The 144,179-nt window shown below is 38.3% G+C and overlaps 1 long non-coding RNA gene across 1 annotated transcript; it reads left to right on the top strand.

The window, feature by feature from the left end:
* Positions 1-65,647: 65,647 nt before the first annotated feature.
* On the top strand, positions 65,648-132,934 carry LOC309858934. Its single transcript, XR_014308448.1, has 3 exons — positions 65,648-65,810; positions 68,357-68,399; positions 132,242-132,934. It is a non-coding gene; the product is annotated as an uncharacterized lncRNA (long non-coding RNA).
* The last annotated feature ends 11,245 nt before the right edge of the window (positions 132,935-144,179 follow it).

The raw sequence follows: 144,179 nt of genomic DNA, 5'->3' as shown, positions 1-144,179 counted from the left end.
TTATAATTACTGATTCAGAACTTCCTTTTCTACTGAGCAGTAATAATTTGTGCTTCTGGAGGGTTTCTTTTTCTTGACAACAGAAGTGAGATGTAAAAGGGTAACCATGGAGTATTATGCCTCCATCAGAAAGGATGAATACCCAACTTTTGTAGCAACATGGATGGGACTAGAAGAGATTATGCTGAATGAAATAAGTCAAGCGGAGAGAGTCAATTATCATATGATTTCACTTATTTGTGGAGCATAACAAACAGCATGGAGGACATGGGAAGTTAGAGAGGAGAAGGGAGTTGGGGGAAATTGAGGGGGGAGGTGAGAGACTATGGACTCTGAAAAACAATCTGAGGGTTTTGAAGGGGCGGGGGGTGGGAGGTTGGGGTACCAGGTGGTGGGTATTAGAGAGGGCACGGATTGCATGGAGCACTGGGTGTGCAAAAATAATGTATACTGTTATGCGGATAATAAATAAAAAATAAATTTAAAAAAAAGGGTAACCATTCTAACATAAATGCTTTCCAGATTAAAATGCCATTTGTTGCTAAGCAAAACAAGATATCCTTACAGACCCACATTTTGTTAAGCAATGAGAGTGTTTGGACTTTTATCACCTTGTTAATTAGGAAGAGGAAATTCGGGGTAATTTAGTAAAATAGTGGCTTCTCTTTGAGACTAGGTATGAAATGATGAGGAAAATAAGATAATTTCCCGCTAGGGCTAGAGGGAGACCGTATGGAACGGCCCACGTGAAGACTAGAAGCATAAATGAGTGAAGAGCAAACAGGCTGTGACAAATGGTGGAGGCCACATTCCTGTCCTGGGACAGCTGAGGTTCACCTCTTGGTCAAACTAACTCTTATTTCTCTAGCTCCTAGCAGGGTGCCTGGTTCAGATTCAGCACCCAATGAATATTTGTAGGTTAAATGCATAAGGGTTAACTTGGCACCAAAAATTCTGGATGGAACAAAAGCTGCCTTGGGTCTAGGATGAAAACGTGTCTTCTGTGATTTTGACTTTGACTGTGCTCTGGGACAGGAGTCGAGGTGGATGTTAGGAGTAGAAAATGAGGCTTGAGGGATCTCTCACAGATCCAGTCCAAGTCCCAAGAAAGCCATATCAAATCGTATATTTTTAGGGTAATGTCACAGCAGAGTAGTGATATGAGCTATTTATCGGCCATTCAGTTTTCTTAGACACAGATTAGCCCCTATTGGGTATACACAGACTGATATTTTCCCGTATTTTCCAGCTCATAGACATATACTTTTGGTCAAAAGGTGGCCCAGGAAAAGATCTTTGGGTGAGTCACTGGGAACTCATGCTTACTACTAAAGAAAATATCAAACCCATCATCCTGCATAATAAAATAAATGAAAAGTGACACCTTGTTGTTGAACTATGTGCAAAAACGTTGTTGAACCACTCTTCCTAAGCTGAATATGCTTATCTCCTCCCATTTAGTTGTAGAGATGGACCATCCAGAGCCTTCCCTAGTTTGGTCTCATTACTTAGTCCCACCAGACTTGAACCTCTTTTCACCTCCTCTTAGGTAGCTCAATAATTCCCTAAACAAACACTGCTCTAGGATTGGGAAATATTTTGTTAAGGCAAAATACCTATAATTTGCATTTTTCTCTTCTATCCTTATAGTATTGGTTGAGGAAGAACAGTGAGGATCTCATAATCAGCCCTAAATCTCTATTTGATTTTAAATTTACTGCCAAGACTTGAATACTTTTTAAGAATTCCAAAACTGACAGAAAAAGATACAGGGCATATACCACTCCTATTCAACATTTTACTAAAGGTACAATAACAATAATAATATGAACTGTCTAAGAAAGGAAGGGATAAATACATACATATTTATACTAAAGAAATGGAGAGATAAACTAAAAGTTTAGGAAAATTTTTGACCAATAGTGAAAAGCAAGGGCCTGGATAGAAACTAGACTTCTTTGAAGTAGTTTATTTGTAGATTTTAGAGATGTTTTATTTAATTATAAAACAAAGTTTTATCTTTAAAAACGATTCCTAAAAATCAAAAGTAAAACCAACAACTAACATGATTGTGTTTAAAACTTTTGGAGGGGAGGGAGGGTGGGGGGTAGAGTGAGCCTAGTGGTGGGTATTAAGGAGGGCACCTATAGCATGGAGCACTGGGTGTGGTGCATAAACAATGAATCTTGGAACACTGAAAAAAAAAAAGTAAAATTACAATAAAAAAAAAAACCCTGGGGGCACCTGCGTGGCTCAGTGGGTTAAGCCGCTGCCTTCGGCTCAGGTCATGATCTCAGGGTCCTGGGATCAAGTCCTGCATCGGGCACTCTGCTCAGCAGAGAGCTTGCTTCCTCCTCTCTCTCTCTCTCTGCCTGCCTCTATGCCTACTTGTGATCTCTCTCTGTCAAATAAATAAATAAAATCTTTAAAAAAAAAAAAAACCCTGGTAGAATAATCACCCAGAAAGTTCAAAGTCATTTGAAAACATGGTTAATTGACTGTGTGAGGGATAGAGGAATGCTCCAACCCCCCCCAAATCTTTACTCTCATATCAATATTGTTGATATTATTCCAAGGTAGGTTTCATGTGTGTTAAAGAATAAACCCAAAGAATGTTTATGTTGATATGTTTGAGAATTGAGACTTTAGTGATTTTGATATTAAGTAAAAACATCAGGTTAAATACAGTCCTGTAGTTCTAAATTTAGATTGGAAGAATTAGTACAATCTCATTAAATGGCATAACTTAAAAATCATGCTTTCTTTTTTTTTTTTTTTTTTTTTTTTTACTTCTGGCAAATAAAACTACTAGAAATCATGACCAGCTCAGTAGATTTAAGTACCACAAGTGCCCAGATTGCGATTTCTAAGTATCATTTCCATTAAAAGAACCAAGAATCCTTGGAAGAAGTGACCGTTTCTAGGTTCACAGAAGAAAGTGTTCAAGATGATCCTGGGATATTTTATCATATAGAAAGTGAGGGGAATATCAAAATCAATTAGAGTCATGGTAAAAGAACTTAGGATCCATTGTAATTAAGTTCCTATGACCAAAGGAACAATGTGTCCCTTGGTAAGAATAAGAACTGCAGTACACTAAAGGACATTAAATATGTTGGCATCCATGAGTTCCTACTGAAAGTATTAATGAGGATGACAGTGATAAAATCAATAAAATTGTTGTTGATCTTTTAAAAATGGTAAAGAACTCTCCATTATTTTGAAAGCTGGTAATTAAAGAAAGAATCAAGATTTATCTTGTCTTTATTCAAAATATATACCTCAGGATGACAAAGTAGTTAATGAGAAAATTTTTGTTTTTGACATTTTCAGCTAACCATGAAGAGGGAATAAGAGAATTATAAATTGCCAATTTGTTACATCTCTTGAATTAATGGTTCCAGACATGGATTATCAATGGCCGCTAACATCACAAGAAAAGGTAAGTAGACATTTTTGTACTTCCTGGTGGAAGTTGACTTGTAAAACAGAACTGCAACCACAAAAATGACAAAATCAAACCTGAATCTGATTAATCCTCTAAGTATAACTATCAGTTAACAGGAAGTTAGCACTGTAGCAGAGTGATTGTTTCACTAAGTTTAGTGATTAGTTTAATTCAACTTCTAGTCTGAATGTGTCATTACCAGGTAATTGGAGGATAAATACAGAAACCATAGAACTTCTTGTCTTCAAGATCTCCAAAACATGGGCGTGTATGTGCATGTGTGTGTGCGTGTACATGTGTGTGTGTCAGAGAGAGAGAGAGAGAGACAGAGAAAAGGGAGAGAGAGAAGGAGACAGAGACATGGAGACAGAGGGAGAGAGAAAGACCATCATTGAATGAGTATTTGAAATTTCCCAGGAACCCTAATAAATACTTCATGTATGTTCTATCATTTAATCCTTACAACAACTCTGTGAATTACCTTACTTGACAGACAGGGCTCTGCAAAGTTAATTGACTTATTTGAGGTTATAGCTGCCTGATTCCCAAGCCTATTTCACATCCAATACAATGTAATTACTTCCTTCTCTAAATGGCTGCAGAAAGAGTTTGAAAACTGGTGGCCTGTGGACTCAATGTGGCTGGCACCCAGACATGTTTCATTCGACTTGAAGACTCACATAGGATTATCTATTTATTTATTTTAGATATTTAAGATTTTAGATATTTTTATATATTTAGATTTTTAATATAGATATTTTTATAATCCAGATCACTGGATTCTTCTGGAAAGTAAAGAGATTGGCAGAAGATGTCCCATATTCTTGCCTAATAATATACAACTCAAATGAGTAGAAGCTGCTCTTATTAGTTATTAGAAGTGCTCTGGAGTTGCCACACCCCCCACTAATCCCTATTGCTTGTTTCACAGACCAGTTTTACCTATCCTTCATTTCCTGCTGGATCCACTAGTCTCATGTGTTTGTAAATCCTGATCCATGTCACAACATTTAACTAACTAATCATTCATACAGCCTTATCATATTCTGGCTTATGTCATAGTTATTAGTCTATGCATCTCATCTCTATAATCAGACTGAAGCTACTAGAAATTTCACATTATTATTTTATATATTCATAGCATAATATGTCTAGATATCCAATGAATAAATAAATTTAATTAGTTGACTAATGAAAAGTAAAATGGGTGGTTGTTAAAATGTAGCTGGTGGTTCTAGTCTTAGTTGATATCAGAAGACTTCTAAATGCTCATTCTAATGAACTATTATGTCTTCCAAAAGGAGAAGTAAGTCACTAAAAACAGGACTCAGATAGTGGGGTTCTTTGTTGCATAGTAGAAAAAGTTGGACTGAAAATATAGACTTTTTATTTTTGAAAATCCCATCTTATTCTCAAAATCATCATTCTTCATGGAACTTTTATTTTACAGCTGAAATAATCAGTTTCTGTGGGGTGTTATTACTTACACTATCTTTTCTGTTGAGAGAAAACGTGTTTTCAAAGCACAAGTTCCCAATCTTTCAAAATAAGTCATCTCTAGAAAATGAAAATGTAACTTTAGTATGTCCAAATGTCAGCATATAAAAGGAATACTTTTCCAACTTTTGTAGCTACCTATTGGGAGCTATTGTGGGCATTTCCACAGACCAGCTGCCCACAGGGATGTATAGAACAGACAAAAGCTTTGAATGGCCCAGACCTAAGGAATGATATAGCCAAAACACAAGATAAACACAAGGAATCTCCTCACTTGTCTGCATTTTTTTTTCTTTTCTCTTCCATATGACATACTAGAAACATTTTTTTCTATTTAAAAAAATTTTAAACATTCACTTCTTACTGTGGCTAGAAAATGACTGGAATTAAAAGCCCAGACTGTCTTTTGGGTGGTATAATTTAAGTCCTCTCCTCACAGAGAATTTTCCAGGTCCAGCTCTGCAGTTGAATTCTGAGATCTAGGTAGGGTAGAGGGCAAGGAATATCTCCTTAATCATCCTCAGTGTGCAGAGTCAGAGGTAGGAGGGGACAGACCTGATGTACCACCCCAGACCAGGATGGGAGTGAGGTCGTAATGAAACGCAGGACCAGGAGCAAAGATCTGGCTTAAAGTGGCTAAAGTTTTGGTATAAGCAAGGAGGGTCTAATGATTACAGCCCTGGATATTGTAGCCACCTTTGGAACACAGGACCATGGTGATGGGTACCAGAATGAAAGAAAGCAAGGAGGCATTTCCTGGGACCCTTGGGATCGTCAGGACACTTTCATAACTTTCATATCAAAAGATGGTATGAGGACTTGGCCAATTTGAGCAGACCTCTTGACCTTGTATTCTCTTCCAGATATTAGATCAAATTTTCCATGACATTTTGGCCCTTACTTATCTGATTCTAAGCTACTTTTACTGTCTTATTATTGATTTCTTCATGCTCACCATTTACGTACATGGCAGTCAAACCAAACGCACAAGCCCCATACATTCCCCCATATTTTGTTTATGTTTTCTCTTTGGGATGGTTCTTTTCCCCATGGAGTATTCCTGAAATTCACCTTTTCCCTCTGGATTCTCATGCTTATCCCTCTTCTTACACATTGCCTGGCTCCTAAAGGCCAAGCTGAATCTGCCTGATTTCTTGTGCCCTGCAAGGCCAGGCACATGTCTTGACTAGAACAGACACACCAGAAAAGAAAGAAGTTCAGTCAGAATGAAGCTAATCCATGGGGCACCTTGCTTAATCACAATAGCCTGAAATCAAGTGAATTTGGATAATTCTTCCCTTTCTTTTATTACAGTTCCTAGTTTTCTTATCTTTTTTTTTTTTAAGATTTAATTTATTTATTTTAGAGAGAGAGAGAGAGAGAGAGAGCACATGAGCAGGGGTATGGACAGAGAGAAAGAGAGAGAGAGAGAATCCTAAGCAGACTCCCTGCTGAATGTGGAGCCAGTAGTGGGGCTTGATCTCAAGACCCTGAGATCATGACCTGAGCTGAACTCATGAGCCAGACACCCAGCTGACCCAACACCCAACTGACTGAGCCACCCAGGCACCCCCCAGTTTTCTTATCTATTAAAGACATTCAGTCCTTCACCTTTTTTCAGGTCTCAGGTTTTCATGCTGTAGACACAGAGCTCTAAACAGTCCAAGGAGGTCTCTAGAAGCCAGCAAAGAAAATGAGTTTTTTTTTTCCTAAGGTGCATTTCAAGGTTTTTTTATTTTTTTAATTTAAATTAAATTAGCCCATATATAGTACATCATTAGTTTCAGATGTAGTGTTCAGTGATTTTATCAGTTGCGTATTATACCCAGTGCTCATCACATTATGTGCCCTCCTTAACACCCATCACCCTGTTACCCCATCCCTCACCCACCTCCCCTTCTTCAACACTCGGTTTATTTCCCAGACTCAAGAGTCTCTCCTGGTTCCTCTCCTTCTCTGATTTCTTCCCATTCAGTTTTCCCTCCCTTTCCCTGTGGTCTTCTGTGCTATTTCTTATATTCCCCATATGAATGAAACCATATGATAATTGTCTTTCTCTGATTGATTTTTTCACTTAGCATAATATCTTCCAGTTCCATCCCCATCGATGTAAATGGCAGCTATTCATCCTTTCTGAATGCTGAATAATATTCCATTTTATATATATGAGCCACATCTTTATCCATTCATCTGTTGAAGGACATCTCGGCTCCTTTCACAGTTACTGTTGTGGACGTTACTGCTATGAACATAGGGATGCAGGTGCCCCCTTCTTTTCACTACATCTGTATCTTTGGGGTAAATACCCAGTAGTGCAATTACTGGATTGTAGGACAGCTCTATTTTATTTTTTGTTATTATGTTATGTTAGTCACCATATAGTACATCATTAGTTTTTGATGTAGTGTTCCATGATTCACAGTTTGCATATAACACCCAGTGCTCCAGGCAATCCTGCCCTCCTTAATACCCATCACTGGGCTCACCCATCCCCCCACCACTTCCCCTCTGAAGAGAGGGTGAGCTTCAGTAACACTTTCATCTTGCTATCTGGGTATTGACTGTACTTCTCCCATACCCAATCCCAAGAAATTAGGCAGATGCAAAAAGTACATAAATTCTCCATATGAATTCAGAAAATGGTTTGAAGCCTCTTTTTTAAAAATTATGGATTAATTGAAATAATCATCACCTTAATAATATCATATGTGAAATCTCACTGTAAGGAAAAGTCAAATGCAAACTTTCATATAAGATTTGCTGATGTCGTTCTGCAGAAGGAGAAAGAGAGAGAGAACTTGGACCTCTATTACTAATGAATTGCAAGCTGTTTGCCACTGGACATGACTTAGTAAGGGGATGGATCAAAGAAACTGCAGGAAGGGAGAATACTCTCTCTAACCTTCAGGGTCTTCCAGTTGCACTAGGAATTCAGTTTACATGAGACAGATTAACAGGAGGAAAAATTCCAAAGTCTTATTATGTGTACACAGAGCCCAGTACTGAAATTGAGACCCAAGAAATGACTGGGGCAGGTAGTTTTTATATATTTTAGACAAAGAGACAATAACTGTGAAGAATTTAGACAATAAGGAAAATAGGTACTTGAGAGCTTTCAGAAGTAAGGAATTCTAAGTGGAATTTGGGCTGAAGCAGTATATTACTAAAAAAAGGAACAAGGTTCATTTCTGCAGTTCTCTCAACTTTAAAGTTCCTATCCCTGGCGATAAAAATGTCTTTTTACTTCTTTAGTACAGGGAGGGTGTTCGTCATATGGGAGATTTGGTTCCTGCTTTCAGGGGGACTGGAGAGGATTTCATGGTCCTCCCATCAGTTGTTTGCCAAGTAACTTCAATTCAAAAAAATCAATATGCTATTGAGGTACATTTTGGGGGCAGCCTGTCCTACAAAGCCAACCCGAGAAAAAAATCATCAAACAAGGAGTAGAAAACAAATCTTTTTAAAAGTACACATCATTCGGTTGGACATTAGACTTCTAAAATCTCTTTTTGTTTGATATAAATACTCAATTTCAACCTGATAGATTGTCATTTTGCTTAACGGTGTCCTTGTTTTAAGATGTCTTGTGTTCTGGGATGCATCTTAAAGATAGTCAGCATAACCAAAAGCCTTGTCTGTGCAGGCAGTGTTGCTTTGCTCCATTTGGAAATAAGAAACAATATACAGGTTTGAGTAAAGGAGGAAGTAATGAAAAGAGCATAGACCTCAAAATTCTCAGGTCTGGGTATTGCCTACCCAGTTCTACCACTTGAGATGTGTGGCCTTAGGCAATTTTCTTAATTTTACTGAGCCTTGATTTCAATAAAATATGTATGCTAGTAACTGCCTTGAAAGATTATTATTATACATGTACACTGTATGTGATGCTTTCTTTTAATTTAATTTTATTTTTTCAGTGTTCCAAGATTCATTGTTTATGCACCACATCCAGTGCTCCATGCAATACGTGCCCTCCACAATACCTACCACCTGGTTCCCCTAACCTCCCACCCCCCACCCCTTCAAAACCCTCAGATTGTTTTTCAGAGTCCATAGTCTCTCATGGTTCACCTCCCCTTCCAATTTCCCTCAACTCCCTTCTCCTCTCCATCTCCCTTTGTCCTCCATGCTATTTGTTATGCTCCACAAATAAGTGAAACCACATGATAATTGACTCTCTCTGCTTGACTTATTTCACTCAGCATAACTCTTCCAGGCCTGTCCATGTTGCTACAAAAGTTGGGTATTCATCCTTTCTGATGGAGGCATATACGTCATAGTGTATATGGACCACATCTTCCTTATCCATTTGACCATTGAAAAGCATCTTGGTTCTTTCCACAGTTTGTTGACCATGGCCATTGCTGCTACAAACATTGGGGTACAGATGGCCCTTCTTTTCACTACATCTGTATTGTGGGGGTAAATACCCCGTAGTGCAATGGAAAGGTCATATGGAAGCTCTATTTTTAATTTCTTTTTTTTTTTAATTTTATTTATTTATTTGTCAGAGAGAGAGGGGGAGAGAGTGAGCACAGGCAGACAGAATGGCAGGCAGAGGCAGAGGGAGAAGCAGGCTACCTGCCAAGCAAGGAGCCTGATGTGGGACTCGATCCCAGGATACCGGGATCATGACCTGAGCCGAAGGCAGCTGCTTAACCAACTGAGCCACCCAGGCATCCCTATTTTTAATTTCTTGAGGAATCTCCACACTGTTCTCCAAAGAGGATGCACCAACTTGCATTCCCACCAACAGTGTAAGAGAATTCCCCTTTCTCCACATCCTCTCCAACACATGTTGTTTCCTGTCTTGGTAATTTTGGCCATTCTAACTGGTGTAAGGTGGTATCTCAACGTGGTTTTAATTTGAATCTCTCTGATGGCTAGTGATGATGAACATTTTTTCATTAGTCTGATAGCCATTTGTATGTCTTGATTGGAGAAGTGTCTGTTCATATCTTCTGCCCATTTTTTGATATGATTGTCTGTTTTGTGTGTGTTGAGTTTCAGGAGTTCTTTATAGATCCTGGATATCAACCTTTTGTCTGTACTGTCATTTGCAAATATCTTCTCCCATTCCGTGGGTTGCCTCTTTGTTTTTTTGACTGTTTCCTTTGCTGTGTAGAAGCTTTTGATCTTGATGAAGTGCCAAAAGTTCATCTTCGCTTTTGTTTCCTTTGCCTTTGGAGACATATCTTGAAAGAAGTTGCTGTGGCTGATGTCGAAGAGGTTACTGCCTATGTTCTCCTCTAGGATTCTGATGGATTCCTGTCTCACATTGAGATCTTTTATCCATTTTGAGTTTATCTTTGTGTACGGTGTAAGAAAATATACAGTGGAAAAAAGACAGTCTCTTCAATAAATGGTTCTGGGAAAATTGGACAGCTATATGCAGAAGAATGAAACTCCATGTTATTCTTTATGCTCCACAAGTAAGTGATGCTTCTAAAGGAGCTGATTTTCAGTGAATAATTTTCCTACCCCTCCTCCACACTTCCAAAGGGGAATATGAGATAACAAGAGTTACTAAATCAAAAACAACATCAAGTAAGAACTTCCCATTTTTGTCTATAGATTTTGATTAAAGAATATCAAGAAACCATCTTCATTTCATCTCATGCATTAATTCATTATTGTGAAAAGGGGGGGGGGGAAAGTGCATCTAACTTCTCCCCATTCCTATCTCTGATCTATGAGCTTCCCCGGATCCAGGCTGCTGTGAAGTTCTGGGCTCTGGGTTCTGGCCTTAGCAAGGTGAATTTAGGAGAGAGTCTACAGCAACTTCAGAGATCCCTAGAGAACTGGAATGTTGTGCATTCTGGGAAAACTTTGGCCCAAGAAAATATGAACCAGAGGTTAGTACATAAGTATTTCTGGCATCCTTTTAGTCAAGAAGCTAAAAGCACATTGAGCAACTGGATAAGCCTTCTCTGTTTTTGAGGCTGTACTTGCTTAAAGACATGGAGAGCATGGAAGCCCACAGGGCATAAACTAGTTCACTACCCATTCCTTTCAAGATTGATGTCACAATGTGAGACCTGGTAAGCTAACAAAACAACTCCTCTACGGGGACACAAGAGCCAGGGAGAGAAAGGTCAAACGGAATCGGTATATAGCAATATGGAGCTATGGGACAACAAGGTGAGCAAAACTGAAATTATTTAAGGAGCTTCAGATACAGCACAGAAAAACATGATGAATTCATAAGTTTTAAACTAAAAATTTCAAAATATGAGCTGAATTATCAACAATGACCAAATAACTCAAAAACTTGTATAGACCCATGGCCGCAGAGATTGGTGAAGCATGCCAAGATCTACTGTTGAAAAGGTACCCAGAACAGATGGGCTCAAGAGTGAGTGATCTTTAACTTAAAAAAAGAAATAATTCTAAAGTTATTTAGGCTTTTCTTTTATAAAAATGGAAACGTTCCCACCTCATTTTATAAAACCAACATTATATCCAACATTCATACCCAGCCCCCAACATTCATACCCAGCCTGATAGATACAGAACAAAAGAGAACTCTGCAGGCTAATCTCAATCAAAATTTAAAATCTAGTAACTCTAAATAAGCTATTAGCAAAGAGAATCTGAGAGTGTAGCAAAAAAACACTACAATATGACTAAAAGATTTATTTTGGGAAATGTGTGGAAAGTTCAAGCAGAAAAGTCTCAATATGTTTACCATATCAACTAATAAAGGACAAGATACTTATAAAACTGCCAGTGTCAGATACAGGCATTTGGTAAAATATAAAGTCCTTTCTAAAACTTACTGAGTGTAATAGAAACTAGTTAATGAATCAACTTAAATAAAATACTTCCCCAAACCTAATAACATATAATAATCTAAAGAAGAAAACAACAGACCATTTATAATAATAACAGGAGATAATACAGTGCCTATTCTCAAGATTATTGATCAACATTGTCTTGACAATTTAAAAAAATACCATAAGATAAGAAAATAAGATAATGGATATAAACATTGGAAGAGATATAGCTACCTATTTTTTGCTGATAATGTGATTGTGATAATGTGACCCAGAAAATCCTAGAGACTGTAGGAAAAATTCTAAAAGTAATGTGAGCATTTGGTAGGCACCTAGATATAAGATAATTACATTCATATAACTAACGCATACACACACAAACTGACACACCTACATATACATATGTGTGTGTATCTCCCATAAGCTGAACTTAATGTCCCCTTCATGAATAGATGAGAGTGGAAGGAACATCATTCCAGAGAGTCATTCAAGGAACTCAGGCTGATAGAGTTCCTGCCAACTTTATTTCAAGGCTCTGAGGGTTGCTTGAGGTATTAAAATCTAAATGATGGCTAGAGAAAGAGAGAAAGCCTGGGATATTTTTGAGCCAGGCCTGAAGCTAGTGAACAACACTTCTAACATATTCTGTCTGCCTAAAATCAGTCATTTGGAACCATGCAGATAGCAAGGAATCTTGGAATTATAGTCCTTGTCCAGCTGGACACCTGTTCCCCAGGGATAACTTTTCACTCTGGAGAGAGAACAGATATCTTCAGGGGATGACTTACCTCTATGTTTTAGGTAGGCACTATTATTTCCATTTTACAGGTGAGAAAACAGAGGCACAGGAAGTTCAAATAGCAAGTCCAAAGCCATCTAGTCAGTAGTAATAGATACAGGACTTGAACCCCAGCAGTCTCGTTCCAGAATCCATGGTCTTAACTACTATGTTACATTAGACTATATCATAGGGCTTTTGTCTATTTTAGAAAAAGGCACCAAGAAGTAGAGGTAGGAAAAAAATCATCTGCACTAGTGGAAGAAACTACAAAGTTATGAGGCATGTGTTTAATAAAAAAGACAAAGGTCCTGTGTCAAGAAAACTATAAGATGTCATTGAAGGACATAAAAAAATGAACAGATAAAAAAGCACTGCATATTCTGGGGTAAAACTTAATAGCATGAAAGTGTTGATTCTCCTAGAATTAATAACCCCAAAAATTGCATTTAAAAAATTAGATAGACATTTATATGAAATAACAAATTTCTCAATATTAGTCTGCAAAAACACAATACTGGGGGGGGGGGAATTGCCCTGCCATCAAATTAAAATGGAAATATCAGAGAAATGGGTAAAGTAAAATAGAGAATCCTGGGAAAAAAACTCACTATATATTAAAACTTGATAGATGTTAAAGATAATAGTTTGATTCAGTGGGAAAGGATGAATTATTAAACAATGGTGATAATATCACTGTTGTTCCATGATAAAGAAAATAACATTGGACCTTTATATTTCATCCTCCCTGAAAATAAATTCCAGATGAATGAAAGTCTTAAATGTAAGTAACAGAAAGGTTAAAAAAAAAAAAAACCAAGTTAGTAAAAATCAAAGAGATTATATGTCCCATCTAAAACCAAGAGAAACTTTGTTAACCAAGGCAAGAGATCACAACTGTTAAAAAAAAAAAAAACACATACTTGCTTATATAAAAATAATGTGCAAAATGCTTCCTGCATAGCAAAATATAGATCAATAAACAAACTGTGTGTGGGAAGGAGCAGCAGGGCAGCCAACCAAAAATTGACAACCTTAAATATATGTAAATAGGTCTTACAAATTGACAAGAAAAACAATTTGCTTGAAAAATCAGGTAAAAAAAAAATATGAATAAACAGTTCAAAGAAAGAGAAATCCAAATGGCTGGCACACACATTTCAGACTTTTCCCACTTGCTAGTGGTCAGAGAAATACAAATTAAAGTAACATTGAAATGTCATATACCTATCAAACTGACAAAAGTTGTAAAAGCCTCTATTTCTTATTCCTGTTGGAGAATTTAAGTATACATTCATCCATTGCTGATAGAAATCTGAATTGCTCAGTCCTTTGGGGAAAGCAATCTGAAAATATTTATTTAAAAATACACCCTCTGACCAGGCAATCCCATAGAAATAAGCAAATCACGTCTCAAGATATAAGTGGTTCAATCCATCATAAAAATAAAGTGAACTTGTGAGCGATAATATTTTTGAAAAATGAAAATGATACATTTATTTAAGTGATTGCTCTCCTTTTATCAGTGAAGAAGATCTGACAGTCATCAGTGCCATCCTTGTTCTAAGTTTGAAGTGTCAAAACTAGTGTACCTCTGTGGTTCAGTGGTCAGTGCTCCGTTAAGGCAAATTTAGGATAGGTCTTCCATGTTTGGCTTAATCTCAAGGCATCTAGACCTCTAGGTCCAAGCTGAAATGATGAGAAAAATTTTTTCCCTGTTAGGTTTGGGACAGCATGGAAGGATGTGTGCAAGGACTACTCTGAACTGTCTCCATGGAAAGTGCCGGAAAGAGGTACATCAGGAGGCGAGAACAATGTAGGAATATTACGATAATAATTTACCTTGCTGTTTGTGGTCCATTGTGGCAGTATTGGGCCCCACTTTGTTCAGACTGCCCTTTAGGTAGTCTCCCCCCACACCGACTTTAAGCTTGGTCATGGGCCTTGCTTTGGTCAAGCAAGGAGAGAATTGAAAAGTGCTTGCACATTTGGGCTTGCTTTCTCTTGTGTCCCTTGGGAGCCCTAAGACCAACACAGTGTGAATGTGATTGATCCAGTCCACTGAATGATGAGTGACATTTGGCCTAGTTACCCTAACAGCCAGCCAACCACCAACCAACTGCCAAACATATGAATGAGGCCATCAACCACTAGCTGATGAAAGATGCCTGAGTGAGCCCAGATCAGATCATCACAACTGCCCAGGGGGGCACAGCTCAAAATGTCAACCCACTAAATCTAGAGCTAATGAAATGGATATTATTTTAAGGCACTAACTTGGGGAATGGTTTGTTACACCGCTAAAGCTGCCATACTACCAATGGGCCAGGAAACAAAAATGTCATACAACTTGAGAGTCTCTCAAACATCCATGTTTTCAAGTGAGAAGCTTATGTGAATATAAGCAAGTGTAAGTCTGTAGAGATGTATGTGAGTAGAGAGATGGTAAAACAGAAGGGAGTTAGGAAAGAAAGGCAAAGCTGACATGAAAATAAGGATATCTAATGTCATAACACAACAACAAAAAAAGAATATCTAATCAAGTTGATTCAACCTGTGAAAGAAAACAAACTGACATATAAAAGCATTGAAAAAGTGTGAATGCTTAGATTGTATGAATAATGGAGTTTGATTATAAGCATATCTAATTCTCTAATATTAAATTAAAGTAGTTCTAAAGACATATGGTACACTAGATGTAAAAACAGGAGAACTGAATTATTTTTTTTAATTGAATCGTTTTTGTAAAAATCCAAGCAATACCTAATTAGTCTGAATGAGTGCTTATGAAGTACAGCTCGGAAAGAATTGTTTCAAATATGAGGCATATAGCAAGGAGCTGGGGAATGCTGGTCAGTGGAGATCAACCCAAATGAAATCCACTGCCCGCTGAAACAGGGATTATCATCATGATTTCTCCTGAGCTTTGATTTTCGTTGCTGTCATCAACGAGAAATAATTTACTTCTCTACCCAACTCCTTGTCTTATTCTCCAAGGATCACTTTCAAAAGCCTTTAGTAAGTACTTCGGGTAGACTCAGAAAGATAAGACCTGTAGTTGAAGGAATGGTGTCCAACCTGTGGTGGATATGGAATCACACCCTGTCCACAAAAGATTTCTCAGGAAAAACACCACTCTCCAGGGACATGTAGGTCAGGCATTTGAAAGCACCGACAGTATGTTATCTGTGGAAACTTCCTTGATGTCCTGGGAAGGTAGGCATTCTGCCTTTGTTTGGATGAAAAACTTCCGACCCTGCAAACTGGACAGCACCCTGACTCTTGCCCCCTAGGTGTTAGTGGTTCCAGATATCAGGGAGCTGCTCCAATTGCTAAGAGGCTGGAAAACTTGCTCTTAATTCTTGATTCTCCACTAAGACATTAGTTTGAAAAGCTTGGTGAGAAATTCTATTGCTAAGAGAGGTTCCTCATCCCAGATATCACCTTTAGAGCCCCCCAGCAGATCCTAGGCTTTCCCTGTGCCTTGAATGTCATTGCAGAGATGTCCCTGCCTGCCCTCACTACTAACTAACACTCTCTTCCATTTTTATCAGTCCACTTGCCCTTGCTGTCCTGGGCTCCCAATAGCTCTATGACAACAAAGTCAAACGTGCACTTTTATAAATCTGGGACAGTTGTTTTGCTAAATTAATTTGTTCTGCAACTGCAGACCTAAAAGCTCCTTTGAAGGAACACAAAAGAGCACAGAGAGCTGGATTTTAATTTTCAGACACACAGACCATGTTCTCCAGAAATTTAATTTTCTAGATTAATGAATCATATCGGATATTGTAAATTAGAAATTCCTTTTACAGCATGGAAAACAATGCAAATAAATTGAATCTACTTACTGATGAAGACATTGCAGTAGCCACGTGTCACACACACTTAAACATGGCTTTGTATATTTTAGGCTGCGTTGAATTGGTTCTTTGCAATTAGAAATCCCCTTTTGAGCTTCTCATCAGATTAGTCTCTAAAAGGACTAGGGTTTCCTCACTTCCGCCCCGCCCCCACCCTTTTTTAGAACCTAGGAAGGATCTCAACTATCTGGAAATGCTGAAATATCCAAAAATCCAGTCCAACTTTACCTAGGCTCTTTATGCAATAACAATAATATTTTACATCTATTATCGTGTCATTTCCAAAGCATGGCTACGCATGTGATTTTATTTGGTCTGCATAAATTCCTAAAGCGTGTTCAGAGAAGCAGTGATTAGGAAAACTAGCATTTTATCTCCATTTCAAGAACAGGAGCCTTTAGGAACAAAGTTTACGGGATTAGCTGGCCGCCACCGGTGGAGAAATTGCAGAGGCAGCCTTGTTCCCTCCAAGCCAGTTTACTCTCTCCTACAGCCTGCAAATTAGGCTTATCAGAGTTAATAACTCATTGCAGGGAAAAGAGCTTCCTACCACCTTTCACAAGCACTTCTGCTCCCTATTGGAGAGATAGTGGGAAGTGCCAAGGGCAGGATCTCAGAAGACCTGGCCCCACCCTCAGCCTGTCCTGAACCACCTGTATTTATTTTTAGACCCAATGTCTTAATAAGGAATAAGGTTACCTCCTGTATTCATTAGCTTGTTTTGATGAAAAAAATAAATAATGGATAATAAAGCCATCTGTGAACCATAGATTACTACATATATGTCAAAGGCAGGACAGAAAATCTGGAAGGAGGGAAGGCTTCCTTCTCTGAGGTCCTGGTCTAGGCACTGGAGCCAGACAGTACACGGATGTTTTAGATGTAGTATCTCATTTAACCCTTACATCAGCCCAGGGAGCTGAGTAGTATGAGTATTAAGGCCCCTAATTTCCTTCCTAATTATTTTAAATTATGAAATAATTTAAACATTTTATAATAAAAAATATACTAGTTCAAAGAATATCATACAGTCATCTTCCCCACCCAGATCTGCAGATGTTAACATTTCACAAATAGTCTTGAGGTGTCTCTTTTTCTCTCCAAGAAATAAAATGTCTCTTTTTCTCTCCAAGAAATAGACTGTCTCACTGAGAAGCCTGCTTCTCCTTCTCCCACTCCCCCTGCTTGTGTTCCCTCTCTTGCTGTGTCTCTCTCTGTCAAATAAATAAATAAAAATCTTTTAAAAATTAAATAATTTTTAAAAAAGAACTGGGACCACCAGTTTATAGAACGTGAACATCTCCACCTTTAAAAGGTGTTGCCAATTTCTGTCCCAAATGTAATAATCACTCAGTCACTTTTCTGTCACCAGGGTTTGAGTTCCCACACACCACATCTGTGCCCACACTTGGGGTTATCAGAGTTTTAAATATACATCCGTCTGACAGACATGAAATGGCACTTCATTGCTATTTTAATTCCTCCTCTTTTTCTGTCCACAAAAATTCAAAATTAACTTCTCCAAAGTCTATCTATGGAGGTTCCAGACGATGAAAGCATTGAGAAGTTCAGTTCTGGTCTGATCTAAGTCTTCTGCAGATCCAGGAAAGTCTGGCAAAATGGAACCTGGGAAAGCCCTCACTCACATCTGTCTGAAGGTTCAGTGTTACTTTCTCTTCTCAAAGCCTTGAGCCTGATCACCTACTGCCTGAAGCACCATAGAAGCCTCTAGACTGGTTCCTTGCTTCTAGTCTGTATCACTTGGTTTGGACACAGGACATTCAATGAGTGTTTAATGTAGGCTGAATTGTGTTTCCTCACAAGTTCATATGTGGAATCCTTGATGTGAGGATTATTTGGAGATGGGGCATCTGGGAAACAATTAGGTCTTAGATGAGGTCATGATAATGGGATCCCTACAACGGCATCAGTGCCCTTGTCAGAAGAGAGCTTGATCTCTCTTTCTCTCTCTGTCTGAGGACACAGTGAAAGGACCCAGTTACAAGATAGGAAAAGAGTTCTCACTGATGGACAAATCAACCACAATCTGGGTCTTGGACTTTCTAGCCTCCAGAAATGTGAGAAAATCAGTGTCTGCTGTAGTATTTCTGTAGTACTTTTTGTAGTATTTTGTTATGGCCCCCCAAGTGTGCTAAGATAGGGGTTAAGAACTCAGACCCTGGAGCCCGATTAGTTGACTTAAATTGCAGTTCCCCAATTTACCAAACCTGTGTCCATAGGCAAGTGTCTCAAGTCTCCTGGCCTCAGTTTCCTTATCCATAAAGTAGAGATCTTAATAGTTTTTATCTCACAGGATTGTCAAGGTGTTAAAATGAGTACCAAATGTGAAGTACTTAAACCAGTGCCTGGCAGTTTAAAGACTAAATAAATCATACCTAAGGTCATTATTTACATTTTTAGACAGGAGCTTTTGTTATGTGGTTCCCATGCTTAATTACTTCATGTTTCCCCATTAATACACTATCAACCATAAAATCAAGGCTTCCTAGCATCTGGACACACCTTCCTGTCTAGATTTATGTGTCATAATGACCTCCATGAGCCATGTGCCAATCACACCTGTTTGTACACTGTCCTCCACAGTCTGTGGGCTTCTCTGCATTTGTCTTTGAACTTGCCAACTCTGCTGCCTAGAATCCCTTGTTCTTCATGCTTTTCTCTACTCACCTAAGTCCTATGCAGCCTTTGAGAGTCTGGTCCAAATCTCCTGTGTCAGGTAGAATAAGGCCCCCTTTACTTGTCCACGTCTTCATTCCTGAAACCTATGACTAGGTGGCTTTATCCTGCAAAATGTGATTAAGATGAAGGATCTTACAATGGAAATATTTTCCTGGGTTATCTGGGCGGCCCCAATGTAATTAAGTCAGTTCTTATAGGGTGGGAGGGTCAGATCAGGAGATGTGATGACAGAAGCAGAGGTCAAAGTGTCACAAGACCACAAACCAGCAATGTCCGTAGCTTCTACAAGCTGGAAAAGACAAGGAAACAGATTCTCCCCTTAGAGTTTCTGGCAAAAAGGCAGCCATGCTGATCCATTTTAGGCTTCTGATCTCCAAAACTGTGAGTTAAGACTTCTGTGTTGTTTTAAGCCACTAAGTTTACAGCAATGACAGGAAACTAGTATTATCTCTCCTTGACCATGGAGCCTACCCTAATTGTTTCTCTTAGTTCCCTTGGCAAATGTTGTCTTTATGGCTTGATTTGAACCCATGCCAGTCATTTATTTTCAGCCTTCCTTCCCACCCTCAATGCTGACTTCTATGACCAGTAAACAACGTACCTTCGACTCCCTTGGGACTGGGTTACATTCTGCCTATGGGGGTGCAAGGGGCGGGGCACAGGTGGGAAGATGGAAAGTGGCTCTTGGCCATGTCTTGCAGCAGCATCGGGAACCACACTGGTTGCTGGAGCTGTGTTGGCAGTGACAGTGGCAGCTATAGCAGCTGCAGTCCTGGGAGTTATGCTCAGGCAGCTGAGCTCTAGCAGCAAGAGCTTCAGCAGCACCGCACACTGGCCTCCAGGCTGAGTTTTTGCTCTGAAGATCTGGAAACATCCTTCTTTCCTCCAAATACTATGAGTAACTTAATGTTCTCCTCTTCTAATAACTCCAGCCCTTGAGATACCCTTGAAATCAAATCCATTCTTAAAGATCTTCTGTGGGTCGCGTGGGTGACTCAGTCGGTTAGGTGTCTGCCTTCAGCTCAGGTTGTGATCTCTGGGTCCTGGGATTGAGTCAGTGGGGAGTCTTCTTCTCCCACTCCCTCTGCCCCTGCCCAAGCTCATGCTCTGTCTCTCTCTCAAATAAATAAATAAATAAATAAATAAATAAATAAATCTTTAAAAAACTATCTTCTCTTTAACCTACCCAGAGTTATTTCTGTTTTCCTGATTGGTTCATGATGTATAGTTCTTCACATATTCTTTGATATTTAAGATGTATTTTTGTGTGTGCATGTTTTATATCCTAACACTAGTTGATAAATTCTTTAACAACAGGGACAGTATCTTTAACAACAGGGACATAACAATGAAATGGGAGAGGTAGGATATATTGCGTTAATGACTGTTAGAAGCCCCATCATACCCCAAAATCATAGTGGCTTAATGCTGTAATAAAGGGTACTGTGCCACTTAACGACTAAGGGATTCAGTCTCCCTTAGTCTGTGACACACCATATCAGCATATGCTTTCCATGACAGTGCAGAGAGGCATGAAGAAGACTCACCAAAGCATAAGCATTCTGGTTCAGAAATGACTCATCATTTCCTGTTCATTTGCCCCAATGCAATGGCAAAGGACTTTAGGAAATTTAAGGAACACATTTTTTTTTTTAAACTTAATGTCTCGGCCATTTTCAAGCCAGACATATTTGGGTTTAAATCTGCATTTTGTCTCTTACAAGCTATGTGATCTGCTTCGGTTTACTTAAACCCTCTAAACATTGATTTTCCATCTATAATAATTCCCAGCCTACAGAGTGGTTTTAAGTTTTCATTGAGGGGATGGCCCGGGTGATAGAAATGATGATGAGGAGGAGAAGAATTGAGAATGCTTACAATATGCAGGCACATGTGCCAATAACTTTATATATATAACCTCATTTCATTCAGTTGTCATAATATTCCCACAAGGTACTAAAATATCCCCAGTTTACAGAAGAAACTGGAGCACAATTGTGAACTTGCTTAAGAGCACACAGCTAGAAAATGACAGCTGCTATTTGAATCATAACTATCTGACTTGAAACTCCTTGTTCTTTCCATGATGCTTAAAATATGAGTCATAAACTCTTAAACTTTTAATCCATGTCATCTGGATTCTGCAACAACAATCAAAACAACCACAATAATCAATAGTCAATAATCAATTATCACTTGCATAGTATTTACTATGGGCCAGGCATTATTCTAAGTTTTACATATATATATATATACACATTATATATATGTATATACACATATATATATACATATATACACATATATATACATATACATATTTTATGTATATATACATAAAACTAAGAATAATGTATATAATATATATAACTAAGAATATAACAAAGTTATATATATATAGTTATATATATATATGCATTTAATCATCTTAATTTAATTATCTTAATTTCCCCATTTGAAAAATAAAAGACATAGTTGAGTAACTTGCCCAAGGTCACACAGCTCGTAAATGACTCTTACAGAAGACTTAGCAAGACAATTCTACAGTTAATTATATTGGAGAACCACCATTTGCTGGATGCATAATTTTGGAGATTCAAAATTTACAGTAATGTATTTTCAGCTCTCAGAAAACCTGTGCTCATGAAACCCAATTATGTCCTAAACATATCTGTCATGGAATACTTTATCTTTTCTTCTAGCATGTAAGGGACTCATTCCTTGGACCTCCACCTGGGACAGTCTGGACTAGATTGTCCAAGCCAACCTGTTCTTCTAGTGCTTTGAGGAAAGAACCTGGTGTTTGCTCTTCCAAAATGCCTTAAACAGAATGAGACCAGGGATGACAGCCTGGGTGACTAGTCACCGTCTGGCTGCCCTTTCTTCTATACAAGCCCAAAACATTACCTTCTCTCTTTTTCCCAATGACCATTTTGTGAAATCTCAATCCATCCTCCTGACAGGTCAATTCCATGAGACACAGGCCTGCTGTAACATGCTGTTAGCAGGAGTATTCTTGGGTAAGAGGTGATTTGGGGCAGCTCCCGACAGGGTACCCTCATGCTTCTGTGGGGCCTGTAGGGCACACATGACTCTCAGTTTGCTTCAGATAAGCCTGGCCCTGAACTACTGATCATTTCTAACGGCATGTGCCCCTCAGCCAAGAATGAGCATGAGGAGGAGAAAGTTTGCTCAGGACCTTCATCAAGTGGAAGGGCGGGGACTGTGGACATAATAAATGCCCATGCATTATTTATCACTATTATTGCTTATTGCAAACAGCTTCATTCCATTGACTTCTCACTTTTAAATGAGCTGGGAAGAGGGCCAACGTTGTTTTCCAGATTCCCCTGAGAGAATGTGAGTGAGTCCGTGGCACTTGTATTTTATTAACTCAGAGTTTTTCTTTTGTTTCTTCCAAATAATACTGGGAGAAATTAGACTCTTATTTTAAGTTGAATTCAGGGAAGCCAGCAGACCCTTAATCATACACTAATTATTTCTTTCACTATAGAAGCAAAAGGAGCCTCTGAAACCAAAAAATCTCAGCAAGGAGAAAGCAGAAGATAAAATGTCATCCTCCCAATGCCCCCTGGAAACCAGAATATATAAAAGCAGTGTCATTAAACATTATAAAGGGGGAATTTGTCTTCAAAGTGGGCACGATTCCTTTGTTTCTAGGTACATTTTGAGAAGAGGGATATCAAAAAAGCTCTTTATTGAGACAACTGCAAGATGGTTCTGTGACCATGTTCTGAACCTACAGAATATAGATTTTGAATATACACTAGAAATTTTTAGGATATTCATAATGTATTGTGATAGCCAGGCAAAGATACAGAAAGTAGATCAGCCAAATGCTAATTCTCCACACATTCAAAGGGATTGGACTTAATCCGCTGAGAAATAAGATATGCATGGATTTTGCAAGTTTAACTATTTGCAAATCAGGGGAAGGAGAAGCCATGTGGCTTGTGGCATGCTGGTCTCTGGCTTTCTAATGACTCCGTGTCATCCAAGAGAGCACCCTGGGTACAAAACCCTGATCTAATTAATGGGGGTGGGATTAATGGGGTGGGTGTATCATAACATGCATGGTAGAAGATCCCTAATACATGCAAGAAAAAAGAAAAGAGAGTGAGAATTGGAGGCAAGGTGCCTGCAAAGAGAGTAATAATAGATCAAGGTGGCTGATTCTTTCTGCAAAAAATTTTATGGAGTTTTTGATTTCCCAGCAGTCTCAGGGTATTCCCTCATCTCAGCAGACTCAAAGAGCTTCTGTGTTTCCCCTTTGGCTTTACCCGCCCACAGTACCTGCTTTTGGCTACCAGAACTGAAAGGATGCTGACGAGAATATACAAATTTTTCCAGCACCAAGTAGAGAACCATCTAGGGAACCTAAAGTGAAGACCAGGGGCCTCCCAGAGGCTCCTAGGCTGGCATCTCAGAGAGGGTACGCTCTGAGACTCTTCCTCTTGACTCTGTTCTGAGTGGCTGAGAGTGTTGGGGAGGCTGGAGAAGAGGCAAAGGGTAGAAGAAGAGGGGTGTGATGGAAAGAGCAGAAGTCCTGTTGCCTGCCAGACTCTAGCCAAACCCCAGTTTCATCACTGACTAGCAGTGGACTGTTTTCTCCTCTGCGAAAATTAGGGCAACACCAGATACCTCATAGAGTCACTCTAAGTTTCTCATTGAAGTGTTTTGTCTTGTTTTACTTCCAGAGGTAGAGTTTAGTGGTTCATCAGTTGCATATAACACCCAGTGCTCATCACATCATGTGCCCTCCTTAATGCCCATCACCCAGTTACCCCTTCACTCTCTACCCACCTCCCCTCCAGAAACCCTCAGTTTGTTCCCTAGAGTTGAATCTCTTATAGTTTGTCTTGTTCTCTGATTTCATCTTATTTTATTTTTCCTTCCCTTTCCCTATGATCTTGTTTTGTTTCTTAAATTCCACATATGAATGAGATCATATAATTGTCTGTCTCTGATTGACTTATTTTGCTTAGCATAATACTCTATTTCCAACCAAGTCATTGCAAATGGTAAGATTTTGATTTTTTTGATGGCTGAGTAATATTCCATTGTATGTATGTATATATATATATACACTTTAAATCACTATGTTTGTATCCTTTGGATAAATACCCAGTAGTGCAATTGCTGAGTCACAGAGCAGTTCTATTTTTAACTGTTTGAGGAACCTCCATACTGTTTTCTAGAGTGGCTGTACCAGCTTGCATTCCTACAAGGAATGTGAGAGGGCTCCCCTTTCTCTACATCCTCGCCAACATCTGTTATTTCCTGACTTCTTAATTTTAGCCATTCTGACTGGTTGAGGTGGTATTTAAGTTTTAAATGAGAACACGTGTAAGTGTCTAGCACAGTATTTCGCAGTGTTAGCCCTGCATTCCTCTCTACCAGCCCACAGCCTGAGTCAGGGCATGGGGGGGTCCTACACATTACAATTATGTTATGTAACAACATAGCACACAGCAACATAACAACTCCCTGCCCAACACTGAGCTTGTAGACTGAGCAAAACATGCAGTCTCCATTCTTACAAAGCATAGTCTGATAAGGAGATAACCAGGCACCACAATCATGAAAATACAAGAGCATAAATCAGGAGAAATGCAATAAGAAGGATCAAGATGCTGTCCTGGCCCAGGGCAGAGCACAAAAGGGCTTCTGCTGGCCAAGGGATAGGTTGGAAGGAGCAGGGAAGGGTCTCACGTCCCCAACAATTTTGACCAACTCCTACTATCTAGATTCTCCTTCCCAGGGCTCAAAGACTCTTCTTCCTTAGTCAGCTTTGAAATGCAGCTTGTCCAGGGAGAGGTGAAGCACTGATTTATAATTCCAGTTGAAATAATTTCCTTCCTGGAATCAGTGATAAAGGGACCACATAGGTTTGGGGGTTAGAAGGAAAAAAAGGCAAAAACCAACCAACCAACAGCAACAACAAAACAATTCCAAAGAAACACTGTGACAATTTCAAAGTGCTGAACCAGTCCTTAACAGTCCTCCATTTAAGGCATTTATAGGCTAACATGTGTGGTTCAATCAATATGCCAAGCAATGGTCAACCTATACCAGCTCCAGAGGCCAGTCCTGACCTTACAAAGCATAGAGAAAGATGTACAAAGTGTAAACTGTTATTCAACACAGTAAGATTTAAAACAGAGGCATAGGGACTGTGTTATAGAAGATTGGAGAACTACTCTAAGAGGGATACCTGAGCAGAGAAAATTCTGGCCACATCTTCTTTTAACCAAAAATAATAATTTAAAAAAAATCAGTGAGATATAGGGATAAGGTTTGAGTACACTCAACCATGCAGCAGTTACAAATAAACCCAGGTCTCTGTGACTTAGCCACAGATGTTCAGAAAGTTAGGTTCCTTTAATTTTGTAGTGCCTCCATATTCAAAATGTGCCTTCCAAAGTCACCATGGAAGGAAATAGGAGCATTGAGCATGGGAGGTTTTTATGGGCCAAGAGTGGCTCCCACTGCTTCTGACCTCATTCTATTTTATCTAGACTCAGTCATGTGGCCCCATCATATCTCAAGGAGTCTGGAAGTAAAGTTTAGCTGTGGAACTAGAAGGAAAATGAAATGAGTTTTGCAAACACATAGCAGTGTCTCTCACACAAGGGACAAACCCCACACTGGGGAGGCAATGAGGTGTTCTACATTTGAGAATCTACTTGGGTGATTCAGATAAGGCTGATTTGAGTTTGAATCAAGAGTTCCACCCCTTCCTATCTTTATAAATCCAGGCAGTTTCCTTGCCCATAATGATGAGGTTAATAACAATGCCTAATCCACAAGGTTGTCACAAAGATTTGACTGATATTGTTCCTGCCATGCTCAATCAATTATAGTCATCATTTCACAGTGCAAATTCCTTGCCATGACCTACCTGCATTTACATCAAATGGTTTCTCAGTGTAAATGTACTTGTGATTTTTACATAATATTCTGGCTTCAGGGTGAATGTCAATTGCTTTTCTCATAAGGTAAACCTCTACTCCTCCCAGCTACAGCTAAGACTGTTGAAGTGAGCTTTCTCCCTCCTTCCTGCAGAATCTCTGAAGTTTGTGAAATACTGAATAAAGAACTTCATACGTTGGAAATGTAAGCATCTGAATCTCCATGAACCTTAAGCTTTCATGTTTTCATTTAATAGTATGGAGATATAGATGCTAGATTTTCCAATATAGTAGACTTATCGTGATGAGCACTGAGTAATGTATAGAATTATTGAATCACTATATTACACACCTGAAATGAATATAACACTGTATGTTAACTATACTGGAATTAGAATAAAAATAATAAAATTTTAAAAACATTTTAAAGAAATAGAGCATCAAATTTTCTGCTAGCAAAAATCCTGTGGTTCTCAGGAGAACTTACCATCATAGAAGACAAGAAGTAGTTGTACCTGTCTCTTTCTTCCTCGGAGAAAAAAGAAGCATCAATGAGAACAATGTATAAGTACAATTTTGTTCCATGCCTAATTCTGTGTTCAAGCAGATGTGAACATGACCCAGTGGTATACTAGAGTATCATATAAATGCTCACAAAAGTCTATCATGAGTATATTGTCCTAAAATCTTGTTCCATGACTTAATGTAGGGTCTTTTGCTGGAATTGCCTTTGCTGTTCTATGTATTAAATAACTGTATTTGTAAGGTTTCTTTATTTATTAACTTGGGGATTATGAATTTTGTATTTTTTAATATGTGAGGTACTATGGTTAGTGACATTTTGTTAATAGCTTGAAATTGCCACAGAGGAAGTATTTATACCATAGAAACTGACAAACACTGAAAACTCAGGCTTTTTTTTTTTCTTTTCGGACAGGAAAACAGATCTGCTTGTTAAATAATTGTTAAATACTTATTAGTCCATCACTGGTACAGCCCTCCAAAAACCACACCCCCCCACTATACAAAGGGGATGTAGCCAGCTAGTCAAAGGGATTTCAAATATTTTGGTGACAAGGTTGATATATCTATGGGTAATTGCATTTATTCGTTATTATGCTCTTTCTAAAAAAAAAAAAAAAAAGGATTTATTTATTTATTTGAGAAAGAGAGAGAGAATGAACAGGAGGGACAGAGGAAGAGGGAGAAAGAATCCCAAGCCCGGAACCCTGCTTGAGGCTCAATCTCAGGACCCTGAAATCATGACCTGCGCTGAAAGCAAGAGTCAGACATTGAACAGACTATGCCACCCAGGCACCCCTTGTTATTATGCTTTAAATATAACTTCTGTTATTTATATCTTTTCACAAAAATGACATGTTTATTGTGTAAAAAGAAGAAAGTACAAATTGCCCACAAGTCTTCCATCCCGAGATAAGCTGTGTTAATATTTTGGTTTCCTTTCATTTATGAATAATAACATCAAAAATGGTGTTATATCATACATATGGCTTTCCCACTTTATAAAATATTTTGGTCACCTTTCCAGGCAATCATGCATTCTTCTGCAATACTACTTCTTGTGGTCGTTTGGCATCAATGGGGTGTGTATTAATTACAAGCATTATACATAGTGTCAACCTTTTTATTGGAAAAAGACGTGTCTCTGTTAACTACTGAGGGATGGAAAATTTCCCATGACCTTCTGCCACATTCCTATGGACAGGTCATAATAACAAGCCGAGTGGCACTCTTTTGGCCACCTGGCTGAGTTCCCTCACTTCTCCAGTCTACATCTGATGATTTTTGAGATTTCTCACAGCTGCTTCCCACCCACTCGGCTCAGCCAGAGAGGATAAATGAGAGGATGTTTCTAGGTAAAGAAAACTGCTCATGATCACCCGGAAGGGTTACTTTGGCATCCAGAAGAGAGACATGAAGGGAAAATCCACTTCAATAAATGAAGTCAAACATCCTTGAACACAAACACACTTTCTCATCCCATCAGTCAGTTCACCATCTCTCTGATTCTCAAACACCAATTAAAATAATTATTCTTAAATTATCATTTCAATCCACTTTTCACACAAAGCAGCATTAAACATCTGCAGATTCAGCCCAGAGCTATTATCTCTGAGGTGATATTAATTATGATGCTGGTTGGTGAGACTGTCTGAAAGCCAGTTTAAAAGCTGTCACACTCTAGGGGCACCTGGGTGGCTTAGTGGGTTAAGCCTCTGCCTTGGGCTCAGGTCATGATCTCAGGGTCCTGGGATTGAGACCTGCATTGGGCTCTCTGCTTAGCAGGGAGCCTGCTCCCCACCCCTGCCTGCCTCTCTGCCTGCTTGTGATCTTTCTCTCTCTGTCAAATGAATAAAATCTTTAAAAAAAAATAAATAAATAAAAGCTGTCACACTCTACCCCTTCCCCCAGGCTCCCAATCCCTTACCCCGATCTCTTTTCATCTTTATTCCATTGCACTTTGATCATTTTCTCACATGCTATGTAATTTACTTATTTATCCTTTTTTTTTTTTTTTTTTTTTTTATCTTTCCCTCTGCTGGATAGTAAGCACCACAAATGTAGGGAAGTTTGTCCTTCTTGTTTACTGATGTGACCTCACGCTTAGAAGAGTGGCTGGCATACAGTTGGTGCTCCCTCAATATCCCTTTTAAGAATCTTATGGACCTGATAGAAATTTGGAGGTCTTGTATCATGGCATTTTTTTCCTCTATACCTGTGAGAAAACCTGTGAGTTGGATGTCAACATCAGTCATTAAACAGGAAGGCAGGAGAACTGGGTTCCAGGGTGTCTCTCCTTTTGTCAGGAACAAATATAGTATATTTGCTTTGAGAGAATTAAAAGAAGAGGAGCAAGAGATGATTTCAGAGCCTTCGAAAAAGTCTATCTAGGCCAATATTCTTTTTTCGAAACTGTCTAGATTCATTTATTTCCAATACACCCTTATAATTTGACCCTTCTTTTTATTTTTGATCTTTTTTTAATTTAATTTATTTATTTTCAGAAAAACAGTATTCATTATTTTTTCACCACACCCAGTGCTCCATGCAATCAGTGCCCTCTCTAATACCCACCACCTGGTACCCCAACCTCCCACCCACCCGCCAATTCAAACCCCTCAGATTGTTTTTCAGAGTCCATAGTCTCTCATGATTCACCTCCCCTTCCAATTTACCCCAACTCCCTTCTCCTCTCTAACACCCCTTGTCCTCCATGCTATTTGTTATGCTCCACAAATAAGTGAAACCATATGATAATTGACTCTGTTTGACTGATTTCACTCAGCATAATCTCTTCCAGTCCCATCCATGTTGCTACAAAAGTTGTGTATTCATCCTTTCTGATGGAGGCATAATACTCCATAGTGTATATGGACCACATCTTCTTTATCTATTCGTACATTGAAGGACATCTTGGTTCTTTCCATAGTTTGGCGACTGTGGCCATTGCTGCTATAAACATTGGGGTACAGATGGCCCTTCTTTTCACTACATCTGTATCTTTGGGGTAAATACCGAGTAGTGCAATTGCAGGGTCATAGGGAAGTTCTATTTTTAATTTCTTGAGGAATCTCCACACTGTTCTCCAAAGAGGCTGCACCAACTTGCATTCCCACCAACAGTGTAAGAGGGTTCCCCTTTCTCCACATCTCTCCAACACATGTTGTTTCCTGTTTGACCCTTCTTGACATCAGATTATAGTCCATGTTCTTATAAGTACCTTTTAATGTACATCAACTAAAGGTCAGGAACTGACCTGGACACTAGACATACAGTAATTATTTTCTTTTAATACTGACAAGCCCAAAGGTATGAATTATTATCTCCATTTTACAGATGAATGCATTGAGATTGATAGGTGCTGAGTAGCCTGTTCAAGATGACACAAGGCAGGAGGACCATGTTTGAGCTGAGCTGATCTAAGTCCAGGACTGTGATCTTACTACTGAATGGCTCTGCTTTGCTACAAGACTCTGGGCACCAGGTTCTTTCCTCCTCAGCTTTCTGATCCATAAAATGAACATAAAACTGGGTTCTCTGAGGGTTTGGATTAAAGATTAAATGAGATATGCATAGAATTTGATTATTATAGTGCCCGATACTCAGTAAGTACAAGTTTCTTTCCATATTTCCCTTTTGATAAACAGAAAAACCAAGACAGAACTATAAAACAACTTAGTACTGCTTACAGTTGTCAGCTGTGTGAGATATGAATCCAGGCTCCTACACAGGTCCATCTGTGCTGCTTCCTGACCCATCCAAATCCAAATCCTGACAAATCACAACTTTACAGATTCAACCAGGGTAGCAGGTACATCTTCACTGTGACCATCCTTTCAGATTCATAACAAAGCAGGAAAAACACAAAAATAAATAAATAATGCACAGAAAATAATGCCCACAAAAATAAATTTGCACAATAGCAAAAATAAATTTTAAAACACTTGGCTCATTTTCCTAGTGCTGATTAAAGTCAGAAAAAGGAATAGCTATTATTTATTATGTCCCTACTACTGGACCACCCTGCTAAAGTATCACACACAGTATGTATTACTTACCCTGTTTTGCAGAATTAGAAACTGAGGCAAAGGAAGTTAAGCAAATTACTCAAGGCCACAAAGCCAGGGAGTGACGGAGGTGGAAAATGAACCTAGCTCTGTCTGGGCTGAACACCCCATGTATAATCTGTATTTTGAGTTGCTGATGGAATGATTTCTGGTTTCGTGACATTGACTCCCCAGTGGTACGCTGCTTCCTTGGGAGTTTAGCCGTCTCAGCCATGAAGGTAATTGTGAGTATAAGCCTTTTAATGATGAGAACTGAGCCATATTATTACACATATCACGGGTTACACGTACAATGCTTTATTCCTTATGATATGAATAAATATTTTTGGTTAAATAATTCATCCAGAAAAGACCTCAATTTGAATCCTTTGGGGGAAACACTGATCACTCAGGGCTAACTCTATAGTAAATAAGACCCCCTACTGTGAGAAGACTAGAAATGAAAAGTTTTGGGATCACATTTCACAAATGTTGCATTTTGTAGTTGATTCTTAATGACAACAGCTTCCTATTTTGCACAAGTTTATTCTAACACTTCCCCTACTTGCTTAATTCCTCCCAGGCTGCAATAGCTCTAGTGTCTATGTAAGGACCCACATGGTACTTCAAGCTCTTTGGCCACCCCAGGAATGTGCTGTGGTGTCATTTGTAGCCACAACCTGGGTGCATCTACTGAGGCGATGACTTTCAGTTTCTGCTGGAGATGCATTTGTCTTTGTTCTGCACCTTTATCTAATAACAGATCCCTCTTAATCATGTTACAAAGACAGACAAAGTTTAATCATGCCATTCATCATGATTGGGACGCAATGTGCTAAGAAGGGTACTTTATTGCATTGTCTAAACTGAGTTTTAATACAACCAATTTTGACAACTAGGAGATGCTATTATTTATCCAATCAGGACATTACTACAAGTACAAATCTGTTGTCAATTCTGAATTGAGAGTAACAAAATGAGTTCTATTTAGTCTCAAGATGGCTTTCTTGAGCCTTTGAAAAGGTTCCTAGTTTTGACAGCCAGGACTGTAGATGAATTCCTCCCTTGGATCTTGAGCTCACCCCCAGATGGAGACGTGAGTCCACAGCTGTATCTTTACCGCTCACACAGGGTCTGCTGTTGGCAGGCAGCGTTTTTGTTATATCATGACTCATCTTTTTGTCACCTTTGTCATTGCAAAAGAGATAGAGAGATAGTAGGGAAATTCTTCTCCTACCCTCATTTCCAAAGCCAGGGGGCTGTGAACCCCAGTAATTCCATTTAGGAATACCAGCTACTTGCTCTGCTCTCTTCATTCTCTCCAAATCAGGAGGCATAAAGAAATAAAGAACCTTCCATGTGGGCCCCAGTAACTGACTGTGAGAGAGGTGTGAGGTCATATTGAACTCAGAAATCACTTCCTGATTATGCAGATTTCAAGGAAAGGGAGGATCATGAACAGAACAATTCTGGAATAACCAAACACAGTCCGGCAGGAAGCCTACCCATTTCTTGGTTTTTATGTGATTCTAATATATGCCCTTTGACCATGGTAGTGATGAAAATGATGATGAGTGTAATACCACCACATATGATGGTGATATGTACCAAAGAAGTGGAGTTGCAGAGACCGCGTATTACACATAGGAGATTATACACATTAGGAGATTATACTTAATCCTTACTCTTCATGTTTCCTAGAGGGGAAAAATTTTTCTCCTTGATTCTTCTCAACCTCTATCTCACTCACTCTTTTCCAAAGTATTGGAAGGCATGTATCCAGCTAGCAAAATTGGGAAGCAGAGATTGAATAGACTGTCAGAAACTGTCTCTTCTTTCAGAGCACTCCATTGGTGGACTTGTGTATCTGTCTTTGCTCCTAACTTCTCTACATACCAAGGCCAAATCAGGTCCAAGCCTGGCCTTTGAGAGAGAGAGAGAGAGAGAGAGAGCTTGTGGGTTTTTTCTGTCCTTCTCTCCTATGGAAAGAAATGAAGACCAGCCAAATGAGAATAAGCAAAGGCTATTTATTTTAGAACTTGCTACAGCAAGAAAGTCAGTCCCCTTTACATGGTATTTTGGCAGATATTTCAAGACAGGGGAGTGGGAAAGCTTTATACTGAAAAAAAGAGAGTCTCTAGGTGTATTCTGATTGGAGCCTGTTATTGTGGGGAGGCTGTAAGGGCACTAATGATCTAAAAGTAGAGCATCCTGTGTGTTCAATTAGGGAGGCATATTTGGCTTTCTCTGGTCCTAAATTGGAAGTGGAGACAAAAATGGGGAAGCTGTCAATTATTAATCACATTATGACCACTTTAGGCCAATTGCTACAATTGTTTGGTTTCCTGGTCTGGTTGCTAAAGATAGTGGACTGACTTCCTACAAGTCTTGTAGATAGCAGTCTGGTTTCCTGGGCTAGTTACTGTGGATAATGGGTTGGTTTCTGTTCTTGTTGCTACACATTATAGATAAGAATTCTATTATATATATTGTCTGGCCAGTATCCACTTTTATATTCAGTCTCATTCTCTACTACAGAAGTGAGGAGTAGCAATATGGAATGTGTCTTCTTCTATTTCACACTCTCGGGTAAGATCTTTCCGAGATAATTTCTTGGTTTGAGAGACAAATATTAGGACACCATATGGTGTTCATATATCCAAGCCACATCTTGTAATCAACTTTACTGCTAATATGGCTGATATATTGACTTCCATCTGTCTGACCTCTGGGTTTTTCAAATTAGTACTAAACTCAGGAGTGAAGACATGGATGAGGTCAACAAATAAGCCTCTAGCCCTATGGAGGACTAATATTCAAACAGAATTGAGGAAATATCTTAATGGGCAGAAAATTCTTAAATCCATTCCCTCTCCTTTTGTTAATACCTGAACTATGTATCTAACACACTTTATTTCAAACTTTAATCCCTTTACGTTTTATTTTCATTTTCTTTCCTTTGTGTTTCCAAATTATTCCTTAAGGTGCCTTAGGTTACAATTTTTCCCTTTTTTATGACCCTATTGATGGAGATGTGGTTCTTTTTGTTCCTGTATATAAATTACATGTTACTTAGACTTGGGTTACAGGATGCAGACATTAAGAAGACACATAAGGCTATAAAATATTATGGGCATCAAGGTGCCTGGGCAGGGTGATGAGCCTGAGCTCTCTTTTCTTTCAGCTTTATTGAGATATAACTGATATTACATAGGTCATAGGTAAATTTAAAGCATATAATACAGTGAATTGATTTGTTACATGTATATATTGGAAAATGATTATAATAAGATGAGGTAATACCTCTACCTCTTTATATAATGATCATTTTTTTGTGGCAGTAACAGGGCTTTTTTTTTTCTTTTTTTCTTTTTAAGAAAGGGAGGAGGGGGAAGAACAGAAAGAGAGGGAGAGATGGAAACTTAGGTAGACTCCATGATGCAGGACTTGATCCCACAACCCTGAGATCATGACCTGAGCTAAAATCAAGTCAGATGCTTAAGTGACAGAACCATCTTGATGCCCCTGGAGTGGCATTAACATTAAAGATCTACTCTTCTGTTACCTTTCAAGTATACAGTACTATACCATTAATTATCATCACCAGGCTCTGTATTAGATCCCCAGAACTTATTCCTCTTATAGTTAGACGTTTGTATACTTCAATCAACATCTCCTATTTCCCCCATCCCCAGTCTCTGGAAAGCATCATTCTACTTTCTAGTTTTATGATTGTGTCTTTTTAAGATTACACATTTAAATGAGAACATGTAGTATTTGTCTTCTTTTGACTTACTTCACTAGTACAATACCCTCAAGTTCTCTCCATGTTGTCACAAAAGGCAGGATTTCCTTTTCTATGCCTAATATTTATTATATATATAATATAAAATATGTTATTATATGTGTATATTACATTTTATTTTTATTATATATTATATTATTTTTAATATATTACATTATATGTATATATAAATATTACATTTCTTTAATCCGTTTATCCATTGATGAACACCATTTGTTTCCATTCCTTGGTTATTATGAATAATATTGCAACAGACATGAAAAAATATAGATATCTCTTCAAGATAGTGATTTTATTTTTTTCTATGTACAACCAGAAGTAGAATTGCTAGATCTTATGGTAATTCTATGTTCAATTTTTTGAGGAACCTCAAAAATAGCCTTTACCATAGTGGCTGTATCAATTTACATTCCCACCATGCACGAGGTTTCTCTTTCTCCATAGCCCTGCCAAAACATTTAATGTCTTTTGTCTTTTTGGCAATAGCCATTGTAACAGGTGTAAGTGATATCTCATTGTAGATTTGATTGTATTTCCCTGATGATTAGTGATCTAGAACCTCTGTTTATTTACTAGGCATTTATATGTCTTCTTTGGAAAAATATCTATTCAGATCTTCCACTCATTTTTTAACCGGGTTGTTTTATTTTTCTGTTTGTTTTTGCCATTGAGGTGTATGAGTACTCTATATCTTTTGGATATTAATATCTTATGATATTTTGGATACCTTATCAGATAGATGGTTTGAAAATAATTTCTCTAATTCAATACTTTGTCTTTCATTTTGCTGATTGCTTCTTTAACTCTACAGAAGCTTCTCAGTTTAATGTAATCCTATTTATTTATTTTAAAAATTATTATTGCCTTTGATTTTGTCATCATATCTGAGTCTAATCTCTTATATATTGTTTTGGGATGGGTGCATTGAAGAGATAAATCTGAACAAGTAAAACACCAAAAACCTTAATTCCTACCCTTTCCTGTCAGGCATATTGGTTATGGCTTATTATGCTGATGGAAGAAAGAGCAGGGCTAGATTGGAAGCCAACACAGAAAGATTCTGAAATGAATTGGGAATCCCATTGAACTTCTTTGTGATGTGAGGCAGACTATGGAGTCATCTACCCTGAGAATTTGTGATTCAAATGCCTCTTTTCTCACTTACACTAACCTTGAACTCCAAAGATCTATGATAATGAAGGGGAGGGAGCCAGAGAGGACTACATATTCCTTGATATAGTTACTGAAATAATGCCACATACTGATTAGCTGACTAGTAAATCCTTATCATAATAAGGGTTATCATAATCCTTATCATAATCCTGTGAGGTAAAAATTATATCCATGTTTTCCAAACCAGGGAGCTGAGGAACAAATAAGAAAACTACCTTGCCCAAGTCCCCATGACTTTCACAAAGGAAAGAAAAAATGAGAGAAAAGACAGAAAATATGTAGAATTACTGAGGTGTGGAAATAAAAAGAGTCTAGAAATCAAATTATTTCCACTGTATCCATGTGAAAGGGGGAAACTGTGAATGAGTTAAAGCGGGCATGTGAGAGAATCCAAGCCCCCCCCCACCCCTCGATTCAACACTTGACTCCTCTCCAACTCCTACTGCTTCCTCCCCAAATCTTGACCAACAGCAAAGCACTTCCGAAATGAATTCTCAAGCAAACTGTTCTGAGAGCTGCCAGGATGGAATTGTTCCAACAATCCAGACAAGATTTACAAAACCTAGCATGATCTCCGACCAGATCACAAATTTTGTAGGAGTTACAGATGAAGAAAACTGCCACCTAAGCTAGACTGTGAGGACACTATTCCTTTCTCCCCTCGCTCTATGAAACTCCAGTCTTGCTTTGATTCAAAGTTACCTGGTCTTAAGCTGCTCCCGGATTCACATCAGCTGAACAAAGCCTTGAATTTCTATCTGAGTCACTAAAACTGTTCGTATTCTTTGATGAAAACATAAATTATTTTTGAATAGGTGACACCAGACTGAGAAGCTTATTTGATTGGGGGAGTTAAGGCTCAAAGGACATAAGGAGACAGCAAAACAGAGATACACAAAAATTGTTCTTTAAGAAACTAAGAGCGTTTTGGAAAACTGCAGATAAATCAACTCAAGCGCTCATGTATAACAATGTCAGAATTAACTTGTACCTCCCCTGAGTGGAAAAAAAATCACCAATTAGATTAAAGTGTTCATGTCTTTTTTTTTTTTTTTTTTTTGGCCCAGACTCTCTGCATTTCCAAAGTTACTTAAGTCAGTGTACCTTTTCCTCCCAAGATTGTTTCATTCATTTCATTCTGCATTCCATTCCATCCCAGGATCCACTGACTTCCTAAGTGATATTTAAATTTTGCATATAGTAAAGTCTGCTCTTTCTGCTGTCAGGTTCAATGGGTTTTGATGACCGTATTGTAATGCATATCTGCAAGAGTAGTCTCATCTCCCTAAATTATCTCTTGGATTTCACTGCCCTCTTCCCTCAAATCCATTAACTACTGATCATTCTACCATTGCTGTAGTTTTTCTGTCTCTGGAATGTCCTATAATTGGAATCATATAATATGTCCTTCTAGTCTGTCTTCTTTCATGGTATTTATTTAAGGCTCATCCACGTCATTTCATTGTTTGATAGCTCATTTCTCTTTATCATTGAATGGATGTACCACAGTTGGTTTATCTAATCATTTTTAAATTTGTAGTTTCCTCTAGTTTGGGGTGATTTAAATACAGCTGCTATAAACATTTGAGTTCAGGCTCTTGTGTAGACACAGGTCTTCAAATGAATTAGGTAAATGGATAGGGACGTGATTGCCAAATCATATGGTAAGGTTGTGTTTAGCACTGTAAAAAAAACTGCTAAACCATATCCCAGAGTGGTTTTTCGGTTTTGTGCTCCTAGTTTCAATGAATGAGAGTTCCTGTTGCTTCCTGTAGTGTCAGGTGTTTTTGACTTTGGCAATTCTAATCGCTGTGTCTCATTCTGGTTTTGATTTGAAGTTTTCTACTGACAAGTGATGCTGATCATCCTTTCATATGTTTACTTGCCAATTGGTACGTCATCTTTGTTGAGCTGTCTCTTTAGGTCTTCTGCCTATTTTTTTTTTTTTTTTTTTTTTTTTTTACTGAGCTGTTTTCTTATTGTCGAGTTTTAAGGTATTCTTTGTATATTTTGAATACAAATCCTTTATCAGTTGTGTGTTTTGCAAGTATTTCTCCCAATCTGGGTCTTGTGTTTTCATTATTTTAACTGTGTCTTGCAGAGTAGACATTTTATATTTATTAAATAGTCTAATTTTTCTATCATGGATTATGCTTTTTGTATTATACCTAAAAATGTGTTGCTAGGCCAAAGATCAAGTATATGCTACCCTCTCTTCTAGAAATTTTGAGATTTTGCATTTTACAGCTAGATCTGTGGTCCATTTTGAGTTAATTTTTATGAAAGTCATAAGGGCTATGTCTAGGTTCATTTTTTTTTGCATATGGACATCCAATATTCCAGCAGGGGTTGATGAAAAGAATATCTTGTTTATGTGGAATTGCTTTTGATTCTTTGTCAAAGATTAGTTGACTATATCTGAATGGGTCAATTTCCTGGACTCTCTGTTTCATTAATCTATGTGTTTATTTTTTTTTCCAGTTACATGTTGTCTCAATTATTGTAGTTCTATATTAAGTATTAAGTTGAGTGGGATGTATCCTACAACTTTGTTCTTCAGTATTGTTTTGGCTATTTAGGGTCTTTTGCCTTCTATATAAACTTACAAATCAGTTGGTATCTATGAAATAGTTTGCTGAGATTTTGATTGGGATTTGTTGAATCTATAAATCAAGTTGAGAATGATTAACATCTTAACAATATTGTCTTCTAATCCACAAACTTGGAATATGTCTCTATCTTTTTTTAAATTCTTCTTTGATTTCTTGCATCATAGTTTTATAGTTTTTTTTTTTAAGATTTTACTTATTTGAGAGAAAGAAAGAAAAAAATACATGCAGGAGGGAGAGGTTGAGGGAGAGGGAGAAGGAGGCTCCCTGCTGAGCAGGGATTTTTTTTTTTAGCCCATGCAAGACTCGATCCCTGGACCCTAGAATCATGACCTAGCTGAAGGCAGATGCTTAACCAACTGAGCCACCCATGTGCCCTGTAATTTTATAGTTTTTGTATACAGATGAGCATATATATTTTTTATATTTATAATTAAGATTATTACCTTGGGGATTTTATTGTAATGATAACTTTTAAATTTTAAATTCAAATTGTTTATTACTGGTAGATATGAAACCAATTGACTTTTGTATATTAACCTTTATTCTGTTACCTTGCTATACTTGGCTGTTAGTTCCAGAATTTTTTTTTTTTTAAATCAAATCTTTGGGTTTGTATACAGATAATCAAATTATCTGCACGGGCAATCTTATTACTTCCTTCTCGATCTGTATGCCTTTTATTTTTATTTATTTTTAAATAATTTAAATTATTTTTATTTCACTAATTAGCACTTGCAGTAGGAGTGGTCAGATGATAAATTCTTACCTATTCCCAGTCTAAGGAAGAAAGCATCCATTTTCTCACCATCAGGTATGAAGTTATTTGTAGGGTTTTTGTACATATTTTTCCTCAAATAGAGGAATTTCCCTCTGTTCCTACTTGCTGAACAGTTTTATTATGAATTGGTTTTGGATTTTGTTAAATGTTTTTTTCTACATCAATTGACATGGTCATAGGATTTTTCTTCCTGAACCTATTAATGTGGTAGATTAATTTGGTTAATTTTTGAATATCAGGTCAGCATACCTGAAATAAATCTTGCTTTGTAATGGTGTATGCCATTTTATCCATTGTTGGGTTTGATTTGCTCATATTTTATTGAGGATTTTTGCATTCATGTTCATCAGAAGTACTGATCTACATTTTTCCTTTCCTGTAATGTCTTAATCTTGTTTTTATTTCCACTTGTATTTTCTGGAAGAGATTGTGGAGAACTGGTTTAATGTCTTCCTTAAATATTTGATTGAATTCCCCAAGAAAACCATCTTGGCCTGGTGCCTTCTTTTAGGGAGGTTATTAATTGCTCATTCAATTTCATGAATGGATATAGACCAATCGGGATTAGCTATATCTCCTTCTGTAATTTTGATAGTTTATGTCTTTCAAGGAATTGGTCCATTTCATCTAAGTTATAGAGTTTTGGGGCAGAGAGTTGTTCATACAACTGTTCTGTTATTATCCTTTTAATATCTATGGGATGAGTGTGATGAAGCTTTTTCATTTCTGCTATTGGTAGTCTGTATTTTCTCTCTTATTTTCTTGTTTAACCTGGATAAAGGTTTATAATTTTCACTAATATTTTCACAAGGTAAGAATGTAGCCATAGCCCTAGACTATCTTCTCCTAGGCTTCTTATTAGATAAGAAAAATTCCAAAGCTTTACTTTGTTTGAGCCATAACTTTTTTTTTTTTTAACAAGCAGATGAACTTAATCCTTAACACTACCCCCTGCACCTCACCTCTCATTCTTTGTCAATCTACTGTCTGTTCTAAAGTTTAAGAGTTGCACTCCCTCTTTTCTCTTTCTTCCCTCCTCCCTCTTGTATTTGTCCTATCCATTATTTCTATCAATTGGCACCTAACAGGGTAGATCCTAAATAAACACTGGTTGAATTAATGAATAAGTTACCTTGATTATAACAATTTCTAAGCATGTAAGAGGGGTAAGAGCCCACTCACAAGTCCATCTCCAGTATCTGTACCATGAAACAACTCCTAAGAGAAACAGACATGTATGTCTTTACCTTACCTCAAGATTAGAAAATTTCCAAAGCAAAACTAAGGCTTGAATGATTACCAGGATCATTTGTCAAAACAAGTACTTTAGCCAAATACTCAGTCCCCAGCAGGACATATTTCTGCCCAAATTATCTGGATAATTAGTTTAGTCTTCCAGTTGGCTTTTCTGTAGCCTCCTATGGTCCTTGTAAACTCCCAAAGCTACGGTTATGCCAGTGCTTGGCTCAGGGGTAGAATGCAGGTAAGTGAGGGTAGAAAGCACTGAAAATCCAACAGCAAGGTCCAAAGGCACTTTTTCTGGGTAGTCCTATGTTTTGTTTCTTGTGGGTTTTTTTTGTTGTTGTTTTGTTTTGTTTTTTATTTTTCCCCTGGAAAGGCAGGGGGAAAATGTGAAATGAAAAGAGAACTACTTAATTGCATTTCTCTTCTTGGCACTTTTAATTATCTGAAGTTATATTTTGTTTTTCTTTAAGTTTGATTTCTTTCCCCTCCCTTTGGTTGTGAGCTCCATGAGGGCAAGGGCCATCTCTGTCTTGTTCTCTTAACATGAAAACTTGGCACATAAGGGATGACCAATAAATATGCCTCAAATGAATGGATGCATCAGTGAATGGTTCAAAAATAAACCAAAAGCCTCTGAGGCAAGCACAGCTCTCTTCTATGGAGGTTCCCCCCCACCACCCAAGAAATTGGTAACTTTCTTTTTTAGTTTAATTTATTTTATTTTCAGTGTTCCAAAATTCATTGTTTATGCACCACACCCAGTGCTCCATGTAATAAATGCCCTCCACAATACCCACCACCAGACTCATCCCACCTACTACCTCCTCCCCTCCAAAACCCTCAGATTGTTTCTCAGAGTCCATCGTCTCTCGTGGTTTGTCTCCCGCTCCAATTTCCCCCAACTCACTTCTCCTCTCCTTCACCCAATGTCCTCGTGTTATTCTTTATGCTCCACAAGTAAGCAAAAACCGTATGATAATTGACTCTCTCTGCTTGACTTACTTCACTCAGTATAATCTCCTCTAGTCCCGTCCATGTTGATACAAAAGTTGGGTATTCATCCTTTCTGATGGAGGCATAATACTCCATAGTGTATATGGACCACATCTTTATCCATTCGTCTGTTGAAGGGCATCTTCTATGGGGTTTTGTGTTAAGATCTCTGTTTGGAATCAGACTGCCCAGGTTTGTATTCTTGTACTGTCTATTACCAGCTTGCAACTGGTCTTATTTTCTTCATAAAGAAAATATCCTTATCATAAAATGGAAGCAATAATTATGCTCTCCAATATGCTCAATATACTACCAATTACCAAGTCCAAATTTATTTTTGCTCCAAAAATTGTGTTGAAAAGATTCTGAAAAGGAAGTACCCAGGATCAATTTGCAGTGTATAAGACTAGAGATTCATACCTTTGTGCTAAGCATCATGACTTCTAATTAGTCTAATTTCCTAATCCATCATGTCTAAATTATCTCTTAGGTTTCCTCTTGCTTCAGCATCCCATAACTAGGTGACCAGGTGTGCAGTTCTGAGGGCCTTCCCTATGCTACTCCCTTCTCCTCTCCCCAGTGAAGAGTTCCTTGACACGTCTTGCTCTCTTAGAACCCCATCATCTTTCCTCATAGTAATAGGCCCAAGTACAGAGCACATGGTTTCTCTTAACTTTGCAGCATCTTGCAGAGCGTAGAATGTGTTTGGCATACCCAAACACATTTTGTTGGGAAAGGCCAACAAAACAAAGTCTAATTTACCTCTTCCAAGTCAGTATCAATGGGGCTTGGAGGAGAGTGAGACATTATTGTTTTATGTTCATCAGAAAATACTGAGGCCTGGCAAGGATTATCTTAGTGGCTAATGTAACACAGAAAAACACTGTAACAGTCACTGAGTTATTCAGAACATATTCATGTTTCTCTCTGTCTGGGCATAGGACTCACAGGTTCCCCATAAATAAAAGGCAAACATAAGTTTCTCAGAACTTGCTCATTTTTATGCAGAGGTATTCCTAATAGCAGCCAATGTGCTGCTAAAACCAGAGGCTTTATAAATCCATTCTTCCCTACTTGCCTGTGCTCTGATAATCAGCAAAACAAGAGTTTTATTCCAAAGTGCCTAATAGTGTTCATTGAAATACCATCTGCACATAGTGAAGTAGTTAGTTGGTGGGTTTTATATTTCCATCCTTCTGGAAAGGACTCCAGGATTTTAGTTGTCTCTATCACTAGCTGTATGATTGCAGTATTTTGTTCAAGAATGACAACTCCACCCCCACTGACAATGAATCACAACTTTCTGTATCTATGTTCTTGTATATCTCTCCCTTCTGTGTTGGATTTTGCTTTGGCCAATGGATCATCAGCAAATAGGACTCCAGCAGAGACTCAATAAGCACTCATACATCCTCATGTAATGGAGTCCAGAGCTGTGTCCTTCAGATTCAAAAGCCATAGGGACAGAGAAGGACAACTATCTGGTATATCCTAATTTAGCCCTGCAGCACTTCTCTAGCTGCATTCAATCATATGAACAAATTCAGGGAAACCAATGGAAAATCCACCCAGCTAACCCACAGAAATGTGAGAAATGGCAAATTATTTTAAGTCCTTGTTTTTTTTCCCCCAATGCCAGTACGATTAATGTAAAATGTTACATTAGTTTCAGGTGTACAACATAGTAATCCAGCAATTCTATGCATTACTCTGTGCTTATCACTCTGTACGCTTAATCCCTCCCCTTCACCTATTTTACCCAGCCCACCCACCCACCTCCCCTCTGGTTACTACTAGTTTGTTCTCTATATTGTATTTTGTTTGTTTTCCTCTTTTCTTCTTTGTTTATCTTTTTGTTTCTTAAGTTCCACATATGAGTGGAATCGTATGGTATTTGTCTTTCTCTGGCTTATTTCACTTAACATTATATCTGTAGATTCATCAATGTTGTTACAAATGACAAGACTTTCTTTTTTTATGGCTGAATAGTATCCCATCATATGTGTGTGTACATATATATAATGTATATATTATACATATTTATTATATATATATAAATACAATTTAAGTAGTTTCATTTTAATTTTTAAATATAATTAAAATTATATAAATATAATTTAAATGGTATAAAAATATAAATATAATAAATATAAGTTATATACCTATATACATATCTTCCTTATGTATTCTATATATGGATACTTAGATTTCTTCCATAATTTGACTATTGTAAATAATGCTGCAATAACTTTTTCAGTTACATATATTTTTTTCAAATAAGTGTTTTTATATTTTTTGAGTAAATATTCAGTAGCAGAACTATTGGATCATATGGTAATTCTATTTTTAATTTTTTGAGGAAACTCCATACTGTTTTCCACAGTGGCTGTACCAGTTTGCATTCTGAACAATACATGAACTTCCCTTTTTCTCCACATCCTACACTTGTTTCTTATGTCTCTTATTTTATCCATTCTGACAGGTATAAGGTAATATCTCATTGTGATTTTGATTTGCATTTCCCTGAGGATGAGTGATGTTGAGCATCTTTTTATATATTTGTTGTTCATCTGTATGTCTTCTTTTTTTTCTTAAGATTTTATTTATTTATTTGACAGATCACAACCAGGCAGAGAGGCAGGCAGAGAGAGAGAAGAAGGGAAGCAGGCTCCCTGCTGAGCAGAGAACCTGATGTAGGGCTTGATCTCAGAACCCTGAGATCATGACTGGAGCCTAAGGCAGAGACTTTAACCCACTGAGCCACCCAGGCACCCTGGTATGTCTTCTTTGGGGAAATGTCTGCTCATGTCTTCTGCCCATTTTTTAAATTGGATTATTTGGGTTTGGGGGGGGTTTGTTTTGTTTATTTTTATGTTATTGTTGTTGATGTTGAATAGTATAAGTTCTTTATATATTCTGGATACTAACCCCTTATCAGATATATTATTTGCAAATATCTCCTCCCATTCACTAAGGTTGTCTTTTGTTGATTGTTTCCTTTGCTATGCAGAAGCTTTTTATTTTGATGAAGCCACTGGGTTTTGAGAATTTTGGTTATGTATTGACAAGTAGCTGGTACTGTGACTTTGGGCTGGTTTCATAAGCCTTGGAAACCTGAGTTTCCTCTTCTATAAAATGGGAATAATGGCATTCACCCTACAAGGATATTGTGAAGATTAAATATAATGATAAATTTGATTGTCCCTAACACTGAGCCTGGCCCATAGTAGACCATAGGTTTTAATACATTACATATTTTTATTACTACTTTTGCTGCTTCTATATGTGTAGCAGAAAAAATGAATTGCTTTTTATCATAAAAATTTAGTGTATTTTCCAGAAAAATTATTTTATAGGTACATCAGGGTGACTAATCAAGATGAGAAGTTTCCTTATAAATAAAGGAATTATTTTATTTGAACTTAAAAAAGGGGGGGTACTTTTAGAAGTTGTTTCACTTAAGGAAAAATGACTTTTTGTCAGAGCAGCAACATTCACCTAGCTAATGTTGATTTTTTTTTTTGCAAATATTTCAGTGGACTATAAACTTTGACTAGACAGTAACCACAAGGAGAGACTGTGTGGTGATACGAGTTTAAAAAGACATATAACAAACTCAGAACATAATTGGGGGAAAGAGTTTATTCATCTCTGAGACAAAAAACACCAACCATCACATACCTCGATGCTTACTGAAACCAAAATATGGCACAAATGATTTGTTATGAATATAAATTTGTAGAAAAATAAATCTAATGGTATAATTATAGATAAAATCACAGCCCTGTTTATCAGGCATTTTAAACAAAAATTTTCTAAAAAAGTGCAATGGTAGATCAGTATATTTGAAAAGATGATGTACTTTGAAATAGCTGAAGGATTCAGAGTGGTTCAGTCCATTGAAAATAGATTTACAGCCGTAGAAAACATCATTAGGCCCAATGGACATTCATGATGAGATAAACAAAACAGGAAGAATATATGATGATGAAATTACTTTGGCCCTTTCAATATATTGTGTAATGGGATTCTCGGGCTATTATTGACTGGAGTTGGTGAAAGCTAGAAAATACATACAACATTACCAGAGAAATTATCAGTATAAAAACACAAAACAATCCAGAAGCTAATTTGGGTCAGACTTCCAGGGAGGTTAGAAATGACTTAAACTATTTTTTGATTTGAGATTTTTTTTAGGGGGTGGAGCTTTATTTTGGAAAATTTTTGTAACTTCCCTGTGTTCCAATAATAAATATTTATGATAACTTGGATTATGGATTACACTTTAAAATGCAACAGAAATGTGGCAGAGCAGCAAGGGTACATTTCTTGGACTCAGAGGCCTTATTTCAACTTAATGATTATGTGATTTGAATAAGCCACCTTATTGGATCTAAGTCTCTACGTCTTCAAAATGAGGGTACTGGAAGTTAGTTATTAGATATTTTTAAGATCTAAAAAATACCTGATTTTCCCTAATTTTGTGTTTTAAAGTTAGGCATTTGTGTTATGCTAATCAACTGTCCCCAAAGATATCCAGATCCTAATCCTTGGGACTTATACATATAACTTCTTATGACCAAGGGGACTTTCCAAATGTGACCAATTTAAGGGTCTTAAGAAGGAACAATTATCCTGGATTATTTGGTTGGGTTCTAAATATAATCACAATCATCCTTATAAGAAAGAATCAGGGAGATATTTGACTACAAATGAAGTAGGAATCATGACAAAAGATGCAAGGGGTTACAGGGGTCATAAGTCAAGGAATGCAAGCATCTTCCAGAAAGCAGAAAAAGCAAGGAAACAGATTCTCCCCTAGAGCCTCCAGAGGAATCAGTTTTGCTGACACCTTAACTTTAGCCTAGTGAAACTGATTTCAGACTTCTGGCTTCCAGAACTATGAGAAAATAAAAGTGTGTTGCTATAAGCCACTGAGTGTGTTATAATCTGTGATGGGGATATCAGGAAACTAATACAGTAGTTGAAAACCCTAACACCGCTTTAAGATATAAATGACTTAAATCATGAAATAGTAACTACAGATTTGGTCGTTTATTAAGGGACTTATTTGGTGCCAAGTATGGAACAGATATGAAACCTGATCCTGGGGTTGAGACATAAGTCAGAGTTGTATTAGTTAGGATGTTTTGGCCTTGAGTAACAGAAAACTCAACCCAGGCATGTTTAAACGTTAAAACAGATTTATGAACATGACTTCATGAACTGAAAAAATGCAGAGGCAGGACAGAGTTTGGGAATTGGTACTTTTCAAAAATGGGAAATGGATTCTAGGAAAACAGCTTCTGCAATAGTATTCACAAACATCATGAACATTTGAAGTGGCAGAGACAAAGTGTAATCAAAGAAGTGTAAGATACTGTGATAAACTCTATCCTAAGGATATCTTTTAAAATGCTGTGGATACAATAGCCAAACTGTAGAAAGAGCCCAGATGTCCATCAACAGTTGAATGGATAAAGAAGATATGGTGTGTGTGCGTGCGTGTGTGTGTGTGTATGTGTATACACATATATACAATGGAATATTACTAAGCCATCAAAAATGAAATCTTGCCATTTGCAATGATGTGGATGGAAATAGAGGGTATTATGCTAAGTGAAATAAGTCAATCAGAGAAAGACAATTCTGTGATTTCACTCATATGTGGAATTTGAGAAAAAAAAAAAACAGAGGATCATAGGAGAATGGAGGGAAAATAAAATAAGATGAAATCAGAGAGGGAGACAAACCATAACAGACTCTTAACTCTAGGAAACAAACTGTGGGTTGCTGGAGGGGAGGTGGGTAGAGGGATGGGGTACCTGGGTGATGGGCAGTAAGGAGGGCGCTTGATGTAATAAGCACTGGATGTTATATGCTACTGATGAATCACTGAACTCTACCTCTGACACTAATAATACAATATATGTTAATTAATTGTATTTAAATAAAGTTAAAAATTTTTTAAGTGTGGACAAATATAGAAACAATGTAGAAGAATGAAGAAATTTGACTGGGATGCTTTAGGGTAAGTTTCTTGGGGGAGTAACATATAAACTGAATCTTGAAAGATGAGTGAGTTAGTCAGATGGAGAAGGGGGGTGGTATTCCAAGAAAAGAATACAGATCGTTCAAGACTAAGGAAGGATGAAAACATGAGCTCAGTGAGAAGTGCAGTGTGGTTGAGGAGTCCATAGTGGGACTGAAGGGGTTGAAAGGTTAAGAGTGCCATGGGACGGGAAGCAGGAAAACAGGACTGGGGCCCCAACTTACAAATTTTAGTTTCTGTAGATCTCACGGGTCATTGTGAGGAGTTTGGTCTTCATCCTGATAACAAGGGAATCAGGGGCCTTGTTACTGATCTACAGAATAAGGAACTATAGAATAGATAGAACTTTGCAATTCCCGGACTTAGAAGCTAAGGAAGAAAGAGCTGTGTGCGGGATTACTGTGAAGGATCTGGCATAAGTGAGAGATGTTTAGGTAGCCAGGAATGAGTCTGCAGTGCCCCAGACCCTGAGACAGGCATATGCAGTGCACCGACAGAGCTGTGGGAAGTGTCTGTCTCTCCCTACATGCACGAGGATAGGGAGGTGTGGAGATGTAAAAGAACTTGTCCAAAGTCACAGGACAGAAAGTTTCTGATTCTGCCAGATTCACTCAAAAAATATGCAAGATTCAAACCCAGGCCCCCAGACTCCAAAGCTCATGCTTTAAACACTTCTGCCACATGGCTTCCAGTGGCTCTTTCTATGGAGGTTAAATGAGTACTTGTTTTACAGATGGAAGCGGAAGCTCAGAGAAGTGATTTGTTCAAGGCTATATGGCCATTCAGTAGTAAATCTTGGCCATGCAGGATGGCTTTTTTCATTGCAAATCCATTGCTATTTCCATTACAAGGCATTGTCTTTCTGTAAAATTTTGCTCTCCAGGGACCTTTTTAATTTTTTTCTCTAGAACATATACAGGCAATTCTTTGATGAGATTGGATCAAGTAAAAGTCTTCAGAGAGAAAAACAAAATTATACTAGAGTAATTCCCTTTGGCAGTAGAATTCAACATGGGTAGCTCTGATTCCCCAGAGGACATTTGGCAATGCTAGGAATGGTCTTCAGTTGTCACAACTGGGTGTGAGTGATGCGAGCATCTAATGAGTAGAGACCAGATGTGGTGCCCAACATCCTATAGTGCATAAGCCAGCCTCCCACAGCAAAGACTTTCCCAACTTCAATTGTCAATGAGAAATTCTGGCCTATAGCAATAACGCTTTTGCTTGGTAGATGGGGTCATTGTGGATCACCATCTGTCCGAACTTCCCAAGCACAGAAAACTCTGCTTTCCCTCTCCTGTTTGAGCTATGACACTGATTTTGGCCTTTATGCTGTCCCTTGACCATCATTTTAAATAAAGCAGAATATTAAAACGCATGTCCCGAGAAGCTGGCTGGTTATATTTTCAGAAGGAAACTTTCTAGGAAATCTTTAAAATAGTTTTAGTCTTGAAAGTTGAGTTAGGCACCTAATGACACCATACCTAAAGGAAAAGCCTAGATTTTAGTTGAAGACAAGTGGTTTAGACAGCAGTTGTAGAAGATGCATAAATAATTGGATTGGTACGCTACCCTAGGGCAGGTTCAGTGAAGGGTTTCACCCTTATTTCCATTTGTCCTTTCTTCTTGTCTGTCTCCCACAGGGTCATGCCTCCTCCTTCTGTTCCCTTAAAGAAACTTGGCAAATTCCTATGAGCTCTGAGGAGACACGATTTTGGTCTATGTTTTGGTTAAGTCCTTCCCTTATTATAGTGATTTTTTAAAATTTGAATTGGCAACATTATACATACTCATTTTCAAAGTTATCAACAATACTGAAAAGGGTAAAAAAGCAGCAGAAAAAAAATCATCCAATATCTCATAGCCCAGTAGTAATTGTGGGTGAGTTCAACATTTTTAAATATTTTATTCTTTTTTTGATATAGATGATTTAATGTTTTAGCTTCAAAGTTTTGTGCCCTTTTGTTTTTCTTAGCATTATTTTATAAGCATTTCCCCATCCCATTAAAAATTCCTTGGCAATCTATGATTAATGGATATAGAGTCTTCCATTTGTGGGACATACCTTTTTTTTTTTTGAACTAATGTTCCATTGATGCCTATTTCCTCTTTTCTCCCACTATTATAAATAAGTCTGCTATGAATACCTTAGGAAATAAATCTTTCCCTGTATTTTTTTTTTTAAGATTTTATTTATTTATTTGACAGAGAGAGACACAGCGGGAGAGGGAGCACAAGCAGGGGGAGTGGGAGAGGGAGAAGCAGGCTTCCTGCTGGGCAGGGAGCCCAATGCAGGGCTTGATCCCCAGACCCTGGGATCATGACCTGAGCCGAAGGCGTTTGACACCTGAGCCACCCAGGTGCCCCTTTCCCTGTATTTCTGATTATTTTTTCAGGTTATATTCCTAGAAGTGCTCAAGCTTTGGGTCAAAGAGCATGAGAGCTTTTATGGTTAGCCAAATCACTTTCCCAAATTATATTAAATTGCTACCACCCCAGCATGCATAAGAATGCTTAGTTTTGTAAGCATCCCTAGATCAAAAGAAAAAGTTTCTTTAAAGAAATACCTAAGTAGAGTATAGTGGTATGTACCAGGGTTTTTAGATTGGAGAACCCTAAAAAAAAAAAAAAAAAAAAAAAAAAAAAAAAAAATCTTAAGAAATAGATCAGTAGCAACTAGCTTGGGAAAGAAGTTAAATGCAGATGCCCACCTTCCTTTTTTTATTACATAGCCAAAAGGGCAGTAACTGACTTCTCCTTTTCCCTCATCAGTCTGTCAGCTTCATGTCTGAAAATATTTGTTAACTTTAAACCAAAAGTTTATTTTAAACAGGTGGAATTTTCCAGGAGCTGTCTTCATATTTCTAACTAGCTCCTTATACTAGGTCAGGGGTCAGCTAGGTTCACAAGCAGAATTAGCTGAGACAAGCCAAAGGTATTAAGTGACAACACTCCTAATTTATAAAGTAGATATTATTCTGATTGGAAGTATCTATAAATGGTTCTTTCTTCAGTGTCTTTCAGTAATGGGCTTATTGTAGATAAAAAAGGAGCATTCCTTGAGGCCATAGATGTGCTTAACAAACCAGTGGAGAATGTAGAACAATTGCCAGATAGAAGATGAGAAAAATGAACTGGCCTCTGTGTGACATTAGATGGGGGCATGAAGACCACTGCTGGGGATAAGAGGAGGGAGCACCAACCCTGGGAGACGATGGTACCTGGGAAAGCTGAGGGTTACTGACATTTAAAAGGAAAATTAGGACACACTTAACATGTGCATATCAGGGCTGCTTAAGGGCGATCCCTAGACTGAAGAGTAGAAAGAGAATGGAATAAGGATATCAGGAAGTGGTCCTCTGGGTGGCTCAGATGGTTAAGTGTCTGCCTTCCGCTCAGGTCATGATCCCAGGGCCCTGGGACTGAGCCCCTCACCGGGCTCCCTGCTGAGTGGCGAGCCTGCTTTTCCCTCTCCCTATACAGCTCCCCCTGCTTGTGCTCTGTCAAATAAATAAATAAAATCTTAAAAAAAAAAAAAAAAGGAATATCAGGAAGCCAAAAGAGGCAAATGTCCACTCTGTTGACTTTATTTGACTTGGAATTGTACCCAATCTCCTTCTGAAAAGACAACATAGCTACAGATTAAAAGCCTAATCAAGGTAAGACATATTAAGTCTTTGACCCAAAGTAGGAAATGTACATTTCTAGGCTACATGGCAGGAGATAATCCAGCCAGTGGAATCCAAATAGGACCTCTCTTCCTCTACCACCACTGCAACCACAGAATTTAGCTGAACTCACCTTTCAACCTTTCTGTATTTGTAGCAATGTGTGCCTTACTCAAGCTTAAAACCAAATACTTAATAAATCTCAAGAGTACACAGAGTTTTCACATACTGAAGGTTTATAATCAAGAAAAAAAATGGAACTACTGTCCAATATGCTGCTGTACAGTTCCCTCTGCTTGCAAGTTTTTGTGCTGCACATGGTCCATAAGAGAGCTTGACAGTTATTCCAAAAGCATGAAGTGAATGCTAATAAGAGGTAATAGATACTGTTGCTCCCAGCCCCTGTGTGGAAGGTGTAGCTGAGGCTTTGCAGATGCCATATACGCATGCAGAGTGAACAATCAGGGCAATTATCCAAAAAACCTTGACTACAGGCTCATGTTCACTTGACAAATCCCAATTGTTAATGAGAAACAATGTGCGTATGGTTTTTCACCCCTTAGTTGGATTCACCTTGAGGGCATTTACTTGAGTCACTCATCTAGATAACTGCTCCATTTTTCCACCTTTCCTGGTTCCTGTAGTCACAACCCTCACATGTCAGAGTTCTGAGGGGTCTGAAAGAAGCCCCCGCCTCAGGCTAGGGTAGGAGCTTCTTTCTTGTGCCAGACCCATTGGTCTGTTTCCCTGTTCAGATTCCATTCTCAGGAGAGGAACTTGAGGCCAGAGCTCTGTTGAGATTGAAACTCAGCTTCTTCTCTCTTCTTCCAGCAACTTTGGAGATTTGGGAATTATTTCCTTTGGTAGACAGGAAGCAAAACCCAGCAGGAACCCACAGAATCAGGGCCCGGAACGTTGCCGCCATAGCTTGAATGCTGCTCTCTCAGAAGATGACACTCATTCTGTAGAGACCTGGAAATGTACATTTCAATGTCTCCAGGTTTGCTTTGAGGGGGAGAAGCAGAGGGAGAGGGGAGGATGTTGGTGACTTCTGCTTTCCACATGGGTTAGATGCCTCATTGTGCCGTGGGTATGAATCCCCCCCCCACATTACGCTTAAATGTAAGAACCATCATATAACTTCATTTTTCTTAATAAAATAAAACCTAGTGTGAGTTTCCATCCACAAGAACATGCAAGAATTTCTAGCTTTTGCTGTGTTTTGGGTCTCTGCTATGTATTGGGAAGTTTGCGGCCAATGTGGGGCCATGACAATTCTGAAGGGTTAATGTGGTACCCAGGAAAGGAATGAAGGGCCTTAGTGATGCCATTTTGCTCATACACCTGTTGTGAGGTCCTCACCTTAGAGATTATGTTTCTTGCTATTACTTTCACGACTTGGCATTTAAGGTCTATCCCCTGAAGACATCCCACGTTGATGTGCCACTTGGGAAACTGCTGGCTGGGCCTGGTCTCTGCCATTCTAAGAAATACTGCAAACTGCTATTCCTCTCCTAGTTGGTCTTCCCTATCTGACTCAGGGCACCTGAATCCCAGCTCTTCCTCTTCAGTGTCTTTGAAACAAACAAAAGTACCTGTTTACTTCTCCAGGTGTGTGTGTGTGTGTGTGTGTGTGTGTGTGTGTGTGTGAGAGAGAGAGAGAGAGAGAGAGAGAGAGAGAGGAAGAATAAAGAGACTTAGTTTCAGATTTGTGGGGGAAGGAGGACTGGCGAGGCCTTAAAAAATACAATCCGTACCTCTCATCCCCAGAGTGAATGTTGGGATGCAGATACAAAAAGGTTGTATATTTTTTGTTTTGGTGAGTTCATGGCAGCTTCCCCCAAAGCTCTGAAATGCTTCTGGTAGGTTTAATTGCAGGGGAGGGGTAGGTGGTGAGGAGGGTAGCAGGCATTTTAAGCGATTCTCCTTAATACTTTACCATATATTTTTGTTAAAAAAACAACAATAAGAACCGGAGCAAAAGTGAGTGTAGGAGGAACTTAAGAAAAAAGCATTAGCATTGTGGTTCCAGGATGTCTACATGTGTCTTAGTCCCTTCTGGACCAGCAAGTGAGCCATTTCTAACTCTCTTTTCAGGAATAGAAATAGGGTAGTTCTTTATGACTTCTGGCTAAGGCAGGAGATCATCACCAGCCTCCTGAGGCCCACTTCTCGCACTCTCCTTATAAGTTCAGAACCGAATCCATGATGTGAAGACCTGCATCTGGCCCCCCCATCACCCATGGCTTCAACGCCTATCAATACTCTGAATTTCCTCTTCCTTTTTAGCACTGTAAGAATCTCTTCCTCTTGATTTTTAAGCTTGTTTATATACCCAGCCATTATTTTGTTCTGTTGTATCCAGGACTTAGAAGTGCCGGAAAGGTTCATTTGTTGCGCAAAGTTCTTTGATAATATATTCAGTTTCTTTAATAGGTAAGGCTAATCACTTTTTAGATCAGATTTTCTCAATTGTGTTTTACAAGGATTTTTTTTCCTTTTCATTTAAGTTGTTGAATTTGCTGGTGTATAGTTGTTCATAATTTCCTCATTATACTCTTATAATATCTGTAGAGTTTAAAGTGATATACCATTTTTGTTTCTGGTATTGGCATTTTGTGTTTTTCACTCTTTTTAAATTATTGTTCTTGCCAGAAGTTTCTCAATGTTTTAAGTATTTTCAAGAATGAAAATATCACTGTCATTTTTTTCTGCCTTTTTGTCTGGTTTATAGCCAATTGATTTGTTGTTACCTTTATTATTTCTTCCCCTCTACTTATTTTGGGCTTGCTCTACTTTTTTAGCTTCTTAGGATAGAAACTTAGATAACTAATTTTAAGTCTTTCTTCTCCTCTAGTATATACATTAGGAAGGGGAGGTGAATCATGAGAGACTATGGACTCTGAAAAACAATCTGAGGGGTTTGAAGTGGCGGGGAGGGGTGGGAGGTTGGGGCATCAGGTGGTGGGTATTATAGAGGGCACAGATTGCATGGAGCACTGGGTGTGGTGAAAAAATAATGAATACTGTTGTGCTGAAAATAAATAAATTAATTTTTTTAAGAAAAGCCATAAATTTCCCTCTAGGCACTGTGCTATTGTATCTCATGTGCGTCCCAAAATGTTTCATTATTATTCAGTTTGACACATTTTCTTATTCTCCTTCTTTCTTTCTTTCTTTCTTTTTTTTTCTTTCTTTTATTTTTATTTATTTATTTATTTTTTTTTTTTAAGAGAAAGAGAGCCAGTGGCAGGGGAGGGGCAGAGGAGGGAAAGGGAGAGAGAGTATCCTAAGCAGGTTCCACCCCCTGGGCAGAGCCCTATGCGGCTCAATCTCATGACCCTGAGATCATAACCTGAGCCAAAATCAAGAGTCAGGTGCTTAACCACGGAGCCACTCAGGTGCCCCTAATTTCTCTGATGTTTCTCTTGGACCTATACGTTTCTTAGAAACCTATTATTTAATTTCTAAATATTTGAAGATTTTCATGATATCTCATTGCTACTCATTTCTAGTTTGATTCCGTCATGGTCAGGGAATATATATTCTCCAATATCTCAACCTTTTGGAATTATTGAGGTTTATTTTATGGCTCAGGACATGGTCTGTCATGATGAATATTCTATGTGTCTTTGGAAAGAATGGATATTCTGCAGTTGTTGGGATGTCTGTTTCTCCATGATGACTCCAAACAGCAGTGGGGAAGACCCTTTCTATCAGCTGAGAATGCTTGTCATGCATACTTGCTCATGTCAATAAATATTAATTAAAATATTCAGTGTAGTTTACCACAACTTCTGCAACCACTTCTTTTTTGCATTTACATTGCTTCTTCCTCTTCTTCTTTCTCTCCTCTTACCTTGTTTTATTTCTTCTACTCATCCTCTACAAGTTCAAAAAACAACATTTGGCGGGTCGGGGGGGGGGCTGGGTGGCTCAGTAGGTTAAGCCTCTGCCCTTGGCCCAGGTCATGATCTCAGGGTCCTGGAATAGAGCCCTGCATCGGGCTCTCTGCTCAGCAGGGAGCCTGCTTCCTCCTCTCTCTCTGCCTGCCTCTCTGCCTACTTGTGATCTCTCTCTCTGTGTCAAATAAATACATAAAATCTTAAACATTTTGTGCATACTCATGATTCTTTTTTTAAGGTACAATTCTAGACTGGGTGAAAATACATGGGATAATCTAAGATTTTTGCTTCTTATCCCAGAAAATTTTCACCTTTTCCTACCCATAGAATGTATGTGTACATTTATCTCTACACTGCCTCTACTAGTAAATGTTTTAATTTTTACACTTGGCAGATTGAAAGGTGGAAATGCCTTTAGTTAAATTTGCATTTTTAGTTACTATTGAGTTTAAATGCTTTTTACATGCATGTTTTTTGGGTAGTAATATTTTCATTTTTTGTAAATTATGTCTTTTGTCCATTTTTTGCTGAGACCTTTATATTTTTCTTATTAATTTATAAGGTTATCGTATACAATCCAAATATTTCTTTTTAATTTTTTTTTAGATTCTTTCAAGGCATAATAGTTTTAGTCCTTAAGTGATCCAATCTTTTCTCTCTTTTCTCTGATTTTTACTTATTTTTATGCTTAGAAAATCTATCCATATCTCAAAAATCACAACTGATTTATGTATAACTTATTCAGTATGTCATATGTTTCATTAATCCATGTAGGGAGCATTTTCTTTGGTATAAAGCAAATAATTATGGAAAATTTTCTTATATCACCATCCTATTTAATAATATTTCTTTTCTCCATTGACTTCTGATGCTGTCTTCATATTTTACTAAATTCTAACACATTGTAAAAGCTTTTCCTGGACTATCTATTTGTTCCATTGATTTTGTCAGTCTATTTTTATGCCAATACAACATGTTTTAATTGCTATAAGTTTAAGATACTTTTTAATATCTGCTAGAGCTTGTCTTGCTTCATTTTTTCCCTTTTTAAAGAAAAACTTGGGGGCGCCTGGGTGGCTCAGTGGGTTAAGCCGCTGCCTTCAGCTCAGGTCATGATCTCAGGGTCCTGGGATCGAGTCCCGCATCGGGCTCTCTGCTCAGCAGGGAGCCTGCTTCCTCCTCTCTCTCTCTGCCTGCCTCTCTGCCTGCCTCTCTGCCTACTTGTGATCTCTCTCTGTCAAATAAATAAATAAAATCTTTAAAAAAAAAAAAGAAAAAAAGAAAAACTTGTTTTTCTTAATATCTACATATAACTATATGTAAATATAGACATAAATATACTATATATGTATATTTACATATATTACATATTGCTTTTTCTTTACTCAATAAGCATCCTATGGAATAGATATATTATTATTGCTATTTTGCTCATTAAAAATTGAAGTTTAAATTAAAATATCTTAAGGCTCTTTTAGTTCCTACTTTCAATTCTATTCCTCTTCCCTTCACTCCAGAGGAACTGAATTTAATATATATTCACTTATTCCATCTTAAAATAATTTGGCTTACATGTATATAAATCAAGAGACTATATATGGTGTATTTGTAAATAAAATAAACTTATAAAATAATAGGGTTAAAATATGTTAAAAATTTATAAACTTTATAAAATAAACTATATATTTATTTTAGTACTTTAAAAGATACATAAATGGTATCATACTGTACATCTCACCTTGATTCTGGGTTTATTCATTATGATTTTAACATCTGTCCATTGACGTATACATACATCTAGATCATCTTGACAGCTGTATAGTTTTCTATTTTACAAATAATATATTATCTTATTCAATCTTTCCATTATTGTTAAGTATTTAGGTTGTTTTCACTTTGTTTGTGATTACAAATAACATTGTAATGAAAACCCATTCATATTTGCCCTGCACTCAGATTCAAATTTTTTCTTGGACTATATTTCTGAAAATGAATGTTGAGCCATATAGGGTATTACATTTTCAATTTCATGGATATTGCCAAGTTGGTCTTCATGCAACTCTAACAGTTTGACCTTCAGTTAGAATATCAGAGGACTGTTACTTATGTCCACATCAACATTCACTATCGTTATAGTTAGATACTAACATTCTGATGAGTAAAATGGTACATCATTATTCTATCAATTTGTAATTTGCATTTCCTTGGTTATTGGTAAAGTTTAGCACCTTTTCATATGTTTATTGGACACTCATATTTCTTTTCCTGTGAATTGCTTGTTCATACTCCTTGCCCATGTTTATTTTGAGTTTGATTTTATTCTTATTAATTTCTAAGATTTCTTCAGCTATTCAGAGTATTTTCTATTCTTACATATTACAAATTTCATAATGTTCCATTGCTTGCCACTGAGCCTGCTTAGAGATGTACTTTCCATATTGAGAATTTTAGTTTTGAGGTAGTCATTTTTACCTATGATTAGTTTTCTAGTAAAAGCTTAGTATGTTTCAAGAAATGTGTGATTACCAGAAATTACATAGTTTATACTGTCCTCTCTGAGAGTTTTGAAGAATTCTTTTTCATGTTATTTTTAAATTACATTTGTAAATTATTCTTTTGTGTTTGCTCTAATTTAGAACACTGTTTTTATTCTAGCAGAGAGTCGTTGAGAATTCTGTCTATTCCTCATTATCCTCATTGACTTGTGATAATCCCTCTACTCTATACTCTGTCATTTATGTGTAAGTTTATTTCTGAGTTTTCTGTTCTCTTCCAATTATGTACTGTCTATTTTTGCATCAGCTTCATGTACTTTTAATTATTATGGCATTACAATAAGAACTCTGGTAGGGCTAATCTTTCTCCTTGTCATCTTTGTGAAATTTATTCCTCTATTCATAGGAAGTTTAAGAAAATGCCTGTCATATTTTGTATCACAGTGACTTAATTGGGAATTAAAGGGCATGTTAAACAAATAGAGTCTTCATCTCAAGTAACAGAATATATCTCCCACTTTATTGAAGGTCTTTTCCTGTCTTTCAGAAAAGCTTAATACAGTTCCCAATAGGTTTCTAACTTCTTTTACTAGAGTTGTTCCTGATAATCTTATAGTTTTTGAATGATATGAGATCTTTTCTTCTCTTAACCTATTATTGAATTTGGCTATTCCTAGTTTAATGGAACGCAGATAGTTTCAGTTAATTCCCTTGTTTTGAATATTTAAATATAATGTTGAATTATAATAATAAATAACAACTCTACCTTCTTTATGATCTCAGATTTTCCATATTGGGCTCATATCTATTTTGAGGAGTATACTTGGCATAAAAATTAGCTATGTTAGAAACTAGATGATCCCTAATATCATGTATATACCTTAGCCTATTTTGAACTTTGTTGAGGTCATGTGACCACCATGCTGTCAGATGTAATTAACGTAGGTTATTTCTAGCCCTGGCTATAAAACTACCTGAAAAATCCTCCTCAGTCTTTTTCTTGCTTGTTGGCTGAACGCAAGAAATCCAACCAAGGACTCTGAGAAGTCCTAAAGGAATAGAAGATTCACAAAAGGGCAAGAACTTCATTTCCTATTTATTTTTTAGAGGAGAGCCACCAAGGAGAATTGCTTGATCTTAGTAGGATATGACAATTTTCCTTTATTAAGCCACTGAGATTTAAGACTATTTCAGCAGCTGGTGATAGTCATACTAACTGATATACTAACCTTTGACAAATATCTTATCACCAACTTCTAGAAAGGATGCAGATTTAAACTCTGCCCATGATTAATGACCCAAGCCTGAAGAAGAGCCATAGGACTGACTATTTAGCTAGGGTGCAGACTCATGGATAAAAATCAAACATGAGGACATGCTAAGAAACAAAAGGTCATTTTGAATTGTCTGGTCGGTGGATCAGCATAGCAGTGAGGGAAGGAGGATGACCTTTGTTGGAGTAGATCCTTCTCCCAAAAAAACCTGGAATTTTGAGAGAAAACAGCACAGTCTCTGAACCATCAGACTCCTGTATGCCATGCAGAAAAAAGAACCCATTTTCTTTATGTTATTTTCATCCCATTCAGCAGACACTCACTGAGCACCTCTTCTGGATCATGCTCTTCCCTGCACACACACACATTTTTAACACAGGATACCCAAATACACACACACACACACACACACACACACTCCAGAGTCACTTCTTCCTTAGAGTTAATTTTTTCTAAGACCCCAGGGAAGATATTCTCAGAGTACAGTTATTCTAAAATTGATTCTCTAGACTTTAGTTGTATGAGAAAGAATTCATCAGGCCCTGGAGACATTCTTGTCTGTATAAGCTGATACCAAAGTTGATTAATACACAGGAGAGCCTTTCCTCTTTAGGAAGATACCAGTCCATTAGTGCAAACAAAAATAGTGATCTTGGTTTATTGTGTGTGTAAATTCTGGTCACAAAAGGTCAAGTTTCCCATGGAAGTATTTAACCTTTCATGGTCAAAATTATTAAAAGGAGTATTAGGAAAATTGTGTTTTCCTCTATCTAAATTCTATAAGTGTATATTTAGGTAGAAGAAAAATCAAGAACAGGATATGACCTTAGGCAATGAAGTCATGTCTTATGAGGGGGAAATATGCTTTATTCATACTAATTAACCTGTTTTTGATACTTTGGCATCACAAAGTAAAGGTCAAATTAATGTTTGTGTCCTGTAATACTCAGGATTGGCTGCAAAGCAAACTTTTTGGCTTCCAGAACATTGGGTTCAGTGCTTTAGCAGTCATTAAGGATCAAGGCTGAATGATAAAGTATAATGTGCCTCAGCGGTGAAAGGGAACAAATTATTAACCATTTGGTAAAAATTTATGGCACACCTCAAATCTGTACTAACTTATTAACTGTTCTGTATATTGTGCATCTTTTCTGGAAAGTAATATAGCAGCACATACAATAGGAAGCATTAAATGGTCCAGATCTTGGACTGAGCAACCCAACTTTTTCTAAAATGATTCAGAAAAAAATACTTGGGGAGACAATATCATGCATTTTAATTAGTTAGTTTATTCTACAAATGTTTGTATCATATCTGATCCATGTCAAGCACTGTGCTAGGTGCTGAGATGCAGTAGTAAAGAAGAAAGCCAATAGTAATGGCTTCTATTCTGGAAACATGACTGTGACTGAGAGCTAGAATCTCTCTTCTTACAAAGAAACTAAAAATGCCACATAAAATGAAATTTTAAAGACTGTTTAAATAAATGAGTGAACTTGGCAGAAAAGTCCGGGCAAGAACAGGACCATCACTCAGCGGAGGTGAGAAAAGAGTGAGGCTTCACACAGCCCTGGGGTGTATGCTAACACATATGATTGGCTTATAATTTTAGTTTTAACAATCTCATTAGTAAGAGACAGGTGACAAAAACATTGGCCCAGCGAAGGGCATGCAGTCAGACTAGACACCCTCCTTCATGGATAAAGTATAAAACCACAAAGAATGTATGGAAAAAACCTAGTTTTAAAAACATGCTCCACAAAAGGAGAGAAAGCATTTTCAATTTCAGCTTTGGCTCTGGTTGAAAGTGGAGAAAAAGTTGCCCTTGAGAATTTGTGGTTTAAGGTCACCCTTCATGAGAGACTAGGAATTGAATTCACACATTTGGAACCTGAAAAGCCACAACCTGAGACTTTTACTTTAAAATAAATGAAGATAGGGGTGCCTGGATGGCTCAGCTGTTAAACGTCTGCCTCTCCCTCTCCCTCCACCCCTCTTCCCTGCTCATGCTCTCTCCTTCTCTCTCAGGTTCTCACTGTCTCTCAAACAAATAAATAAAATCTTTAAAAAAATAAATGAAAAATAAAATAGATGAAGATACTACTGTCTCAAGGCATCTAGCAAGAACAAATGCAAATATTCTCTAGGGAAGCTTAGAATATATGAGATTCTTAAAGAATTCCTATAAGTAGAGATGTAAGAATATAAACTACTACTACTACTACTACTACTATTAATGATTTCTACACAAAGTTCCTACACATGAATGAAAGGCAATAGAAGAAAAAGGAAGGAAAGTAAATGGAGAGGAAGACATTCTCTCTCATAGAACCTATAGTCTAGCAGGATTTATAGGTGAGTCATTAAGGTATTTGGAATGTTGCATACCGAGTGCCATGGTTTGGTGGGCTGATAAGTGGGCAATGGCCAACAGTCCTGACACCTAACCTCCAGTATAAGGGTTCCAAAAAGTTTCCTGAAGGAAATGGTATCTAAGTTGAGACTTAGAAGATGATGAAGAGATGAACTGACAAAGAAGATGGGGGGGGGGACCAAGAAATCAGGAGCTAATGAGCAGAAGTAAGAACATGTACAAAAGGACAGAGAATGGACACATAGCAATTGGGTTTCTTCAAGTATTAGCGTGACCTAAGTACAGAGTTTGGGCTTGGGAGATGCAAGAGAATCTGAAGGTGTAAGCAGGGGCCAGGTTGCAAGGAGCCTCAATTATTTATTTTTTGGTATTATCTATATACCAAAAAAAGGAAAGAGGAAAACATTTTTGAAAAAGAATCTAAATAATCAGAAATTGGAGAAAGACAAATTAAGAATGGGATAGATGGTTAACTATAGGCAAGTATTAAAAAGAGATGATTGTGAACTTTGTAGAAAACTGAAAAGATCTTTATCATTCTAGTGAAAAAAATCAGAACACAAAAATTATACTTTACCATTTAAACTGCAATTACAAGTTTATAAAATATGTATGCGTGAAGACAAAGAAAGGAGGGAAATATACCAGAAAGAACATTGTGTTAGGAGATGGTTGAATTTTATTTCCTCTTTTTCAAAAATGTCATTTAATATCTTCTCATTTAAAATTAAAATAAACAGAAAGACAAGAACTTCAGTGAGTACAGGGAATGAGGTTTTTGCTCATTATTGAATCTGTTACATAGTAAAGACTGAATAGAAATACTTATCAAATAAATGAAAGATGGGCATTGTTTCAGGCGTTCTGGAAGAATTGCTGATAGTAACCTAACGCAGTGTCAGGTCGGTCAGAATTAGGCTTCAGTGCCAAATCAGACACAAGCAGATTGAACTTGAGCATTTTGAAGATGGACAGCTACTTGACCTTGTATACCCAAGGAAGATATACCAGAAAGAGAAGACAACACTTTCTCAATATAGGGAGTAGAAATAAAGGAAGAGTTGAAAGTGAGATTGGTTTTTTCCCTTTTGGGAAGAGGATGTAAAGCGGGGTATTGTTTTAGTTACTCATTTTTTTTAAATTTAGAATATACTCAAATAAATATAAAACATTTAAGAGAATATATTTAAATGAAGGGGAAAATCTACAAAAACACAATTTTTTTCTGTGAGTTCTTCTTGAACTTTTTTCACATGTAGGGTCATAATTACTGTATATCTATTATTTTCTGTTCTATTTTTTCCCATTTAATGTTATTAAACCCATGTAAAAGTTTAAAATTCATTTGTCTCTTAATAAATTGCACAATATTTCAACATGTCAATCTGTAATTTACTTAACCTCAGCCCTTTGCTATACATGGAGGTTTTTGTTATTGTTTATTGGATTTTTTTCTTTAAAAAGAAAATCTTACTATCTATATTGTCAATTTTCTCCTTTGAGTGATTTTCTTGAAATAGATTTTTAAGAAGGAAGGAATTTTGAAGTAAATAATTTAATATAGTATTGTGATGGTTTTCTCCAAATTCTGCAAAAGAATAATAGGAAAAAAAGTTTTCTTGTCTATTCTGCTAGAATGGAACAGGCTTACTCAGTCAGGATTCTAGGAGGTGGTTGTCTTTCTCAGCATGTTGAACTCTACTGTCTTTTCGGGATGGGTGAAGACAACCAAAATAATAGCAGTAATAATTCTTCATATTGTTATCTCATTCATTTGCCATAAATTATGGTCTAGTAGTATTATACCCATACTACTAGTGAGGAAACTGAGGCTCATTGAGATTAAATAGGTTTTTTGAAGATACTCAGAGAGCTAACGGTAGGTCTTAGCCAGACTTTAAGGCTCTGAATTTCTGAAGAACGGTACCAGGGTAATCATATCCAGAAACTGCAATAACTATGGGTTTCTCTCAGTAGGGAGGTAGGGAGTAATGGAGGAAGTTTTTATTGCCTGGGATGATACACGGACTAATCTCCAACTGTGTGATCTTGATCAAGTTTCATAAACACTCTGTCCTTTGTTTCTTCAACTAGAACATGGCAGTGATAACAGGACCTGCTTCATCAGGTTGTTGTGAAAAGTAAATGAAGCAATTCATGGAGAATATTTATGTAGTGCCTGCACATACCAACATTTAGCAAATACCTATGAGATGGCCAAGGTCCAAATATTTTAAAGTTGGCAAGAAAGTCAACCTAACCATTATCCTCCATCCTTTCCTTCAGGACAACTGTAGGACTTAAGATATACCTTAGAGATTTTTTACAATTATAGTTTCTATAGCTAGAGCCCAGATCTATATCTAGGCTAGTTTCTATATCTAGACACTTGTCTTCCTTTGGCCCTGGTGATATTCTAATTTATTAGAGGAAAATATTTCCTCATGCTATTGGTGTGTGTTACTGCGTTCCTGACCACGCTTTCTTTCAGCTCTTTATTTTAGATCACAACAAGATTTCATTGTTCTTGTACTCTACCTTCCCGCCTTGTCTATGCCTTCTGGATCCTTTGTCGTGTTACGGCATTCTGTGACTGTGAATTAGGCAGGACTCATGAAAGCAATATTGTATTGGTGTGTTCATAGCACTTCAGGCTTATTTTTCTGTTTTAGACAATGATATACTTTGTTTTACAAAGTTTCAATGAATGATTGTACAAATAGATAGTGTTAGTCATGAAGTGACCTTGTAATAACTATTAATTTTAGTTATATTGTGTGGTTGAGGAGAACAATGATTTTTAAATGAAAGAAAATAGTCTTTTTCTGTCTATGATCTATATTTATGTGACTCTGTACCTATGATTCAGAAAAATGTCTGGGATTTAAAAAGTTTATGAAGCTTTAGTTATTCAACTAATTGCAATTTTGTGAACCTTTAATATATTCAGGAACAGAGTAAACAGGGTACTTGAAGTATTTTGTCTTTGAGCTTAGAGGCTTAGTGTTAAAACTGTCATTGTCATGCACATCTTCATTGGCAATTGAGTGGACCACTTTAGAAAAACGCTGCATCAAAAACTAATGATGTATTTTATGGTGGCTAACAAAATACAATAAAAAATTTTAAAATAAATAAACAAATAAATAAATAATAACTCATATTTTAAAAAGTTGGAATTCCAGAGAAAATGAGCAACCATTTATTCCTTCAATCAGTCATTCTTCTCTTCCCATTATCTTCATCCCCACTCCAAGGGCTTTTTCTTCCTATGACTGTACTAACATGTCTCAAAATCAGCCATTATCTACATCTTGACAAAATCAATTGGCACATCTCTGATTTTATCGATCTTAACCTGTCAGCCATGTTACACAGGGTGGGCCCCCTCTCACTTTCCTGAAACATGTCCTTTCCTGGTTTCAGGACACCGCCTTTCCTGTGTTTTCTCTCATTTTCCACAGCCACCCCTCAGGCTAGTTTGCTGGCTACACAGAGTCTTTGCTGGCTACCAGACTTCTAACTGGGGGGTGTCCAAGGGCTTGCTAAGGTTATCTGCTCTATTTTTCACCCACTCCCTAAAAGATCTCAACTTGAACCTCATAGCTTTAAATACCATATGGGTAGTTGACACTCAAAATTCTGTCTCCAATCCAAGCATCTCCCTGTGAGCTCTAGCCTTGCACACATAAGCCTATTCATTTCTCCATTTAATATGCTGTGATAGAATTTTGTTGTCTCCCCATCAAATTTATTACCCTGCCTGCCCTATACACCTGACCACCTCACCACAGGACACCGGCATCATGAACTTGTTTATGCCCAAATCAGGAATTTTGCCTTCATTTATTTCCTTTATTCATTCCCTCTATGTAATGTGATTATCGACATGCTTAGTTTTAAATCTCACTTGTTCCCTTTCTATTGGTCCCAGTCAGTGTTTCCCCCCTTTTTTTTCCCCATTTCCTATCTTATTTTGAATCAATTGAGTATTTTTTAATGGTTCTATTTTGCCTCATCTATTAGGTTATTACTATAAACCTTATTTCTTATCTTAATGGTTGCCTTTGCATTTACAGTAGTAGTAAATCTTTCCCCTTGGCATATTAATTCCACTGACTCTTTAAGGGCTCCATTCTGGAAAAGACATAGGAAATTTGGTTATAATAACTTCGTCAGCTGATGTTTACATCTGTGCCATTTCGGGGTTGTTTGTAGTTCATTGATTTTCCTTCCTTTGGCAGATTATATTTTCTTGCTTCCTTGCATGTATAGCATGCTACATAGTGTGAGTTTTGTGTTATTGAATGCTGAATATTTGTGTATTCCTATCAATATTCTTGTACTTTGTTCTGGGATGTGTTTAATGTGCATGGAAAGTTTGATCCTTTTGAGGTTTCTTTTCAAGGTTTGTTAGTAGAAGCAGAAATAAAGATTGTTTTGTAGCTAATTTATCTTGAACATTGAGGCAAAATCCTTCTAAGTACCCCCCCCCCATGCCATTTGCATTACAAGTTTACCAGTTTGACTGGTAAGAACAGGCACTATTCCCAGACCCATGCGAGCCTCAGTTATTTTTTCCTCTGACCTTTTCAGGTAGTCCTTTCCCTGGCCTTGGGTAGTTTTCTCGCCTGCTGTAATTAGTATTTAGCTAAAGACTCTAGGGGATTCCACGCATATCTCCAGCATTTTTTCTTGTGTGTGTAACTCTCTCATCTCTAGTAACACTGCGCTGTGATTTCTGGCTGGCTCGGCCTCTCTGGGCTCCCAGGTCTGTCCTCTCCACTCACAGAGTCTGTCCGACTTCACCTGGGCTCCTCTTCCCTGTGTGGCAACTTGGACATCCTCTCCTAAGGCAAGAAGCCAGGACACTTGTAAGTTTACTTGACTTGTTTCCCATGTTTCACGGAACAATACGTGTTGTCTGACGCTAGTTGCCTGATATCAAGTGTCTTTGAAGTATTTGTTTTATAAATTTTGTCCAGTTTTTTTTTTGTCCAGTTTAAAAAAAAATTAGTCATAAATGTATATCTGGTCCTTCTTACTCTATCTTGGCCAGAAACGGAAGTCTCTTGATTCCTGCCCTTGTTTTTTAATGGGTGTGGGCATTGTATTTGCACATTTTTGTAGAAATAACTTGAGGCTTATGATGTTGTTACTGTCCTCCAGAAGGGATTTTTTTCTCTAGGTATCTGAGGGCACTGGCAATCTGAGATCACCTTAATCAAACCTCAGTTGTTGTGAGGATTTTTTGCTGGATGTCAGTTCCTATGATGGCTCATCTAATTCTAGTCCAGTTTTAATCCCACGGTGCTGCCTTTTAGAGTCACAACCCCATGGCAGGTTTGTTTACTAGCTTCCTGATCCTTTGAAAACATCTTTTGAAAGATCTATGGGCCTTTCATTTCAACTCTTGGTACCCAGTGTTATTGTATTTGAAGTAGGTTTCTAAATGGATGGTGCATGGAAGAATGGGGGTGGATTCTTAATCCATCCTGCTAACCTCTGTATTTTAACCAGTGTACTGAAATAATTTACATATAAGTTGTGTATTAATATATGCTAGAGCTTAGGTCTGCTGTGTTACTTGTTTGCTTCATTTTTCTTTCTTATGTTTATCTTATCTTACCTTCCATTGGTTATTTAAACACCTTTTAGGATTCCATTTTGCTTTATTTATGGTGTTATAGAGTATATTGCTTTATGTAATTGTCCTAATTGCTGCTCTAGGTATTGCAATATGTGTATACACACACACACACACACACACACACACACACACACCTTAACACTGTCTCCTGGTATCCATGTTCTACCCCTTCAAATAATATGTAGAAATCTCATTTATATGTAAATTCCTTTACTCTCCCCACTTTTTAGGAAATTTTTAGCCAGTAATTCTTTACATCTTTTTTAGCTTCAATCTGGTTCTACTGGGACTCCGATGATACAAATGTTAGATCTGTGTTATTGTCTCACAGATCTCTGAGGTAACGATGATATCTTTTGCAGTCTCTTCCCTTCACTGCATAAACTGGCTGCTTTCTATTGTCCCATTGCTTTACTTTGCTGAAGCTGCCATGTGATGAGTGACTTAAACAATACAAATTTGCTGCCTCACAGTTTGGGAGGCTAGAAGTCTGCAATCAAGATGCTGATAGAGGATTCTTTCTGAAGGCTATGAGAAAAGATCTGTTGCAGGCCTCTTCCTCCTTGATTTATAGATGGCTATCTTCATGTTCACATGACATTCTCCCTATGTACATATCTCTGTGTCCAAATTTCCCCTTTTTTATGAGGACATTAGTCATGCTGGATTAGGATCTACTCTAACCCATTTTAACTTGATTATGTCTGTGAAGTCTATCCCCAAACAACATTACATTCTAAGGTCCTGGGGATTAGGATTTCAACATACAAATTTGGGAGGCACATAATTCAACCCATGACATCATTTTCAAGTTCACTGATTTCTTCCCTCTATCCTATTCTGCTATTGATCCTTCTGGAGAGATTTTTAAATTTCAGCCATTGCATTTTTTATACAATCTCCACTAAGTTCCTTTTTTTAAACCTTCTTTGATGAGGTTTTTCCATGGTTTTTTGTTTGCATCAAAGGACTTTACTTGTACTTGGTTTTTTAAAAGATTTTATTTATTTATTTGAGAGAGCATGGTGGGGGACACAAGTGGGCAGGGAGGGGCAGAAGGAGAGGGAAAAGCAGACTCCTTACTGAGCAGAGAGCCTGATGCAGGGCTCAATCCTGGGATCCTGGGTTCATGACCTGAGCCAAAGGCAGATGCTTAACTGAGCTACCCAGGCACCCTACTTTTACTTGTTTTTTTGTTTGTTTGTTTTGTTTTGTTTTCAGATTTTATTCACTTATTTGACAGACGGAGATCACAAGTAGGTAGAGAGGCAGGCAGAGAGAGAGGGGAAAGCAGGCTCCCTGCTGAGCAGAGAGCCTGATTCGGGGTTCAATCCCAGGACCCTGAGACCATGACCTGAGCCAAAGGCTTTAACCCACTGAGCCATCCAGGCACCCATACTTTTACTTGTTAAATCACATTTATGTGGCTGCTTTAAAATGGTTGTCAGTTAATTCCAACATCTGATTTATTATGATGGCATATGATAATTGTCTTTTCTTATTCATGTTGTGATTTTTCTGGTTGTAGATATGACGAGAGCTAGTCTATTATATCCTGGACATTATATTAAAAGATCCTGGCCCCTATTTAATTCTATTTTTGAAAGCTTGTTACCTTGTTTAGATTCAGCATACAAGTCATAGCCCACTTTTGTAAGCTACAGGTCCTGTGGTAATTTAGTTATGAAAGGTTTTTTAGTGCTATTTTGGTTTGCTTGGTTTGTCTAATGCCACTGGGACTTCTACTAATCCTTGCTGGTTCCCTTGCAGGAATGAAAGGCTCTTCCTCTGACCAGGATTCTGATGACTTTAGGTGAGTGATGAGGGCATCTAGGATTGAAAGTACTTCCCCAGGGTGAGTTGTTTGTCAACAGCAGGTCCCTTCTTTGATCCAAGGGAGGAAGGTACCTGGGATGTCTTCTGCTGCTAGGCTGGAAGTTAGGAGATTCCAGATCTGGACCATCCGCTGCTATGGATATGTGTTTGTGATATCCTGCCACAATGCCTTGTTTCTCCAGCTCTGATGTACCTGAGCAGAAGGACTATCTCTTCTCACCTTTGAACTTTCCTATTATAGTCTGTTGCATTATTTCTAGAGTTTGCGGCTATATTTAATAGTGTGTAAGTCAGGATTCACCTCCAAAGTCACAGAATCAAGAGCAGAGGTATGTAGGTATAGATATAGATACAGATAGAGATACAAGTGCAGATAGAGATATATAGATCTGGGAACCAGGGGAGTCAATGGTATAAATCTCAGTCCAAGAGCAGAAGACAATGAGACGCTCCAGTTCCAGCAGTCAAGTTTATGGGAGGAACATGGGGGAGGAACAAGGAGAGTCATTTATGCTATCTTATCCAGATCAGAAGTCATATATTTATTCTTTCAAAAAATATATTTTCTGTTATTTATATGGATTTGGGGTGGTGGGTAAAATACATACAAATGCTCTATATTCTGTCTTCCACACCACATTGGAGGCTGAGACTTGAGATCTTCTCTAATGCATTTTTTCCACACTGGAGTTGCTTGGGAGTACCTATTTGTACATTAGTGTGATGTTTTAATGGAAATTTGTTCTTGTTATGGGGAATAAGTGGGGGAACTTCTGTGAGCATCCAGTTGTGAACTATTGAGAATTTGGAGTGTGAAAAAACATAATTAATGAAGGAAGTTTGCAAAGTAAAGGGATTAAGGATTCCCTAGGAATGAATAAGATTATGTTATGTATTCTTTGGGGTGTTTTATTTTCTCTGTCTCTTAATAGTTCCGGTTAAATATATTCACTGCTTCACTAGTAGGAATGTAAACTCCTATGTCTTTCTCTTCCCTAAGTATAAAGTATATTATTCATTTTATTAAAATGTAGAATTTTTTCTTTATTAGCCAATATTGGTGACAAGGCTATTTCTTGTTTAGAGATGTTTAATTTTATTAAACCGAATGGAATTATCAGTAAATTCCTGTTCACAATAAGCAATGTAAAAAAAAAAAAAACCTTTGAATCATTCCTTGAGCTCTAGTTACATATAAAATATCTCACCTGACAGTAGCTACCACAAATGGCTCCTGTATTTAATTTTAACATCATGGGATTGCCTCATCTGTCAGTGTTTGGAATTTGATCAGGGAGAAAGGAATTTAACAAAGGTTGTTATTAAAGTCACTTATGAGTTTCTGAGATAAATAGTTACATGGATTTCATTTGGAAAAGCAGCATCCCACTTTTTAGTGGTAAGCTTTAATTAGCAGAAATACAATTTTATATAAATCAATTAACAAATGTGTGAATGCCTCTTGTGCCTTGCATTCTGACAGTCTGTGGGAAATGTTCATAAGGCAAAGAATGTTCCATTGCTCACAGCCTGAGTTTGGAGACCAAGAATGCACATATGAAATGGTTCACTGAGAATCCAGGACACTGACTATCATAAAGAATGAGTCTGGGACACCCGGATGGCTCAGTCAGTTAAGCCTCTGACTCTTGATTTCGGCTCAGGCCCTGATCTTGGAGGTAGTGAGATTGAGCTGCATGTCTTATTGGGGTCTGTACTCAGCAGGAAGTCTGCTCCTCTCCCTCCCCTCATCTCTAATAATAAATAAATACATCTTTTTTTTTAAAAAGTAAAAAATAATAAGTCCAGGGAAGGAAATACCAAGTAAATGCTGGCTGGAATAGTTAAGAAAGTCTTTTAAGCCTGAGACATGCGAGCTGGTATTTGAAAGAAGATGAGTTTTGTGTTGGTGTAAGGAAGGCAGGACACACCCCCAAGGGAAGAGGGACAGGCTATATCCAGAGGTGAGATGGAATTTGATTGACATTTCCTAAATTTAAAAAACCCAGAGTACTCAGGGAATGGGTGAAGATTTGGGGGAGATAGATATGAATGATCATCCTTAGGACAAGTCGAGTGGGGAAACTCATGTCTGAAAAGAAAACAGCAATCACGGTTATCAATTGAGTATGTGTTCCTTGGGGTAAGAGTTGACTTTCTGGTTTTGTATTCTCAGAATCCGGCCCTCAAAACTTTTACTGAGAGAATTAATAAAGAATAATGGAGAATCCAAGCTTAGTCATTTCTTCGCCTCACGGAGAGAATAATCATGGTTCTTCTCCTCCCCCTCCTCGTCCTCCTTTTCTTCGCCACATGTTCTATTTCCTGCTGCCTTGAGCCCAGTCTTTCCCAGTCTTTGTACTGAATGTGCAAAGCTACTTTTAAGTGAGACAAGCTCTTTCATGTCGGGATTTTGAGCCAAAAGTTCTCTTCTACAATTCTAATATGGGTTTTTACTTTTCTTCTTTATGACTCATTTCCATGACAATTTTCATTTTGTCTCATTGTTTTATGGAAAATCCTTGCTCGGAAACTCAGTTCTGAAATATTTATTTATTTTTTTAATTATAAGGTCTTCACAGGTTTAGGTTCATAGTAATGTAGAGTAGAAAATGCAGAGTTCCCAAATATCCCCTCCACACACACACTCAAAGCCTCCCCCACCATCAGCATCCCACACATGGGTAGTACGTTTATTACAACTAATGAACAGATATTGACATATCATAATCACCCAAAGTCTATAGTTTACATTAGAGTTCACTCTTTGTGTTGTACCTTCTCTGTGTTTTGGCAAATAATGATCAGTATCCATAATTACGGGATGGTACAGAGTGGTTTTATTGCCCAATAAATCCATTGTGCTCCACCTGTTTATTCCTCTCTCTTCCCAAACCTCTGGCAATCACTGATATTTTTACTGTCTCTATAGATTTATAGATTTATATTTTCCAGAATGCCATGTAATTGGAATTGTACAGTACAGAGCCTTTTCAGATTGGCTTCCTTCACTTGGTAATATGCATTTAAGTTTCCTCTGTGTCCACTGGATAGTATCCCATTGTCTGGATGTATCACAGTTTGTTTATACATTCACTCACAAAAGACATCTTGATAACCTCCAAGTTTTGGCAATTAAGGATAAAGCTACTTAAACATCTGTGTGAAGGTTTTTGTGTGGACAACTTTCAACTTCTTTAGGTAAATACCAAGGAGTGGAGTCACTGTATTGTATGATAGACTTGCTTAGTCTTGTACAAAACTGCCAAACTGTCTTCCAAAGTGGCTAACCCATTTTTGCATTCCCACCAGCAAAAAAAAAAAAAAAAAAAAAAAGACTTTTTCATCAAGTATTTTGGTATTTAAGAAATCGGAGGGAGGAAAGGAAAGCTCCTTTCAAATAAATAAATAAATAAATAAATAAATAAATAAATAAATAAAAACAGTTCCTTGACCTTGGAGATAAGGCATGTTTTAGCATTCTGATCCTGGCAGTCTGCCAGACATCTGGTGGTTGTTTGGTGAACTTTGCTGGTTTGAATTCTTCCTTTCCCTTTGCAGAATTTTTTTCTTTTTTTCTTCTTTAGACATTACCACCACAAGAGTTGATGGGCTCAACTTTCATTGAGGTCTGCTGGTGTGTCTTAGCATAGCATAGCTTTGTTTTGCCAGCTAAATTACCTCCTTGCTAATTCTATACATCTACAGTACTCAGTACCTTCAGTTCACTCATCTCCAAATTGCATCAATTGTTTGGAGCTTGTGTGGGCGATGCATTCATGAGAAGCAATGCCTAGATCCAGCTGTAGACAGGAACCTGAGTTCAAAGGTAAGGATGTCCCTCCTAGTTTTATGCAGAACTGTAAGAGCATAATGCTGTGGAACATGTAAGCCATTATTATAGCATTATTTCTGTCTATCTTTTTTTGAAAGTAAACCTGATAATTTAGTTTTAATTTGAAATGATTGCTTCTAGAAAGTTTATTTTATACCTAACCACATAGGCTTAGCTTATTTCATCTTCTGTTGCCATAGGAGCAAATAGATTAATACAATTGTCTGGGCATGGTGCAAATAATTTCTTTGATGTATTGTTTTTCATTAGAAAATGGAAAACTTGTCAATTTGAAGTACTAGAATTCTCTCACCAACTTAAATATCATAATTTTGACCCCACATAATCCATCTATCATTATTTTTAGAGATATTTGGAAATTTTAACTTGATTCATTAGCATAGAGTTAGAGCTGTGCAGAGAACATTGGTGTTTTATTTTCTTCCTCATGAATCTTATTGTAATCAGATGACTGCTCTGTGTGATATTGATTTTTAAGTACTATATGTGCAAAAAAGAAACTGAGGACTTTTTTTTTTTTTTCCAACAAAATCACAGGGAATCTTCAACACACTGGCAAAGCTTCTCAAATTAACTTAGTTGTCTAGATAAAATCCTTCTCCAAGTTTGAAGTAGAAACTCAAGTTAAAGGTTTTAAAGGGCTACCTCTACTCATGGCCATGTAGTGCTGAGACTCCAGAATCTGGTTCTTTCTTTGTGAATCTTGCAACCATGTCCAATAGCCCATGCTTGGAAGCAAGACCAATTGCCCAAGAATGGGAAAACCCTCAGGAAATCTTGACCTATCTTCAAAGGCATCAAGTAGAGAGAGGAAGGAGAGAAATGTTAGGGCTATTTTTAATATTATTAAAAATTAAATGGACTTCCTTGTAACACATCTGCAAGACCAGAAACCAGATATGGATTAAAAGTGTGGAATCAGAGGTCACACTTCCTGAATTTGTATCTCAGGTTCACCTCCTTGTTAGCTGTGGAATTCAGACAAGTTACTTAGCCTCTCCAAATCTCAACTGCCTCTTTTAGAAAGTCGGCTATTTCCTAGAGTCATAGAAGGATTAAATGAAAATGAAAAACATAGAAAGTGTTTACCATAGTATCTGACCAAGAGCAAGTATTCAACCAATATTCATGAGTACTAGTATTACCTTAACAGGCTGTCACATCTATGTGTTGTTCCCTGAAATTCCATCAGCTTTGTGTGATAACACTGTTTATCTCATTCTGATCAGAAGCTGTGACTAGCAATTAAAGATGATTTTAATTAAAATGGGATAATTAATGCATGTCTTAAAAAGTGCTGTGTATTTGAAGAGATGTGTCAAAACAAAATTTGAAAAAACGAAAGTGACAGAAGCAGAATGAAAAGAAAGGGAGATTCTTGGTGGTGAGAAGTTTGAGGATCTCTAGAGTGGAGACTGAGCACAGGAGAGGGTAGGAAAAAAGGGGGGGAGGGGGCAAGAGGAATGGAACAGTCCTTGCCCTCATGGCCCCATTTCCCACCATGCTGCCCATCAGGCTCTGTCCTTCGGACACAATGGCCTTCTTTCAGTTCTTCTAACACTTTATCTTCCTCCACTTTGGGCCTTTTCATTTGCACTTTCCTTTGCCTGGAACATTCTCCCCACTCCTGTTCATCGAACTAATCCTTCTGTCTTTTGGTATTAATTAAAGCATCACTGTCTTCCAGAAACCCTGCTGATACCCTAAACTAGGCCAGGTCCCACTGCTAAATTCTGCCATAGCACTGAGCTCTTGCTCTGCCTTCATATTGCTGTATCCACTTGTTAAACACTGAATGTTTACCTTCCTTGCCTACTTATAAGCTCCATGAGAACAGAGGTTGCTTCTGATGCATCAGGCAGAAGGCCTAGCACATGGTGGTGCTCAATAATTACAGATTGACTCATTGATAGGGAAAGATAAACTCCAGGCCCTTCCATATTTTTCTCCATCCACCTGTCTCCATTTCTCTTGATGGCAACGGTGTCCAGAACAATGCTCATATCTCATAGGCTGGAGAACAAAGCACAGTGCCTATTCAACAAGTCATGGGCAAAATTTTCCCTTTTAGTATTCTCCATGTTTTTCTCTTCTATTCGTAACACAAGCCTATCAATGGCCTCTAGATTTCCCATTTGTGGTGCTGAGGATCTCCCCCAATGGCTTCCAACAGCACTGGAAACTACCATGGAGAGCAGCTCCTGAGAACTCTGAGGTCAAAGCAGTGATCAGGGACTTGGCAAGTCTGTAAGGACATTCATTCATTCATTCAGCAAAAACTGAATAACAACAAAAACAACAACAACTGGCACCTATGGGGTGCTTATCTTGAGCCATGTCAGTGAATCACCACCACAACCATATTAATTCCCCTCTTACAAGTAAGAAAACTGAGGAAAAGGGCTGCAAAGCAACTTTGCCAATGTCCCATACATAACAAGTTGTGAGGCCAGGATTTGAAACTGAACTCTTAACCATGCTAAAATTTTGCCTCTCGTGGAGCTTATTACAGGCAATTATGTGCCAAATATGAGACCAGATGCTGGGGACCCCAAAACAACCAGGTCTCAGACCCTGGTGTTGGGGAGCTTGAAGTTGGCTGAGGAAATTCAGTAAAAATCTTGATGGGGCTGTACTGAAGACTGGGCTAGTGGAATGTCTTACATGATGGGATATACAGCAAGCCACCAGGAGGGTGCCCGTCCTCTTGCTTGGGGAGACATCACTTGGTAGACATTTTGATCCAATTTGCACCTGCACAGCCACAGGCATTCAAATAAGGGCTTGTGGCAGTTCAGCAATTTCTGTTCTGGAGACATAGGAGGCAAGTTAATCCTCAGCACCCCTGGGGTTTTTCCCATTGGCCCATGGCCAACCCCTTCTTGGACATGGATATGTTTCTTGCACTTAAAAGGGAAGAAGATGGACTTCAGTTTTGAGAGCATATGGTGTAATTTTAAGTTATTAGACCGTTAGTAATGTTCAGGGCAACATTTCCAAAATGTTCCTCCAAGCCTTTGATTAAAAAACAACAGCTACAACAACAAACCACTATTCTATTAAACTGCTTAGTGTTTTCTACCTAAAAAGTGGCTAGTTTGTAAATTTTGAGTTTAACAATAACAAAGACTCTAGTGAGGGGGATATTTATTACCCATGTTTTGCTAAATGTATTTAGTGCTGTTTTTGTTCCTTGTTTTGGATTCCAGAAAGGTTTTTCTATATAAATCTGTAGTATATCTTGGTGATGCCTGCAGAAACACTGTAGCTCTTATGTCTCCTCTTTGAGCTCCATAAACGTGTATATATGGGTTAATGGATGTCCATGATAAATATAGATTTTGTAATTTAGAAATTAAAAACAAATAAATTGGCAATTGGTTGACCAAGCAATACAGAATAATGAGTACAGTGAGACCAGATATGGATTTTGAGTTCTTGATTATCTCTTAGTAGTTATTAAAAATCTACTTATTGAGTTTCTACTATATACTGAGCATTGGGCTAAGCTCTGGAAATGCAAAAGTGCCCGAGACAATACGTTTTTTTGCTGTTTGTGGAGCTTACATTTCATGGTATGAGAAAGAGGACTAAAGAAGAGCAAACTGGCTGAGTGTAATGTAAAGTTTGGGGAGAGCCAAAGATGAAGTTACAGTGGAAGTCTGGGGTGAGGGATGCGTTTTGACTATGATAAAGATTTTGGCTTCCATTCTGTGTGCAGTTAGGAAGAAGCTGTCAGTAAAATGGATTGTTCCAATTCAGGCTGCTGGCTGTGAGTAACAGTAATCCACATGAAGTAGCTCAAGTAAAGAGGGTTTATTATCGGGCAAAAGATGTATCTTACAGAAATTCAAAGCTGAAACAAAGAGCAGCCAGCCCTACAGGAACTGAAAATGGGAACCAGAAATGCCTTACTACTGAGGCTCTTCTTTCTCATGCTTTCTCTATTTTCTTTTCTTTTTCTTTTTTTTTTTTTTTTACAAACAACCTTCCTCTATCTATCCCTATTATCTATCTATAGGGATATCTATCTATCCCTATTACACCTGTCCCCTGTGGGTGCCACAAGTCCCAAGTCCAGTTGACCTTTCAGCTCAGCTACTCAGAACTTAGTGCCTTGGTTTCCCAATTTTAAACTTCCCTAGGGTGAAATGTAACAGGCATCAGCTGATTTCCATTTGGGGTGAAGTTCTTCATACAAGGCTTTATCACGGGCATTGTGATAAGCTACCTAAGGCCACTCTCCATCCTTGACCTAGAAAGCTAGGGCTAGCAGGATGATGTTTGTCAATCCCACATGGTTTAATGAGAGTAAAATGAGATAAGATTTTTTAAAAGTTTTCTGTAAACTGTGAAGGTCTGGTAGAGGTTAGTAATTGTTTTTGCTCACTGCCAGACAGTGAGTAATAATAAGTATATATACAAGAAAATATAGTAGGTACACAAAGAGTCTAGTAAGTAAGTAATTTAGAGAGAAAATTATCACAATTATTTACCAGCCATATCTCCTAAGACCAGCTTCTTGATGATCCTGAATACAGGTGGTTGAATCGATAATTAACTCTACAAGTTCTAGTTGGAACTAATTTTCAACTGTGCATGATGATCCTTTCAAAGCCCTGTAACATCATTTGGGGCAATAGAGAAGAAGCATCCAAAATGTGATTTGGTGACTAGAATATGCCCTTACAAAAGGGAGGACAAGAAGTTGATGCTGTTAAAAGGATAAAGGCACTTCTTCCTTTGCTAATGAAAGAGATCTCTCCCAACAAGTAGATGGTAGTAGCTGTTATTCTGAAAGGCAAGCTGTTCTAGGAATTGAACTACCTGTTCAGCTTGAGACATAACCAGAGCATATCCTTTATAAAAACATTTCAAAGATTTGTTTTTTAATTACCCCATCAAAGCAGAGAAATTGAGAGCAGAGTTGGTGTAACAACTTGCTGCCTGAATGTTAAGGGTTGGTCTTAGGAAGCTGAGGTGGGCAGAAGCCACAGTTTGATAGGTATTCTTACTTTGTTGGGTTTGTTTTGTTTACTTCTTTGTTTGACTTATACCTTCTGAAGTTTCTACCATATAGAAGAAACCATGGTTAGGAAAACTAGGTCCAAATCCCTGTGGTCTCTTATCTATGGGACTTTGATCAAATGACTGACCCTCAATCTGGTCTAATGTATCTTGTAGGAAGTTCAGCAAGACTTTTCCTATTGTGATGGAATTTGGCTTGGGTACCAGAAGGTGGTAAACAAAAGAGATGAAATATTCATGCATAGTTAAAAAATGAAGTTTAGGCCATGTATATAGTATTTCTCAAAGGATGATATTTTAGAATCATTGTTCATCAACTACTTTAAGTATATATAAGAGGCTATGTAAAGGAAACAGAATTTCTTTGAAAAAAAAAATAGAGAGAGAGAGAGAGAGAGAAACATGGAAGAGTGTGCTTACCTGGCTTCAAGCCCACCACTTGTGGAAGGGAATATACAGCCAAGAGAGGGTCGAACTGCTCACCCCACCTGGAAGTTGTGCAACTAGGGCCCCAGCGCTGCTATGAGACTGGTGTCAAATCTGGGGAAAGTCTTTATCAGACAAGCATGCCCCCTGCAATTCTCCTTGGTGACATCTTCCCTAATCATTCAAAATTGTAATCAGTGATCCCCATCTTCTCCCCTTGCTTCATTTTCCTCCCTAACATCAATAATAGTCTAATTCATCAATAATGTATTAGTTCTTTAGTGAATTGTCTACCTCACTACTCTACAATGCAAATTCCATGGGGATGGGGTCCTTGTTTTGTTCATTGCTATAATGAGTACCTAGACTAGTGCTGGGCAAGTTGTAGGAGCTCAATAAATTCTTGAAATGAATTAAATTGTGAAGATCCACAAGGGTCCTTTGGAGTTTGGGGGTGACAGGGTACCTAGCTCTCTTAAGGGGATTGAGAGGCGATTGGTATGGGGGGGGGGGTAGATCCAGCCCCAGGGGACACTAGGATAAGCATGTGGGTCCAGAGTGTGAAGAAGGTGGTAACTGGCTCAGGTCATCACAAAAAGGGGCCCACCAAAAGGATAGCTTGGAACGCAAGCCTGTGGTCAGAGCAGGGCCCAGGAAGGAGTGGTCAGTGACCGAGAGAAAGGGTCAGTGACCAACATTGGGAAACAGAACACAATGTGGTATCAGCAAGGAGGACTCTCTGAGCTAACATTGGGCATCAGCCACAATCATGGGTCCCAAAGCCAGATTAAAACTGTACCAATCTGATGAAATATTCCCTGCCCCTCCCTGTCCTCCTCCCTGCTCTGATGCTGGGGAAAAGGGAGCCAGTTAATGACCAGGAAGGAAGGGTGGAAGAGAAGGCAAGGGCACAGTGAGAACACTGAGCTCACCACAACTTCCCCCTGCAGGTTTCCAAGCTCGGGTCCAATGGAAGCTCAGGGCAAAGAGTTTAAACTATTGAGAGAATGAAATCTTGATATTAGAAAACAGTATTAGAAAACACTGGGCTTGTAAAAAGTCTCCCCAAATGAGACTTATTATAAGTGAAAGTGACAAGAGAAGTGGGGAATCCACTTGAGATTTCATGTGAGGTTTAATTCTAAGTGGCAGGTTTAAGGGCCATGACAAGGGAAAAAAAATTCCTCCCTATTTGCACCCTACTGAGTCAATACTTCTAATACACCTAGTGTGTATGTCAAATAAGTGGGGTAAGTCCACATCCATAGTAGACCCTCAATATATATCTGTAGTTGGCAGTGATGCCATTCCAAGAAACCTACAGAAAACATCCCCAGCTGGGCTTCCAATCTCTGCCACATTTTCTTACTCAGTTTGCCTATTTCTATATCAATTTGTCTTCTCCATGGAAATTTCTCTGACATCTCCATTGATTCCAAATCTTCCAAAGTAGAGACTATAATTCTCCCAGGTAAAGACTATACTTTTATCTTCTTTCACAGTCTCACAATTCCTAGTGATAATGATGATTTTTCAAGATAACCAAAATTGTTGAGAATTTGTTAAAATACTAGACACCTTTCTAAGCACTTTGCACATAATATTTCATTTAATCTTCATCATGACCTCGAGAGGTAATTATGGATTTGAAAACAAAGCTTTTCAGAGTTTATAGAACTTGCCTGAAATCATCCAGCTGGCATCAGACGTGACATTGAACTCAGGGCTAAAAGCAAGCCAGGGGAACTAGCTGGGGCTGGTCTACATCCTGATAGGAGAGTCACGTACACGGTGGGAACATGCATTCATCCTCTACTCCAGGCCTCATCCCAATATTCTTTTTTGTTGTGAAATCAGGAGGGTTAATGCAGCTCCTTTCACTGTGTTCCTTTCACGGAAAGTATATTTTGTAATCTCATCACATGCCTAGAAGATGAAAACCAGCTTTCTTGGTTCAGCAGGTAAAATCAATGTATCAAATAAAAAGCTTTGAGCCTCAATTACTGAATGCAATGGTCCAAACAGAAACCCTGGTTGTCCAGGCAAAAATATTAACAAGAATCCTTTTGTCTGTTTCTAATTAAGCATATCTCCAGATCCTCTGCCTTATTCATCCCATTTGGATGAGTACATGATGAATCAGCAGGCAGGATCCAGTTGCTTTTGTTTTGTCTTTAAACCCTCTGTGGTCTTATGTTTCCAAAGGCAGACCATGACCCTGGAACTGATGGCCACCAGCTTGCTAACTCATAAAGGTGAACAGATTGCGTGGCTTACCTATGGGTGAACACAGGGCTTGATAGAGGTCTGCACACCCTGATACTCTGCTGTACGTATCCCTCTTCTAGAATCCTTACCACCGCATCCTCCCAATTAGTGCTGTGTGAATTAATAAGGTGCTACTCAAGTGTGTGAACGTTCCCAGAGAGTGAGAAAGTACTGCTGGCAAAATATTTCCATGGCCCTACCAGGGTGGTAGAATTGTCTTGTTTAGAATGCCGCATTTTACCTAGCGGATAAAACCAAGTTGTTATGGTTTGGCCAGCTGTGGGAATGTAGAATTTTTGTTAGCTGTGCCTGTGTAAGTGATTTCCTAGAACACTGGTGCACTGATACATATAAAAGGCACATATCTGGGAAGAATATAAACAACAATTCAGATTTTTTGTTTGCTTATTATTTATGGATCTGCTCCCACGGTTGGGGAGATGCCGGACCACAGTCTGATTTGAAATGCCAGTGTGGGGACTCTTTCTTTCCAAATCCTTCCTTTAGGCCAGGGCCTGGAGATTAGATTTGGTTTCATGAACTACTGCTTCTCATCCCTTCCTGCCTAAAATCAGAGTACTCATAAGGTGGCAGAAGAGGCCTGGCAATATAGACCCATATTTTGGCTGCAAAATGGGGATGGGACGGTGCAGCTTTCATTTCATCTTGGCTTTTGCACAGACTGCCATGGTGATTAAGAAGAGAAAACTGCTAATCCTCTGGAAATAACCTCTGCTATGTTTCCTATCCCCCAGGCAATTGTGTTCAGAACACAAGTCCATTTCAGGGAAAGCACATGAGAAGTTATTCTCTAGATTTCCGGAAGCATCATGTCCTAACCACTCTGAAAATTCCTTTTAGATCTAGCTGTTCTGAATATTTCACGGTTGTATATATTTCATTAATTTACACTGCTTTTCTGGCATTGTTCTTAATGCATTCATGATATTTGTTCTATTAGGTAACTCTTGGTTAATGATGTCAGTGGCAGACTCAAGGCAAACTAGAGGGCCATGTTGGATTTGGCTCATAATGAGAGCTCCTGTTTGCTGAGCCCCGTGCTCCGTGAGACCCAGAGCTAGGCCCTTAAGTATGTTACATCTGTTCCCTGTTCCCAGGCCAAGTGTATGATTACCCACAATTTACTGAGCAAGAACAGTCATTCCAATTGTGCACGTTGCTTTAGCAAACAACCACAAGTAAACAGGCAGAGGCATGGTTTCATTTGAGTCTCATCAGAGAGTTATCACCTGTTAAACCCCAGAAAGTTTTCTGAATCTTTGAGCCTCACTTTTTTCACATGGACAGATTAGAAAATAATACCTGTGCTATTTATTTTCCTGGGATGACATGGAAAGCCACTGAAGTAATATACGAGAAAATGCTTGGTAAAGTAATGGCGCCAGAGATAGGCAAGCTACAATTGTAATGGAAGCATGAGAGGCACACGTATAGTCCTCCAGGAGCTCAGATTCCAGAAGCTTTATGACTGACCAGAACAAGGAGATCAGCAGGGTAGCTAAACATCATGTCGCCTTCCACATTTGGGCTTGAAACAAATGTTTTTCCTTGCTTCTCTGTCATGCCTACCATAGGGATTAAAACTTTTAGAGTTAATGTTGCCAGTTGTGTTGGTGACCTTCTGGCTGATTTTCTCCACAGTTCGCTCCTTCCACATTTATAGAGGTCTTTTAATATTCCACTTGAACAAAAGATAAAAATAACTGAAAGTATTATCCATATCCCCACTGTAGGTGAGGGACACCTGGCCACCCCCTAGGTCCCCTCCCTCTTGGAATGTTATAAGCTGCTGGTGACTTCTGGAATATTATCATTCAGAAGAGCACTGTTACTGCCCATCCCCCACTCCCCCAGAATCCATAAAACATGAACCGGCTGCATAATCTCCTGCTTAAATCTATCACTTCTCTAATCACATTTCTCTTTAACACATTCATCAGGACACTGAGCAGAGAGCCGGATATTTCTTTGGTCTTTGATTTGCACATTAAACTTTCCAGCCTTTGAATTTTTGAAATAAATGATAATGAATGGTGATGCTTGGGGAAGGATTGAGGAGGAGGAACTGGCATGGCTTCACACAGACGCCTCTTATTGGACCTCCGTGTCTGTTTGCGGCTGTCTGTAGTCCCTTCTAACTTGTAGCCAGTGGCCACAAGCACCATTGAAGAGAACCTAGCGTAGGCATGAGATGTGGTGTATTTGAGAACAGCTATTGTCGCCTGGGAGAAAGTGGGATTCATCAGTCAACCACTTCTTCCCCCTACCAGTCCTGCTACCCCTAATCTATGCTGACCTTCAGGTGTGGTCATGATATGGCTTCTAAAAATATATATATTTTTTAAAATATATATAATATATTATATATTTGAACAAAAATGCTGGACACACGTGGCTCAATCAGTTAAGTGTCTGACTCTTGATTTCAGCTCAGGTCATGATCTCGGGATCATGAAATCAAGCTAGACCCCTGTCAAGTTCTACACTGGGCTTGGGCTGTGCTTAAGATTCTCTCTCTCCCTCTCCCTCTGCCCACAAACCCCTCCCCCAACGCACACTTGTGCTCACTCTCTGTCTTAAAGAATAAAAGCAACCAAGAAATTAAATGCACAATACAAAAGAAGATGTAATTCTAATGTAGGAAAAATTTTAGAATTACAATGTTAGAAAAAATTATGCCAGTAAATTTTGAAAATTAAGTGGACAATTTCTTAAAAGAAATTAATTACCAACTAAGTAAAAAAAAAAAATTGGGAAAACCAAGTAGACCTATAAATATTCATAAAATCTATATGGAAGGTGACTCCAAAGCTCATGTCTAATATTTGTATGCAGTACCTTATTCAAAGAGAATAAGGAACAAAAAATCGACAGCGTTGTCCCTATTCCCAAAGGAACTAACATTCAAAGAGACAGAGTAGATGATATACACATCCAGCATGAAAGGTTCAGCATTACCTGGAAGAGCCTCCATGTCAATCTGGTAGTAAGTCTCAGCATCAACGGTAACTATAGCAGTAATGAGCATTCCCGTCGTAGTAGGTATCAATTCTTGGGCATTTTACCATGATCTGGGCACTTCATACACATTATTCTATTTCCTTTCACATCAAGCCCATGAAAAAAGTAATATTATTCCTATTTTGTAGCTGAAGAACTGATGCTAAAGGAGATTAAGGCATTTGCCCAAAGTCATCTTGCTAATAATTGGAGGGTCTGGATCTGGACCCAGACTTCACCCCAACTTAGAATTTCAGGCTGGGTGATCTGATTTAGAGGCAATGTTCTCTTCAAGACATGAGAAGGCAGAGCAGGCCACACCATACAAAAGTTTTGATTTGGGGCAGCTGAAAGGAAATGCATCTAATCGGGTTTTGTGACTGAGAAATTTTTCAATATATTAACTTTCACTGAGGATTGTTATATATCATATTCCTGTTACAACTGGGATGTAATTTCATTTAAATGTGATTCAATGACCTTTTGCACAGAACACTGAGTAAATATGCTTTCTCCCCTACCTCCAGTGTCAATTAATATAGACTTTATTGCTTTCCTCTATGTTTTTGTCACCAGGCCCTTACAATACCTCATCACCTGGATTACACAATCCTAAAAGCTTGCAGTAGCACCTATTTGTTTTGACTGAATAATATTTATTTCATTATTGCTGTGTGTCCCAGAAATGCAGGGGCTGGAAACAATTCCATCCCTGTTTCCCTAGTGCCTACGACCAAGCCCAGCACATGATAGATGCATAGTAAATGTGGGAGGAATGCATGCATTGCCTGGTATGACGCTGAGTTTGACAGTCATATCATACCTGAAAGAGACAGAAGTCCCAAACACAAGGAAGGACAAAATTTTTCCCCAAGAGGGCTGTTCTTCTGTTCTGTATCCATCACCTACTTTGACTTCTCCAAAGATAGAGCCATCTAAGAGAGTACAGAAGCCCCAGCATTTTGATTGAGGTGTGGAGAAATTGGTTAGTGGAGAGGGAGGATTTCTGATAGGGAATTAGGGTCAGTGTTGCCTGTGTCATGAAGACAAAAGAGAGTATAGAGAACATGTTGGCTGTTTTCAACATTTTGTAATATTTCTTATAGTTTTGTATCCTACTAGATTATGGACTTCTTAATGATAGGATCATACAGCTAGTACAAAACCTTGCCTTAAGGATGCACTAATTAAATGTTTGTTCAAGTAGCATGAGACATCACGCAACATTTCCTTAACCACCCATTCTGCACTGGTCTCTCTGCCATGGTCACTGACATTGGGGAGGTCATTGTTCAGTAAGGAGCTAATTGGTTACTGCATATGAAAATCAATTACAAGTATTGGAAGAAATTTTGGAAAGAAGAAAGATTTAAAACAAATGTTTTTAAATCAAAAATGGTAAAGAAGTTTTGGCAGATAGGCCGAATAAGGACTTCAAAATTACATACTTTCTGCATTCTGGAATGAAAATCTACCACGTCATTGAATCTTCTACCCTCCTCCCATCCTCTTGTATGATTGTCTTCTTCCTTTGTCCCTCCAGGACACTATGGATCCTAATGGGTTCTTAAACACTTTGTGAGAGTCTTAGAAAAAGAATCCCAGAATTTTTAATTGCTTTTTTTCATTCAAAGAGCATGAAAAAATTGTAAATGAGCCTGTGCAAACATCAAAATGAGATACAAAAACGAAATAGGAGAAAAGGATGGAAGGGAGAGTAAACAAAGACTTAGAAACCATGTCTCCGGGACGCCTGGGTGGCTCAGTGGGTTAAAGCCTCTGCTTTCGACTCAGGTCATGATCCCAGGGTCCTGGGATCGGGTCCCGCATTGGGCTCTCTGCTTCGGCGGGAAGCCTGCTTCCTCCTCTCTCTCTCTCTGCCTGCATCTCTCCTACTTGTGATCTCTGTCTGTGAAATAAATAAATTAATTAAAAAAACAAAAAAGAAACCATGTCTCCATTAGAAGGGTCACTTCTTTTAAAACAAAACTGGATAGAAGTGGTAAGCATGGAAGACCACTGTTTGATAGTCCTGAGTTATCTACTAGATAAAGTTGTTAACTTTTTTTTTTATTCTGTAATCTTTCTCCCCAAACTTTTCTCCCTTTCCAACACACACAAGCCCATGACCCTAACTCTGTCCGGATGAAGACCCTACATAGTACAAAAATGGTGTACATGGCCATGAAGTATAGAAATTAAAAACAACACTCAGCAATAAAAAATAAAATGTAATTTTTCAGAATTTCACTAAATGTATATGTAAACCAATATTAAAATATATCTTTTCCTAGTCTTCCTTGACTTTTTCTATTTTTGGTACTCCTTCCCTAGTTCCCTAAACATGTGGTCCATTTGACTGTCAGGTATCATTCTACTGTTTTCTGTGTTGTTCACCATGCTTCCCTACATGTAAGGCCATCCATGTACATTACCTCCTTTCCTTTATTTACTGATCTAATCTCCTCTATCCCACATTTAATTTCCCTCTCTTTCAAAAAGACAGATGAACTTGGTGGGTTCTGAGTTAGGTTACTGCCATATTTGAAAGATTTTCTTTGTGCCCTCAACCTATTACATCTTCTAGAATACAAAGATAAATCCCCCTCCTTCAGTCGGGTTTTTAATCCTTGGTGAATCCTTGGAGCACACGTAGAATCAGTTTCCATTGAGTTCAGGTACATATATGACTGAAATAGATATGGCTATACATACACACCATGTAATGAAGTTCTTTGCTGTTAGGGATAAACTGTGGGCCAAGACTGGTTTTATACTACCAGATCTAATTTTTTTTTAAGATTTATTTATTTGACAGAGTTCACAAGTAGGCAGAGAGGGAGGCAGAGAGAGAGGGAGAAAGCAGGCTCCCTGCTGAGCAGAGAGACCAATGCGGGCCTCGATCGCAGGACCCTGAGATCATGACCCGAGCTGAAGGCAGAGGCTTTAACCCACTGAACCACCCAGGCGCCCCTATACTACCAGATCTAAAATGTCAAAAAATCCCAGTCCTGTCAGTTTCAGCTGGATGGGGGTTGATAGAAAAGTCTAATGCAACCTGAGGAAGGTTCTGGCCAGTTGGAGAAATGGTACTTCTACTCGATCCCCACTGCCTACAAGAACATTACCTTCTCTGGCTTAGGAGGCAGCTCTTCAGAAATGAAATGAACTCTTTTTCCACTGTTTCCAACCAGTTTTGTTTTCAAGGAAATGGCCCTTCCACAGAAGCCATGGTTTCTAACTCTGTTTATTCTGCCTTTCATCCTGGTCCTTTGCAAAAATCTCTGCCTCTTCTTGCTTTAGAGCAGGATTTAAAAGAAGTCTAAAACTATCTAGTGTTTCTATCCTGCTTTCCTGTTTATTAAGTGTGTTTATATATATTATTTGATTCTTGTGATGACTATGAGTCACTTTGATATAACCTGATACCTTGGTACTTTCTCATAAATCTTCAGTGTTTTGTCAGCTCCCACGTATTTCCTCCAGTTCATCAGGAACTCTTGGTTTCAAAGAGACCTTGGGAAATAAGTGTAGCACTAATGCTTTGGGGAGACTTACCATAGACAGCCCTTGCTGGCAGGTTCTGGGTAGTATCTATTGTTTAGTTTTTTCACTATACTTGTTATCTTGACTTTAGTTCCCTCCAAAACATTTCCTGAGACAAGGTTTCTAGTGTAAGCAGTGTATTTGAGAGGTGAGCAGGCAACATTGGAAGTATGAGGGAAGTGAGTCAGGGAAGATAATGAAGCCAAGAGAAGCCATGATAATGAGCAGCTACCATTGCTGGTAACAGGACTTGGAAGACTGTAGAAGATACTCAGGACTGACCCACTCGGGGATAAAGAGCCTGAGATATTTCTCCTTTTTGCATTTTGTCCCTTGTCAGTTATGAATGGCTCCTGGGAACTCTAACTGCCTTTCTGGCCTTCTATGGGGGGTGGGGAGTAATCAAACAAAGTGAACTAGTGCTTCAGAAGGGAAGCCTTCACACTGGGAATTGTCCATCAACACTGCAGTTGACATCTGGAGGTGGACCAGGGGCATTGACTTTTAGCACTGCCACTTAGTTTCTTGAGAACCTCTGCTAACTTCTAAGCATCTCCCTGTAAAAAAGAAAAAAAATATGATATAGCTTTATATTGCTTGCCTTTTAAAAATATATTTTATTTTTCCAGTTGACATTCTCCCTGTAGTGAGCTTCCAACTCATTCCAAACTTCTCTCTCTCTCTCTCTTTCTCTCTTTCTCTCTCTCTCATCAGAGTTCTAGGGTTGTAGCACCATAGAACTTCAAAGCTAAAAAGGACTTTTCGGTTTTGGTTTTTGTTTTCTCCATTAACAAATGCAGCTCACCTAAAGTTTTACAACTTGTCCTTTGTCATAGAAATCCCCCTTACAAAGGGAAATTAACTTAAAATTCAAAACACAGTATGAGTAGAGAATAGTCCATTTTTGAAACAGAACTATAAGGTGACTGTATTGTATGGGTTACAGATACTATTGTCTGCCTTGCTCTGGGCATTGACATGTATCTTTTAGGGCATTTCTCTGTCTAATTAGAAGTAAAGGGAAGGGGGAAAAGTGGGTAGGAAAATACATTCCCAGTGCCTTTAACATCAGGATATGGATATTTCTTGACCAATACACCTAGAGATTCCTGGGGATTTCCTTGCAGTGAGACAAGGAATGAGAGGTCCAGCATTACTTGGTGATATATTGGGCAGGATCGTCGAGCTTATGATTTAGAAGAAAGGAGATGTACAATCTGTTCTTCAAGGCTACCCAATTGATTTTTTTGCCTAGCCTGCAACTGAGCTGAGTCAGTAGGTTGAGGAAAGCACACATCCTTGCGAAGTCAGATGCCCCTATTGGCTTGATTTATCTCCCAAAGAAGAAAGGGGGTAATTTAAATGGTGGATTTTCTTGTCTTATGCATGTTCCTCTATCTGCAGTGGTTTTAGATCTTGAGAAGATTGCTATAGAATGCAGACTTTTTAGATCTCAAGTTCATCTTTGTCTTATTTAAGATGTTGAAATAGTAAAAAAGGATAGGTGAAATCAGTAAAAAAGGAGGTTCTTGCAGCTCTCAGGTTTAAAGGAACTGGGGGACAATACACCCGGCACATTTTCAATGGGGAGGGGGGAGTTCATTCTGTGTCCATCAAAAAACAGGAATATGTTTGTTTCCTTGCTATAGAAATTGGGCCCAGGATCCTTTAGAGAAATGACAAATTATTTTTCAAAATTTCCTTCTTGAATTACCAAGTGTAGCTATGTGAGCACAGCCACTGAATCACTGGGTGACTAGGAGTTCCCATTAGAATGAGAAGTAAAATTATTAAATTCTCACCTCTTTTTCTGTTTTAAACTAATTTGCTATTTCTTTTTGTAAACTATGTGTAGTATATTGATAGTAATAACAGATTACACTTGTATTACCAAGTGATGATAGATAGATGATAGAAGATAGATAGATAGATAGATAGATAGGCAGACACTTAATTCCCATGTAAACCAATGGGATACTATTTTGTTCCAAGGTATTGATTAAAAAAAAAAAAACTGAGACCTGGAGGGATTAAGTATTCGAGTGAGTGGCTGGGAGGGAAAGCAAGGAGCCTCCCATTAGAGTCTGTACTCTTCCCCATCCCACCAAACTTCCCTTTGTCTGTTAGAAAACTGTAAAGGCAGCACACAAGGCTCTATTACATGTCATCAAAGTTTATAATCTGCCTATTATCTAGTTAGAGCAGAAAATCTTCACATTTATAAATTAGTAAAGCAAGAATCAAAATGGCCAAGGTTTGAGAATGCTTACCAATCCCAGTTGAGCAGTGGTGGCTGCCTGGAGGTCTGGTGGAGAACCATCTTGGAAAGGACACCTCAGCCAACCCTGTCAGGACCCCTCCATGTGTTCCCCTAGCCCTGAGGGGCTCAGTGCTCCTAGACAGCCAGCTGCAACCTTCTTGCTTATGGACTTTCTGTGGCCTCTAAACTTGGCAGGTAGTTAGTGTGGGCCAGCCAGGCAGGTGGGCAGAAAATGTCTGGTCCCTAATACTCCTAGAAACCGGGGTGCCTGGGTGGCTCAGTCAGCTCAGGGTCTGACTTCGGTTCTGACTTCGGTTCAGGTCATGATCTCAGGGTCCAGGATGGGCTCCCTGCTCAGCAGAAACCCTGCTTGTCCTTCTTCCTCTGCCTCTCCCCCTGCTTGTGCTTGCTCTTTCTCTCTGTCTCTCTCAAACAAATAAAATTTTTTTTTCAAAAAATATCCTGGAAATAGTCGAGGACTGGCTAGAATGGATGGAAAATATCCTTGTAGAGTTTCAACACCAAGGGCATGCTCTACATACTCTCCTAGGGGTCCTGAGTGGGCCTGAGCCCCACCTGCCCACAGAGCTAACCTGCTTATTAACGTTCCAGGCACTGGCTTACCTTAGTTACCTATCTTGACTCCCCATTCCCTTGTTATGCAATCAACTCCCAAATACATTTCTTGTATTCAAATCTTTACCTCAGGGTCTGCTTCTGGTGGGGGGGGGGAAGCAAACCTAAGACAATTGCCATGAGTGATGTTTGACAGGAGCACAAGACAAGGGGGTGACTGCTGGCTTACCAGGCATTTGGCAGCCGCTCCGTAAGTGTTGAGAATGGAAGACTCAGGGGCATGAAAATACTACATTCTGTTGTTCTCTGTAAGAGCGGCTAATCAGAGCTGCCTCACATGTTTGGGGGGAAGATATATATGGTTTTCTTACGTGTGCTTATCTTTCAGTCACATCAGGTTGTGTTAATAAGTGAAATTGATGAGAGGTGAGATAGGCGCATCTGTCTAAGCATTGGGTGGCAGAAAATCACTCTTCCTCAAAAAATAATAGAAGAAGAGCCTCGCCAGTACCAGCAGCTCTCACTCCTCAGGCCTCCAGGGACAATGATGAGATCGAAAAAATAAGAGTGGATTAAGTCATAACATACATTCTAGGTCATTCTCAATGTAAGAGTATTTTTCAAAACCTGAAGGGTGTAGATAGCCTATTATTGGCCAAGTACTAAGGTTTTCTGAGTCAGTCCAGTGACAGAGGAGAAACAACATACAAAATGTGTTGGGATGCAGACGTTTTTAATCTTAATGACGTCCCAATGGTTCCTTTTGCCTTTGTTTTCTTTGCCTTTGAAGACGTGTCCAGCAAGAAGTTGCTGTGGCTGAGGTCAAAGAGGTTGCTGCTATGTTCTCTTCTAGGATTTTGGTGGATTCCTATCTCCCATTTAGGTCTTTCTTATATTTTGAGTTTATTCCTGTGTCTGGTGTAAAAAAGTGGTACAGTTTCGTTCTTCTGAATGTGTCTTGGGTGTTATATGCCATGGATGAATCATTAAACTCTACCTCGGAAACTAATAATACACTACATGTTAATGAACTGATTTTAAATAAAAATTTTTAAAAAGGTGTTGGGAGCTGGTGAGGGTAGGGAGAGAGCTCTAGAAACAAGCAAACAACAACAAAATGAGAAAGAGAGCAAGATCTAGTTATTTAGCTTCGTGAAGCCTTAGTTTGTCCATCTCTACAACAGAGATAACAGGACTTCCAAGGCTGTAGCAAAGAATAAATGTTAACATAAAAACAGATACGTCATGTCCACTTCAGTGCATGCAGGCTCTATTGCTAATATTGCTATTATTTGCCTGAAATTCTGTAAACTGGCCTCATATCATCCACCAGATTATAATGTAGTTTACATAATTTTATCCATTTATTGGCATGGACCACTGTAGTCTTTTTTTTTTTTTAAGGATTTTATTTATTTATTTAACAGAGAAAGATCACAAGTAGGCAAAGGCGGGGGGGGGGGGGGGGGGAGCAGGCTCCCTGCTGAGCAGAGAGCCTGATTCGAGGCTCAATCCCAGCACCCTGGGACCATGACCTGAGCTGAAGGCAGAAGCTTTAACCCACTGAGCCACCCACTGAGCTGTAGTCTTTTAATTATGCTCAAGAGTGCCAGAGCTCAACAGTTGGGTCTCATTGCTCTGGAGTTCCATGAGCTGTGGCTGCAGGATTTACTATGGAGGAATCCAGTGTGTTTTCTCCCATTGAGGACTGTCATGAAAAGTCTATTCATTTTGCACTACTGATGCAAGACAACATCTTTGGGAGGAAGATACGGAGTTCTGCTTTAAAGGAAGTTGGCTTTGCAAAGTCACCCTTAAGAGCTACTGGAAATCAATTAAATTGGGTCCTCCCTGTGGAATCTGAAGATGCCTGTGGTTGAAGTGGCGGCTTGGGGCAGAGTAGAGAGGTTAATGTTTGTTCCGCTGCTTCCTGGAACTCACTGGCTTCAGACAGTTTTCATGAAACAAAGAAGAAGAAAGAACCTGAGGAGGAGGTTGGGATTTTTGACAGTCTACCAATATGGCCCTCTGCTTTTCAGGATGAGGGCAGCACAACTCATGAGATCACCAAGGGAAAAAGCTTTGCTGTGAAACCAGCTGTCGTTGTGAGGACCCACTGCCTCATGGGAACTCAGCTTGTGTACCACAGAGCTGAGCTATCACTCAGTGCTATGATTCATGGGAGTTTCTTGCAGCAAATATTTTAGGACCATTCTCAGGGATTTCATTTTCTAAATAACATTTCTGTAAATATATTCATTTTTGTTACGTTTTCAAAATTAAAGTATAAATTATTTTTGCTATTTCTTTCTCCCTATCTCTCTACACAATCTTACACACACACATCTTTTTATAAAATATAAACATTTGGAAAAGATGAAGAAAAAATGCCCATAATCCCATGAATCTATATAAGAGTACCTTTCAGTGTTCACTAGATCTTCTTTATGTGAATTTTTGCAGTTATAGTTGTAATATACACATGATCTTTTGTACCTTGATTCTAGGACATTACATCATAGAAATTTGTCATGTTCCCAGACAGATTGCCTAGTTCTCAATCTTTTAAGCAGCATAATATTCCACAAAGTGAATGTCACCACCAATTTCTGCACCATTCCACCAGTGTTAGATATTTAAGTTCCTTCCAAATTGCTTGTTAGTGTAACTGTGGCAATGAGCGTGTTTCCCAGTGTGATTTTTTCCCTACTCTTTGGGCTCTCCTCCTTAGGTGAGATCCTATCAGTTGGATGATAAGGCAGAATGTATCACTGTCTAGAAAATGGGAATGAAGACGGATCTAGTGAAGGAGACTGAGAAGGAGCAGCCATGGGGGCAGGGGGGGGGCGCTGCTGAGCTGTGGCATGTCCCGCAGATGGAGGGGTGGTGTCAAACACTGCTGAGAGGAGAACAAAACAAAGCCAGAAAGTTGGCGGTTGGCCATTTCAGGCCCTGCACCAGCATAAGCAACCATGAGCTTGACGGCCACAGTTCCTACTACCCTGGAACAGCCTGTCTGCTAGGAGAGACATGGTCCATAACCATGAAGTGGTTGTTTAATTACCATTTGAGACAATGGTGCTGATGGAAAGGAATATTAAAAAAAAAAAGGAATCTGGCTTTCAGTTGTAGGTTTAGGAGTACGGTAGACAAAGGGGACAGTATATACGTAGGCCTTGCAGAAGCAGACAGGGTGACACAGTGGAGAATTGAAGATCGAGGAGCCTGGAGCCAGAAAAAGGGCAGAGTCATGCTAGGTGAGAATTGAGCGGTAGGTGGGGGCCAGATTGCATACAGCTGCACATACCATATTGAGAAATTTGACCTTTACCATAGGGAAGGACATGGTCAGGCACGTATTTTGAAAGCTGACCTGGTAGCTCAGGAGGCTAAGGTATTTTACTGTCATGGAAGACCCTGCATCACATCCGTGAGCACAGAGATTGCCATGTGTATCTCTCAGAATAGCTTCTATGAGCACCATATCTGAGGCTACCAGTCACTTAACAATAGTGTAATGGTCATGCAATTGGTATTACTGGGAAGCATGTAAGGACTGTGCTTAGAGTGATTTCTTTGTGGAAACCATGCCGTGTACACTCAAAAGATTCTTCCTTTCACCTCAAACTCCGTAGCAACCATCATAGCTTTTTGCTAGCTCTTTGCAGCATGTTGATTTGGAGACAGTAATTTTTCTGTCTTTAAGTTTCCATTTAAGTGCCCGAATTTGAAAACACAAATCTTAGGTAAACTTTTTCAATTATGGTCTGTTAACTGCAAGAAAATGGTCAGGCTGAAACAATGATGGGGAATATTGAGGGTGTTCTGAAGGAGACTGCTAGGGACTCTGAACAATTTGACTGCTCAGATTTCCTTTAACTTAATATTTCACTTTATACTCAGCAAGAGAAAAATCAACAGAAATATTAGTACTTGAGGTGGGATGAAAGTCAAAACTCTTTATCTGTTGCAAAGAACTCAAATTGACTTAACTGAAAAGGAGGATTCGTTCCTAGACAACAGTAAAGTCCCAAAGCAAGCTGGCTCTCCTTTCAGGATTCAGGAATAAACACTGTCATACAAGCTCATGTGTTCTTACTCCTCTCAACTTTGTTCTCAGGTTCTCTTGCCACGTGGTTTTCCCTAGACATGCCAAACCTGCGTCATACTAGTTTAACAACCTAGCAGAAAAAGCACCTCTCCCCAGTAATCACACCCAAGTCCCAGCTGAAGTTACAAACCCATGCATGAACGAATCACTGAGGCCAGAAATAGAGAAAGGGCTCTAAGCTGGCTCAGCTGTCCAGGAGCCAGGAGTGGTGTCTTTTCCACCAAAACCTCAGGGCCTATGTTTGGAAAAGGGATGTTTCCCAAATGAAAACAGATGAATGGGAGGCGGAGTCAAGATGGCAGAGAAGTAGCAGGCTGAGACTACTTCAGCTGGCCGGAGATCAGCTAGATAGCTTATCTAAAGATTGCAAACAGAAAAACAACCACTTTCTGAAAGGTAGGACCGGCGGAGAAGTGAATCCAAAGCAACGGGAAGATAGACCCCGGGGGGAGGGGCCGGCTCCCGGCAAGCGGCGGAGCAACCACGCACAAAATCAGGACTTTTAAAAGTCTGTTCTGCTGAGGGACATCGCTCCAGAGGCTAAACTGGGGCAAAGCCCACGCGGGGTCAGCGTGGCCTCAGGTCCCGCAGGGTCACAGAAGGATCGGGGGTGTCTGAGTGTCGCAGAGCTTGCGGGTATTGGAACGGGAAAGCCAGCTACAGAGACAGAGCTGACAGTAAGCTCACAGCTCGGTGTAACCTTGAACCGGTCGCAGGCTCGGTGAGCTCGGAGCGCGGCAGGAGGTCAGGCAGACGGGAGTAACTGGGCGCTGTTCTCTGAGGGTGCACTGAGGAGTGGGGCCCTGGGCTCTCGGCTCCTCCGGGCCAGAGACCAGGAGGCCGCCATTTGTATTCCCCGTCCTCGGAACTCTATGGAAAGTGCTCAGGGAACAAAAGCTCCTGAAAGCAAACCCAAACAGATTACTCAACCCAGCCCCTGATAAGGGCGGTGCAATTCCACCTGGGGCAAAGACACTTGAGAATCACTACAACAGGCCCCTCCCCCAGAAGATCAACAAGAAATCCAGCCGAGACCAAGTTCACTTACCAAGGAGTGCGGTTTCAATACCAAGGAGAGCAGCAGAATTCCAGAGGAGGAGAAAGCAAAGCACAGAACTCATGGCTTTTTCCCTGGGATTTTTTTTAATCTTGCAGTTAATTTGATTTTTTTCTTTTTCATTTTTGTTTTTTTCTCTCGCCTTCTGGTAAATTTTTTTTAACTTTTACCTTTTTCTTTTTTAACATTTTTTAACTAGTTTATCCAATATATATATTTTTTCTTTTTTATATTTTTCTTATTTGTTTAATTTTTTTTAATTTTTTCTTTTCTTTTTTTTTTCTTTTTTTTCTTTCTTCCTTTTTGAACCTCTTTTTATCCCCTTTCTACCCCCTCACGATTTGGGATCTCTTCCAATTTGGTTAAAGAATATTGTCCTGGGGTTGTTGCCACCTTTTTAGTATTTTACTTGCTCCTTCATATACTATTATCTGAACAAAATGTCAAGACGGAAAAATTCAACACAAAAAAAAGAACAAGATGCAGTACCGAAGGCTAGGGACCTAATCAATACAGACATTGGTAATATGTCAGATCTAGAGTTCAGAATGACAATCCTCAAGGTTCTAGCCGGGCTCAAAAAAGGCATGGAAGATATTAGAGAAACCCTCTCGAGAGATATAAAAGCCCTTTCTGGAGAGATAAAGGAACTAAAATCTAACCAAGTTGAAATCAAAAAAGCTATTAATGAGGTGCAATCAAAAATGGAGGCTCTCACTGCTAGGATATATGAGGCAGAAGAAAGAATTAGTGATATAGAAGACCAAATGACAGAGAATAAAGAAGCTGAGCAAAAGAGGGACAAACAGCTACTGGACCACAAGGGGAGAATTCGAGAGATAAGTGACACCATAAGATGAAACAACATTAAAATAATTGGGATTCCAGAAGAAGAAGAAAGAGAGAGGGGACCAGAAGGTATACTGGAGAGAATTATTGGGGAGAATTTCCCCAATATGGCAAAGGGAATGAGCATCAAAATTCAGGAGGTTCAGAGAACGCCCCTCAAAATCAATAAGAATAGTCCCACACCCCGTCACCTAATAGTAAAATTTACAAGTCTCAGTGACAAAGAGAAAATCCTGAAAGCAGCCCGGGAAAAGAAGTCTGTAACATACAATGGTAAAAATATTAGATTGGCAGCTGACTTATCCACAGAGACCTGGCAGGCCAGAAAGAGCTGGCATGATATTTTCAGAGCACTAAACGAGAAAAGCATGCAGCCAAGAATACTATATCCAGCTAGGCTATCATTGAAAATAGAAGGAGAGATTAAAAGCTTCCAGGACAAACAAAAACTGAAAGAATTTGCAAACACCAAACCAGCTCTACAGGAAATCTTGAAAGGGGTCCTCTAAGCAAAAAGAGAGCCTACAAGTGGTAGATCAGAAAGGAACAGAGACCATATACAGTAACAGTCACCTTACAGGCAATACAATGGCACTAAATTCATATCTCTCAATAGTTACCCTGATGTTAATGGGCTAAATGCCCCTGTCAAAAGACACAGGGTATCAGAATGGATAAAAAAACAAAACCCATCTATATGTTGCCTACAAGAAACATTTTAAGCCCGAAGACACCTCCAGATTTAAAGTGAGGGGGTGGAAAAGAATTTACCATGCTAATGGACATCAGAAGAAAGCAGGAGTGGCAATCCTTATATCAGATCAATTAGTTTTTAAGCCAAAGACTATAATAAGAGATGAGGAAGGACACTATATCATACTCAAAGGGTCTGGCCAACAAGAAGATTTAACAATTTTAAATATCTATGCCCCCAACGTGAGAGCAGCCAACTATATAAACCAATTAAAACAAAATCAAAGAAACACATCAACAATAATACAATAATAGTAGGGGACTTTAACACTCCCCTCACTGAAATGGACAGATCATCCAAGCAAAAGATCAGGAAGGAAATAAAGGCCTTAAATGACACACTGGACCAGATGGACATCACAGATATATTCAGAACATTTCATCCCAAAGCAACAGAATACACATTCTTCTCTAATGCACATGGAACATTCTCCAGAATAGATCACATCCTCGGTCCTAAATCAGGACTCAACCGGTATCAAAATATTGGGATCATTCCCTGCATATTTTCAGACCACAATGCTCTAAAGCTAGAACTCAACCACAAAGGAAGTTTGGAAAGAACCCAAATACATGGAGACTAAACAGCATCCTTCTAAAGAATGAATGGGTCAACCAGGAAATTAAAGAAGAATTGAACAAAATCATGGAAACAAATGATAATGAAAATGCAACGGTTCAAAATCTGTGGGACACAACAAAGGCAGTCCTGAGAGGAAAATATAAAGCGGTACAAGCCTTTCTCAAGAAACAAGAAAGGTCTCAGGTACACAACCTAACCCTACACCTAAAGGAGCTGGAGAAAGAACAAGAAAGAAACCCCAAGCCCAGCAGGAGAAGAGAAATCATAAAGATCAGAGCAGAAATCAATGAAATAGAAACCAAGAAAACAATAGAGCAAATCAACGAAACTAGAAGCTGGTTCTTTGAAAGAATTAATAAAATTGATTAAACCCCTGGCCCGACTTATCAAAAAGAAAAGAGAAAGGACTCAAATAAATAAAATCATGAATGAAAGAGGAGAGATCACAACTAACACCAAAGAAATACAAACTATTATAAAAACATACTATGAGCAACTCTATGCCAATAAATTTGACAATCTGGAAGAAATGGATGCATTCCTAGAAACATATAAACTACCACAACTGAACCAGGAAGAAATAGAAAGCCTGAACAGACCCATAACCAGTAAGGAGATTGAAACAGTCATTAAAAATCTCCAAACAAACAAAAGCCCAGGGCCAGACGGCTTCCCGGGGGAATTCTACCAAACATTTAAAGAAGAACTAATTCCTATTCTCCTGAAACTGTTCCAAAAAATAGAAATGGAAGGAAAACTTCCAAACTCATTTTATGAGGCCAGCATCACCTTGATCCCAAAACCAGACAAGGATCCCATCAAAAAAGAGAGCTATAGACCAATATCCTTGATGAACACAGATGCGAAAATACTCAACAAAATACTAGCCAATAGGATTCAACAGTACATTAAAAGGATTATTCACCACGACCAAGTGGGATTTATTCCAGGGCTGCAAGGTTGGTTCAACATCTGCAAATCAGTCAATGTGATACAACACATCAATAAAAGAAAGAACAAGAACCATATGATACTTTCAATAGATGCTGAAAAAGCATTTGACAAAGTACAGCATCCCTTCATGATCAAAACTCTTCAAAGTGTAGGGATAGAGGGCACATACCTCAATATCATCAAAGCCATCTATGAAAAACCCACCGCAAATATCATTCTCAATGGAGAAAAATGGAAAGCTTTTCCACTAAGGTCAGGAACACGGCAGGGATGTCCATTATCACCACTGCTATTCAACATAGTACTAGAGGTCCTAGCCTCAGCAATCAGACAACAAAAGGAAATTAAAGGCATCCAAATCAGCAAAGAAGAAGTCAAATTATCACTCTTTGCAGATGATATGATACTATCTGTGAAAAACCCAAAAGACTCCACTCCAAAACTGCTAAAACTTATACAGGAATTCAGTAAACTGTCAGAATATAAAATCGATGCACAGAAATCAGTTGCATTTCTCTACACCAACAGCAAGACAGAAGAAAGAGAAATTAAGGAGTCAATCCCATTTACAATTGCACCCCAAACCATAAGATACCTAGGAATAAACCTAACCAAAGAGCCACAGAATCTATACTCAGAAAACTATAAAGTACTCATGAAAGAAATTGAGGAAGACACAAAGAAATGGAAAAATGTTCCATGCTCCTGGATTGGAAAAATAAATATTGTGAAAATGTCTATGCTACCTAAAGCAATCTACACATTTAATGCAATTCCTATCAAAGTACCATCCATCTTTTTCAAAGAAATGGAACAAATAATTCTAAAATTTATATGGAACCAGAAAAGACCTCAAATAGCCAAAGGGATATTGAAAAAGAAATCCAACGTTGGTGGCATCCCAATTCCGGACTTCAAGCTCTATTACAAAGCTGTCATCATCAAGACAGCATGGTACTGGCACAAAAACAGACACATAGATCAATGGAACAGAATAGAGAGCCCAGAAATAGACCCTCAACTCTACAGTCAACTAATCTTCGACAAAGCAGGAAAGAATGTCCAATGGAAAAAAGACAGCCTCTTCAATAAATGGTGCTGGGAAAATTGGACAGCCACATGTAGAAAAATGAAATTGGACCATTTCCTTACACCACACACAAAAATAGACTCAAAATGGATGAAGGACCTCAATGTGCGAAAGGAATCCATCAAAATCCTTGAGGAGAATACAGGCAGCAACCTCTTCGACCTCTGCTGCAGCAACATCTTCCTAGGAACAACGCCAAAGGCAAGGGAAGCAAGGGCAAAAATGAACTATTGGGATTTCATCAAGATCAAAAGCTTTTGCACAGCAAAGGAAACAGTTAACAAAACTAAAAGACAACTGACAGAATGGGAGAAGATATTTGCAAATGACATATCAGATAAAGGACTAGTGTCCAGAATCTATAAAGAACTTAGCAAACTCAACACCCAAAGAATAAATAATCCAATCAAGAAATGGGCAGAGGACATGAACAGACATTTCTGCAAAGAAGACATCCAGATGGCCAACAGACACATGAAAAAGTGCTCCATATCACTCGGCATCAGGGAAATACAAATCAAAACCACAATGATATATCACCTCACACCAGTCAGAATGGCTAAAATTAACAAGTCAGAAAATGACAGATGCTGGCGAAGATGCGGAGAAAGGGGAACCCTCCTCCACTGTTGGTGGGAATGCAAGCTGGTGCAGCCACTCTGGAAAACAGCATGGAGGTTCCTCAAAATGTTGAAAATAGAACTGCCCTATGACCCAGCAATTGCACTATTGGGTATTTACCCTAAAGATACAAACGTAGTGATCCAAAGGGGCACATGCACCCGAATGTTTATCGCAGCAATGTCCACAATAGCCAAACTATGGAAAGAACCTAGATGTCCATCAACAGATGAATGGATCAAGAAGATGTGGTATATATACACAATGGAATACTATGCAGCCATCAAAAGAAATGAAATCTTGCCATTTGCGACAACATGGATGGAACTAGAGCGTATCATGCTTAGCGAAATAAGTCAAGCAGAGAAAGACAACTATCATATGATCTCCCTGATATGAGGAAGTGGTGATGCAACATGGGGGCTTAAGTGGGTAGGAGTAGAATCAATGAAACAAGATGGGATTGGGAGGGAGACAAACCATAAGTGACTCTTAATCTCACAAAACAAACTGAGGGTTGCTGGGGGGAGGGGGTGTGGGAGAAGGGGATGGGATTATGGACATTGAGGAGGGTATGTGCTTTGGTGAGTGCTTTGAAGTGTGTAAAGCTGGTGATTCACAGACCTGTACCCCTGGGGATAAAAATATGTGTTTATAAAAAATAAAAAATTATAAAAAAAAAAAGAAAGAAAACAGATGAATGGAGCCTGCCTGGAAAGATAGACATTCATTGCAGGAGATGGTAAGACTCGACTTAATAATTTCTACAAAGTCTTAGATGAAGATTTATCATCAGCAAGCATGTGTTTGGAAGCTGTTCTATGTGCCCCTCCTCTACTTTTAAAGTAATTCATTCATTCATTCATTCATTCATTCACATTCTATTTTTTCTCCAGAAAAGACTGCGAAGAGCTTGCAAGGGTACAGTCCACATACAAGGTGCTATGAATTAAAGATTGGGCAAAGAAGAAAGACAAAGAGAGAAAAGTGGCCTGATGATACGTAAATGTCCCAGGCAAGCTACAGATCTAGCTGGGGCTCTTTGGAAGTCTAAGAGGGATGATTTGTCAGTTACCCTGTTCACACAGATCGTGATTTTAAAGCGATCCCCATACTCTTCACCATTCCTGGAAGCCAGATCAGCCAGGAATTTTTCTCACAAGATGGAATGACCAGCCTCACAAGCAAACAGCACTGAGAACAGTGGCACATTTCTCAGCGCTCCTTTGCATAATAACCCCTCCTGCAATGATGCTCCTTCTCTGGCATAATTTGCTCAAAGCAATTCTGAAGGGACCTTTTTAAAAAAAAATAATAATGATAATGAGATTTTTTTTAAAAAATAGCATTGCACTGAAGAGAAATTTGACAATTGTCCTTGAGATGATAAATACTAGTAATAATAATGGAAGTAGCTGGAGTAGTAGTGTTAATAACAATGTAATTATTAAACATTGGGCCCAGCGTGAAATTTTTTTTTACATATACATGGATTATCTTCCTCAGGAGAATACCATAAATTCAGAGTATTATTATCATTACTATGAGGCTCTACTTTATGCAAATTGGAAATAGAAAGGTATAAAAACTATATGCACAAAATTTGAAATAATGTAAATCCTGCTTTACATGCATCCCTGTGGGATGTGAATGAAATGCGGGAAAATGAGTTTTGAATTATGCAAATTTTGAAATGTGAGAAATCTTCAGGAATTCATCGCTAGTATAAGATATTATAGGCCTATATTATCATATCACCACGACAGACACTTAGGTGTAGTGAAGTCAGAAAGCTGTCCAGTTAATGAAGGTCTGAGCTGAGCCTTGAAGCCATGGTTCTAGAATTGCCTCCCTCAAGGACGGTGTGTTTGGAGAGACTATTGGCCACAATCCCTTTTATAAGCCTGGAGCATCCTAACATTCATTGCATAACAAATGGTTTTTTTCAAACTGGGCTATTGGGCCGGTTGCACTGAGATATATGTGTCATTTTCTCAGAAATACACATTTCGCACACGGTGACAACTGGAACATGCAGTGACTATAAAAAGCTCTGTGCACAATTGTGCATGCTTGCTTTTCAGAATCATTTGCAAAGAGCAGAGAAGGCAAACCCACAGCACTCTCCTCAGATGAGGAAAAGGAGAAGGCTAGGATTCGCACCGCCCAACACTTCCACCCAATGGACAATGATGAAAAAGAGAGGGACACTCCCCCACCTCTGGAGTCTCATGTTTACTCCAGAACAGGTGGAAAGTCTGCATCTGTTGAGGCTTGAGTAAAAGAAAATAAAATTTGTAATAAAATAAAAATTTTGTATTAAAATAAAAATAAAATAATAAAATAAAACAAATTCAATAATAATAAAATAAAATACAAATTTAAAAATTTTTAATAAAATAAAAATTGTAAGAGCTAGAATCAGGGAGTGCTGACAAAGACCTCAGAGCAGAGGTGATGCTTAGCTTCTCAGGTTAACGTTTTCCTTCATTGCTCATCTTAAAAATCAAAATTAGGCCCAACCCAGAGAAGGGAGTGACCTCTGGTTTAGGTCAGGGCCTGAAGCTGTATTGTTTTTACTCTGCTGATCAGTGAGTGGAGAATTTGTTTGGAGTCTCTAGCTCTGGGTGGTGTTTTTGTTTGTTCATTTTTGTTTTGTTTTGCTTTTAGCAATCTCTCCAGAAAAAAAAAAAAAAAAAAACACCTAAATCTCAAAAAAGAAATGCCTTCTTTCACTGGCTACCCCACAAGCTGAAACAGCATTTCTCTGCTCACCGCTCACAGAGAACCTAAAAGATAGGAGATGTCAGTTAAGCGAGAGGACCATTTCACTGTGGCTCAATGTTGGGATTTCGTTCTTTTTTGCATGCCTGTGGGACCAGCTCAGTCATTTTAACCCAATATATTTCTGCCACTGAAGCCATATTCTTGTTCTGGCAAGTTTCCTGCTACCCAGCAAGAGAACAAATTGAAGGTAATGGAAAAGATGAGAAATAATCATACCCTTGACATTCTAGCTTTTGTCTGACTTTTCTTGGTAATTTATTTGGCTGAGCATTTTGTAGCTGGTCAAAAGTAAAATTATGTCCCAGGTCCTTTTCATCCATCTTCAGAAACATCGGAAGGAAAGCCTTGGTTTTTACTTTGTTCAAGAAGTGATTCTGCTACCCCGATGTATCTTGGCCTTGCAAGGCAATTACTTTAGATAAAGTAAGGTCTACTCAAAGTTTGAAAAGAAAAGGATAAGGGAATTGATTAATTGTTCTAGGAGTACCTCTGCAGCAAAATAAATGTTATGGTCATTTAAAAGCAACAGGCTTGCACCCAGTTTCTCACTCCTTTTGGATCTTTGCCCAGTACACTGCTTTAATTAATGACGGATCTTCACTTTCCAAATGGTTTCATGTCTTTGAAATATCCTAAGTCCAACTGCTGAATTTTATGGCTCAAGAAAGAGAAAGGAAACAACCCTACCCTTTAAAACCAATCTTTTCCTAGGGTCACAGGGAAACATGTATAAAGCATCACAATTTTTAATGTAAACACATATCAGAGAAGAATGATGGAGACTACATTTTGCTGGAGGTCGCATAAGTTCAAGGGGGTTTTTGGCCAGACTGACCTGGATCCAAGTTCCTGCTCCAAACTTAATGTCTGACATTGAACAAGCTTCTTTCACAGTTATCTACTGGATGTTTGTGACTACTGCCACTATTTTTATTCTAACATCTGGCAGTTAATAACTGCTCAGTAAACAATAGCCGTTGTTATCATATCTACTATCTTTTTATTATAAAGTGTGACTGACTGAAGACAGAGTGAAAAATTTCCTATGGCCTTAGGAAACATTCATTCTTTTAATGAGAATGCATTTTTCTGATTATCCCTTACCCTTTCCACATCTGGAATAGAGGATCATTACAATGAACTACTTGTATCCCAATACCTCCAAAAAGCAGGTATGGAAATGGAAACCTGCTCTTCTGGTTTACCTGGTACTGAACTCTGTTCCTGCTCTCTAGAAAATTCTTGACCAATATAAGAACTTGCCATGCAATCATACATACTAGAAAACTGTAAGTAGTCACTAGATTACTCTGGAAGTCCCTGATTATTAAACTCAGCCCCTCTTAGGGCTACAACATTCTTCTTTCCTCCGTGGTGACTCTCCCCTTGGAATTGTGGTTGAGATGCTGTCATCTGTTCATTTTGTTTAAACTGGGAGACAATGGGTTGGATCCTTAGCCCCATAACCCTCAGAAGCATCCATGTTACTGAAACATAATGATGAATATTGGCTTACACAATAAATAATCTATTATCTGATTATATCTGTCTGTATTTGTGTCATTTGTGTAATCTGTCCAACTAAGCTTTGGCATGGGAGGGAAGAGATGAATAGGTAGCCCTATTTTCTGATGAATCACATGACCTTAGGTTGACCTTTTCTCTGGCAGAGACTTTTTATATTGCAAAAGTGGAGTTGATGATGGTAACTTCTGGCTCTGACCTGTCACAATGACCCTGAAATAATTGCAGATGTTTTAATCTCCTCAAAAACCATTTGTTATGATTCTAGTCATTAGTGTCTTTCTTGGAAGTTTTCAGATTCAAATGGACAGTCTATGACATTTTTTGGAATGGTTTTTCAAATGTTTCCATGGTTGCCAATAAATGCATGTTCAGCTGAGTTGAAATGATATGATATGACTCATCAGGGCTCAGCTTTGTCTGACACCATTGTCTTTGATCTACTTCATTTCTTGAAAGTCATTTTTAATCCATAAGCATTTCTTCTCCTTCTGGTACACTTGCTCCATTAAGTACTGAAACGATGACTTTGTAAATAAAAGATAGTACTGATCACCATAGCAACTTCTGTTCATTTACTTAACTTTGCTAATTAATTGTTAGTTCCCAGAGAATATTTTATAGATAACATTAGGTGGTCCTGGAAGGTATACTGAAGGATAAAAGCTTTCATAACCTAAAAATGTCTTTGAAGACTTATTTAATGATGCTTTATTTCTTTTTTTATCCTTCCTCTTTTCTTAAAGATTTATTTATTTATTTTAGAGAAAGAGAGCAAGAGTGGGAGAGAGCATGGAGGAGAGGGGAAGGAAAGAGAGAGAGAATCTTAGGCAGAGTACCTGTTCAGCATGGAGCCCAAGCTGGGGCTTGATCTCATAACCACAAGATCATATCCCAAGCGGAAACCAAGAGTCAGATACTCAGCTGAGATGTCCCTTTTTTCGTCTTCCTTGTCTTCTTCTCAGCCAAAGATAAAGTCATGAAGGTTTATATTTTCATGCTATTTATTTTGTATCCCTTACTCTTAAGTAATCTAGCTCAAAGACACTCAATGATCTTTTTTTTTTCATTTTCAACACAATTTTTTATTATCGTATTATGTCCGTCACCATACACTCAATGATAATTCTTTTGAAAGCTCACAGTCTTTAGAATCAAGCAGACTTGATGTGAAATATCACCTCTGCCATTTTCTACCTTTGATTGACCAAGTGACTCAAACTCTCAGGCACTAATAATTCCTTCATCTAAGAGCTGTACTCAAAAATAAAGCACCAGACATAAGACTCACAACACCTTATAGATGGTCAACTGACATGAGTTTTTTGGAGAAACTTTTCCTGGGAAAGTTGAAGGTATTTGGCTGAATTGACATCTACAGCTTTTGAAAGGTTGCTTGGGACATGCAAATTAAATTATTCCATTTTTTAGGATCAGAATTTCTTCACTCGAATTTTATTTTAGGAAGGATTTGTTTTACTTTTTAGGGAAAAGGCTAATTAGAAAGCTTTCATATCTTTAGCAGTCATTCTGAAAACTTTGTATTGAATTTCCCTTAGAATATACATGTGTTTAAAATTTTGAAAAGAAGGGGAGAATATTTGGCAATAGTATGTTTAGAGATTTGATCAAAACCCCAAATATTTTGAAATCTAATGCAACCCATACCTAGATTATTTTTAGTCCTCCCAAGTCCAGTAATTTAATCTCTTAATCAAACCTCTTGAAGTTTCCATTTCTAAGTAAATGAAATGATAATAAATAATGAGCCAAAAAATAAAGTGTACCCATTTAAGGAAACAATGGAGGAAATTTGATGGGAAATGAATGTGAGTTTGAAAAAAAATGAAAATGTTATTTGTCTCTTTTGACTTTCAGCTCTGAGTAAATGAAGGGCTGAAGTGGGCATCAGCCTAAGTGCTTGGGTTGAGCTCTTCAGTTAGATTTCCTTGTCCACAGCATTCATTCAGGGATGAAGGGAGACTTGGGGAATTTAAGGTCTATTACCCTGACCATGACTGCTTATACTGGGATAAACTCCCCCCCCAAGGACTGTTCTATTTTATTTCATGCTGCCATTATTTCTGCCTTACATGGTCTGAATAAAATGTAATCTGGAGAATGTGTGGAGTAATTGATTTGGCTGATTGAGTCAGCTAGCAGTGACACTGGAAAAGCATAGAGTGCGTCAGGCCTTGGTCAGGTGAGACAATCTCCATTCCAAAGAAAATCTTGTTATCATCTTTGTGAATTTCATCCATGCTATCCCATAGAGAAGTTTGCTGTGGGCATAGGTACCAGTTTCAGGTAGCTGTATATCTTGAAATGGAACTAATTGGTTCTAGGGTTCAGCTTCAGGGACTGCTAGTGACTTCTGACCACCAAAGAGTCTTCCAAAGACAAATGTTAGCATTTGTCATGTCAAAGACATCCATCATGTCTCTGGAGCATATGGAACAACTACACATTTCATACGCTGCTGATGAGAGATAAACTAGTTACTCCATGGATGCATTATTCAACTGGACATGCAGTGGTTTTGCATTGTGGTGTTAATTTTCTTTTCTCTGATGGTGAAAAGTGGAACACCTTTTCATATGTGTATTGGTCCTTTCTGAAATGTCTTTGACCTATTACCCCCACCACTACTGGGTTAGCTATATTTTCCCAACTGGCTTGTGGGAGTTCTTGATATAGTCTCCTTTGTCAAAAAGATGCGTTGTAAATATATTCTTTCACTCTCTCATTTACCTTTTTATATTTTCATTGGTGTCTTCTGATCAACATAAGTTCTTAATTTTAATTAATTAAAAATAAATTAAATTAAAAATAAATTTAAAATTAATTAATTTTAATTAATCTGATTAATATTTTTCCTTGATGGTTAGTGCTCTCATGTCCAAACTAAAAATTCTTTAACTAGCACAAAATTGCATTATATTCTCTCATGTTTAGATTTTCAGTCTATCTGGGATTGATTTTGTGTATTGTGTGAGATGAAGGTCAGATTTATTTTTTCCACATATATGTCCAATGGACCTATTAATTAAAAAGACCATTCTTTCCCCATTACACTGTTTCACCTTTGTTACAAATCGGTCTGTACCTAGATTCTTAATCCTGTCCATTGGTCTATTTGTCTATGTCTATGCCGGTGGCACTTTATATTAATTACTGTAGCTTTATAATAAATATGATTTCTGATAACAGAAGTCTTACAGCTTTGTTGTTGTTATGAAGAACAAAATATTTTTTAACCCTGTCATTCCTCATAAATTCTAGAATCAGCTTGTCAATCTCCATTAAAAAAAAAATCTGGGGTTTGATTAGGATTGTATTGAATATGTTGATAAGTTTGAGGGACCAATATTTAAATAACAAATCTTCTTATTTATGATCCATAAATCTCTTCATTTGGTCTGATTTTCTTTCATTCCCTCAATATTAAAAAAAATTAATATAAGAATCTTTCATATCTTCCATTAAATTTATTCCTATTTATTTCTCATGATGTAAATATTTAATTTTATATTTTGTTGTTAGTACATAGATTGTAAGTTTCATTGCTTAATTTATTTATTAATTCCAACATTTAATATAGATTTAATTGACAGTTTAACTGAAGTGATTTACATTATTCAAGGATTTTAAAGAAACAACATAAATTGGTCATCTTTTAAGACAATGCAATTTGGGACACCTGGGTGAATCAGTTGGTTAAGTGTCTGCCTTCATCTCAGGTCATGATCCCAGGGTGCTGGAATCAATTCTTCCATAGGGCTCTCCCGGTGAGCCTGCTTCTCCCTCTGCCTACCACTCCCCCTACTTGTGCTCTCTCCTCTCTCTCTCTCACTCTGACAAATAAAATCTACCAAAAAAATTTTTTTAAAAAGACAATGCAATTTAAAAGCAGATCTGGTTTTTAGCTCCGGCTTCTACCGTTTACAAGCTTAGGAAAGTCATTTAATTTTCTCATCTGAAAAGAAGAGGTAACAATGGTGCCTACCATATAGTTTTATACTGAAATATAATTAAATAATTTGTATTAAGTGTTTAGCACAAGACCTGGCAGGTTGGGCTTTTGACTCAAGTAACGTGAGCTCTTAGAAATACGTATTAAAGATCATTTGACATTCAGTGGTTGTAGGCTCCTTTGTCACCCTGTTGCCTGCATTGCTTTCTTTAAAGCATTTTTTATATTATAGGGTCAGTCAAAATATAATGTTCTTAGGCCATGATAATTTTGTAAGCACACACCCATTCTAAAACTATACCAGTTGTGTCAAAAGAAAAAGAAAGAGCTACCTTTGGAACATTACTACCTCCCTCTCTTCGCTTCTTGCCCTTCAAGTCTGTGAAGGAGAGTGCAGTGTATTTTTTCATTTAACTTCTCCTAGCTCCTTAGGTATCAGTACATTCTTGTCTCAATCTGGTCCTATTTCCTTCAGCACAGGGCTCAAAATTCTTGGCTTTAAATTTCCTCCCTATTTAAATGGCATATCAGAGAATTCCAATCAAGAGAAGAGCCTGAAGTTTCCCGGATTCACTTTTCTAGTTACCTAACTATTCTTAGCATCAAATGACTATTCTTCAATCTTTACTTAACTGGACAGATAAATGCATAAGATTAGTAAGTAAAGCCGGTCTAGAGTTTAGCACATCAAAGTTAAAGTGTTTCTTAACTGTTACCAATTCCAAGTTTATTATAAATTTTCAACCTGTAATGGGTGTACATTGGGGGGGCACAATGTATATAGCCTGTATATATGTACATACACGGAATATACATATTATATATGTATGTGTGTATATAAAGCCATCTCTGCTGATAGATGGAATTTGAAAATCACCTGTGATGATATTTTGTCACCATTCTCTTTTCAACTCCATTCAGAAGATGCAGTCCACCATATTTCCTGAGAATTTAGGATATCAGTGGAGATATAGCAAAGACAAGACCCAAATCACTACCACCCTCACCCCCTGCCAATTTTTTTTAAAAAGCAAAAAACAAAAACAAAACCCATATTGATTTCTCCCAACCTTTACACACACACACACACACACACACATACACACACACACACACACACACACAAATTATACAAACTATGTAGAGAATGTCATTAGTAAAAAGAAAAATTATAACCCAAATTGAATTTCCTTTAGGAGATCACTACATTTATACAGCAAACACAGGGCCTATGAATTTGACCAATGGCTTGAGATACACTACAACATTAATGCAGAATAACTAAGATTTTTGTCTTACAAATCTAGGTAAGATAAGATGATGCAAACAGACCCTGCTAATGACCAGTCTGTGCTGAGTTAGAAGAGTGAGCAGATGAAACCTAGTAAAAACAAAACAAAACAAAAGAGCTTTATTGCGCTATAACTCGCATACTATACAATTCATCTATTTAAAATGGACAATATGATGGTCTTTAGGATATTCACAGATACGTCCAACTGGCACCACAGTCGATTTTAGAACATTTTCATTACCTCAATTGGAAACCATGTACTTTTTTATTATTATGTCCAGTTAGCCAACATATAATACATCATTAGTTTTTGATATAGTGATCAACAGTTCATTAGCTGCGAGTAACACCCAGTGCCCATCACAACATGTCCATATACTCTTTAGAGATTACCCCCAGGCCCCAAGCCCTACCCCAACTCCAAGCAACAACTAATCCCCTAACTCTATAGACTTCTCAGTTCTAGACTCACACAATCGGAATCCTCTAACATATGGATTTTTGTGACGGGCTTCTTTCACTCAGTATAATGTTTTGAATGTCGGAGCATGTGTGAGCACATCATTCCTCTTCACTGCCGACTAACATCTCAGTGTCCTGATGTTCCACATTCTGCTGACCCGTTCATTCTTTGATAGATATTCGGATCGTTTCCACCTTGGGCTGTTGTGAATAATTCTTCCATAAACATGTGTGTGCAAGTATTTGTGTGGACATAGGCTTTTATTTCTCCTGGGTGTAAATCTAAGAGTAAAATTGCTAGGTCATAGGGCCATTCTGTCTGTTTAATCATTTGAAGGAATGCCAGACTCTTCTCCAAAGCAGCTGCACTATTTTGCATTCCTGGCAGGTTTACTCTTATAAAGATCTCAGAAAGAATTTTTCTTTCAAAACCTACCAAAAAAAAAAAAAAAAAAAAAAAAAAAAAAACCTGTAATGTAACCAGAAGACACTCTGAACTGTAGAGTCTACCCATCACTGTTTAAATCATGTGCCAATGAGGCTCGATGAACTGAGAGCCAAAGTCTTGACACATGGACTTCTGGAATACATCCTTTTTAAATGGGGACTCCCTGCATATGGGTGATGTATTCATTAAAAAACACCACCTGAGAAAAGCCCTATAGCTGCAGTTAGGTTAAATATTCCAGACTTGTGAATTTTAGGGTAAGAACTTTCCCATTTCATATGGGCTTTGGGTGGTGGAGGGTAAGCTAACATCTTTTTCAGAGAAATAAACTTTCAAGATGAATGGAGAAACTTGTGAGCAAAATGTGAGCCCATGCTAAGATTCCACATAAGCTCAACATGTCTGGAACTGTGCTCTGGAACCATTACTTCTTTTGTGTGTAAAGGAAGTAATCAAATTTTAAAAGTATGTGGTGGAAAGAGGGTGTGATATAGAAAATTTGCAGTAGGAGGGAACATTACAAGTCAAATTGAAGCTACAACACTTTCAAGAATCTTTGCTCATTATGTTTGACTGGGATGATGGTTGTGTCTTCCTTTTTTATGACATACAAAAAGGAAGGTTTTGATATCAAATGTATTTGAGGTGCACTTGTTCCTCTTTCTGTACTTTTTTTAAATTTGCAATAATTTGTTCTTGGATATTTTCATATCTTACAAGAAGATAAATTAATTATCCTCTTTTTCCCATAAATCACCATCTCCTATGATAAGAAAATTGGTTTCCCTCCCGTTTCATGTTTGGATTAGAGATGTAAATGTAGTCAATTATTCTAGTCTTTTTTTTTTCTTTTGTGTGAAGAGTGAATTATGCTCCCAATAAATGTCTCTTCACTATTACTTAAGACTGATTAGAACTGAAACACTACAGAAAAGGGATTTACTTTCATTGCTATATTAAATAGAATTTCACTGTTCTCCAAAGCAACTGTTTCTGTCATATTTCTTCAAGAAACAAGTTGAGAAATGATGCTATAAAAAAGATGGAAGCCTTTTCAGATGTCAAAATTTGGATTTCTTCTACCCATCTTTAAGAAAAAAAAAAAAAAGTTTTCGAGGATATATTTTACCATTGTCTAACACCTTGAAGTCATCCAGTGCAAAAATCTGCAGTTTTAGACAACATCGTGCTAAAACTAATCTTTCTTTTTTTTTAATTAAGATGTTCGGCTCCTGTGGTATTATAAGCAGGGTTCTGAGGAGGGAAAGGAATTTAAACTCAGTTGTCCTCACACTGCCCAGAGTCAGCAGGGAGAGTTTACTGCCTGGGATATGAAAACAGGCTAGACTCCCTGCAGACTGCCCAGGCAGTGACAAAGCATCCTTGCCAGGACAAGCTCAAGGACCAGAGGGCAGATTCTGAATGGTATGGAGAAAACCTTTTTTTCCTACTAAGACATACCTTGTGAAAGGGATTCTAATCAGGAAAGAACTCTCTCATTCTTGTGCAATATTTATTTTTAAATTATTAAAAAATATATTTATGTACTCAATATATTCACTTATTTAAGCAGAAGAGAGGAAGGAAGGAGGGAAGGAAGGAAGGAAGGAAGGAAGAGGAAAGGAAGGAATGGATTTAAAGATGACTATCCCTTCCCCACCTCCTGTGTTCCCTTATCCTAGTTTCTGTATGTTTAAATAAGGCCTAAAGCATATAAAACAACAAGGCTCCTGGCTTGAAAAAACCCAGTCTTTCATTGTGTCTTTGGGGACCTTTATAAAATTATGTTGGTGATAATAATTGCTACAGTTTGATGAACTTATGATGTGAATTAAACTGCATGTGTATAATCTTATTGAGTCCTTACAACAGCCCTGAAATATCAGTACCTTGATTTCCCCCCATTTCTAGATTATAAAACAGATGATCATGGAGGTTAGAGTATGTGTAAAGAAATACAGCAGTGAGTTGGCGTGAGGATCCTAGATCCTCTGTCCCTGAAATGCATCATCTCAATGATTCCAATATGCTTGTATTAGATAAGTAGTTTCAAAAGAAACAAATAATTCAACGTCTTTATTCTTTTTTTTTTAAGACTTTATTTATTTCACAGACAGAGATCACAAGTAGGCAGAGAGGCAGGCAGAGGGAGAGGAGGAAGCAGACTCCCTGCTGAGCCGAGAGCCTGATGTGAGGCTCAATTCCAGGACATCGAGATCATGACCTGAGCCGAAGGCAGAGGCTTTAACCCATTGAGCCACCTAGGTGCCCCACAACTTCTTTACTCTATCAATAAATCTGGAGATGCCTATATTCAAAGATACAGTCCAGAATACAGTCCAGAAATGAGGACTCTGCCAATGAGGGGCAGAGTTCAGGCCATAATCAGGTTTTCTGACCCCAAGACCCCATCCCTCTTCACCCCCCAAATCACTTCCTCATCTCCATCCTCCATGGGGATACTTAATGTTGATTTCCTCGGTTTAAATCTATAATTAATATGAAGAAAACACTGCCCAAACTTTCCTTGTTGAAGCAATCAACTCTTATTTTTAAGAACTCTCTTTGGGCTTAATCAGCAGGGAGATAGGAAGTTGCTTTCAAGGGCTCCTTGGTACAGTTGGGGAAAGTTGAGCCAGCTCATTCCCAGCATGGGCACCAAGGTCTGATGATTACTTTCTTTAAGAATCAGAACAGCGGTCTCTTCACCTTGATTTTGTAATAAAACAAAAGGAAAGGCAGAGCTGAGTGAGTATGGTTGTTCAAGCCATATCTTTCTCAGGAAGTAGTGTAAGCATAGGAAATTTGATTTGAAATGGAAGATTGTGATTCTCTACAGCCTTGACTTCTTAGAACCAGTGCATTTTACCTCCATTAGGGTCATCCCAGCTTTCATAGCTCAGCAGCAGTCGAAGAGGCAATACTGTAATAATCAGGACCGTTTGACTTGCAAGTGACAGAAAACACAATGTAAACTGGTTTATGCAAAAAGAGAAATTCGGAGAGCCCATTTAGGTGGCACCTCCAAGGATAGGGTCCTTTATAAGGTACAACTTGACACATGGCTCATCTTGTGAACTAAAGAGTTAACTTCTCTCTGCCTTTTGCCTTTGTTTTCTACTGTGTTAGCACCATTCTCAGATGAATTCTTCCTTTTTAAGAGTATGATGATCATAGCAGCTCAAACTCAAATACAGTGCATACAGAGATTATGCTTCGCCAATACCTCAAACAAAATCCTGGAATTGAGTCTCATTGTTTTTTGTATGCATAATTCAAACCAATCACTATGGCCAAGTTTCACTGGCTGGAAGACCAGCGATGAAATGTAGTGAGGAAATAGAACATTAAATGAGAGGCTAATAGAGTTCTAGACTGGCATTTCCTGATTTGCTTGTACTGTTGTGTGATCTTGGATGGTTAATTGATCTTCTTAGGACTAAATTTTGCTCCCTGTGAAATGGGGGATGAAATCACATCTAAAGGATGTTCTAGTTTTCAAATGTGGTAGTTTTTGATTTGTGGAACATTCTGTCATTTGAGAGCTAAAGAGATTCCATTGTATCATCCACAAAATAATCTAAGAAGGGTTTGAGGTACAAATTCCATGTTTCACCTAGCAGAAGGAAGGCAGAGGGGGCAGCATGACCATCCCAAAAGGGATTTTAACTTAGGGAGAATTGTCTGGTTGAGGGAGATCGGAGACTGTTAACAGAAGTTTGATGAATGAATGCTGAACAAAACTTCTTTATGACTTTTAATTGGATTATGTTCTGCATTTTGTCACTCTTAATATTGCCTCTCCTTTGTAATTTAGTTCTTTACAACATGAAGTCTTTCTCTCCTTCTTTGCATGGGTATGTTTTACATAACTGTAGGTATACTCATATCTCACGAAATCTCATAACATCATTACCACTGTAGATGATTCCTTCCATCTAAAGTATTCTCTTCATTACCTAGTTCTTATATTTTACCTCTGGGTGTTTCCTTCATTCTGTTTTATATACTCCTCTTCATCTGCTTTTCCTTTCATTGCTGCTAATTTTCAGGTTGCAGTCCTAGACCCATTTCTTCTTTCAGTTTCCACACTGTCTCTATATAACTACACCCACCCCTGTGGTTTTACTCATTCATTTACTCTTGAAGCTATGTTTCTGATCCTGGTTCAATCACTTCCCCAAATTCTATGTGTATTTACATACCAGATTTCTCTACTTGGATCTTTTATGGTCACTTCAAGCTTCCAAAATGAAATTAATGGTTTCTTCAAATCTCTTCTTCTTCTTCTTTTTGTTAAGGTTTTATTCATTTATTTTAGAGAGAGAGAGAATGAGAGGGAGGGTGAGAGCATGCAGACTAGAAAGGCAGAGGGAAAGGGAGAAAGGGAATCTCAAGCAGACTCTGCACTGACTGGGGAGCCCAACGTGGGGTCAAACTCATGCCCCTGAGATCATGACCTGAGCCACAATTGAGAGTCGGATGCTTAACTGAGTCACTCAGCCTCCCCTCTCCCCATCGCTTCTTAACCACCCCAACCTGGTTATAGTCACCCAGAATTTCCAATGTATGTAAATACCATTCCCATCCAATTGCCCAAGTCAAAAACCTAGAAGTCAATCTTACTGCTTCTCCCTATAGTATATATCCAATCAATCAACCAATTTCGTGAATTCTGCTCCACACATCTCTCTTAAAATTCTGTGTGTGTACATTCCTACTACCAATACACTAATCCAAATCCACTGTCTTCTGTAGCCCAAAGGAGCCTACCAACTGTAACTATTCCTCCGTGTCATCATTCATCCCCATCCGCAGATCCCTCAACTACTCTCCTTCCTCCTCCCAGAAAGTGCTTCCACGAATGCTGGCAGGAAAGAGAACTCTTTCTTGAGAATGATCAGCCACTGCCTATTGTTGTTAGTACAAAAAAATATATTTTTACAGTAATCTTGTATGGTTTATTCCCCAGTGGTCTCTCTTGTACCCCTCACACCTCCCTTCTTTCACTCCCAACTTGGGTCAACTCAGACGTGGGAACCATATCATAAAAAGTGGAAATGCCAAGACAAATGGGCCCCCAATTTAAACACACCAAAGGGTTTGAGGAAATATTTTTCACTTTTTATTGAAGTTAATAGCACATTTTAAGATCATATTTTAATCAATTTTTATTAAAACAACATTTTAAGGGCTATTTTCCTCCTGTCATGATTTTATGACAAAATGACCTTTCTCTTGACTTGACAAAGATCCTCAAAATTTAAGGTGTGAAAGAATCAACCAGGAGATTCATATATATATATATATATATATATATATATATATATAACCTCTAGTGTCCAACCCTATATAGAGATTTGTATTCAATGAACTCCTAGGTACAGCCTAGGATTCTGCATTTTAGTAAGCCCCCAAAAGACTCTGACGTCAGAGGTATGAAAATTACAGTCTGAAATCATTTCAAGGGTCCAGTATTGTCCTGCTACATGCAGGTGGGTTCCCACTTCCTGATAGCTCAGCGGGATCACTAAATAAAACATGTTTTTTAAAGGAAAAAAGCAGCACTCCCTCAGAGGAAAAAAAAATGTCTTTTATCCAACTTTTTTTGTGTATGTTTAACCAATTTTTTTGGATAAGGAGTAAATTCCTTATAAGCCTACCTCTATTCTTGTCTCTTGTCCCAGTGTGGTGGTCAGTCAGTATTTCCTGCTCCTCTAACTATGTTCTTTTCTGCATGGGCTCATACCCTTTATTTGTTCTCTTACCCTCAGGATAAGGGTGGTTTTATAAAATATCCATGATATATATATAATATTTATGTGTAATATATGTACAAGTTATATATAGAGGGAGAGCTATATATATATATATATATATATATCTTATGTATATTACATGTATGTATATTACATACACATCATAGACATTTTATATATGTATACATACGTATAGGCTATATATGTATATTATATATAGCCTATATATATTATACATATATTTGGTATATATATTATACCAGTATAGTACATAAATATTATATATAATGTATATATATAATTTATAATATATTTAATTTTCTAATTCTGAACATTTTTAGAAATGTGCTTCCTTCTGTTCTATCTCTTCCTGTCATTCATTCAGCAACTATTTAACAAGTGCCTTCTATGCTCCCAGTTCTGTGAGGGCCACAGGTGAATCTAATAATGAGTAAGTCAAACTTTGTCCCAGATACCACGGGGCTTCTAGTCCACTGACAGAAGAAGCCAGGAAATACGAACATTGCACAACGCCTTCTTTAATTATAGTCGTGGAAGTCCTGTGAAGAAGAAACAGAGTGCACAATACTAGCAAACACCATGGGGGGTCATGCACACGCAAACCCACCCACATACTATTAGGTTTGTCTTCTTCTTTAGTTTCCACAGACTTTACAGGGGAAAAAAAAGAACCTCTTTGACCCAAACACTGGATGTTGTTACATCTGGCAGTTGATCAAGAATATTATTAGTTGCATGGGGTTGTCCTGGGTCCTACAATAATATTTAATGTTTAAGAAGTTTAAGATGGTGATAGTTTTCTCAAATTTGATTTAAAAGAAGTAATATACAGTAAAACCACTTTTTTCTCTTATAAGATTCTGTAAAATGAAGAAAATATCTTGAAACTGTGCTAGGTGTGCGTTCTGTCACCTGAGTCAAGAAAGGAACATGTGTTATCTGCTATAGAGTCTAACTGTCCACATTTAACTGTCCACACATTTAACTGTCCAGTTAAAATGATGGCTCAGAAGGGTACATGGAGCATATGCATTGCATTTGGGGGGCACTGTGGATGGGTATGGTGCTTTTATTCCTTTTGGGTATCCCCATTTCCAGATTGCAAGGTTCATGATGAGCTCTCCTGGAGTTGACCTGCCTCCCCCAAACCCCTGAAGAAAAAGGGCTATTTTGGGGGTGGGTGATTTAGTCATCTTTGAACCTTTGCAATAATGCAATAAGAATTATGGTGATAGTGATAGGGTAAGTGCAATCCATCTTGCCCGGATACGTTTTTCACGACCATTTTGACTGTGCTGAAATTTATGCATCCCATGCTGATCTGTTCCCTGCTGAACAGTGTGGTTCCAGCTGAAGCTGTGGAGAGAGGGCACGCCAGCCACTGTGCTTGTCCAGAGCGATGGCTCTTTCTTTTCAGCTGGCTGGCTGCCAGGCTCAGCAAGAAGGCGTGCTGATTTCCCAAATATAATGCTTTGCTGGGGCTAGAATCAAAGCCATCAGGAGTAAAGAGTTTTTTCATCTTTCTTTTCTCCCTGCTTGTATATTCAGTGGGGATTCAGCAGTGAAAACGTGATCAGCAAAAGGCAAAGGCCCTGTTACGATCTTTAAAACTCATAAAGATAATTTTCAGGTCTTGATTGTCTAAATATGACATGCATATTGATATAAATATTGGAGTAGGCCTGCAAATCACTTACAATAACTTTCTCACCTCTCTGTTAAGTTTCTTATTTTCTGCCTCTGCAGGATTATGGTTTCTATCTGAAAGACTTGTTGGAGCACTAGAGGCATCCCTGATTTTTCTAGGAACTGTGTTATCACTTTCTAGAAGTTATAATTCAACCGTAACAGTGATGTAGTCCCATGAGTTATAAAATACAAAAGCCTTTTAAAAATGAGCCAGCACTATTGTGTTGGTCAGAGATCTGCTGATTGAAAGTGACAGTGAGCCAACTAATGTGGCCTAAACCAGAAGATTCATTTATTAGAGAGTTTAAGTGTTGAAAATTCCATCAGGTATGGCTGGATCCAGGAGTCTAAATGACATAATCAGTGCTTTGTACTTCTCTTTTCACAGCTTCGCTTTTCTTTACTCTCCATTGCCTTCACTGCTGGACATGTGATGACTCCTGGAGGCTCAGGCTTGCACATCCTTACACCTACTAGATGGCAGGTATAGTCTTTCTGGGTCCCAGGATTCACTCTGATTGGACTAAAATAGGTAACATCACCAATCTCTGAGCCAATCACTGTGGTCAAACAGATGGAATGTGCTCCTTCTCCAGGCCTCGATCCTATGACCACCCTGGAAAATTAATGTAGGGATGAGGTTAGCTGATTGATGCCACCCAAATCACATTAGCATGAAGTTCAGGAAGGATTCTTCCCCAAAGGAAAACCAGGTTGTCATTTTCAAAAGATTAAAAAAAAAAAAATGGACACTGGAAAGACAAAAAAGAATCAATGTGCATTACTTGTATCATCCATAGAACATCCAAAGACCCTTCCTTCCTGAGCATCCATCTCTCCTCTTGACTTCATCAACTAAGTTGAGCCACTCTGCCTTCTTTTAGGGTCTTGAATGCAGTGACCTTCGTCCCACCTAAAGTTCTCCTCACTTGGCCTGCATCAGAAAACCCTACGTTTTCTGAATAAGCCCTTCATGTTTATGCCTCCAGTTCAGCTCTTCCCTTGTCTCTCATCCATGCTGCTTGTAGTTCTTGTCATCCTTCAAGGCCCAGCCCAATTATCAGCCTCACTTCTTCCTTCCCCAAATGCTCCTCATAATTCCTTTCTCTGTTTTCTCATGGGTCCATTAGAATTGTGGTCAAGTTGTAGTTTAATTAGGGCACTTACACATTGGTTTTCTCAGCTAGTCTGCAAGCTATTCGAGAGTCTGAGCTATGTCTTTTACATCTTTATATAACTTGGGTATAGTCATATAACTTGGGTATATTTAAGAGGTTTTCTTAAAAAGGTAATTGTTTTTAATAGTACCTTAATAAGCCCACTGTACTGTATAATTTATCTAAATACTTTACATTTGTTGTTTCACTTATGCCTCACAAAATCCTGTAAGATAGGGATTATTCATTATTAAGCCACTCTACGGATGAATAAACTAAGGCTCACAGAAGTAAAGAAACTTGCTCTTGGATCCCCTCCTTATAAGTAGTAAGGCTAGAATTTGAATCCATATCTCACTGACTCCAAACTCTGACATGTTATCCACTGTGCAAACTGTCCCTTAGCCTGACACTGTGTTTGCTAGTGAAGAACTTCTCAGATACGAATGGGCGTACTAAGGAGATGCCACTTGTCCACTCCGCAATAAACTCTGATTTCCACATATGGAATTCTCTACAACATCAGATAAAGTGTTGAGATACTCGTGCCAGTTTTTAAAGCATCTTTATTCCCTGCTTCACATCTGATCCACCATGAGTACCTGACCTACTGGAATGGGACGGTTTTTTTCTGTAAGAAAAGTTCACACCAAAGTTGGCAATTTTTTTTTTTTTTCGAAAATGTGTGCGGTTCATGGAGATCACAGTTGTTCCTTCTTATGTAGACAGGGCAGTCTGAGTTGCATCCAGTAGGTGTCACTAGGCTTTCCTTTCCTGACCACAGCCAGAACTCACTTAAGCAGCTGCTGAAAGGGACACGTAGAATGTTGCATTGCTTCCTAAAAGTTAAATCATCCTAGTTGGAGCAAGGTTCCTCCCCAGCTTGCACTCACCTTTCTCTCTGCCCTAGAGCATGGCTACATAGATCAAATACCAGTACTAAATACGCAAGAGGGATGGGTACCCAACCCCAAGTGTGGCAGATTCCATAGACCGCCCTTGCAGGAGTTGGCTCCTTGGCACAGCTTAGAGCTGATGATGGGAAGGAAAAGATACAGATGCATTTCAAGCCCTTAAGAGGAAAAATGCCTCTGGCAAAGGACGTCTAGATTGGATTGATAGGTTGCGCCAGGAAATGTTTTTCTCTGCTTCGGTAGGGCTGCTGGATGCTTTGATCTAGTCACTTGATCTAGGTAGTATCTAGCCACTCAACCAACATTACCCAAAACTCTTCTAAGAATCCAAATGACTGTAGAAGCTAAAAAGGATACATAGAATACAAAGGATACATAGCATGGTTCCTATATTCCTAGGAATTTACTGGCTACTAATACCCATTGATTCAGCCGGTACTAATTGGGCACTTACTGAAGAACTGGGAATAGAGTGTTAGACTACACAAGACATGATTCCTGCCCCAGTGGAGCTTCCAGCTTAGGAGAGAATACAAACATTAAATAAGTAATGACACAGTTCTAGTGTGTACTAGTATGATTAGCAAGTTAACAAATAATGTAGGAATATATAGCAAGGAAGTCATGTGAGAGTGAGTCAAAGGCCTTCCAGAAGAGATTGTTTTTAAGAGGAGATCCAAAGGTGAGTTGGAATTAAATGGGAGATAGGAGAGGGGGAGGAAAAAGAAGAGAATGGTGTCAGATGGAGGAAAGAGTCTATGTGAAGGTCCAAAGACAGGATGGAATGAGGTACATTGAAAGCACTAAAAAAAAGTCTAGGGGACTAGTGAGCAAGTGGCAGAAGGCGGCACCGAAAAGACTGATGGAGGCATCTGGGTGGCTCAGTGGGTTAAGGCCTCTGCCTTTGGCTCAGGTCATGATCCCAGGGTCCTGGGATCGAGCCCCACATCAGGCTCTCTGCTTCGCAAGAAGTCTGCTTCCCCCTCCCTCTCTGCCTGCCTCTCTGCCTACTTGTGATCTCTGTCTGTGAAATAAATAAATAAAATCTTTAAAGAAAAAAAAAAAAAAAGACTGATGGATAGGGCTAGAGGACCCAGGACCTTCTACGCCTCTTCAAGGAGTCCAGAATGTATTCAACAGCAATGAGAGCTGCTGATAGGTTTTTAAGAGCACTCTAATACAAGGTGTTCATTTGTTTAGTTATTCAACAGTATTTACTGCATAGCTATATGTGCCAGTGTACCTAGTGCTGGAGACGAATAGAGATATAAACTGCAATGAAAAATTTAAGAAGTAATTCTGATTCAAGGAGGAGGAAGATAGACAAGTCATCTCAGAATGAAAAAAACCTCCCATAAAAAAGCCATTGGGCATTCTGGCATGTTTTAGGATCTGTTCCAAGCCCTGGAGGTTCAATAGTGAATTAGACTCAGTCATCATCATGAAGAATATTTATAGTATACATTTAAGATCAGGAAGAAAGCTACAGTAAGTCAGAGATTAGAACAAAAACTTAAAGTCAATAGAGAGACTTCATCTCATAGATGGACACTGAGAGTATGGCATAGTTAAAGCAAATATAAAGGAGACAGGCATTTTTTTAAAAAAGGTTTATTTATTAATTTGAGAGAGATAGAGAGGGGAAAGGAAGAGAAGCCCAAGAGAAACCTCTCACTGAGGATGGAGCCCATCACAGGGCTCGATCCCACAATCCTGATATTATGATCTGAACCTAAAGCCAGAAGTCAGACACTCAACAAACTGAGCCACCTGTGTGCCCCACAGATCCAAATGTTTTAGTGTTTACATTTTTATAGTAATGATCCCACTGACTGTGTCACACTAAGAAGAACCAGGACCTGTGGAGAGATGGCTGGTTTCAGGTCCGAGGCAGAACATGTACAAGATCAGCCTGGGCCAGCTCTTCATACCAGATAGGAAAGAAACAATCAAAGATGAATGGAGTCCTATCCAAAGGACACAGGAACAAGCTTGAGCGGTATCTCACTGACCACATATGGGACAATTTGAACATCAAGTAAATCTCAATTGATAATGACCTGTACAATTATAAAAATCTATAGACTTGTAATCATGGTTAAAATATATAGACCACTCCCCCAAAATAATCCAAAAATTCTCATTGGTCAACATTCAAAGTAACTCCTCACTCTGGAAATTGGCAAGTAATGGGAGTTAATTAGATACTTATTCTGCCTTTCCTGGGTAAGCAGTATTTCAACCTAACCCCAGCCCTAGGTGGAGAAAGTACTTCTTTATAGAATTCCAGTAATACATTTGAAAGGATGGAAGAAATGACAGATTTAAGAAATCGACGTTTTACAATTTGTAATGAAATGATTAAATTAGGCACAGGTTATCAATCAATACAAAAACATTTTTTAATACATGGAGGACTTTGTGAAGGAGATATCAGTTTCTTACATCTGAACTTATGGATCCCTCTAAGCATTAAACTGATCCTAGTGGCAAAACTAGAAATGTTTGCCACCTGAGACAAGATGAAAACCATAGCACCACCTGAGAGGTATTGGTGGCAATAAAAGGTCAGATCTGAATAGAACTGATGGGTCACCCTTAGAGCTTGTTGTGTTTGTTTACAAGACATATGGAGTATGGGGAAGTAAATGAAATGCCACCATGAAGAAACAAGCAGAAAAATTGAGAAGGTGAAATATTTCTAAACCGTTTTCTTCAGTAAGACAATAGACTAAGGTAAAATAAAATAAAATAAAATAGTAAAATAAAATAAAATCGGCCCTGCTCTACATTAAAAGATTCTAAGAGACATAACCAAATATAATATGTAGGTCTCATCTGAATGCTATTTCAAACAAGTCAACTGTGAAAAGACATTTTTGATATAATCAGGAAATATGAATCTAATGGATCATAAAAAAATTCAAAGAATTATTGTTGCTTTTGTTAGGGCTGATAATAGCATTGCAGCTACATAATAAAATGTCTGTATGATTTAGAAATGCATACTGAAGCATAAAGGGGTGAAATGGCAGGAGTCCTAAAATTTTCTTTAAAATCCTTGGCCAAAAAAAAAAGAGAGCGTGGCCTATGAAGCTAATGTGACAAAATCTAGGAAACTGTTTGAGTGTCATTTATGCATATCCACTATACTGTTCCTTCTTCTTTTGTGTATGTTTGAAATTACTCGTGAAAAATAAAGAGGTCGCATGAGTCAGGGAGGCAAAGATCCTCAACACGCAGGTGAAGCACTGGAAACCCCACTGATGGCTGGTTGGTAACCCACTTTGGCTGAGGAAGTAATTCTAATGCTGGGAGTAAATAGCCAGCACTGTGCTCAGAAATCTTGCCCATTTGCCTAGAACTGGAGATGAAAGCTGTGGTTTAACAATTGGTTCCTGGAGGGAAATGGTTTCCAACTGCTGAGGAGATGAACCATCGAGTATCAATAAGGGGCTTGTTCACTAGCTAGGAGTATCCAAGGCCCTGGTTTCTGGCCTTTCTCAAGCCACAGGCAAATCTCAGTCTTGTTCATCAGATGAAAGCATCTTTCCACCTGCTCTTGGTTAGGCTCTAAACAGCAGCTACCCTGTCTTAATGATGAGAGTATGAAGCCCTTATATTCTCTTATATATGAGGATATAAAATGTTCCTTTTAATGTGGGTTAAAAGAAACTTACCTTGCCAAATAGAAGCAAATCTGTGGGCAAAAGTTCACACTTAGATGGTGTCTATAATTTTCTTTTCCTATATAATTCGGAGAGGTTTTCTCTGGATCAGCAAAGAGGTGGGAGTGCTAACACAGCTGAGACATAACTAACTCTATTTTCAGGAAAATGACACTAACTGGCATAACTGCCTACTGCATGGCCGTCACCCTGCTGGTGGCTTTCTAAAAGTTAACTCATTCAGTGCAAGGTAAATGTTCATTAAAAGCAGAACAGTCTGGAGAAATAAGTCTAGAAAACTCAAGGACTAAGACAGCATTGAGTATCTACTGTTTACCTTTCCTTCTCCAGGAATCCAGGGAGAATGGCTACAGAAACACCAGGTACTGGTGATTCTGTAATCATAGATGAAACTCCTAGCCAGGCAGTCCTAGAGTTTTCACTTTATGAAGGAGATGTAAGTAAGAAATTACTATTTGCTTCGGTTAATCAATTATAAAAGTGTCTATGCAGAGCTTGTGAGGAAATTCGTTAGGAGGTGGTTTTGTAGGCAGTGGATATTGCCAAGAACAAAATATGTTCACAGAATGAGTTATTTGAAGAAAATGTGATCACTATACTGTAATTTCCATGAGAAGCCATGTCTATCTTGATTATCATCATATCACCAGTACCTAACACAGTTCCTGGCCCAGGCTCTTCTGGGCCTCAACAAGCATTAGATGGATGATGGATGGGTGGTTGGATGGATGGATGGATGGATGGAAATGAATTTTCTCTCCTTAAAATGTGGTTCAAACACCTGTTTATTCCTTGCCAAGTAGACTAGAGTCAAGCAAACACTGAGGTGGAATTTTGTTGTTTGAAAATTATAAATCACAGAAAGACATAGATTCTTACATGTGTTATAAATTCACTGGTCTTTCATAAATACACTTGGAAAGTGTAGCTAAAACCTCTGCATTGTTCTTTTGATTCATCTTCTGAATCCAATTTGTGCTACAGGTTTCCTCTTCTCCCCAAATCATCCCATTTCCAATCCACACGTTCACCTGCTAAGTCTGGGATTTTGAAATCTCCTCTAAACTTGACCTGTTCTAGACTTCTGTGTTTCTAGAATGTCCCACACACTAATCTGCATTTATCTAATTATTTTCTACCTAACTCTAAATTTCCTTAGATTCCCCATTATCCACAGATTACTCAGAACTGTCCAGTCTGGCAGACTCTGTCATTGGAATCCTCTCTCCTAATGAAATTGGTCTTCCCAGTCTGCCCCAGTAAAAGTCTCTGCTCAAGCTAAAGTAGTTCTTAGCTCTGATTTTGGCATGCCATGAAAGAGTGAAGCAGCTGTACTCAGTTCCTTTGGTTTCCCAAATGTTTAGGTGTTCTGTTGAGCCAGAAATGCCACTTGTGATGAATCACACATACATACACAGTATGTATACCGTCTTGACAACACAAGCTCTTTGCTAACCTCTCTATCCTAACTCCAATGATCTGAAAGGATCTGTGCATATAAAGGAGAATAAGACTGCCTTAACCTTTTCATTTTCCACACTTCCCTCCATGTTAGTGAACGAGGCTGCCAACACAAAATACCATAGACTGGTGGCTTACACAACAGAATTTTATTTTCTTACAATTCTGGAGCCAAGAACTTTGAGATCAGGTGCCAGCATGGTCAAGTTCTATTGAGAGTTTCCCACCTTGTAGATGGCTGCCTTGTTATTGTGTCCTCATGTTGCAGACAGAGTTCTAGTGTCTCTCCTACTTATAAAGTCACTAACCCTATTAGATTAAGGTGCCACCTTTATGACTTCATTTAGCCTTAATTATCTCCTAAGGGCCCTATCTCCAAATAGAGTTGAACTCAATGTTAGAGAATTAACATATGAACTTGAGGGGGACATAATTCAGTCTAGAGCACCTCTACCACTGTGCCACCCATTATGCTAGTTGTGTGTATGTCATTTTTGAGCCAAAGCTTAAGTTACAAAATGCCTCATGCATTATGGTAATTAATTTAGAACCAGAAAGCTCAATATTAAAAATTTCTGATGAGTTTAATTTTTTGGATAATCTTTTATTTTGTTTCCCAAGGACTCAGAGATACCTGATACTTCCATAACACAGAATAACAGTCGAGTCCAATGATTTGGGGAACCTACAGTAGCTTGGGTTCAAGTCATGACACTTATGAAGGACCTTGAGTAAATTACTTAATGCTTTGAAATTTTATTTTCTTATCTGACAATGGAAATAATACCTAACTACTTAGACTATTAAAGGAATGAAAAATGTACATGCTGTGAAGAGCTCAGCATACATGCCCAGCATATAGCATATAGTATAAATTGATGGATGTAAAAAAAAGTCAAAATTTATTGAGAATTGAACATGAGGCAGATACTATACTAAGCCATTACTTACATTACGTCATTTATTCTTTACAGTACATACCTACAAGGTAAGGGCAGTTATTAATTCCATTCCATTTATTGACATTTAAACCCTAGCACCCAGTTTTGTTTTGTTGTTGTTGTTGGTTTTTTTTTAACCACTCTATCGTGTCGCCTCTTAATTAAAAGGTTGAACTAGATGAGCTTTTGGAGCCCCCACCCCAACCTGGACTACTCTAGAATTCAAAGATTATTTCTTCCTTGATAGATCTCCCATGGAATTGAGTGGTGGATGGAGCCCATCCTCTCATATGGCCCCAGAGAGTTGTCCACACCCCAACTCTCTTCCCCAGAGAGTTGTCCACACCCACACAACCTTCCAGAGCCCTCTACCCTCACTTGATTCCCTTTCCAAAGTTCTGACACACTGGGTTGACTGAACAGGCTATCACAACTGAGTCCTTCCCTAGGATTAGATGTCCTTGTGGAAAGCATCCAGGTACCCTTGTTCTCTTAGGCTGTGAGCTCCTCTTTCTTTTTACCAGGAGAGGTTCAATATAAAGTATAATGTGTGTTGTTTGTATTTTCATTGATGCATGCAATTATTCCAAGATGATGTTCCCTTTGGTTAATTGTATAAACTATAATTATTGCAGAAGGTTATTTTTGACTGTAACTGCTTAAAGGTACAGAAAAGCAACTCTCTTTATCTTCAAATTCAGAAGAAAATTCTACCTCTACCTTTAAGAGAAGCTGAAAGAAATGAGTACCTTTATTTATCTCTACCTGGCTTTGAATGCGCTTTTTAAAAATTGTATTGGTTCGTGCTCAGAACCAGTAAAGCAATAGGGAAAAAATGGAACAAAATGGTTCTTTATGGGTTTCCTATTTCTCTCTCCACTGTAATTTTTTTTTTTTTTAAAGAACATGCAATGCAGTTCTGCCTCTAGATATTCTCCCTTTGTTCAACATTATTGCCTTTGCCACCTGCCTTGAAATGGTCCTTCAAGGTTTTGATAAATCAGTTGCAAAGGTGTCTGGTTTCATTGTAACATCTGTAAGTGCTTTTTCTGAAAGGCTCCTTTTATGCTACCTAGAGAAATTCACCTCAGTGAGTCTTTGGAGAACCCTAAAATCAGCTCTAATATATCAGAAAGGGAAAGGGTATTATTTTTCTCTCCTATCTTTACTTTGGAAAGGCACTGAGGGCATTTCAGAGGAAGGAAAGCAAGTAATGAAAGGAAAATGATCATTTTGAGAGACTCCTCTGCAACTGCCTTTTTTTTTTTTTTGTACTATGATGCTAAGAAGTTTAAATATGACCTTAGAGACCTATCCCAACATTCTCCACTAGTCATTCACCCCTACTGAGGTGTTTCCTTTTTTTCACCCCAGCCAGATGAATGAGGAGATGTTACAGGGACTTACAGACACTGACATCTCCCCCAACCCACCAAGTGAAATTGGCATTTGTCCTTTGCAAGCTCATCTCTAGGATCACAGGACAAAGATTCAGAATAGATGGCCACTGGTTAGGTTGGAAGGAATGAGAGGCATTATCTTATTCTCCAGGGTTCTCAGGAATAAAACTATGTATATGCCCACCAGATTGTCCCAAACAACCTACAGATCACTGGTGTATAATGGAGATCCACAGAACTTTAACCAAGAAACTAATTTTACCAAATTATCCAAATGTTCATAAATCAACCAATCCTAGGCTGGCCTGTGATTTTTCTGATTGATGAGTCCATGAGCATAAAGACTATCCAAATTCCATCCTGGGGAATTTTATATGGAATTTTCCCCTGAAGGGGACAGAGATCAGTTGTATGAAGATAGTAATTTGGGGTGTGGAATTAGGCAGTCCATGGAACTGGATGTAGAAGAGACTTGCTTCTTTCTCATTTCTGGATTCTGAGCTAAGAGAAAACTTGGCCACACGGACACAGGCTGAGAGTAAGAAGCACCATCCAACCTGCACTCTGAGGGAGGAAGAGCAGCACGAGAAGAACGAGAAGACCTCGTCTTCAGGTTCACTCTTGCATCTGAGCTCCAGCCCCAAGAAACAAGTTCTGAGCCTCTGGATAGAGTAGAGAAGCGTTTCTTGCTGGGAACTTCTGACAAGAGCCAGATCTAAAACCTTTTCTGACTCACCCACCAAGGCACATGAGTGGGTTTAAGGTCCAAATGCCAATTCCATCCTAATTCCATCCTGCAGGAATTGCAATAATTGATTGCTGAGAGCTACAAACTCAGATGCCTAGTAGTTCTGCCATGTCGTACACTTAATGTGTACACTGGGAGAAGCAGTGATTGGAATTTGAGTAATCTGGAACTCAGCTATCTTGGGTATTGTCCTTGAGGGGACAACTGAGTCCCATTTTTTCTAACTGGTGACTAAGACATTCTTCTCCTCCCCTCTTCTTCCTCCATCTCATCCCTTTCCTACTCCTGAAAATTGTTATTGATCATACCAATACTGTTTATTGGCTATGGCCTATTCGTTGATATACCAACAAGTCTTCAAATTCCATACATATAGAACTAAACCCATCATCTTCCACCCTTGGCCAAATTCTTGCCTGATCTGTCTTTACGTGCCACTACTCATTCTCCTATTTATCAAAACTCAAATTTTCAGCATCCTTTTGGATTTCTTCCCTGGCCACAAACTTCCTATATCTCCCACCTTTACAACCTCTCATCTCTATGCCTTCTTTATTTACCAGAGCCATTAAGGAACTTCTTATCTTCCTTGCAGACAGAAGGTCCTAGAGCACCATTATTGGTTTCCCTACCATCCGTCTATTCCAGCTAAAATAAACCCTGCACACTTGCCACACAAGTAATCACCTCATATTACTGTTTTGAATATATCAGTTATTGTTCAAAATCCTCAGTAATTCACTTCTGCTTATAATGCTGAATCTAAACATAGTTGATTCTCATTAGGCACTGTAATTATACTCTATAAGATCACTCTGAATGCTGAATTAGTAAATACTGAGCCATTGCTCCTAGGTTCCTGAGAGCTTTTAGCCATTCACTTTTATCAACCCATCTATACATAATCTTCTTTAAGTGTTAAAATGCCCCTTTTTTAATACATGCTGTTGGTTCATGAACATTGAACTCATAACCAACAGCACTATAAGTCATGTATTTTTTCTGTAAGACACATAACAGCCTTCTTCCTCTTAAGGAAACTAGACAACATTTCAACACTATGCTTGGGGGACATTCAACACCAATGCAAAATATCTGGCATTAAATATATTGTAAAAAATGATACCTGATTACTGTGTGAAAGCTATGGGTGTCAAGTGGCTCAGGTTTTTTGCTACTCCGCACATGTCAATGAATGACCATGAAAGGGCTATGAGTATTGACTTTTGGGTTAAAAATAAATTTTAGTAAGTAGGAAAAACTTCAAATATGGAATCATGAATAACGAGGATTGACTATGCCCCATTTTGGATTGCAAAGCCTCCAATAACAAGGTCATTGCCTCTCTCTCTAGTATTACATCCCATTATATCCCTATACCCCACTCCTGCTCAGATGCTCAATCTTTCTGAATTTGCTTCCTATTTTTCTGCCTTTTCTTTCTTCATGCCACTCCCTATTTGTGGCATCAATTAATAATTCTTCAGTTGCAAGCAACAGATATTAGTGAGTACCACCTAAAGAAGCACAACAGAGTATTAATGAGAAGAGTGGCTCACAGACTAAAACTGAGAAATCAAGAACCAGGAAGGCTATGTGCCAGGGAAGCTGAGAGATCCAAGCAAAGGGAGCCCATGGACTTTCTAAGATGCTATCTTCTGCATGACTCCACCCCAGCTAATTCCCTATTACTCCCCCCATCTTATGCCTCCAGTTTTCTAATTCTTAGGAGAGACAACCTGATTGGCCTATTTGAATAAATTGTCTCTTACCCTCAAGGTGTCTCAATCCCAGTAGATAAAATAAGGTGGAATGATAATGGAGCTAATCTGGCTCATTTGCTCACCACTTTGGACAGTGTGACAGAGTCCTTCACCAGTGTAAGACTGGAATCAGGTCTGCTCAGATAAACACAATAATCATTGAACTTTTTTTCTTCATATCCATAGTCTAGAATTCTACTTATCCTTCAATTTCCATCTGAATATATTGCATCATACTCATATTCATATTCAGTCCTATTGTATAGCTATATGAAAAACTTTCTTATCATTCATTCACTTCATTATTCAGCAAATATACATTAAGTACCTACCGCATACAGAGATTGTCCTAAGCCTCCCTTGCTCTGGCCTTCTAGAGGGCAGGGACTATGGCCTGTTCATCTTGAAACACAGGCAGAAACTAATAATGGGCCAAATAAATTCCACATGGAATGGCCCATATCCGAGCAGCTTGATTTTATTCAAGAATGAGTTATTTTTTAAGAGTCATGGAGCTTGGTGTAGTTGACTTCCTAGTCAACATTATAACCAATTTTTTCTATAATTCACTGATGTTATATAATTTACCTCAGAGTGACTCAGGTAGAAGAATTAGATACAACACATTACATAGCAGAATAAATATGTACACACACAACACACCTATTTTTAATGATTCCAGAGGAAAAATTCTCAAAGGCTTCATAAAACATAGTACCAAAAGAGATTATAGAATTCTTTTCTCCAGTTCTGTTAAGATCCATTCACTACTTCAAGTAGCTTATCTATTTGTCAAGAATTAGCACAGTAGGGGCACCTGGGTGGCCCAGTGGGTTAAGCCTCTGCCTTCAGCTCAGGTCATGATCTCAGGGTCCTGGGATTGAGCCCCGCATCGGGCTCTCTGCTCAGCAGGGATCCTGCTTCCTCCCTCTCTCTCTGCCTCCCTCTCTGCCTACTTGTGATCTCTGTCTGTCAAATAAATAAATAAAATCTTAAAATAAGTAACCATGATAGGAGTTGTAAAGTTCAGCCGACATCCCCAAGAAATGATATCCCCCAATACAATGGTGGGGAGGATATACAATGCATAGTATACTGCCTATACTCTGAATTTCTTTATGGGCCAGAGGATCAAAATCTGGACTCATAACAAAGAATTTATATCATTCTTGAGACTTTTCAAAGCTCTTTTCTAAGATAAGATACAGTCTGTCCAGCAAGCCTGTGATGAAGTGGGATGTGTTCTGGATGAGACAGGAAGTCCACATCTTAACCTCTCAGTTCAGCAGGCCAGCTCAGCCTCTTGCATGACTAGCCATTCAGCGTACATTTTGGCTGATAGTCTTGACTGTCTGCATTCCTGAAATTTGTACTTTCCCAAATTGACTGCAACTCAGTACCTACCAAAGGCTCTCTTAAAGCCTTTAATTTGCAAGAAAGGGTCTAAAAGAAATGTTAAGAAATATCTTCCTTCTTCCAGGTACTCCAAGTGAAGTCCCTGTCATAAAGCAAAGTACCTGGACCACAATACCTAGGCTTCTTATAAATGTCTTTGTGGATTTTTACCACTCTCAACTTTTACAGACAACTGACCCTCAAAAAAAAAATTATTTTAATCATGTTTTAAATTTATTTTTATAAGACATTTTTACTTTAAATAAAATAAAACATTTTATTTTTATAAGACATTTTATTTTTATAAAAACATTTTTTTAATTTATATTTTATTTATTTTCGGCATAACAGTGTTCATTATTTTTTCACCACACCCAGTGCTCCATGCAATCAGTGCCCTCTCTAATACCCACCACCTGGTACCCCAACCTCCCACCCACCCACCAATTCAAACCCCTCAGATTGTTTTTTATAGTCCATAGTCTCTCATGGTTCACCTCCCCTTCCAATTTACCCCAACTCCCTTCTCCTCTCTAACTCCCCATGTCCTCCGTGCTATTTGTTATGCTCCACAAATAAGTGAAACCATATGATAATTGACTCTCTCTGCTTGACTGATTTCACTCAGCATAATTTCTTCCAGTCCCGTCCATGTTGCTACAAAAGTTGAGTATTCATTCTTTCTGATGGAGGCATAATACTCCATAGTGTATATGGACCACATCTTCCTTATCCATTCGTCTGTTGAAGGGCATCTTGGTTCTTTCCATAGTTTGGCTACCGTGGCCATTGCTGCTATAAACATTGGGATACAGATGGCCCTTCTTTTCACTACATCTGTATCTTTGGGGTAAATACCGAGTAGTGCAATTGCAGGGACATAGGGAAGTTCTATTTATAATTTCTTGAGGAACCTCCACACTGTTCTCCAAAGAGGCTGCACCAACTTGCATTCCCACCAACAGTGTAAGAGGGTTCCCCTTTCTCCGCATCCCCTCCAACACATGTTGTTTCCCGTCTTGCTAATTTTGTTCATTCTAACTGGTGTAAGGTGATATCTCAATGTGGTTTTAATTTGAATCTCCCTGATGGCTAGTGATGATGAACATTTTTCATGTGTCTGATAGCCATTTGTATGTCTTGATTGGAGAAGTGTCTGTTCATATCTTCTGCCCATTTTTTGATATGTTTGTCTGTTTCATGTGTGTTGAGTTTGAGGAGTTCATTATAGATCCTGGATATCAACCTTTTGTCTGTACTGTCATTTGCAAATATCTTCTCCCATTCCGTGGGTCGCGTCTTTGTTTTTTTGACTGTTTTCTTTGCTGTGCAGAAGCTTTTGATTTTGATGAAGTCCCAAAAGTTTATTTTCGCTTTTGTTTCTTTTGCCTTTAGAGACATATCTTGAAAGAAGTTACTGTGGCTGATACTGAAGAGATGACTGCCTATGTTCTCCTCTAGGATTCTGATGGATTCCTGTCTCACGTTGAGGTCTTTTATCCATTTTGAGTTTATCTTTGTATACGGTGTAAGAGAATGGTCGAGTTTCATTCTTCTACATATAGCTGCCCAGTTTTCCCAGCACCATTTATTGAAGAGACTGTCTTTTTTCCACTGTATATTTTTTCCTGCTTTGTCGAAGATTATTTGCCCATAGAGTTGAGGGTCCATATCTGGGCTCTCTACTCTGTTCCACTGGTCTATGTGTCTGTTTTTATGCCAGTACCATGCTGTCTTGGTGATCACAGCTTTGTAGTAAAGCTTGAAATCACGTAGCGTGATGCCCCTAGTTTTATTTTTGTTTTTCAACATTTCCTTAGCGATTTGGGGTCTCTTCTGGTTCCATACAAATTTTGGGGTTATTTGCTCCATCTCTTTGAAGAATACTGGTGGAATTTTTAATCACATGACTGCCTTCTTTCTTTCAATTTTTTTCTTGAATGTATTGTATACTAGATACTCAGTGTCCTTTATACAAACACCTACAGGATAAATTCTTCCGTCAGTGTAATTCAAAGACAAAGTTTGCCCCTGTAGAGTGAATTTGAAGTTTTCTTGTCATCAGATAATAAAACATTATGCAACTCATTTCCCCTTTTGTCTTTTTTTTGTTCTAGAAAATTCAAGGTCTGAATTCTGACATTGAGTTTGTCTATTGTAAAGTCATTCCTTTCTGAGGGGTGAAGAGATTTGTATCCCCTTTTCCCCTCCCTTTATTGCTCTATAGTATGCAGTGTTTAATTTTTTGAAGCTGTTTCAGACCTTCAGACACTTTAGTAATAGGTGGGAGATAAGTCTTAAACCAACGCAGATCTAATTTGTGATCCTTCCCCCATTAATTCAGTCTCCTGTCAAGATCCAAAATCAGGAGTAATATCTCCTTGAGTGCTTGTTCAAATGCTATTCAGCACTGGGAAAAGGGGGGAAAGTAATCTGTGTTTTACTTTCTCAAAGGTGCAGCCAGTATGAACATTTGTCTGAACATCAATAACAATTAGATCTTAATTGTAAGGATATGTTCCAAGTAACATTCCGTTCCCGAAGGAGCAGGTTTGGGTAATTTGAGCCTCAGATTAATTTTGTCCTTTGCCGTGAAAGTCATGCTAATAGTGGATACTAATCAAGTTCAATGTGATGAGGTAGAGGTATAGAGGTATAGATCCTGGACTTGCATCAAACCTTTGCAGTCCTCTTGGCTGATTAAAACCAGACCTATGGAAGAGGAACATTATGTGCCTACTGTTATATTATATTATTATTGCATGTAATTATTTGTGTAGCCCATTTTTATACAATAATAATTTAATGAATAAGGTTAGTCAGTTCTTGTAACTCTGATATGATTTCAAACCCTTTGGTTGTCTCTCTCTGCACTGAGAATAAAACCGAACTCCCTGTATAGCCTATAAGCTATAGGAATGACTTAGCCCCTGCCTAGTCTCCAGGCTCATTTATTTCCAGTACCTTCTGACTCACTCTGTTCCATTTATACTCCAGTCCTTTCTGTTCCTTTAACTTCATATCTGTGTCCTTCAACTTCATATCTGCCATCACAGCATCTTATGTGCTTACTGTTCTCTATACCTTCCTGTCCTCCCATGTCTGGTTCTTCCAATCTCAGCTAAAACAATTATTACATCTCCTGGGAAGATGCCCAATCATTGTCTATCACAACACTTTCCTATTTCCTTCCCAGAACTTGTCATATCTGTCTTGTTCACTGTCTACTAGTAGTAGTAGTAGTAGTATGTCTACTACTACTATAATAAGCTTCATGAAAGCAGTACCTTACACATATTGAGATCTTTGCATGTAGCTAAGAGCTTTGTTCCTTTTCTTAGATTATTTTGTGGATTGATACAATTGGACCTCCCCAACTCTCAAATGACAGAACAATCCAAAATCAAAAAAGATAGCACATTAGAACCAGAACATCCCTTAGAAGTGATCTAGTCCTTCATTTCATTGAGAACAGAATTTACACATAGAGAAGTGATGTAACTAACCCAAGGTTCATGATGCTAAGACTAGACTGGGACTCTAGTCCAGGCCTCTTATTACCCTTCAGTAAATGCTCTATTTCTTTGGCACCTGTCACCACTGATCTTCCAATGGGTAAAACTTGGCCCAGTTAGGATAATTGAATTGTCCAGGTCTACCCAGACTTTTCTGGTTTTATCACTGAAAGTATCATGTCCCATGAACCCACTCAGTCCTAGACAAATTAAATGGCTGGTCACCCTAAATGGGCCAGTGTCTTATGTTGTGATGTCATCCCGAGTGTTCATGTTGATACATCTTCTCTCCTCCCAGGGTGTGTGTTACTACAGGTAATAAAATATGAGCAGTACATGCTCAGATCAACTAAGATGATATTTCCTCAGAAGCTATCACTAGCTACTGATCATCAACTGAAAATCAACAAGCCCAATGTTAGTAGACAGGCCTTGAATTTAGAAACCTTCCTCTTTTTATCAAGAATCTAGGACCCAACAGAATATTCTCTTGGAACAAATGTGTCTTAGTCTGCTCAGGCTGCAGTAACAAAATACTATAGGCTCTGTAGTTTAAGCAACAGAAATTTATTTTCTGACAGTTTTTATAGTATTTTGTTATAGTATTTTGTGTTCATAGTGGGTAACCTGCTGGGAGTATCTTTGAGAACAGCAATGAGTATTGAGTCTTATTGAAAATATTATACTTGTGCCTTGTATAGGGCTTCCAGGGCCACTATAACAAGATACCACAAACCAGATTGCTTAAATAACACAAACTTATTTCCTCACATTTCTGGAAGCTGAAAGTCTGACACTAAAGTGTCAGCAGGTTTGCTTCTCCTTGGCTTGTAAATGTCTGTCTTTGTGCTGTATTTTCACATGCTTTTTTCCCCTAGTATATGGGAATCATTGGTGTCTCTTACTCTTCTTAAAGGAACACCAGTTACATTGGATTAGGGCCCCACCTTTATGACCTCTTTTAACTTTAATTACCTACTTAAAGGCCCTACCTCCAAATACTATTATATTGCAGATTAGGGCTTTAATATATGAATTACTGGGGATTCACAAAAGGTAAAAAGGAAAAAAAAAATCATAGAAGATAAAGATTCATGGGGTTCCTGGGTGGCTCAGTCAGTTGAGCATCTGACTCTTGATTTCAGCTCAGATCATGATCTCAGGGTTGTGTGATGGACCCCTACTTCCATAGAACTCCATTTTCAATGCAGGGTTGGCTTCTGTCCCTCTTCCCTTGCTTGCTCTCTCTCTCAAATAAATAAATAAATCTAAAAAAGATAAAGATTCACAAAATATAAAGAAAAGAGAATCAAAGCACACAACTATGGAAAGTCATCAGTTCACAGAGGAAAATAGCAAAAAAGAATGTAAAGGATAGGGAACTACAAAACTAGAAAACAGTTTCTAAGATGAAATGAGTAAGTTCTTATCCAAAAATAATTACTTTAAATGGAAGTGGTTTCAATTTTTCAGTCAAAAGGCAGAAAAAGCATGGCTCAATATATAACACCTCTAAGAGACTCACTTTAGCTTTACTAACACACAAGGCTCTAAAAGAATTGAAAACAAAAAAAAAAAAGGTATTCTATGCAAGTGGAAGCCAGAAGAGCAGTGGTAACTATACCTATATCTAAGAGAACAGACTTTAAGCCAAATATGATAACAAGATATGATAATAATGACATTCTTTTTAGAGTCAACTCATCAAGAAGATATAATAACCCTAAATATATATGCACCCATTATTGGGGTATCTAAATGTATTAAATACTAACAGATCTGATGGGAGATATATACAAAAGTAAAAAACAAAATAGTAGGAGACTTTAATACCCCACTTTCAACAATGCGTAGATCATCCACGCAGAAAATTAACAAGGAAATTGTGATGCTTGAACCATACTTTAGACTAAAAGAACCTAAGGCATATACAGAATATTCCATCCAACAGTGGCAGAATACACCTTCTTCTAAGTACACAGGCAATATTCTCCAGGATAAATCACAAAACAAGTCTTAGCAAATTTAAGTTTGAAATCATACCAAATATCTTTTTAAACCACAATAATATGGAACTAGAAATCAACAATAGGAGGAAAGCTAGAAAATTCACAAATATGTGGAAATTAAACAACACACTCCCGAGCAACCAATAAGTCAAAGAAGAAATAAAAAAATATCCTGAAACAAATGAAAATGAAAACACAACATACTGAATCCTATGAGATGCTCCCAAAACAGTTCTAACAATAAATGCTTGCATTGAGAAAAAAAGATCTCAAAAGAACAATCTAACTCAATGACCTATAAAAAGAACAAACTAACCACAACTAACAAAAGGAAGGAAATAACAAAGATCAGAGCAGAGCAGAAATAAATGAAACACAGACCAGAAATAAAATAGAAAATGTCAACTAAACCAAGAGCTGATTTTTTAAAGATAAACAAAATTGAGAAATATTGAGAAATATTAGCTAGATTAAGAAAAAAAAGGAAAGACTACAATAAATAAAGCCAAGAACAGAGGAAGAGACATCACAACTGATACCACAGAAATGTAAAGAATCATAAGAGACTACTATGAATAATTACACACACACAACTGGATCAACGGGAAGAAATGGATAAATTCCTAAAAACTGCAACCTACTAACAATGAATCATGAAGAAATAGAAAGTCTAAACAGACCAATAATTAACAAAGAGATTGAATTGGAAATCAGAAACCTCCCAACAAAGAAGAGTTCAGGACCAGACAGTTTCACTAGTGAATTTTACCAAAAGGTTTTTTTTTTTTTTTTTTTAATTAATCCCAATCCTTCTTAAACACTCAGAAAACTGAAGAGGAGAGAATACTCCCAAACCCATTTTATAAAATCAGTGTCATCCTGCTATTTAAACCAGACAAGGACATCACAAGAAAAGAATATTATCAGCCAATATTCCTGATGTATTTCCTATGGAACTGAAAAACTTCTCCAAAGCTAAGTGGAAAAGGTACAGTTATTCCTCATCTTCTCCAATACTTAGTATTGTCAATCCTTCTAAACTTAACCATTCTTAAGTGTGTATACAATGTCTCTGTGTTAGGAGGACAAAACCCTTTTCCAGAAGCCTTCCAGCAGACTTAATATATTGGTTGTGGCTTGGTCTCATGCCTATTGCTTAGCTACAAGGGCTGTGTCTTATGTCCATGCCTTAGAAGGTGTGGTGCTTTCAGCCTCTAGAGTAGGCGATGATTATTCAGCAAAAATGAAGAGAAATGAAATGAGTGTTATGGACAACTCTCAATGCTTCCCCAGCATCCCATGGCTCACTGGTTTAGATCTACCGCAAGCTGCTGAATGTAGTGATATGGACTTGATAACTGAGTTCTTTTAAAAGAGGATAAAAAGGCAAAGCAGACTCAAGTTTTGCGTTTGAGTTCTTAGAGACAGTTGGCATTGTTGGGAAAGGTGTAGAGCCAGATTTGGTTCACACACACTGTATTTGCAGAATCAGACTCCTTTGACCCACAGCCCTTTCAGTGGTTCCTGAGATTTTGAAGTACAGTTCAGTTTTCCTGATTCTTTCAAGAACTTTACAAGTTATCTGGAGGGAACAAAATCACCCCTACCCTGAGGAAATCAAGAGTGAGTGGATCAGAATTGGTTGTCATCACATCATTAGTTCAAGTAAGAGATAAAGCAAGAATCCTTGTCCCTCCCCACTCCTTTGGGTCTTGATGAACACTCTAGTTTCTTTCCTATCAAGAGTGCCTTCTGAAAGCACTGGCGTTTGAATGAAAACCTTAGGAATCGTCAGGGAGATACTCTTCCAACAGTCTCCAGTGTGTTCCCAAGTCTTAGGCATGTATTTGCAGAGAAAGACTATCTACCTTGCTAGTCAAATTCAAGTCCATCATCTCTCTTCTTGGGTGTTTCAAGACAGTGACAATATAATGGTAAAAAGCCTTTGTTACAGTCCATGTCACACATTAAAAATATGAGCATGATAGGAAATGATCTCTATTAACCAGAGTTTGATCTCCATTTTTATTTATGCAGATACAAAAGGCTATTTGGATTAGTAATTATGTTTTTGGCATTTCCTGGGGTTTCAAATTACTTACTGGAAACAGCCTGCTGAATTCAAATACTGGATTCTAAATTTCTTATTCATCTCTAAGCCATTGCTCAACAAAGATAATAGAAATGCTGCACCAGTAAGTAACAACTTGGAATGGAAAGTAGATCATTGGAATTCAGAGTGGATTTTTAGGATTTTGGTAACAGCTTCTTACAAAAACTTTAGTGGACTTACCATGTAACTGAGACAGATTTGAAGTTTCCGTTTGTTTTTGTTTTTGTTTTCTTTTTCAGTTCTGTTATTATGGAATTGTTTGTTTCTATGGAAAATCTAGCATTTTTTTCAAGTCTTGCCAAGGATATGTCTGTGTTATGTAATTTACCAACATGTGCTTCAGTTCGGTTTTCAAATTTCATTATGCCTACTGCCATGTATAGCAGTGGGTGCATGTGTGTGCAGAGAAAGAGAGAGACTCTTTCAAAACTGCCTCAAGAAGATACTCAATATCCAGCCGGTAGTAGTCTATGAGAGCCAATTTCTTAATAGGGAAGGAGATAATTATGAGCATGAACACAGTACTTTTGGGACTCCGTCTCTCAGATTCCCTGGAGAACATATGTTCTCAGAGCCCAGAGGGAGATTTCTGCCACCCCCACTCAGCATGCCCTCTGCATAACAGGCTGACTCTGAGATAAGGGAGAGAATCATTCTTCAAACAACCCTTTCCCTATCTTCCACTAATGATAATGGCAAGTTGGATGCATTGCTGTCCTACTTTAAAATCTACTCGTGTGTGTGTGTGTGTGTGTGTGTGTGTGTGTGTGTGTGAGAGAGAGAGAGAGAGAGAGAGAGAAAGAGAGAGAGAGAGAAAGTGGGGGGAGAGAGAGAGAGAGGCTATCTTCTACTCAAAAACAGAAAAAAGAGGGCACCTGGGCGCCTGGGTGGCTCAGTGGGTTAAAGCCTCTGCCCTACATCAGGCTCTCTGCTCAGCAGGGAACCTGCTTCTCTTCCTCTCTCTGCCTGCCTCTCTGCCTACTTGTGATCTCTGTCTGTCAAATAAATAAATAAAATCTTAAAAAAAAAAAAAAAAAACAGAAAAAAAGCATAAGGCATAATGCTCTTTTCCTCCCATTACAACTGGCTTTATGTTCCTAGGTCAAGAGGCAGGAGTCTTATTAACCAAGGGTTAGCTCCATGCACATATTAACCTTGTTGCATTTTTATCTTTTTTTTTTTTTAACTTTTTTTTTTTAAATTTTATTTATTTATTTGACAGAGAGAAATCACAAGTAGATGGAGAGGCAGGCAGAGAGAGAGAGAGAGGGAAGCAGGCTCCCTGCCAAGCAGAGAGCCCGATGCGGGACTCGATCCCAGGACCCCGAGATCATGACCTGAGCCGAAGGCAGCGGCTTAACCCACTGAGCCACCCAGGCGCCCCTGCATTTTTATCTTTATCGCTTCTTCTCTTTCCCCTTTCCCAGTGTTCTGATCACACACTCCCCAACTTCATGACTCTCCCTCCCCTCCTCCATCACTAATGCCTGGGAGGGGGTCTGATTAAGTACCAGTTCCCATTGTAGAGGTGACTCGAAGCAATGATACTCCGCATTTTCCCACACAACACATGTGATGGATGCCACTCACAAGCCAGACATACCTGCTGGGGATCTAAAGGGGCATGTATAATTCCCAGCCCCCAGCCAGTGATAACTCCGCCCTTTTCTCTCACAAGCATAGACAAAAATCTAAATGCAGGTAATTAAGAGAAAGCTACTGCAGGGATAATGTTGAATCTTCTTGAATGTACAAAGAGAAATAATTTGCATGTTGCATTACTTTAAATGTAATTAGCGATAAATTACTTCTGTCACATTTTACCACTGTAACTCTTAATGCTGGCTTTCCTTTCCAGATTGTTTCTCCATCCTCCCCATTCTACTTTGTGCCCTGGGAAGATCTTTTTGATCTGCTTCTCCTCTGTTTCTTTATCTTCTAGCCAGTGGAGACAGTATCAGAATCTTGCCTGGAGAAAAGGGAAGTTATTGCATTTGTTCTCATCTCTTTCTCTGCTGGCCATGGACCCTCTTCCAAAGGCCACTTGACTCCTGGCAGGGAGCGTTCTTCCATACTGGCAACCTTCGCTGTAGCTACAGCTCTCTCCAGTGTCCAAGAATGATTCCCTCCTCCATTCCCCCAGGGGTAAGGAAAGAGGGGACTTGGAGATCTCCTTGTTATTAACCCAGGGGTGCTTAACCAACCTGGGTTGGTTGCTGGTTCCTCCTAACTTTGTTCATACATTTGTAACACAGTCGAGTGTTCTACTGCGTCCTCTCTTCCCTGCAGTTCCCTAATTTTACAGTTGAGAACAAATTGCTTAGATTAACACCCCTCCCATGAGTTCTGATGCTTAATAGGACATTGTTCTTGGTAATGCATGAAGACCAAAATCCCCTGATGTATAAAAGGAATCTCTCTAAAGTGGTGGATTTGGATTCTGGCAACTGAGAGTTAAATTATTTGAGTATGAGATATCTATTCCTCATTAGTACTGCCTGTATGGCCTTTATCTTTCTGAACTCCTAGGGCACAACTTTCTTTCCAGGCTTTTTCTCTTTACCAGATACTCTCTTTTGATCTATATTTTAAGGATCAAATTTATGGCCAAGAATCCATAAAGCCTTTCTTGACCCATGTTTTCCCTCCTTAATCCACTATCCCAGAGTTTAAAGCAATCCCTCAGGGAACACACCCAACACACACACACACACACACACACACACACACACACACCTTATAACAACTGTAATTTTCATACTCTAAATATTAATTCTCACTATTCACCAGACCTCAGACAATGATGTTATTCGTGATCTGAGTTTGTCTCTTGTATAAACTGGTATTACAGTAACTAATGTAAAAGCACGTCATTGACTTCAGAGTCAGAGGAGTTGGGTTGGAGGCTTAGATCTTCCACTAGCCCACTGTATGTGGATGTGTTGTCTAACTTTGCTATACATCTGCTTTCTGAAAGGAGAAATATATAACAATATTCTCATACAATTGTGAGATATATTGGGATATTTGTCATGTTTTTAAGATTTGTGTTTGTTGCATAGCCAATGCTAAAACAAACACAGAAGGAACAGGTTGAGTTTTTTTCCATTGAGCTCCTTGAAGGTAACAGCCTGTCTTCACATCTTTGTGTTCTCCTCAATTAGATTTCCAATATATCCTATGGAGATAGTAACTGTAGCCATCAATGAGACCAGCCTCATATAAAAATTTATTCAGGCTACTTAGACCTTCCTTGGTAGAAACCATGTTTTAAAAGTTTCCAACCAGTCCTTTGGGTCCCTGGATGTGCTTTTTCTTTCTGCTTAATTCACTCAAATCATAGATGCCCACTCTTGCATTTATAGGTTGTCTTTTCATTATTCTTTTAGCAAGGAATCTAAATTCCCTTCTCCATATTTTGCCATCCTCGTTCCAGCTTTTTGGAAGCTTCATACAGGTATTTATCTCCTTTGAGGATTATTTTCACATTGCTTTAAAAGCAAAGGGCGCAGTTCCTGCCAAATCTAACTGCAGAGGATAGAGGAGATCATTAGTTGACTAAATATTTCCACAACAAAAGTTGGGAAATTTCACCCCAAGGGTATTGGTATTTCCAGCCATTCTCTATGGATCAACAATTAGACCAAGTTCATCTATCAATTATGAAACAGCCCAGAAAGAATTTGGACTTTTATTTTTGCCAAGCAGCAAAACAAACTGAAAAGTATGGAAAATACCACACAAATGCCCAAATTAATTTATTTCTGTGTCTGTGACTGTTTTCCCTTATCACCAGTCAGAAGTTACTGAATCCAAGTCAATATTTTTACCACCTACTATGTGATAGGCAGTCTGTATACCCACTAAAAGAACTCTTTTGAAATGAAGTCTAATTTAATTAAAACCATCCCTATGATGCATCTGCGTTATTTGAAAAAAGTAGATTCTTTTCTTTTTGGCCAGAATGGTCTCATCTGTGAATGAATTCACCAGCTACAATGGCTTCAGGTTCTCCAAAGATGGTAGAGTGGACTGTCCATAGATTCTGGAGTCACTTTTCATCCTGGCTACAGTTACTAGCTCTGTGGCTGAGTAAGTTGTTTTGTCTGTGTGATCCTCTTTCCTCCACTGAAAAATGAGTGTAATAGGATTTACCTCACTATGCAGAGCTGAAGGATGAATGCAATAGGGCAGGCAAATATCAGTTTCCCTCATCACTTTATATTCATGCATTTTACATATCATCTAGGACATGCTGGAACAAATGCAAGCCCTACATAACTTGGTTTTTGCTTCCTTATTTAATGACCACAAGAGCAGAAATTTGACCTGATTTATTTTGTGTATCTTCTATTTCTATGAAAGAAATAACTTGGGCTTTGATATGAGATTATTGAAATTTATCTTTTGATTACAGGAGGGAAGTCCTTGTCTTGAATCCTACATGCACATCTATCTCAGATTAGTAGATTAGTGAAAATTCAGATAATAGCCAACGTAAACCTTTAGTGCTAAGGTTCTAAATAAATTGAGTTCTGAGGCTTTATGTCTTTTTCTTCCACTTAAGTGGGAACTCTAACCGCCTATTCTAGGGAAATCTCCTTTGAAGAAGGCCAGGCCTGTTGGTGGGTACCATGGTGCTAGCTGTGGAAGACAAATTAGGCTAATTTAAGTAACAAAAATCCCCTAGATTGGATATTGGATAGCTCACAACAGAACTAAGGTCAGAAATTGGGGGGTGAGGGAAGACAAACAAACAAGGGAGGTTGGGCACCATTAAGATCCTGTGGCAGAAACAGTCTTTGTGGACTGATGCCACCAACCTTGACACTTTTGAGAAGATGTTAAGTTCTAGCAGAGCTACCATAATTAATCTCTGTTTACTCCTGTATAGTTGGGCTACATTCTTGAGATTCATGTCCTAGTTATGCAAAGGGAGAGAAGAGGGACTTTGATTTCAAGCTACCATGATTCTTTAAAAATACGTAGGTAGTTAACAATATATAGGTATAATTGAAAATTGCTAAAAGAGTAGATATTAAAAGTTTCCATTACAACACAAACATTTGTAACTATGTGAGATGATGGATGTTAACCAAATGTAGAGTGGTAATCATTTTGCAACATATACATCTACAAAATCATTTTGCTGTACACTTAGCTAATACAATGTTGTGTCAATTATAGCTCATACTCTCATGAACCCACATAGAAATGTGTTCTCTGAAACGCTATGGCTGCATTTGGACAGACATAAACTTTCTAGGATGATATGGCTGTGCACCCTGTATTTAACTGAGTCTGGCCTCCAAATTTTGTCACACTCAGTGGTGAAATTTCTCTGGAGCCCTGTAAGATTACCAGTGAGCATATCCATGCAGTGAGACATCTATGATGGAGACACTGATGTTGACATACGCTCAAACATGAAAACTGGAATACGAGTTGCTGAGGTATTTGAAGACATCATGTTAAAAGCTTCTTGTTTGACTTTCAGTGCTGAACAGTGTTTGTTTGTTCCCTTCATTTCAGGCCACAGAAGATTAGTTTTGCCAGAATAAGAGAGGTAGCTAAAAGGCAAAATAGCAGCTAAATGAAAAGTACTTTGATGAAAGTGCATTGCGGTAGATAAAAGCATTTATTATGTTTGGAATCATTTAGGCCTGGGTTGGAATCCAGCCCTCCAACTCTTTTCA

This window comes from Mustela nivalis (assembly GCF_964662115.1).
Source record: "Mustela nivalis genome assembly, chromosome: 2".
In the NCBI taxonomy this organism is placed as follows: domain Eukaryota; kingdom Metazoa; phylum Chordata; class Mammalia; order Carnivora; family Mustelidae; genus Mustela; species Mustela nivalis.
This window is presented reverse-complemented; position numbering and strand designations above follow the sequence as displayed.